The sequence below is a fragment of the Acanthopagrus latus genome, chromosome 10, assembly GCF_904848185.1.
Source record: "Acanthopagrus latus isolate v.2019 chromosome 10, fAcaLat1.1, whole genome shotgun sequence".
NCBI lineage: Eukaryota > Metazoa > Chordata > Actinopteri > Spariformes > Sparidae > Acanthopagrus > Acanthopagrus latus.
Window position 1 is genome coordinate 18,219,175 of NC_051048.1, and position 141,688 is coordinate 18,360,862.

At 43.8% G+C, this 141,688-nt stretch overlaps 8 protein-coding genes and 2 non-coding genes across 35 annotated transcripts in view; 2 read left to right on the forward strand and 8 right to left on the reverse strand.

Moving 5' to 3' along the window:
* Window positions 1-6,896: 6,896 nt before the first annotated feature.
* LOC119027335 (protein Dok-7-like) lies at window positions 6,897-40,315 on the reverse strand. 10 transcript variants are annotated; one of them, XM_037112450.1, is made up of 13 exons: window positions 39,822-40,313; window positions 39,677-39,722; window positions 38,097-38,327; window positions 34,521-34,721; window positions 29,864-29,983; window positions 24,066-24,164; window positions 23,163-23,956; window positions 21,287-21,335; window positions 20,530-21,108; window positions 19,700-19,788; window positions 17,030-17,102; window positions 10,734-10,913; window positions 6,897-8,355 (listed from the first exon to the last, which is right to left on the reverse strand). In XM_037112450.1, exons 1-13 carry the CDS (start codon window positions 39,873-39,875, stop codon window positions 8,219-8,221), a joined length of 2,652 nt encoding a protein of 883 aa, XP_036968345.1. In that variant the 5' UTR covers window positions 39,876-40,313; the 3' UTR covers window positions 6,897-8,218. The 10 variants fall into 10 exon arrangements, with proteins under 10 accessions (XP_036968345.1, XP_036968342.1, XP_036968344.1 ...); XM_037112447.1 differs by having other exon boundaries at window positions 20,530-21,132; XM_037112449.1 differs by having other exon boundaries at window positions 20,530-21,111; window positions 39,822-40,312.
* Window positions 40,316-40,723: 408 nt separating this feature from the next.
* Window positions 40,724-53,769, reverse strand: LOC119026950 (hepatocyte growth factor activator). 7 transcript variants are annotated; one of them, XM_037111649.1, is made up of 16 exons: window positions 53,537-53,769; window positions 52,085-52,272; window positions 51,919-51,982; window positions 51,582-51,675; window positions 49,198-49,271; window positions 48,965-49,111; window positions 48,284-48,415; window positions 47,012-47,122; window positions 46,472-46,646; window positions 45,547-45,644; window positions 44,600-44,641; window positions 44,201-44,462; window positions 43,371-43,510; window positions 42,879-43,019; window positions 41,847-41,989; window positions 40,724-41,041 (listed from the first exon to the last, which is right to left on the reverse strand). In XM_037111649.1, exons 2-16 carry the CDS (start codon window positions 52,124-52,126, stop codon window positions 40,847-40,849), a joined length of 1,860 nt encoding a protein of 619 aa, XP_036967544.1. In that variant the 5' UTR covers window positions 52,127-52,272; window positions 53,537-53,769; the 3' UTR covers window positions 40,724-40,846. The 7 variants fall into 7 exon arrangements, with proteins under 7 accessions (XP_036967544.1, XP_036967543.1, XP_036967545.1 ...); XM_037111648.1 differs by having other exon boundaries at window positions 53,532-53,769; XM_037111650.1 differs by having other exon boundaries at window positions 53,528-53,769.
* Window positions 53,770-54,787: 1,018 nt separating this feature from the next.
* On the reverse strand, window positions 54,788-93,876 carry rgs12a (regulator of G protein signaling 12a). 3 transcript variants are annotated; one of them, XM_037111656.1, is made up of 18 exons: window positions 93,732-93,876; window positions 90,396-92,262; window positions 88,729-88,821; window positions 72,520-72,541; window positions 70,084-70,253; window positions 69,068-69,160; window positions 67,352-67,495; window positions 66,642-66,824; window positions 66,392-66,542; window positions 65,193-65,290; window positions 64,796-64,981; window positions 64,275-64,348; window positions 64,046-64,172; window positions 63,489-63,585; window positions 63,116-63,174; window positions 62,527-62,638; window positions 61,750-62,289; window positions 54,788-55,944 (listed from the first exon to the last, which is right to left on the reverse strand). In XM_037111656.1, exons 2-18 carry the CDS (start codon window positions 92,178-92,180, stop codon window positions 55,670-55,672), a joined length of 4,209 nt encoding a protein of 1,402 aa, XP_036967551.1. In that variant the 5' UTR covers window positions 92,181-92,262; window positions 93,732-93,876; the 3' UTR covers window positions 54,788-55,669. The 3 variants fall into 3 exon arrangements, with proteins under 3 accessions (XP_036967551.1, XP_036967550.1, XP_036967552.1); XM_037111655.1 differs by lacking the exon at window positions 93,732-93,876 and adding an exon at window positions 93,191-93,401; XM_037111657.1 differs by lacking the exons at window positions 88,729-88,821; window positions 90,396-92,262; window positions 93,732-93,876 and adding an exon at window positions 84,445-84,807.
* A 316-nt stretch (window positions 93,877-94,192) lies between these two features.
* msantd1 (Myb/SANT-like DNA-binding domain containing 1) lies at window positions 94,193-99,518 on the reverse strand. Of its 2 annotated transcripts, none has more exons than XM_037111658.1 (3): window positions 97,995-99,518; window positions 97,622-97,915; window positions 94,193-96,060 (listed from the first exon to the last, which is right to left on the reverse strand). In XM_037111658.1, exons 1-3 carry the CDS (start codon window positions 98,246-98,248, stop codon window positions 95,748-95,750), a joined length of 861 nt encoding a protein of 286 aa, XP_036967553.1. In that variant the 5' UTR covers window positions 98,249-99,518; the 3' UTR covers window positions 94,193-95,747. The 2 variants fall into 2 exon arrangements, with proteins under 2 accessions (XP_036967553.1, XP_036967554.1); XM_037111659.1 differs by having other exon boundaries at window positions 95,748-96,039; window positions 97,995-98,248.
* A 1,867-nt stretch (window positions 99,519-101,385) lies between these two features.
* Window positions 101,386-115,928, reverse strand: dtx4a (deltex 4, E3 ubiquitin ligase a). Of its 2 annotated transcripts, none has more exons than XM_037113172.1 (9): window positions 115,466-115,928; window positions 114,685-114,899; window positions 111,706-112,888; window positions 104,485-104,546; window positions 104,091-104,252; window positions 103,931-103,992; window positions 103,454-103,774; window positions 103,280-103,369; window positions 101,386-103,189 (listed from the first exon to the last, which is right to left on the reverse strand). In XM_037113172.1, the coding sequence occupies exons 2-9, from the start codon at window positions 114,890-114,892 to the stop codon at window positions 102,959-102,961; spliced, it is 2,319 nt and encodes a 772-aa protein (XP_036969067.1). In that variant the 5' UTR covers window positions 114,893-114,899; window positions 115,466-115,928; the 3' UTR covers window positions 101,386-102,958. The 2 variants fall into 2 exon arrangements, with proteins under 2 accessions (XP_036969067.1, XP_036969068.1); XM_037113173.1 differs by lacking the exon at window positions 115,466-115,928 and adding an exon at window positions 115,123-115,448.
* An 85-nt stretch (window positions 115,929-116,013) lies between these two features.
* On the reverse strand, window positions 116,014-116,085 carry trnaa-cgc. Its single transcript has one exon. It is a non-coding gene; the product is annotated as a tRNA-Ala (tRNA).
* Window positions 116,086-116,682: 597 nt separating this feature from the next.
* si:ch211-119e14.1 (retrotransposon-like protein 1) lies at window positions 116,683-121,292 on the reverse strand. Its single transcript, XM_037111008.1, has 3 exons — window positions 121,156-121,292; window positions 120,150-120,302; window positions 116,683-117,914 (listed from the first exon to the last, which is right to left on the reverse strand). The coding sequence occupies exon 3, from the start codon at window positions 117,904-117,906 to the stop codon at window positions 117,313-117,315; it is 594 nt and encodes a 197-aa protein (XP_036966903.1). The 5' UTR covers window positions 117,907-117,914; window positions 120,150-120,302; window positions 121,156-121,292; the 3' UTR covers window positions 116,683-117,312.
* Window positions 121,293-123,412: 2,120 nt separating this feature from the next.
* coro1b (coronin, actin binding protein, 1B) lies at window positions 123,413-132,038 on the reverse strand. Of its 4 annotated transcripts, none has more exons than XM_037112076.1 (12): window positions 131,705-132,038; window positions 131,440-131,588; window positions 129,658-129,863; window positions 129,308-129,430; window positions 128,812-128,941; window positions 126,903-127,084; window positions 126,683-126,802; window positions 126,094-126,198; window positions 125,836-125,981; window positions 125,445-125,502; window positions 124,974-125,297; window positions 123,413-124,890 (listed from the first exon to the last, which is right to left on the reverse strand). In XM_037112076.1, the coding sequence occupies exons 3-12, from the start codon at window positions 129,859-129,861 to the stop codon at window positions 124,768-124,770; spliced, it is 1,515 nt and encodes a 504-aa protein (XP_036967971.1). In that variant the 5' UTR covers window positions 129,862-129,863; window positions 131,440-131,588; window positions 131,705-132,038; the 3' UTR covers window positions 123,413-124,767. The 4 variants fall into 4 exon arrangements, with proteins under 4 accessions (XP_036967971.1, XP_036967972.1, XP_036967970.1 ...); XM_037112077.1 differs by having other exon boundaries at window positions 131,440-131,599; XM_037112075.1 differs by having other exon boundaries at window positions 131,440-132,038.
* Window positions 132,039-133,249: 1,211 nt separating this feature from the next.
* Window positions 133,250-133,337, forward strand: trnar-ucu. The gene is given in 2 exon segments: window positions 133,250-133,286; window positions 133,302-133,337. It is a non-coding gene; the product is annotated as a tRNA-Arg (tRNA).
* Window positions 133,338-134,107: 770 nt separating this feature from the next.
* Window positions 134,108-141,688, forward strand: part of LOC119027149 (oxysterol-binding protein 1-like) — a 14,104-nt gene continuing 6,523 nt past the window's right edge. Inside the window, exons 1-10 of one of the 4 annotated variants that reach the window (XM_037112071.1) lie at window positions 134,108-134,473; window positions 135,446-135,618; window positions 135,854-136,062; window positions 136,206-136,374; window positions 136,628-136,739; window positions 136,889-137,072; window positions 137,734-137,851; window positions 138,516-138,573; window positions 138,852-139,016; window positions 140,549-140,794. In XM_037112071.1, the coding sequence (XP_036967966.1) occupies window positions 135,482-135,618; window positions 135,854-136,062; window positions 136,206-136,374; window positions 136,628-136,739; window positions 136,889-137,072; window positions 137,734-137,851; window positions 138,516-138,573; window positions 138,852-139,016; window positions 140,549-140,794 (1,398 nt within the window). In that variant the 5' untranslated portion in view covers window positions 134,108-134,473; window positions 135,446-135,481. The remainder of the gene's footprint in view (window positions 134,474-135,445; window positions 135,619-135,853; window positions 136,063-136,205; window positions 136,375-136,627; window positions 136,740-136,888; window positions 137,073-137,733; window positions 137,852-138,515; window positions 138,574-138,851; window positions 139,017-140,548; window positions 140,795-141,688) is intronic. The other 3 variants (XM_037112072.1, XM_037112069.1, XM_037112070.1) reach the window with 3 other exon arrangements.

The window sequence follows — 141,688 nt, forward strand, 5'->3', positions numbered from 1 at the left end:
GCTTTGTATTTCCACTGAAGTCATCCGAGTGTGGTATCAGTCTTCTCGTCTGACTCTTGGCAAGAAAGCAAACACTTTTATTTTCCCAGAAATGGTGGGCTATTCTTTTAAATACAGAAATCAATATTGCACGTCCTGAAGGAATACAGTAACAGGAACGTTTAAAAGGTACAGCGCTGCCCAGGTGCCAGAGACGTGGCATCAAAAGACAACCTGTGCGAATGATCCACATCTTGTCTCACCGTCTAGAGAGCAGGAGTGTAAGGATGTGAACCTGTCTCACATTTTAACAGACAATAGTGCCTAAAGAGGACACAGTTAAAGCTCCCTCCTGGATTAGTATCATCATAACACTGTCAGATTTGTACAAGAGTATGACACAGTGTCTGCACACCAGACGAGTCACAAGTGAGATAATCTCAACAGTATTCTGCTGAGCAATGGTTCGACTACACCTCTGAGACCTTGTGACTCATCTCTGCTAATATAAAGTCTGGTGTGTGTCGAGTGCCTCATCTGATTCTTAATGAGCTGATCAGAGGCCATGTTTTCTGCTGTGCACAGATGTTTTCCCCTTCAGCATACTGACAAACACGGAGGAGAGGCTGAAGCTTCAGCTGGGGCTCTGAATGTTGAGATTATATAGGGAGCATTCAGACAACCAGGCAGATAATAGTGTGTTTTCCTGAGCAGGTCACACTGGGTCGGGATGTGTTGGACATGATGCAGCACACCCCCGAGCCCTCTGCGGTGGTCCTGTTCCTCCAGGCCTCCTCATCTCGGGATGTCAGGGTCTTACTTACTATACTACAGGCCCCTTTTTACTGTGGCCCAAAATGCATTAGGCATCACTTATAATGTGATGAATGATATAGGTAGGTGGAATCCAAACATGTGGTCCCCGGTCCACAGGGGGGACCACACAGAAGGAGGGGAAAAAGTCCACAAGTGCAAAACAAAACACAAAATCTCACGAGAGCTGTGGAGTACCCTCAGGGTTGCAGGAACTACAGGAAAGGAACTTCTGTTACTGCTGGGCCCAGAACATGGTCTGATAGAATGTGATAGAAAAGGCCACTTTATCACTTCATCACATTTTGTTCTCTGCAGGAGCTCCTAGTCGGCACTTTATCCTGTTGTATCTACCACAGGGGCATTCGAGGGGGAACTCTGAGTTTTTTTCTTTAACACGGGGGGGAGCCGGGGGCGGGCGACTGCCTGTGATTTTCTTCCTGAGAGAGCTCGTCTCTGACCTTGAATTGTAGGCTGGAGGCTGCACAAACAAGAACAAATTCAGATCACTGACAGATCACGAAACCAGAGGATCAAACCTCAGCTCACTGTTCAGGTGGCGGTTTGACTGTCTCACTGGCTTGTTTCTGCATCAAAACAGCTTTGACCTATGATTATTATGACTGTTTATTCTAATGACAGGAAGCAGCTGAGATGAATCCCAAGAAAGAAACATCCCGTGAAATGCCAATCAACACGAGGAACCAGATGTTGCTCACGATAAACACTTTTCTGAGCCATGCAGCAGATCATCTGCGTCGTGCCGAGCTGAGTCTTACTGTGTGTCACAGCTCTCACTGTGTGATGAGCGCTCTGCAGCTTTTGTTTCACATTTCTGTCAGTCAAGATTAAGTTAAAGTTAAAGTTAAATGAGGGTAAATAACGATACAGGATATAAATGTCGAAAGAAATTGTTAGTTTAGAGTGAAATGCTGTGTACATCCACCGTCCTCTGCAGCAGGATCATCATCTTTAGCCATCAGTGCTTCATTGTGTCCAAACAGGGGATTAATGGAAATCAATAGATGCTACAGACGAGACAAAGGTGGTGAAAAAAACACAACAACCAACAACTAAAGACGTGCTTCAGTAGTGAGGTAATGATGTCACTAAGTGGACTGTTGTTCTCTGAGCAACTTGACACAATTTGTTGTTTTTCCCCTCCCAGTATTAGTCGGCAGATGAACGCGTCGAGCTCAAGTGTTTGTGGTCTGGGCTCCACATCTCATTGTCATCTCAGATAAAGAAGCGTCTCCGTTTGGTGCATTATGTAACTCACACCCAAACAGAATCACTACAGCAGCACAGCTCAGAGAGAGGAGAGGAGGTCAGCAGCAGTAGGGAAAATAACATTTTATTACACGTAGTAAAAGGCAGCAGCTGCTGGGCCGTTTCACCGGATCTCCTGCGTGGATATGATTTTAAAAACTTGAATGTGTTACTCGCCTGAGCTGAGACGGTCCAATCGATATTTGGCACCACGATCATCAGGCTGCAAGTGAGTGAATCAGAAGTACAGATTACGAACAGCCTGGAGCTTCTTCATAGATAATGAGAGACTGAGAGATGACGGATCCAATTTGTTGGATGGAGCGATTGCGTCCAAATGCCCTCAACGCTGTGGTTTTATCTGGGCCGAGACGGAACATTTAGCCCGCGGGACACCGTCCCCGAACACAGTTACACTCTCCTTTTTTTGACCACTTCCACTCTCTGAGAATGTTGTGATAGTTTGAAGAACTGTGGACGTGAGGAGGGATGATGTCAGACGACAGATATTGGATTTTTTGCTCTTGCATCCAGTGAAGTTTTCTAGCAGATCTGAAAAGCCTCTTTGAACACTCAGTCCTCATCAGGTGAATCAATGAACATACAGCACTAAGAGAGTTAATGCACCGTCACTGATGTTCTGTGTGAGGTGTGCATTTTCAGCTCAAGCGGGAGTTCCCGCTGAGCTCATGATGGTGTTTGTACGCTGAGCTGTCCTTAAACCACGCTGAATGCCTTGAATATTGCGAGTCTTATTAAGCCAGAATGTAATCAGCAGCTTGCAAATAGGCAGTTACCTGCGTAAACGTGCGAGTGAGAGGAAACTCAAATAAAACAGGCTGAAGAGAATGAAACAAACCAAAATCAAGGCGTTTCCCCTTTAACTGCCTCGTGGGCAACGACTGCAAGAGACCCTTTGTGTGTTTGTGCGAGACATTAAGGGCTCGTAATTGAGTTGGGCTGATCGAGGCCAATGACCAGGAACCAATGACCACAGCAAAAAAGGTCAGTGGCTGGAGTTTATTGGGTTGCCGTTCTGAAATGCTACTGAACCCTGCAGGCTTTGACCATTTGCAACAAATCACTTCCGACAGATAAACCGATCAGCTGCTATTTGTGGAAGCGTAACATTTACTTAGAAGCAGGAGAGGTTGTGGGTTCAAGCATCAGTGCGCCAGTTAACAGGAGCGTCGTCCCGACACTCAGCGAGGACGAACTCAACACTTGTGACGTAGCGTGCTCCACATCTGAAAACAACGGCTTCATAACTCCGCTCATGAGCCGGCGTGACCTCTGAACCACATGGAGCTCAACATGAACATGCTGTCACACACAGTCTGCTCTGACTCTCAGTGCCTCAAGGACATTCACCCAACTGACGACTGATTCCTGCGTCCTCTGTGCCAGACGCCACCCGAGGAACACGTGTCGCTCTAATCTAATTTATCGCCCTGCGGCCCACAGAATGAGAATTGATTGAAACAAGAGGAAATGAGTGACACGAATGACAATATCATGTAGTGAGGGAGGACAATTAGCAGATTGATAGTCACTGAGAAAATAATGTTGTTCTGCTTGTCCGAACGGTCAAATTAATGATTTTGTGATAACATGTCCGAAAAAAATTAGATTAACCTTCAGCGGCGATGTGGCGCAGCATGCAGAGGTGGACAGTTTTTAGGTAGCAGCTGGTGCTGTAATGAGCACAGAGCAGGTGGGGACGCAGGACGATTTCCAAAATAAAACATCCCGACTCAGGACAGTAAAACAAGGTTTGGGAAGAACCGGTCTAAATGCTGATGATGGTGTCATGTGACACTGTGCAATCAACATTTACTGTACCTCATAATGATACATTAAAGAGAATAAAACCTGTCAAGAGGCTGCTTTAGAGTTGTGTTTGTGTCCTTTGAGCTCTGGTTTGGTCTCCAGCTGGTCGCTCACTTTGCCTGTCAGCTGTTTTGTGCTGCCTGCTGCCGCTGGAAGCACAGCTAATGAGAGCTGCAAGACCAAAACAGTGAGCTGAAAGATGATACAGCGCTCTGTACAGGCTAGATATCACTCTCTGGCTTTCATATTTCATGATCGAATAATCCATTGTCATTATAGAAATGTTGATTTGTGCAGGCTTTGAGATCCACAGCAGAGCGCTGGACTGATTTAGAAGATCAGAGAGTCACTTTGGACTCATTCATTGTTACTGAGATCTGTGCCTGTAGACTTTCCTCATGCTACATGTGTATATTCTTGTCTGGATGTCAAGTACTGTAAATTAGAGACAGGTTACAGCAGGAGTCAATTAAAAGGTTGTTGTGGTCATTAGACATCAGAATGTGAAACAGTTATGTAATGTTTCCTTTTGGCACCTTTTGGCAAAAAGTTCCTGTCCTGCTGCCTGAAAACAATCCTTCTTCTCAGTTCCTGCATAATTAATACAATTTAGTCTTTATTCCAATAAAGTCTGGTGTGAGGAGAAGTGAGATCAGTGATGGAGCACCCAAAAAGCAAAAGGGGTGAAAAAAAATGACCCTGCATGAATAATGAAACAGATTGAGTTGTTTGAATTTGTTTTCTGACAAGTAAGTATGAGGGTGACGAAGGGAAGCAGACAGTTTGATTTGCAAATACCAATTACTTATTCAGGAGATGTAATTTTCTTGGAGGCGAGAGGGAGATTTCAGATAATTGAACCCGCACAAAGAGAAGAACCGAATGGCCCGTGGTTTCTGCACACTCGCCTGCAGCTTTTGTTCTCTGAACCCAGTGCGCACACAGATCTGAGGAGGCGGTGTGGTTTCATATGAGTATGAAGGCAGCCTGGAAACAACACTCCAAAATAAAGTGACAGGGCTGCAGAACTCAAGGAACCCTAAGCCAATGAAGGTTTCAAGTCAAGTCTCGAGGTCGAAATACAGAATCTTTGTATCGACCCTGTATTTGAGACTCAACAATCTTCTACCTTCCTCCAAAATCACCTTCCCGAACTTAAAGTCAAATCTCAAGTCACCTGAGGTCCCAAGTCCTGTCAAAGCTGGTCTCGAGTCAGGTCTTAATACTCATAATAGTCATAAGTCAAGTCTCAAGCCTAATCGTGTCTCAGGTCTCAAGTCAATCTTAATTCAAGTCAGTTTTGTCAATAAAGGTCTCAAGATTTTAAGAACTGAAAGAAAACCTTGAGTCAAGTCTCAGGACGGGCCAAAGAACTTGACTTGGTAACATGCGATTTGACTTGTCCAGGTCTTGTCACTGTCTAGGTGTAATATTTAAGGTCATGCTCGTACACAGCTGGCCTCCTGCTGCCTTTTGTTCTGCCGTCTCACCAGATCCAGACTTCTGGGACATCGAGCCTCAGGTAAGTTAAACGTTACTCAACCCTGAGAAACACGCGGTGGTCGTGAAATAGACCTGTGGTGTGTATCCACCTTCGGTGGGCACCGTGGAATCTTAACATAGATTAAAAATGACCAAGACTTGACAAAAATGCAACGTAGTTACACACAAGCTGTCTGTGGATCTGCAGTCCTGCCTGCGTCTCATTAACATTCAGAGAAGCCAAATACTTAAATTCTCTTTCTCTTCTCTCTCTCTCTCTCTCTCTCTCTCTCAGCTAAATTGAATGCGTAAATGAGTTTCCAAGAAACACTTAGCTGCCCTGTATGGTTCTGTTCCAGGTCAGTGAGGTTAATATCCACAGTGCGAGTGACTGTGGGAGAAGCCAACTGGAACCAGGACGCTCTGAAGGCTGGCAGACTGTGCGCCACCATTTGAAAATATGTGGAACATGAATATTTTTCCTATTAATAGAACCCCTGTGTGAGAGCTTTTAATGTGGACATTTAAACGGACTAATCTGTAACACACTGTGAAAATCATGTGTCCTCCGGAAGCTCTCACACAGCCCAGAACCGTTCTGGCAAGATGTTCTGGCTGCAGATACAGACGGACTCTCTGCTGACCCGCCGCTCCTCTGACAGCGTCCACAGCTGAGTCACACTTACTGGAAGCAAACGTCGATGCATAACAGAGCAATATGAGAACATTACCTGTCAGTCAATAGCTCTCTGACACCATGCCAACTGTTCTAAGCCTGACAGAGTTAATATTTGTGTTCTGTTATTACCTCAACCTCCTGTGGGCACCCGAGGAACAAGAACAAGTCCGGGTCCAGGTGACGACCGTGTCCATCCGTCAAAATGCACATTTAATTCATCCATTCATCTCCTATAGTTCTATACTCACTCCAGTGTCTCACTCCAGACACCACGGCATGTGATAAGTGCACCGCATGACACGATTAAGCAATTAATATCCAATCATGGTCTGCGACAGGTTTTGATCAATGACCAGGCCCAGCTGGTTCTGATTCTGTATAAAGATGGAGAAAAGAAAAGATGTACGTTTCTGCTTGACTGGCTCAACAACTAAAATTATACATTCAGACTGAATGTTTAAAAAAAAAAAAAAAAAAAAAAAAGGTTGGCTTTATATAGCATATAATTGTTAAATGCCCTGGTCCCTGGTCAAAGTGATCCAGTGGTTTCACACTTACACTTGTTGAAAACGCAGTCTTGAACTGTGGTCTCCTGTCAGTCCACCACAATCCCCTCCAGCCTGATATGACAATCACACTCTAGGACAGACAGTCTAGACATCACCGTCCACCACCGTCATCGTCATCATCACAGGGAATACAGTCTGGACTTCCATCCGTCCAGTGGAAATCTCGGTGTGTTGAAGCTGTTCTACCAGCATGTGGAGGCCCAACACCTCACCGAGAGACAGCCGTCTTTACACCAATCACATTAAAGTCGTACTGTTGAATAAACACAAACTCCTCAGTTGTAGGGATGCTTTATATAATATCGTACCAACTGGTTTACAACTGTACATTGGGGGGTCAGGGTTAGCTCTAAAAACAACTGAACACACACATCAAACAGTCATCAATAATTTACAAGAGAAAAACAGCGCCTCTGGAAAAAAAGGCACCGTCCACGAACTCCTTTAATAATATCTTTACTGTACATAAATTATGCCCTCACATGTATATTTAATGACAACCCACATCACCTCAATAGAAAGAAAATGTATTTACAGATATCAAAATAGAGTATGAGACAAACATTATACTGAATATTAACTAAAACAGCTCAAAGAAACGTTTATGAAATGATTTGTTTCCATTGTTGTGGTTTTTTGTCAAGTCAGTGAGCTCATACAAAAACTTGAAATACTTAATTTTGAAAAAACAAATGACTGCCACATCAACTCTGGGATACATCTGTTCCTGCTGGATGAGGAGGATAATCCAGTGATTCATGAAGACTTTTCCACAGTGCACCCTGTTGATGCACGAAAACAGCTGCAGCCATGAGATTCTGTTGCTTTTGATAAAACATCTGATTGATCATCTAAACTAAATCACGTGGAAGTATCTATCCTGTTGTTACTTAAACAAACACGAATCGTGTCTTCATTTTAAATATGCAGCATTCTGAGTAAGACTGGATGGAAAGTTTCCCCAAATGTGAATAAACCAAAAAGTGAGTTTCGTGCAGCTACGTGTGGAATTACTGATGTGGTGGTCACAGAGGAATAATTGAGTGTGAACTCCTTGTGAGACTCGACGTCTCCGCTGCCTCCGTCACCCAAACAAGGACAAAAACAGCACATTGCATGTCATCAGGGACGACCCGAGTGAGCTGTGAAATGCCTCTGCCCCCGGGGGGTTCACAGGGACCAGTGACTCAGCTCAGGACTGGCACATCTTCCTCCGCATCCGCCTTTGGCTCCGGCACTGACATAATGCCAATTAATGAGATGGCGAAGTCCACAAATGAGAGCGGGACTGAAATGCTCGTCCTGTTCCTGCGCCAAACTGTTCTGAGGAGGCTCCATCTTTAAGCTGATGTGAGATGACAGAGGTGAGTCTGAATCGGAGAGGAAATGGACACTTGGCAAAAAACCGTATGGAGCGACTTTAAAAATAATTTTAAAAATCTGTATTCAAAAGATGGAAGAGATGAGGGAAGGAATCCCACAGAAAACCTCAGAGAATCTTTTTGAAACAACCCCTCAGAGCCATCTTTGGAGCAAACTTTACAGTGTGACGACGAACGCTGGTCTTCCTGCTGAGATCAACAGTTCAGTGATGAAGTCAATGTGGCGTCCCCTTTCTTCTCAGCTCCAAAGTGTGCAGGCCCTCCTGCCGACCCAGTGCATGCTGGGTGCCCACTTTGTGAGCCGTCTCTGTGGCCGTGATGTCAATCTGGGCGTACTTAGTGGAGCTCTTTCCTGTCCAAACATAAAGACACAGCCTTTTATAACTTGAAGAAAGTTACACAAACTCATCCTTTCTATTCTGGCTTGCAGTGGCAAAACTAGCTGCTTTTGGTAGCAAGTTAGCAGCCATTTAGCTTAGCTTAGCATAAAGAAGAGAAACACAGGAAAACAGCACAAATTAACTCATGTCGTTTGTGTCATCTGCACCAAAAGTGAAAATGTAAGAAGTATTTCTTGTTGTAGTGGTTTCCCAGATTACAACTAGTCATTTACATTTGCATATTATGCTAAAATGTGTTAATTAGTGAATGTTAGCAGAACTGGTTGGCTGAAGTTGTAACCTTCAGACAGACAAAACACTGCTCATGAAAAACCCCGTCAGTAGTCCCCCCTTTAATTCTGTGACTTTGTGACATCACACTACGTCGCCACATCACACATTGACATAATTTAATCCTCGAGGCTAGCTTGGCATGCAAGCATTGATTAAGCACAGCTGCTCTGTTGCTGTTGTTAGCGGTGTTAAGGGGCGTGTGTCTGTGCTGACCAATCACAGGACACTGGGTGTCATGTGGTATAATTCTCACGAGGGAAGCGAATTAGCAAAATGCTCGAAATGTTTAACTACTGAAGAACAGTTACCTGTTTCTAGTTATTTTCTCGATAAACATTTACTGGTTCTGTCTTCTCAGATGTGAATATTTGCTGGTTTTCTATGAAAGTAAACTAAATATCTTTTGTTTGGGCCGACTGGTCGAACAAAACGAGACATCTGAAGATGACACTTTGGACTCATGGCTGTCTGACAGTGTTCCCAGAAGAAGAATAATGATTAATTGAAGCACATTAGGCACGTTTTAAGATGAAGGACTTTCTTGGTGTAGGCGACTACGCAGGCTGAATTATTTAAGATAAAAACCCTCCGAACAAACACGACTACAGAGCTCGGAGTGAGGCGGATCTCTGCCCTCGCTGCCAACGTGACGCTTAAGGTACGCGCCTGAGCAAAGAATATGCAAATTGCTCGGCTGAAGCGCTTAAAATTCCCCTCATGCACCGTCCTCCATATGCATGTCGCTAGCGTTGCCATCATATGAGCCCTTCCTTGTGTGAAAATCAAATGGGCATGAAGTCGAGATTTAATCACAGAGGCAGAATGAGCATGCAGCCCTGCCTGCTGCTGCGGTTATGTGTCTTACAGTCTCTTCAAGTCAAGGAAATCAAACCTTAACAACACATCAATAGTCCCTGGAGGAGGATCCTGTTTGAGCCCGTGAATCCACAGCTGTGATCCGAATGCCCTGTGACCCCCTTTCAGCGGTGAGATGGGACACCCTCCTCCAAGGTGACAGATTAATGAGGCTGCATGCCGGGATTTAAACTGTATTGCTGACATCAGATATTAACCCCTCTCATGTCAGAGCCAGAGCGGTCCTCGTTTCTCTGAGGGCAATGCCGCTAACAGACGACTTGTCTGTCAATTACAGCTCACTGCCGCGTCTCTGATTACAAGGACGCAGCTGTCTTTTGGTGAGATGGGAGGAAATCGTCTCAATCGCTTCGGAGCGATTCCTGTAACTCCGACAGAGTAAAATAGAATTACAGAACAATCGTGTGTGGAGGGCGACTTTTCACCCCTGCTTGGTATCGATATCCTGCTGTATTTCAAGTTCACTCTTCATGGTTGACTTTTGTACTTTACAAAACTGCATTTCCGCAGTGCTGCACCAATAAGAAGTCCTTGTACACGGTGCTGACAACGAAGTGAACATGAGGCCAGGACTGAGACGTTTCACTTTCATTGTGATCTTTCTGGACCGGCATGAAAAAAAATCTGCTCACATTTAAAGATTATCGTTAAAAGCTCCCCTCATTTTTTAAAGACTACCTAATGGAGATGTGATTGAGCGTTAAAAGGAATTCACGATCTTCTAGTTTATGATGACTGGCATTTACAGCTTGTCTAACTGTGCAGGACTCTGATACATGAGTGCACAGATTTACAGTATGATCACAATAGTGTCTGATGATAATAAAGGACTACCGTGTGTCTGGAAACCTGAGATAAAGCAGTGAAACGACCTCTTTAAAGGCTCCCTGAGGAGGTTATGACCTCTAGTCGAGCTATGAGTGAGTGCAGTACTGCTGCAATATTTCACACTATTCCACTGACCAACAGGTGGCAGCCGTGTACGGAAACATCTCCTCAGAGTTAATGGAAAGTTGAATGTTGACGCCACATGACTGACGAGCCGTCCAAACCCAGACAACGAAAATGCGTTTTTTGTCCCCTTTACAGTCGACTTTAACTTCGCTTGATATTTCCATGAAAACGCACAGAGCCACTGCCAGCGCTGTTCCCTGAAAGTTATCTGAGGACGCATCCTTACTTGGAGGTGGGAGATGTGCGACGGGCCCTCGGGTGCCAGGACCCGGCTCCTGCAGCTCCAGCTCCATGTAGTTGAGCTGCTTCTTGGATGTGGGACTAACAGGGATATTCACATACGTCACACCTTCGCCGCGAGGCCTGTCGAGAAGCGCTGCCTCTGGGGGGAAAACTAACACTGCCCCTGAAAGTGCAAGAGGAGCAGAGCGCTAATTAGTTTGAACACTTGCTTTTTTCCCAGTACAAAGCCCAGAGAGACCGAAGCCGAGGTGTTATTCATCGTTCTAACAAGACGCGTCTGCAGCCACAGCCTGTCTGTCAATGCCAAATAACTCTATTGTCACACAGAAATGACCCGTGCACCTGTGTTTCTAAGACTATTCCTTCACTACAATGAACATGGACAGTCATTTCACAGGGTTTTCTCTGACGGCGTTCCTTTAAAACAGCTCTACCAGACAACACACTGCATCAGTTCGCTGCTGGGGTTTGCTGATATCATTTAAGTGACAAAATAACACCAGTTTTACAGACACTTATTTGAAACAGGATGTATTTTTGTCATAATGACCTTAATTAAAAGATAATGATGAATGAATCCCGGATCAGGCTGGAGGTGTTCTTCATTATAACATTAATCAAACAGATTTCCCTCTCCAGGGCCGGAGTCCTTATCAACAGCACTGTGTTAATTAGACTCATTCAAATACAGACATCTGGAATAAAATCACGATCATTCCCAACAGTTGAGCACAGCAACAGATCACAGGACAAGCAGCTCCTCTGACACAGAGTGGATCCTGGTGAACTTCCCTTTCACCCCTGAAGGCTACTTATAATAATTAGCTCACAGGCCCAGAGATAAATTAGAGATACATCACAGACGTTCTGCTTTCTTTTGTTGCCCTATTTAATTCCACCATCAGAGCTCTGTAGCCAACAACCAACCAACTTCATTGAACGTGCGAAAATATCCTGCTGCGTTCACTGACCTGCTGTTTTAACAAAGATTTGATAGTTATTTTTCAAGTGGAACCCAAAGAGGAGCACAAACAAGGTGCCAGAACAGTCTCCAGCCTGATATTCACCGACTCTAACTGTGACGACCTACTTTTAAATAAAAAAAGAATAAACGCATAAGCTTTGCAATTAACACAAAAGCCAGTTTTTCCAATATTTGCAACAGCAATAGAGACACACATCCTCGCTTCATCTGTGTTCAATACTCCCTTTGGACAGCCTCCCTGCTGATGAAAATCTATCTGACGCGACTCAAAAGAGGGACAAGTCTCACTCACGTTAAGTTTAATGTTGTTCGCTGATTCCCTATCCTGGAATTATCAATGGATGACCAAATGAACCCCACGGTTACCTTGAGTCAACCTACATATCATATCTTTGAAATGACAGCTTTAAAGCATGTGCATTTGCATGACTGGTCTAAGACCAGCGTACCTAAAGAATAAGCACATATCACAGCAACCTGTCCACACTTTGACCTGCTGCTGCTCACAAGCAGTGCTTCATTCTGAACCCAGCGTCTCCAAACAGACCGCAGCTGATCAGCCAGTGCAGTCAGCAGGAGAAGGAGGTCAAGTTAAACTAACAGGAAGTGTCGCCTCAACACCTTTCAACTGAACAGCTTTTCCTGTCAAACACAAATTACAGCCACAGTGTTGCCTAAAGTGCTCTGTCTGTGTAATTTATAGCGCTTGATGAATGGTTCACCTGTCATGAACCTAAAAGCACCCTGGATAAAGAGCTGCACAGTCGAGGTCAGCGCCGACTGGATGATGCTGTTCAGCTCCACGTCTCATTGGTACAGTTTCAGAACAAAAGCAAAAGATATGTGCATATTTCAGCTCCGCGACACGAGCCGTCCCATGCTTTTATTAATGCCTGTATATACAATGTGAGCAGAGATAACTGCAACCTTCAGAAACACACTCAAGGATATCTGACACATTTGCATAAGTTGAATACTTCCTGTTCTCCCCTGTGAGCAAACGGACGATATAAGATTTGCTCCATATCTCGTGAACAGGGTTAGAAACGCCTGTTACTGATCCAAGCTGGTTTGATTCATCGGGACAGAGCTGAGCTCGTCCAGCAGTCGACAGGGATGTCCCAGAACTTCTGTCCCAGGTTTTTAAATATTCTAGTCCAATTCAAACAGGATCCACTCAGCTGGTGATTCACTTTACATCATATGTACCTGAGCCAAAGATAACCAGTTTACTACTTTACTGTATGAGACAAGCAGCAAATCCTTTTTGTCTTTTTTCATTAAATAACGGACTTAACAGATAAATCTATTATTGTAACAGCTGCAGTTTAGTTAAAAATCAATAAATCACGATTCTGTTATAAAATGACAAATTATACAACAGGAAAATGAAGAATATTGGCTGTAAAACCTTTTTCCAATTTTTTAAAATTTTTTATTTACCTTTGACTAACATTACTGACCAATACAAAGTGTTGTTATTGGTCGGGCTCTAAAGGGCAGTGTAGCCAGGCTACGCTTTATAATGACCAAGCTAATCTACAGTTAATTAAACATCAGTTAATTGTCATTCCTAACAATATGAAATTCTTTATAAACACTTATTAATCAACTGTTTATTGTAAAGATGCAGCTGAGGTTTATTATCCTTATTAAATGGTTGATAAATACAATGGAGCTCATCTGTAAAGGTTATTTCGTCTGTCATAAAGTAACAACTGATGATTATAAACCTTTAGACTTGTTTAGTAATTGGTTAATAAAGCATTAACACTCAAATAACTACAAATTTATTGTAACACTATAAATGCACCTTTTACTAATGATGACTACTATAAATTGTTACTCACCACAATACTATTTTTTGGATGCTTCAATGAAATTACCTGCCAATATTCAATGCCATAAATAGTCAGCTGACCAATACGACAAGTCACCTGAGCACTACCACTCCGGGCCAACACAAACAGTGTAACAATCTGCTGAGCTCACTTTACGTGGAGAATACTGACACCTGAGGATCAGACAGAATATCTCACAGATTGTTCAGCTTCACAAACCACGGCAGTTCATCTGAGGATCCATCCTGAAACACAAACACTCAGGAGGCTCCTGAGAGACGGTTCTTCTGCCCCTCCAGCCGTAGATATAATGAATTAATTCAGAGTCGTATCGTAAAACTATGAAATGCTGCATAAGATATTTCAATTCATACGTATCTGCTGTGCTACAGCTGTGTTGTGATGAACCCATCAGGGCTGTACATTTCCTACTGTGTGTGGGTAACACACAACGTTTGGGTGACAAAGATTTCTCCTCGATCGACTCTTCCTAAATGGCAGCAGGCAGCAGCCATTACCTGCAGCTCAGAGGCATCAGCCTCAGGGGCTCTCATACAATCAGTGAGAGGCCATCAGACTCCGGCAGAGTCTCTGTGGGTGCAGCCTTTGGCAACATCTGAGAGGCCTGATACCTAATTGATCAGACACCAAGCAGCCCCTCGCAGCGCTGTGGGGTTTTATAATGGCTGCCATTACAACGGGGGGTTTGCCCACAGCTCTACGGCTGAGGGGACGTTTCCATAAATCACTCTGTGAGGCCTCCAGGGTCCATGTTAGAGGCAATACCTGTCTGAGCCCAGTGACCTGGACTCAAAGAGTCAACTGCTCCCTGGGGGACAAACACGGGTCTGATGACAGCTGTGTCTTCAGGGTGAGAGGCCCGTTTAATGTGTCACACGTGTCCACTGGATGCTGCGGCGTAATGTCATGTCATGTGAAAGATTACCACTGAATGTTCAAACCTCCTGTCAAACAGCTCTGGGAGACTGAGATACCAACAGTTGCAGAAAGACAAAATTTAAATAATTTCAAGACTTGTGGTCTTCGCCAGTTTCACCTGCCAACAAGAACAACACAAGTATTTCCCAGATTCCCGCAGGAGTCACAGCCATGATCCCTCACCGGCTTCCCAACGAAAGACACAGATACCACTGACCCTGGGTCTGTGTGACGGTGGGTCAGCGCTCCCACAGTGCAACAACTCAGATGTTGACTTCTGATTAAAATAGATTACATAGTATGTGTTGATTGAACAACTATAAAATAGGTACAAGTGAAGGAACTACCAGTAGCTCAAACTAAAGCAGTCTAGTTTAACAGATCGTACCTTCTTACGGATTCAACCTTTAATGTTCAGATCTGACTGAGACTGTTTCACAGAGGGATGGTCCTGCTGCTGCTGAACTATCACACATTACATACAGAGATGGTGTTATTCAGCCCACCATCACCGATACAGGTAAAATCAACACCTCTCTACAACAATTTGAACTAAAACACATGATAATTTTTGTGTAAACAATCTGAAGTCCACAATTAAGAGACAGGATCCCTCAGTATGACTGATGGCCCACAGTGAGAAACCAACACCAGCAGATTCAACATCTACAGTCTGAATAACTGGCTGAGCAGGATTCTTTCCCTCTGCACACACTTCTATCATAAAATTACATAGATCAATATCTCAGAGAGACATACAGTGAACCTTTAAATTGCTGTTATTAAACAATGCATTAGAACCTTAAAGATTTCTGTCTTCGTTTCAGCGGCCGTCACACCCGCAGCCTCATGTGAACCTGAGCCTCCAGACCGGGCCGCCTCCAGAGCGTCCCCGTCCATTAACCGCCCGCTGAGGCAGGATGATGGGAAAGCTCTGTGTGTGTGTGTGTGTGTGTGTGTGTGTGTGTGTGTGGGTACATGAAACATGACTGATGGGTTCGGCTCCACACTGTGACAGCTGCTGGGACTCTCTGGATCAGGTGTGCATTAGACTGAGGGCTTGTTTCTGGGTGTGGGGTGCTCCCCTGGCAACTGTCCCCTCCCCTCACCATCAGGACAGGTAGCCTGTCCCGCATCACTGCACTCTGTGTGGTCACATATCTGTGTTCACGCCTGACACAGCTGGATCTTATGCATCTTGAGTTTAGGGCGTTACATAAAGCAGAGATGAAGAAATAAAGAGAGTCTTTTATTCTACCTTTAAATGAATGACGTGACTCACACCTGGACACTATGGAAGCATAAAAACTGCCAATCAGCAACAACAAGAATGGATCCATCCAGGAAAATAACACATCGTTTATGATTTTGGTTTGTTATTTAATGGTGATTGAAGTGTCAAGAAAATAATTCTGAAGTAAATGAGTCAAAGAATTTCCTTTCAAAGAACTGCTTGATTTAAACTCAAGCCAATTTTCCATCATTTCTTATTTATTGATGAAAACTCGACCTTAACATTTAACTGGAGGTAATTAACAAGAAGTCTCTATTTCACCTTTAATTAGCGTCTGATTTCTTAGTTCTTTCCAGGAGACAACCTGGTCAATTATGTGGCTTTTACAGACTCCAGGTGAAATAAAATAGTCATTTGGGTTTTTTATGTTCATCACTTAATTCGTCCTTCAGTGATTTTCCACTTCCTGTGTTCTTTCTGTGTACACCTGTGTTTAATTAGTTCTTCAGCCCAAGTGTGTTTAAGTCTGTTATCTTAATTCTTTGTTCAGTGTCCTCTGTGTTCCCACTTTGTTCTCTGTGGCTTCTGGTTTCTCTTTAGTTTTGTATTTCTCTTTTGTAATTTGCTCTTTGGACTTTGGATATCATCTTACCATTAAAGCTTCATGTTCCATCTTCCTGCCTGCCTCCGAGTCTGAAAGGTGGGACCTCAACATTTTGCAAACCTTGATAAAAATCCCCTCCACTCTTAATCTCTATTTCAAGTCTCTATTACTCGCAGTTGAAAGCCAAGAAGAAGCTGCCTATCTTATATTTAATGTGTCTGCACTCTCAGTAACTGTTGCTTTTCACTTACAACCAGGTTAAAGATTGTACAAAGTAATAATAAGAATAAATGAGCTTTTAACGCAGGTAGGCGGATGTCACTGGCACTGTACGGGTCACGTACAGGTAACTAGTAGCAACAGTGGCTGTTCTGCCTCATGCCCGTCTGCTATTTCAGACACTGAAGGAGCTTTACTGTGTTTATTCATTCATTTTAATTCATGCACACCAAGCAGCAGGTAAATGTGCCCGTAGCTACGCTGATTCAGGTGCATCACTATGACTCATCCATTGTGTCCAGGTTGCATTAAGACACCTGGAAATGTTCAGAACAAAAACACCCAAAATGATCCATTGAGCATAAAAACAAATATCTAAAAAAAACACAACCAGCCATCCATCTGAGCAGCTGCAGCCTGGCTGAGCTCATCTGTGCTGTTATGATGCCTCACTCACCCTCAGCCTCCTGCAGGAACCTCTGCTGACCACAGCTGCCCATCAGCTCGTACTTGCTTTTTTCTTCTCCCTGCAGGACACACAGACAGAAAGCAAGGGCGGATTTACTTTATCTCCTGACAGATTATGACTGTCACCTCAGCAGCTCCTCGGACACATCGGGACTATTTATGGAGTGATATTCAGGATTTACTGTATTACATGTGGAAAACAATGTCTGAAACGTCTTGTTTAAGGAATTGGTGGGGTAACTGTGCCTTTTAGATCGCTGCCACATAATCTGTGAGTCCAGACAGCCGCTGTGAGCACAGCCACTGTGGTGGGAAGATTGGCAGCGGAGTGCAGCCACACTGCTTTTAGACTCCCTGAGAGCCACGGTGCTCACAGAGAGGGATTCCTTGATGGGACCATCATCACGCTGAGAACGAATGAGGCGAGCACATGAAAGCGGATCCCTCTGATGGGCACCAGATGATTATACTGGTGCATCTTCCAGCAGCTGCGCTCTTCACCTGATGACTACTTGAATTGTTTCTTAATAACGGTGCTCCGTATCAGGACACACCACGGGTCAATAGTGTGCAGCCTGGATACTGAAGGGAACCAATTTCTTCACAAAGATTACATATCATGGTTGTTTATTTCTTTGACAAATGACACTTATTTACTGTCTTTCAACACGTTAGATGAGGAGGTTGATACCACTCTCATGTCTGTGCACTGAAAGTGTCATTTGTACAATATTGCCAGATTTAGAAAGTAGCTCCAAAAACACAGCATCTCACCAGAGACATGCTGCTCTTTGCTTACTATCCCTGGCTAACAGAATTTAAGCAGAATTCTGGGCTTATCTTACAAATTGCTCCTTAATGTGTTGAGTTGGATTCAGAAGTAGGTTAGCTTAGCTTAGCATACATTGCCAGAGCCCAAACTGTCATGTTTACTTTGCTATGTGTGCACGACTAACACAATGAAAACCGGCTGCATCAATAAGTTAAGTTCAGAAATGCTGAGAGAGTATTTCTGAACTTTGGAGACAGTCCGGTCACTGTTTACCCCCGCTTCCTGTCTCCATGCTAAGCTAGGCTAATTGCCCCCCGAATCAAGAGCTGCAACTAAGTTATTTTCTATGTCACTGTGAATCAATCTGTTCATTAATTCTTCTGATTAACTGATTGGGTGTTAGGTCTTTAAAATGTCAAAAACGGTGAAAAATGTTGATTCGAGTTTCCCAAAAACAAAACTTAAATCGATTGTCAAAATAGTCAGCGATTAATTTAATAGTGACCTCGAATCTACTGATCGTTGCAGCTCTAGCTGAGGTAAATATGTAAGTTAATCATCTGTACTGACATTTCTTGTAACGTTTTGGCTGATACACCCTCAGTTGCCAGTTTATTTGGTGCATCTGGACAAAACTAAACGCCACAAAGACCTTTAAGCTGAGTCAGCACCTCTACAGAACAACATTAAATGGCCGTGACAGTTTCTTCCTCACATGCAGCCCTGCAGCTCCCTGCTTCACCTCTTTGTCTTTTGTGTCTCATCACACAACAGCCTGACAGACTGCACAGACATGAAGTACAATACTGTGACGCTGTGATTTCAGACCATCACATCACACACATGGGGGCTTTATTTCATCATACACACTAATCTTAAACATTGTGTGTTTTAACGAGTTTGCCTCCAGGCGCACACACAGTGAATTACTGTAAAGGTGAATTAGGCTTTTGGGCTCTTTAGTTTGCACATGTACTTAGCTGTTATGACCTGGGGCATCTGATGTGAGTTTGCATAATTGGTCACTGGCAAAAAAATAAAGAAATAAAATACAAAAGCGTCTCTGGACACTTTAAAACTCGAGAATACAGTGTGAGTCTGCACAGTGTGACGCTGAGGCATCGCCTAGATTTCCCTCAGGACAAAGACCACAACACCGCCTGTTCCACCGAGTGCTGGCTTCGGATCTGTCTTCTACATCGCTCTGCTATAAAAAAAGAGATATGTGCGCGTTCACAATTAACCCCTGAGGCATCCATGTGTTGTCGCTATTATCTTTACCTTTCACCTTTAAGATGTGGAGACTGATACAAACACACACGTTTCTCTCAACGTCATGCTCGTGTTGTTCTGAAGCACAAAGCACAAGGAATCAAGTCGCAGCTTCAAAAATGAATTCAGTAGCCAGCCTGACTTTAAGTTCACATCTTTAACATATCTGCATTAAAATGAGTTGTGTGCTTTCATTATCCAAAGGGTTTCTACAGAGTCAGAGAAATCTGTAATTTTACCCAAAGTAATGGTTTCATTTCTTTTGTTTCGTTTTGACTGGCAGACTCAAAGCAGCAGAAATCACATACCGTGGGTTTAAAGGAGTAGTTGGTTGTTTTACAAATCTCTGCGGCGACAGTCTGACTTTCTCAGCGCCGACTAACTGGACCAGTTGAAGGAAACACTGGAAACACATTCTGTCGTGATGACGTCAGATATCGCTCCAGCCGCTGAGCAGTCACTCATTAGAATTCCCATCGTTCGGTTTTCACACTATATCGGACGTTTCGCCGCAAAAAACTGTTTCTCTGAACTCTGAGCACAATGACTTACACAGTCACAATGTGCGAGCCGTTGATAGCACAAAGCGGATTACAGAGTTCTGGATTGGCCTACCTCCGAGCTCCTCTCCGCCGTCCGACTCTCCATGATCTCATAAGCGGGATCAGCTCTGCGTCTTTCCTCTTTACTATGGAGCCTTTTGTCTGGTAGGAGAAAAAATATAGAGTGTTTTAAAAGTAGGAAGCTGAACTGCGGGAAGGGAATAATCCCACACTGTGGCTGCTTGAATCCATTTGGTGAATCAAAGCGGACGAGCTGCTGTCTGGGGATGAACACACGGTTCCCCTGCAGATCCGGTGATCATCTCGCTAGATCACAAACTATCAACTCACACAGGGGAAGAAGAGCTGCGCTGATCACAACCTGCATGCTGGTTAAAATTCTGAACATGCAGCAGACAGTTTATTCAAATTTAAGCACTGTTTTCACTGATGCCTTCAGTAACAGCCCGACTAATAGAGGATCTTTAAAGTCGATAGATATCTGAGGTTAAAAAGAGATACATAGATCTGCCAGTTTAAGGATTCCATCAATTTTGTTTTGGCTTTATTAACCATTAATAAGACCTTTTTTTTTTTTTTTTTTAAAAATGGGCCTTAAAAATCCCCAAACAGTCTCTGTTGACTTTGCAAATGCATTATGATGTTATCTCTCTCACAGTAATCCCCTCGACTCTTCCCTCAGACAGTTTAGTTGTCAAAGCAACACAAGAGAAGGAAACCTCACAGAGCTGATTAAAGAACCAGAGGCCAGGAGGGAAAGTGGGTTTTTATTGATGATGAGGAGAACCACCGAAACAGAAACAAAGAGAAGGTCCATTCCAAAGCACGGAGGAGGAAAAGGACACCGGAGGAATTGCAGCAGCTTTGCAGAGGGCCTCTTACCTTCGCCGGGCGCCGTCCGACCATTCGTCTCCTCGCGCTGACACTGGCCGTCCACACGCTGTGATCCATCACTGTGAGCTTGATGGAGCAGCTCCTCATTAGCAGCAGCTTGGTGTTCTCGGCTTCTCGCCAAGGGCGGCGCGGTTGGAAGGGTTCTTAAGGTGGAAAGGTTCCTGCTGCGGTACATTAGGGGAGGGGCGACCCGTGGCGGCGGGCGGCAGTGCTCCGCCTGACACTTGAAGCAGTTCTCATAGATGACAGCTCCTCTGTGTTGCTGTGGAGCTTGTGTCGGTGGTGCACAGGTTGGTGCAGATTGTAGCTCGCTTCCAACTCTGGGCCTCATTGACTCGTACAGGTTCAGTCTGTCAGTCTTTGCCTCCGGCTGCCTGTCTGCACTTGGAAAGCCCAGCAGCTCAGCTAACAGACCAGCCAGCTTCTCTCTTCCTTTCTTTGGCAGCGGTGAATCCTCACTCGTCCTCACACGGCCAGCGGAGGAACAGGATTTCTCCAGAATTTCCTTCACTGCAGTATAATACTCACTGGCGCTGGGTGTGCGTGGTGGTTTGTCGACACTTTGATCTGCTGGATTGAAAATGTGATGTTCTGCAGGCAGAGAAACCTTTCGGCGCTGTTCTGAAGCAGATCAGCCAGCTCCGGCTGCTCCAGCCGACACTGAAGCTTTTTATCAAAACATGCATCAGCTCCATTCATACATGCAGGTAATCAACACGTGCAGCACTTCACTGATGACACTTACCTGGTATGGCAGGTATCACTGAGCCACCTGCAGGGATGTACGGTGTCCCCTGCCAGACAAATCAGAAAGGAATGCATAAATTACATTTTTAGTGCACACTGGCTTAATTAGACGCAGTTATGTGATCTATACTGCCTGACAAACTGCAGGTATCTGAGGAATTATTGTGCTGACGTGTAATTTTCCAAAGAAAACTGAAAAACTAAGTTGTAAAATGTGAAAGCTGGAGTGACTGCACTACACCACTAACAATACCTGAAGCTAATTCACACATGTTGTTTGACCTGTTTGCTGCAATTAGAAATGCATTTTAAAGTATTTTTATGAAGGTTAAAGGCAACACGTCACCCAGTGCAGCAACATGGCTCAGTTTCAGTAGCTAGTGGACGACAACGGAGAACAGAAGACTCAGATACTGCAGGTTGAGGCGACACAGATTTGTAGAACTCTGCTTGTTTTGGTCTTCTTTTGCAGGCTATGTTGACGGTTATTCAACATGAAGTATAATATCAGCAGCCTTCTCCTGCTCAGCGCTCACCACAGTGGACTGTTTGCTTTCAGAGCTGTGAGGTGTGAAGGCTGTGAATGTCACGTCCATGGCTGTCAGATGACTTCATCCATCACACGGAGCACGCTCCACACTTTCTCTCGTAGGTTTATCAACCACACTCCCCCTCAGAACGTTTTATAATGCGATTCATTCTGATAAATGATCAGAATTCATGTATTCATTACTATATTCAAAACATGTGAGAAGACGTGTTGTGGGATTCAAGTTATGGTTTATCGTTTTCTTCTGAAGTAGCCCTTTAACTGTGAGCCGGTAAACACTACAGGGTGGATTGTGTTGCTCACGCTGAGGGTGAGAATCTCTTCCCACACTGCTCATGAGCCACCAGCTTCTGGACCGTAACTAATGTTTCACTTAGTTCTCTGAGGACGACTGAAGGCAAACAAAGAGCAACTGAAGACAATCGACGATGACGTGCATTCTTACACAACTGCACCACCAGCAGGTGGAGCTATAATAAAAGTGACCGTCACGGACAGAGAAGCTTTCTCTGAGTTTGCACCTGGATGTTCAGATGAGAAGGAAACCTACATCACAGCTCAGCCTTAAGAGTAAAGACAGAGAATAAAACTGCTGTAAGTAAAAAAAAATCTAAGGCTAAAAACTGATTTCTCAAGTCATTTTGAAACAAATCGCCACCAAATATGCTGACTCATCTTCTTCAGGGATGGACTGATGTCTGTTTAAAGGAGATACTGACAGGAGTATTTGTAATCAAGGAGACCCATAATTTACTTGGAGCCATACATTTGCTGCAAAAATTAAAATCTTAAATTTGAGTAACTTTTCCCCTTTTCACACTGGCAAAAAAAATCCACTTACACCAGCTGACATCTGGCTCTTGTGCCCAATGTGAATGTGGGTATTCAGTATTGACTGCCGGGTCAATAAACCCTGCAGAACTATAACTATAACTACTTTCAGACATTTAAGGAAGCAAACATTGAGCGAGATGGATCAATATCGAGGTCTTAATCTGTTGGATACAATGGCAGCATCCACCTCCATCGGCTGCTAAAATGCTAACTTGTTAGACAGATGGGCCATGACACTGTTTGCTGTTTTGACACTGAGCGTGGAGCGGCATCGCCGTCACCGCCTGCACGATTCCACAAAGGTCACCCTGACGGCGTGCCGCGGAGCAGATGATGGAGTGATGATGAGGCCTGTTCACACAAGCTGCTACAGTGTGGCAGGGAGTCACACAGCAGAGACGTTCAGGAGGCGACTGAACGGGAGTTGTTTCGAAGCTTATTTTTTGAAAGGCAGACAACAACTGACACCGAGAGATTTGTCTCCACTCACCTTAAATCCGCCGCACACCGAGCAGATGGTCACAATGGTTTTGGACACGGAGCTGCAGATGTGACAGGAGTCTGGGTGTTCACTAGAGGGCACCATCTTGGTCTTCTTACCGTCCTCTGAGGGGCCCTGTAGGTTCTCACCCCCTGACTGTCTGTTGGGAGTGTCTGAGTGACCCTCACAGCTCACGGTGCAGCTCTTGTCCCCCTTTGAGTCTGTAGTGAGGCCTGAAGAAGCCGGAGAGTCCTTAGTTGGGGTGGAGGGTTCATTGTCACTGGCAGCCCCACTCCCCTCCTGTAGCAGATTCCTGGGGCTGTCGTAGACGTACCTAAGTGATGTGGGTACCTGGTACTCATGTCCAGGTGCCGTGGGGCAAGTACAAGGGCTCAGGTCTTGAGCCAAGTGGGGAGGCAAGCTGAAAACAGAGCCAAAGTCCTCCCCGGGGGTGATGTCCAGGCTGCCGGTGTAGGAGGAGAAGCTTCCAGAGTAAGAGGAATGGCTGCCGGTGGCGATGCCGCTGTCAGACGAGCTCTGGCGCCCGATCTCCTGGAGCTGCCGGGGGGGCTTGGCGGCTGGTCGCGTCCCGCCTCCCTGGTTGACGGAAAGCTTCTCCATGCTCTGTAACGCCACTTTGGCGCCTGCGTGGACGATGTGTTCAGGTGGGTTGGAGGCCTGTTCGCTCCAAATGGCCAGCCGGCTGCTGATGCTGCAGTCTGACTGGCTGGTGTCGGACGTGTCGGAGGAACCAGATATGCTGCGGTCGTCTCCCCCGGCAGACGGGCAGTACGAGGAGGAGGCTGCACAGAGAGACAACATTTATGTAAACCTCATGTAAACTACAGACATAAAACAGACAACTCAGTGAGTCTAAGATGACGGAACCAGAACTCATGTTCTGCTCTCTACCTGTGCTGCTCCGGTGGGACAGCATGCTCAGTCGTTTCTCCAGCTCCTGGGCCTCGTGGTTCAGCCTCTCCTCCGAGCTCGTCTGACTGGCGCTTGGGTCTGTTGGAGAGAACACCCGTCATCGAACTGATGAGCGACGACAAGGTTAGTTTAGTGAGTCCTGCTACCGTCACTGAGACGCGGATCAGATGTGATGCAGCTGAGTGTTTTGTACCGAAGTACTTGTTTCTCTAGTTACTCCAGAGAAACAAGATGGGACACCTCAACCCACCCGAGTGTCGCTCATCTTCCTGTGTCTTCACTAAAGCTAACAAACACTTTGGCAGGAGCGTTGGGTTCTATTATTTGGGTCTTTGTGGTAACAGATGAAGGGTCACACATGGGAACACCAGCAGTATTTGAGCAACACTACAGGGTTTATTAATAGCGCTGCCATGTGGTTCTGTTGGTACGCACTCGGCTGCTGCTGGCTACAGACTGACGGTGCTGGTCGAGGACCTAATGTACCTACGACCGTCCAAGGTCAACCCCAACACTGGATCGATTCATTGTATTTATCCATCAGCGCCTGCAACATGCCATCTGGTGAAGTATCACTGACCGTGTCCTGAATTTAAAAAAAGAAAGACTGAGACAAACTCAAATAGTTTCATGTTGATTTTTTTTAATCTTGCTACCTGGAAGACAGAAAGCTGTCGGGGCTGCTGGTTTTTACCAAGACGCACATCAGTGCACCTGAACAATCCAAAGAGCTGAACTGGCTGAACTACCTCCTGCAGTCTGCAGACAAACAGAGCTGCAACAATCACTTGATTAATTAATCAGACAATTGACACATTATGTTTCAAAGTCTTTCAATTTTGGACTATTGGTTGGACAGAAGACAGAGAGAAGAGAGGAGACTGATTGATGATCCTCTGAAGACAGTGAGCTGAGACTTCAGATATTTTCACAAACATGCAACTTTTTCATTCCATTGGACATTTATGCATTCATTGTGAATTTCTTCTCCGTCCTTGAATATCTTGAACTGCAAGACAAAAAGCTCTTTGTCCAGCTGTGATGTGAAGAGGCACACATCGTACAAACATGAAGAGGTAAAGACTTCTTCCTTCCCAGACGTGCAACCAAGCAAAGAATCCAAAGAGAGTTTTCTGCCCACTGATGAGTTTAGGAGGCCCAATCACCATCAGAGCCAGAGAGAATCAATCTGAGATTTAAAATGTTTATTAAAAAAAAAATAGCAAAAATAAAATGAATGATAGATGTAACAGTTAAACAAATTTTAGTCCAGGTGTGTTCTGAATGAAAACTTAACTTGTTGTCAATATTTTTTTATTTATCATCTATTGGTATTGATTGGGTAAAAACACATATCCTTCTGTAGAAATCTTTGCCTCAAGACTATAAACAAACTCAAACAACCATTTTGAACCGGCTTCATCCAGTGCTCGGAGTTCTGTCCTCAAACTGCCAGAGAACGTGTGCATTTTTATCAGCATACTTTGTTTTAATACAACATATAACTGTGTTGATGAACGTCATCAGCTGGAGAAGTTTCATGGTGATATTCATTGGTTATAAACGTTACCCTGCTCACCTGGACTCTCCTCTGAATACTGGAACGTCCTCATTAAAATACTTGTTTCTCATCGCGACCAGATGTTTTCGTCATGATGAAAACACGTCTCCTTAATATAACAAAGATGTGATGATTTCTTCAAAAGTTTGCGAACGAGCACCATCGTGAAAACAACATGTGTCTCGTCGCGGCTGCATCCAAATGTTAAAAAGGTTTCCCAGCCTCTGCCAACAGTGAAATTAAGATGTAGCATGGCGCCTGCGCTACCTGCTGCTGTTTGATTATCAGCCGATAGAGATTCACATCATACACGCCTCCTCATGTGCCATCTGCCCCGCGCTCAGTCGCATGTGTAACAAGGCCAGCACGACCAAACGGAGCGCAGCCGAACAGATCAAAACAGGGAGCATCCTGGGTAATCTCTGCTGGACTAACAGGTGTCACAGCCAATCACACGCTGGATTCTTGTGGCTGAGCTGCACTAAACGCCTCGTCCTCCTCTCACAGTCACAGGAGACAGAGAATTTGATCAGAGGTGGCAAAGAAAAGAGTAAACAGGCTCTGAACATGTTCTCATATCTACAGTAATGAGATAAAGAATCAAACTAAATACACTTCCTTAGAAAAAACTAAAAATATTGTAACAAACATAAAAAACTTGGCAAATGGTCAAATTATAAAGGAACAGTCTGACATTTTGGATTGATTGATTGATCATTTGAAGCTACAGTCAGGAGCCATGCAACTATTAGATCAGTTTATATAAAGGTTATTAGTTTCCAACCATTGTGATAATCAATCATTTCAGTCATTTTTAAAGAAGGAATGTCAAACATTTTCTTTGTCATTTATGGTAATAATTGATGTGTCTTGGAGAAACAATTTTCGTTGCCATTGTACAAAAGGTCAAAATTTAACAATTGGCCGTGTGTTGATGTATCACTGGAGTAACTTCTCAATGGTGCTAACTGTAGCTGCCATTAGCTAGTTATCCAAGTTAGCCATGTAGCTATGATTGGGAGCTCAGTGTGGTATTACAAAGCGTAGGTTAGGGCTAGCTGGTTAGCATGCTAACCTCAGTAGATCTCTGCAACACCACTCTTACATGTCTCTGACCTGACATCAAAACTGTTTTTTCTTCACAGTTTATTGACATTTTGAATATGATTGGATATGTATTGAATGTTTCAAACAACAAATCTTACATATTGCACCTGATATATACATTTTCGAAAAATTGTTAATTACTCATTGAAATAATCGTTAGTCGCAGCCAGAACAACCAGCGGCAAGTTCGCTTGATGTAAAGACTATCTATCTATTTAACATGCAAATGTGTTATAAAGCCATAAACTAATTATTTAACTTTAATTGTATACAGTGATTCTTCATACACATATAAAGTGAGGTTCAGCTAAATGTTTTAAATGTTTTACTTTATCTTGAACCAGCCACTGAAGCCTTCATTCTCAACACACTGACAAGCCTGATCACCTGTTACATCTGCACTGTTCCTTGCTCTGGTTACATTAGTGGAGGTGTAACCTGGAGGTTAAACAGAGCGCCGTACAGTGAGTGGAAACAGTACGATGCGGCACGCAACGGCGACAAACGGATACGTGACCCCTGGTGACAAAACAGCCATTAAACCAAACGGAGGCAGAGAAATGTAGTGACAGGGACGCAGAGAAGAACTGAGAGTTGAAACACGGGCGAGCACGAGAGACACAATTAAATGCTGCAGATAGGAGTAAGAGGGGAGAGAGAGAGAGAGAGAGAGAGAGAGAGAGAGTGGGCACTGACGGGGGGAGGTGGCAGTGGAATCCTGTGGATGAGGTTACATACATGCTCCGAGTGATTAGGAGGCTTTGGCTGCTCCACTTGTGTGAACTGTGACTTTGACCCCTCGCTCTCCCTCAGACATCCTCCTGGCTATTTATTCTACTACGCACCACAATAATAGGCGTATGAGCTCAACCTGTGACTGGGCGGCAAGATGTGTGAAATCCAGAATATCCACAAGCCCCCCACAGCTGCCCACTGCACATTTCCTGTTGGGTTACATATTTGGTGAGAAGAAAATGTTCAAACTGATAGTGTGGAAACTGTAAGTGTTAACAGTGGAGAGCAGATCATGTTTCACAGCTTTAAGAGAGAATGTTTCGACTATTTCTGTTCGAAACAGGATAGTTAAAGTTAAGAGTCTTTTTTTATTAAACCTGCCATTACTGCATTTTTTGGCCACTTGGCCGATATATATACAGATGATATACTGTATATAGAGTATTGACATATTATCCTCCTATCACAAAATAAGCATTCATCTGGAGTCATGTTTGTGTTTACCTAGTGAATATAATCTTTTTGCTCTGTTTTTGGTCTCCACCAGCTTCTGAGGGGAATATCTGGCTCTTCAGCTGCTAACTGCTCGACTATGTTAACCAGCCTGTGGCTAACATTACCTTTCTGTCACTGGGAGCTGGGCAGACAGTGTATGGCTGTCTGCTGGTTCATCTGAGCTTTTACACCAGAAAAAAGAAACTGCTTAATGCAGCCCAAAAAACAAATCCCGCCAATTAAGTTGCAGACCAGAAAATCAAAATAACGAGAAGAAAGATGCTAAAACTACAGACTTGGGCTATAACTCTGTGGGATTTTCACTATGCTGTCGATTAGCTTACATAAAAGAAGTCAGCCACAGCTGGAAACCCATATCATAACTCCTCCTGCAACATTATTTTGTAGAGAAATGTCCACAAAATTCAGCTGATTGATGGCTCTGTGAATCCAGGTGCATTCTGATTGGCTGCCAGCATTTCTACTGTTCATCTAATGGCTCTGAAAGTGATCTCAGTGATATTGGTCCTCTCTGTCGTGGTCATTACAGTTGTGGTGTAGACTGCGAATTCTTGTATTTATAGTAATTGTCATAGTTATCGTTCTTGGTGTGGATGCTCCATTAGTATAAAAACCTTGATTACAGCAGCTTTAAGTTTGTGAGTTGGTTCATCGGAGAGCTGCAGGGAAACAAGCTTAGACAACTTCTATTTTTTTGTGAAATTGTGAAACATGCCAAGAAAAGTTTCCAAGAGTCAACTGACGTCTGTAAATTGCTTGTCACAGTCCAAATGCAGCTATAATAAGCTTCCTCTCACATCAGCCAAAAAGAAAACCAGCAAATATCCACAGCCGAGACGCTGGAACCAGATAAAGTTTGGCAAAATTCAAGCTCATTAATCACGACGGTTACAGTTGTGGACTCAAATTCTGCACTGAAATGACATAAACAAAACTGATATTTCACAAGCAAGTTCAGCAGTGGAAATAAACTTTTTTAGCACAGATTCTGTCAAGTTCTCACCAAGTGTGGCAGAGGAAAGGCAGAAGAGCAGAGCTGAGCTGAGGGTGGACAAGCCACAGTTCACGGCTCATTACACAACAAACCTACAGAGGACACTAATAAACCTTTACTCAACTTACTATACTTCCTTTATTAAATATCCACAGATGAAGAATATGATGTTTACCCTTCAGTCCCATCATTTATCCAGTGTGCTGCACATCTACTGAAATCATGCCAGACGTCCCTGCTGGAACAACAGCACAGATATGTAATCGCCGTTAGGATGTGCCACCCCCCCGGCTCCTCTACAGGAGCTCTTCACCCTCAGCTATTCATAGACTACAACTGAACCTGGTGCCATAATCACACTGAGTACACAAGTTATTCTCTCACCCATGTTGAGGTGACCCTAAGCTTTACATTCACCACAGTACACTTAAGTCGGGGGTTTGGACGTTTGGACTAAAATTATAAATTGCTTCACGGGATTATCCAATTATGTTTTTTTAAAAAAAACAGCTGTCAGTCACGATTAAGTCACATCAAAGCACATCCATTCACGGAGGAATCCTCTGACTCATTCAGCCAAAAATGGATGGATTCCAGGAAGACAGCACACCTCAGTGCCATGATGGATCCCCGGAGGCACAGGAGGGGAGCCACCCTGCATCTAAATGGCCACTGTTGACTCAAGTGTTTGCCCACACCCCTCGGCAACAGCACGGCTAGTAATCATCCAAACAAGCATCGCACAGAGATTAATCTGCTTTCTCTAAATTATAGTCTGTACCTCTAAACCCTCCCTCTCTTACATGTAGTCAGTTTTTCTAGTCCTCTCCAGCTCACAGCTTTAAAAACACCTCTGGCACTGACCTGGCAACACTGGCCGCAGTCCAAAAGGGCCTCTGGTGGGGGAGATGCCTCTGACGACGCAGTCGAACAGAAAGCTGATCTGCTCGCTCTCGGCAGAAGCCAGCAGAAAAACACCGGCCCCTGTAGAAACAAGACTGTGTGTTAGTGTTACGTTGCATTGAATTGTCCTTGGAAATAAACCACTTTACTCTGCAAGAAGGTAGAATTAAATCTGAAAGACTGAAGCCCGGTAACTGATTCCTCATTGAGTCTATAAATGTGTAAAGACAGTAACAAAATGACCATCAAGAGAACATCTTCGACCAGCTCGTTTTCTTGTTGTCTGATCCACAAAACTAAAAAACCAACGTTTTCAGTTTCTTATCAGAAGAATCAAAAGGAGAACATCAAATCCTCAGGACAGAGGAGCTGGAACCACTAACATTTGGGCATTTTTCTTGGGAAGCCTCAGAGACTACAGTGATAGAAGATCTGTCAGCAGATAGCAGATGAGCCGAGACGGATGGGAAGCTCATCAACTGAAATAAAAATAAATGAAGTTGTTCCAAATCATCTGGAGGGGGGCGCGAACATTTGTACGAGATTTCACGGAGATCCATCTGACAGCGGTCGTTCAAAACAGTACATGTTGACCTCGTGGTGGACACTGAGGGACAGTGCGAGGGTGAGCGATGACACCATGGATATCTGAGTAAATGTTGTGATGATCCGTCTGGTGGTCCAGGACGTTATGAACCAAGACCAACGCTAAGTTCTAACACTTGGCACTTGATTTGTCCACGTTTTGCTCCAAAAAGGAAATATAGTCTGGTCAAGGCTGCTCGTATAGATTACATATCAAGTAATCTGATGTCCTCTTTACTGCTCCCAGTTTGTCTTCCACATCGATCTAAGACGATATAATAATGTGAAGGTTACAGGTGCTGCTCCACAGACGCCCTGACCTCCCTCAGACAAGACAAATGGCTTTCCATCACACGGTGTCACTATAAAGGGTCGTAGTGTCGCCTCGTCCCTGAGACCACCCATGACAAGGAAGACCTCAATAACATTCCCAACACCTCCCCAGCTGTGATCAGGGTCAAAGGTCAGCAGTGAGGATGTATGACCTGCTTCCTGTGGTCATGATATGGATCTGATTTGGAATTATTATCTCATCTGGCACTGAAACTACTCAGGTCAGACTCTGAGGTTTGATTCCTTCAGATACTGAGGAAATACGTGTAATCGTGTTGTGCTTTAGACAGCAGAGGACTGAACATCAGGTGCACGGCCAAGAAAACACACCAAGCCAAATGAAGAACAGGTGGTGCGGCCCGTTCAGTTTACAACCCGACAAAGATTCTGTGTAGGGACAAGCTCAAGTGGCTCCTTCTGCTCTCTCCTCTAAAGAGTGATAAAACACAGCATCCACATGAAGTAACACAGCTTACCAAACCACAGTCAGAACGTGGGAAGTGTACATTAACTTGAAGTTTCTCTCAGCGCACCGACTGGACTTTTGTTCTCACGGCAGCGGTGTCATCGATCCACTAACATTTACAAGTAAAAGAAACTCAAAGATGTGTCGGCTTCCAGAGGTACAAATATTGTGTGACAGGTGTTAAAAAACCTCCTTGAAGCTACGATGAACCGCAGAGCTGAGTGATCCCCACGAAGAAGACACTTCACATCAACACACTCACGTTCCAAACCACTACTACACTCAAAGTACTCAAACTTGTCCTTTATTTTGACCTCAACGACACCAGTAAGGTTTCAGGACTCCATTTTTCTTGGTTATGATGCTATCACAACAGACGTAAACACAAAGGTTTTAATGCCACAAATCACATCAGTTCTCTCATGCGCTCCTGTCTCTTTAAGTCCCTCCCCCTCCCAGATACCTAGCCTTCTCTCATTGGTCAGCTCACACATGCCTGAGCTGGCACCGCTTACCATGTCTGCTACAAGTTAGCATCACTTCTACTGTGATTACAGGCATTAATGTCATGGTGACGTAGTGATGCAACAAGTCACAAAATTAAAGGCGGTGCTTCTGGCGAGACATTTAGGGGCAGCGTTTTCTGTGGGGGAGAGGAGCTCCCATTGGAAAACAAAATGTCTCCTTTATTTGTTAATCTACTTTTCAGTAACGGTTCATTTGAGCTGATTCTGTTTGTGATGTCTGTGTGACCTGACTGCTGTAACACTGTGATTTCCCACCAGGATAAATAAAGCACTGATTCACCTGGTTTGTGACACACAGTGGCTACACGGACTAACCCACAAACCTCGAGGATAAACGATTAAGCAGGATATGAAACAAAAGGTCGGACGAATGTAGCTGACAGTTCTTCAGCTGCTCCAACCAGGAGTGCGAGGACCAACACCGTCACACCACGTCTCCCTGTGCCGTGGATAAACTGTGCCGAGAGATTACATGTCACAGGAATGCTCGCCCTTCAACACACAAACAAACACTCCTTCTTCGCCTCACACCCTTCCATTTCCTCACTCTTTTATTTGTGCACTGACATGCAGCTCGCGTCTGACTGCGAGATTTCCACTGCTGAAGATTTAATGGAGTTAAATAAATCACCCATCACATTCGCAGGTGTCGCATTTCCAGCGAGGTCGTCGTGTGTCCACGGCGCTCTCGTGTCTCCGTCTCCTCCAGGTGTCAACACGCGCTGTAATGGTCTCATGCCTATGTGAAGACATTGACTGTGGTTTGGATTATCAAAGGGACACACACAGCTGAGGACTGAGAGGACGGAGCTCTGGGAGAACAACTTGTCTGCAGTGATGCATTAAGTTGAGTTTTAGGCCCAGCAGGGGGGATCCCGCACACATGAAATAATCTCCCTCCAGCACGGTTTCTGTTGTTATGAAGCAGCTGTTTTTTGTTGTTTCTCTTTTGAGAACAAGAAACAAAAACAGTTTGCAGCCATTAACATCATACGCTCACCATTACTCATCTGGATGAATCAAAATTACCAAACAACAGCCAGCCATTTGAGCTGTGTTACTAATATTTGGATTTGATTGCACCCAGACGCATTGCACATAACCACTGCACCCACGTGTGACTGTTAAACGTCCGACTCCAACACTTCAGAAAAGCAGGGATTTGCTCCCACTCAGCCACGAGCGTCGGCGTGGTCGAACGCTCGCTGTTGGGCAACAAGGCTCCGCCCATTTGGTGGTGGATGGGTTCCTGACACCAAACTCTGCAGCCAAACGTCTTTAAGGACCAGGTGTGTGCGCAGTGTTACTGTCATGATGATACACACATTTATATTAAAATACCGGTAGATACTTTACTCTTTTGCAAAATACATTTCCTGGTAACCCGGCCCACTTTAACCAACCTGAGTACTCCTAAAGAGGCGGTCCTGTCTGATCGGCGAACGAACAGAACGGGATTCTCATTTACCGGCAAAAGTGGGACATTGAAAACTATCAAGTCCAGTGTTATCGGTGACGGTTTATTACACGAAACACACCAAGGCATTAATTAGTTGTGCAAGTGCGGTGTTGAGAGAGGAGGTCTGCAAAACAGACAGGGAGTTTGATGAGACAATGCTTGAAGCAGCTTTCAGCACCTAAATTAATTGTTACAGCTTACCAGTCAAAGAAAAAGACCAGAAAGATACACACATGAAAGGGTCTATGTAAACCCAAACCATGTTTTTATCAACCCAAATATCTACATTCCCTAAACCTACTCAAGTACTTCCACAGAAATGGAAAAGAATGAGTTCAACTTAGTGTAAAAGCAAATGTACAGTAAATCGTGAGTTCTGAACACAACCATTGATTATGATTATGATGATCAACACCCACCCTGCAATATCAGACACATCACGTGGACACACTGTCTGATCTGCAGAAGTAATTTAAGAGAGAAGGCCAACAGAGGATCACAAACTGGTAGAACTTTAAGTAGTTTTCACTGAGCAGGATCCCTGTTGACCTGCTGCACCTTCAAACCAGGTGCTGGGATCAGAAATGAAATCTAGTTAACTCCAGCATCTCTCGGACTTGTATGACAAGCTCCAGAACCGCAAGTATGACACCCAACTGCAGGCTGCAGCATTAAGACGTCGGAGCTCTTTGGAAGCAGCCCCGGATGAAAACAGCACAAAGAGAAGCAGGAAGCGGCTGTGAGCGCTTCACATAATGTCACTGTGCTGGGTCAGAGCCGCTCTGTTACAGGCTCCGTTAAACTGAGGCCACAAATGAATCATGTTGAGTCACAGCCGGTGATTATATGGTCTGTTTGAGGGAGACATAAGGAAAACATGGCTCAGATAGTGATTTAATGAGCTATTAGCCTCTAATGATGCACCCCAATTTTACACAGGAGTCATTATTGTCACGAGATGGTGAGTATAGTGTTTAATGTCCTCACTGAGTCTTTTCTCAAAACTCTTTCAGTATTTTCTCAGCTACTCACTGATATTTGTAGCATTATCTCCAAACGACATTATCAAGATGTACAACACTCAGTTCCTAAAAACAAGCATCTTCTTCAAGCCTCCCACCAGATTATCTTCATGCCTTGAGCAAACATCTGCCAACAGAACATTAGTTCGAAGAGCCACATAACAGCAAAAATGGACAATTCGTCTAAAAATGCATCCAAATGTAGGGTAAAAAACATCAAACTTACAGTAACCACATCTTGTTCCTCCCTCGAACACAAACCCGTGGGGCACAGGTCCATATCTGCGCAGGTCCGGAAGGTTCCAGTGGCCGATGATAACTGGAGGGACGTCCCGGGCCAGAGCCAGCAAGCTGTTGCACAAGTGAAGAGTTGCAGGTCCGCTCTCTAACTTGGTCCCCGGTAAGACTCCGACACTGAATCTGTGAACTGAGCAAACAGACGGAGACTTCAAACTTCAAGCGTAATCCAACAAGGCTCGGACACAGAGGGCGTCGTTCTGGATGTGGTTCTCCTACACCGTCCTACTGGGCCATTACAAGCCTGAGCAGCACAACAAAATGATCAATAAGCCTTTAGGGCTGCAGGGGCAGACGGGCCGGACTGTTCAGTGGACATCTTCCAGTTACATTTTTTAGAAACACATGCATTTGCTTTCTTGCTGAGCCTGGCATAAATAACACTCTCATGTCAGTAAGAAATTAAAGTGAGCACCTGGTTAGCCAGCTTAGCATCAGGACTAGAAACAGCTTGTCTTGTTCACCTCAAAGTGTTTTCACAGTGAAGATCAGACACTGTGTCGGGCCAAGAAACAGTCCAACATACACCAGGCAGAACATCACCAGTCGTTTTTACTCTGTACGGAATAAACAAATTCTATAAAAACTTTCATTAGTGAACTGAAGAGGTGCTGTGAGTTGGATTTTTTATTACGTTTACTACAGAGCCAGGCTAGCTGTTTGCCTTTGTTTCCTGTCTTTATGCTAAGCTAGGCTAACTGACTGCTTGTGGTAGCTTTGTACAGCACAGGGATGACTGCAGACTAGAGTGAGCGTCGTTATGTAACAAAGGACTGTTTCAGAGGAGGAATGCACCACCCCGCATGCTTCACAATCAAGATTCAGGCGGCTCGTCGGTAAACAAGCTGTCTAGACTTCATCATGAAGCAGCAGAGAGTCCTGGGTAGAGCAGCATCAGTTGGGCTTCACTGGGGGACGGAACACACGGTGTCCTCACACAATGATTACTTCAGAGAGGATTTGATTTCATTCAGCAGTGAGAGGAGAAACAGCTGCACACAGAATGAAGTCAGCAGGCTGAGCTCTGAATGGGCTCAGATCCGAGGCCCAGTGCAATCAGTCAAAGCCTGTCACAAAACATCTGTGGAATTGAGTCCGTGCGCTGCCGCTAATAAGAAACTGAGAGGGAAACTGGCTGTGTGAGCAGTCGATGTGCGTCTCGAGCGGCGAGCTCCCCAGCAAACTTCTCCAGGTGAGAGAAGTAAGGCCTCACGCACAATAACAACAGCTCCGGCCAGAGTGGCCCTCAGCCTCAGCCCTCAGCCTCAGCCTCAGCCCTCAGCCTCAGCCTCAGCCCTCAGCCTCAGCCCTCAGCCTCAGCCCTCTGCCCTCAGCCCTCAGCCTCAGCCCTCAGCCTCAGCCTCAGCCCTCAGCCTCAGCCCTCTGCCCTCAGCCCTCAGCCTCAGCCCTCAGCCTCAGCCCTCTGCCCTCAGCCTCAGCCTCAGCCCTCAGCCTCAGCCCTCTGCCCTCAGCCCTCAGCCTCAGCCCTCAGCCTCAGCCCTCAGCCTCAGCCCTCTGCCCTCAGCCTCAGCCCTCAGCCCTCAGCCTCAGCCCTCAGCCCTCAGCCTCAGCCCTCAGCCCTCAGCCTCAGCCTCAGCCCTCTGCCCTCTGCCCTCTGCCCTCTGCCCTCAGCCTCAGCCTCAGCCCTCTGCCTCAGCCCTCAGCCCTCAGCCCTCAGCCCTCAGCCTCAGCCTCAGCCTCAGCCCTCAGCCCTCAGCCCTCAGCCCAGCAGGTGACATTCTGCGGGCTTGGACACACACACAGAACACAACACACACTTTTATTTAGCTCTCTTAAAAGCCATCAACCTAATGTACACGAGCGAGCACACATGTAAATGTTCCAGATTGGAGGGAGCAACTGATGTCATGCGTCTGCAGCAGCACGTCCTCTTCCACGCGATAATGAGAGTGTCATTACTGACCCGAGGCCCCGCTGCTATTAATAGCTCCTCTTTGTTTATCACTTACATAACTTATATAACAGATCCACACAGCACGCTGTATACATGTCAGACGAGTGTCGACACTGGGCTATAAATTAACATCTAATCCTGTGGCGCTAGAGATTTACAGGGCATGGAAACATGAGCAAAAATGAACATTGCCACAATAATTCTCATCGTGACAAACTGAGGGAAAGTTTTAAAATGATCTGCGACAATCAAAAAAAGTTTGCACGATGTGATCTGGCAAAAGATCCACACCAGCGCTTCACCTGTGTGTGAACTCACTGCTCCAGCACGCCCGATTTCAAATGAATGGATCGACGACGAGCAAAGTGATCTGTTGTAAACAGAAGGTGAAGCCGAGGCACAAGAAAGAGTCACGTCAGTCCGTTCAGTGCATCCATGGTGTCAGTTTGTCAAATATCAACCCAACATAAGTAGGAAAATGTTGAAAACTCCACATGTTGATGAAGCACATCTTCTCTGCGCTATCATTAAAACTGTTTTCATCCCTTGTAATAAAGCTTTTGATGTTTTAAATATGGACCAAAGAGATTTTTTTTTTTTACACATCATATTTTAATTAGCGAAGCCTAAAAGAAGAGAAACAGCATTTTAGAAAATCCCCCATGACCTCAATAAAAACAACCGAGTGCATCTTTCTGATGATTAATCAAGAAAGTGACTTTTGATCAGTCTGTGAATCTTTAACAACACGTCAGGCTGCTCAGTCTTTTTAATCTGGCTGCAGGAGCTCAACATTTTTAATTTAAAGGTGCACTTTGGAGTTTATGAACAGAAGTGCGAATAATGCAAACTCAGAAATGTTTATTTGATGTACATATTTCCATCATAAAGAGGAACGTGTGGGCGACACAGATTTGAATCAGACCTGCTGAATATCAGACGCAGTCTGCAGCCCTCGGTCGCAGTCTTGTTTTTCCTCCATCTCTTAAATATTTCTTGGTGGCGCTCTCGTCGCCCTCGTCCTGATTCAGAGGTGAATTATTTATGTCTTTGTTTTTTTAATCACAGCTGGACGTCTGGACCGTGCGCTTCACTTTACCGGGAGCTACAAGAAGCTGCTGTGGCTTTTATACATTGCTTTTTTATCCACTTCGATCTTTGGCTCTCATCACTGCGGGTGAAACGGAGGAACTGAACTCCAGATTATGCCGATCACATGTAAGACTCTCGCACATCAAGCCTCGTTCTCTCCTCACTGACTATGAAACATTTAACATAAGGCCAGCAGCTTCTCCATAATGGTGCAAGGTGAATGTGTGTTGAAGGCCGTCTGATTGTCTTACTGTCTTGCTTCGCTTTCCTCGAGGAATTTGGAGCTCTTGCTTGTTTTCTCATAAGTTTGGCAAATTGCATGGTACTTATTTTTGACAGCGGTGTATTTTGAAACCCTCCAGCGTGATGGATGAACTAATCTGCTGAGAATTGATTTAACTACAGCGGAGGGAGGTCAAATGTGGCATCATTCTGGAAGATTTATAGCGTTTCCACATTTCGGGAAAAGTTCTGGGCAGAGAGTTCGGAACTCCTCACCTTCTCCAAGGCTGTACCGCAGGCGGGCGTCCCACGCCTGCAGGGTGTCCTTGCTGTCGAAGCCCAGGAGGGCGGCCTGGTTCAGGCAGAGGATGGCCAGAGTGAACGCCACGCCTTCATACCACTGTCCTACCTCCAGACCACAGATCTCCTCCAAGGTGACACTGGCCCTCTCCTTGCCGCCCTGAGCTTTGTCTGACTTGTCTTTGAAAACCAGCAGCACCAGGCAGTCTGAAGGAACCAAACAGTCGGGATGAGATACAACAAGAGGATTTAAAAACATTCTGTTTCATATAAAGATCAACATTTAATTACACTGTCAAACGCTAATCAGATGAATTCTGACATACAGTAGCTGTTGTGATGTCCTCTAGTCTCTGGCACCTTCAAACAATCAGTGTCAACTGACAAAACAAGAGCATGTGAGTGTGTGTGTGTGTGTGTGTGTGTGTGAGAGAGTGTGTGTGTCTCCTTCACACACACCTCTTAACCCACATAACTGAGGCATGAGCACAGACAGCTGTGATAACACTGACACTGAAGATCTGAGGAGGAGCAGCACTCAGCCCCGGTCCAACCTGTGGAGCATGTTAAGCCGTCCAGCACCAGATGTCCAAAAGAAAATGTTTCTGTGTAACGCAATACAGTCACTTCATCGCCCTGAATCCCACTATCTTATTTATAAAATACAGAGAATGCCAGAGGTAATTGATGAATCTGAGAGTTTAGACAACCTCATGCTGCTCCTCGATAAATGTGGCCGAACAGCACGCAGAGCACAGTCATCTAAAAATACAGCCGGGCTCAGACTGTCAGTCTTCAGCACATTCACCCGGAGGATGGCTACAAAGAAGGCTCAAAAAGGTTCTGAGCTGGTGAAATCCTGCTCTGAAACACTCTCACACCCTGTGCTTGGAGCACCTGAGGAAACACTGGAGAGTTTCAAAACAAAATCTGTGCGACCTGTCACCAGAGTGCAGACAACAGTCACATGTATGAACTTTACCTTCGACTTTTGCAGCCAAATTAAGGGCAAACATTTGCACTTCACATGGGCTTTTTAAAAAATTAACTTGCACTTTTTGTTTTGAGTCTGTAGACAATCTACACAGAAATGTTAATATTTTCGCAGAGGCTTTGTGTAACGTAGCTGTTTTGTCCAAATTAATCTTTCAAACATTCAAACATTTGTCTTGTTCCTACAGATCCATAGAGTACTTATATCTCACACCAACGGGTTGTTACAGGGTCAACTATAACCACAGGCTCCAAAACTCAAGTCTTTGTGACCCTTACACGAGGCCCATGTCCTGAATAAATACCTCTCTCTATATATTTATATTAAAAAACAACTCTGTTTCAAACCCAGAAGGTCGGAGCAGGTTGAAAACACGGCTGATATCACCTGCCGTGTTCCTCTGCCTCCACTGTGGCGCAGCGAATATGCGCATTCATGGATTATTAGTGTTTTTTACGCGCTGCGCAAAAGTTCCACATGTTAGTCGAGACGAACCAGCACTGTGTGACGTAAGTGAACCCGACCAGAACCAGTCCGGGTGTGTGTGTGTGTGTGTGTTTACCTGCTACTGGGGACGGCTTGCGGAGGACGAGCCACCTAGTTTTCCACTGTGGAGGAAAACAGAAGTAGAGAGACAGTTGTTTTTTTTAAGCAGCTGAGCTTCATGAAGCCATATCCGTCACCAAATGTAGTCAAAAGCTAAACACCTTTTTTCCATCTCGGAGTCTGGCATATCCCTCCACGACAACAGAATCCGTCATCTTCAGTCATGGTTCCTGACAGCTGCACGGTCGCTGCCTGAATGAGGGTCACTTTCAAAATAGCTGCTCTGAGCTGCTGCTGCTGCTGCTGCCGGGGAGCAAACTCCCCCCAGCAAGGCACATGGGACAGGACATGACCACTGTCTGTCTGTTTTTCTGCCTGTCTGTCTGTCTGTCTGTCTGTGTCTCTGTCTGTCTGTGCACCGCCATGCTGCTGCCGCCACCTGGACTTGTTTACACCACCTGCTGCTGCTGCGGGCCGAACCACTGTCAGAACTCCCTCCGCATGACTCTCATGCCACAAATACCACATTTCATTTGTGGGCCTGAAGATTAAAGGTGCAATGTGTAAGAACTGGCCACCTTACAAATTCCCATTATGCCACCAAAATAACCACTAGCTGCTGCCAACTGTAGCTGCCATTAGCGCAGTTAGCCGTGTAGCTAAGGAGGAGAGGTGTTTACACTGCTAGCACAGGACATGCTAACTTATATCAGTGTATTTCACTGAAATTTGTTTATTATCGTCAGAAAACACAAATTATGTCGTAAAATACGTAATGCTAGAGCAGTGGACTGCTGTTCAAAACCCGGTGACTACATCACCCATAATGCAACATAACCACTGAGACATTACTGGAGATAATTGATGATATGCAGATTCCTCTGGGGGCACAAATGGCTTTACCTTAAAAACACCTTGGATGAAACTCTAACTACTGAGCTCACATGAGCAGATCCGTCACCACGACAACTGACCAAACTCCATACAGGTGAAAGCTTTGCAAAAAGGTAAGCGTGGACCTCAACAGTCCAAAACACAGCTGGTTCACTGAAGACGCCTGGAGCTTTATCAAGTCTCTAAAGGTTTATTCAGTCACAAAATGTTTCACAGTTAAAAAATATAACTTCCACAAGCAGTACAAATAAAAACAGAATACAATATAGTACAATCTCTCATATGTTCAAGCTCATGTCCAGGTCATGTCCATTCGTGAAGCCTTGGGTTTGCGTTTAATTACTGAATTGATCCAGTCGATGTAGTTCACTACTTTGGTGTAAACTCCAGGTTTTCCAGAGCGCCCGCAGCCTTCACCCCAGCTGATGATCCCATACAGGAAGCTGACGTCACTCCTCGCACAGGCCAGAGGGCCTCCGGAGTCGCCCTGAGGAAACACACCAGCAGATACAGTTATAAACACACACGCGCTGATCAAAGTGAAGCCACACAAACAGCTGACTCACACACTTGAAACCTAATATATGAGCTAAATAAATAACTGTGACATTTCATTTAAGAGGAAGGAGCTTAAATATTTTACACGGCAGGTTTGAGTGGGTCGTCTGGCGCTACAGACATCTGCAGTTTTCAGACCCTCGCTAACTTCTCCCGGCACTTCACTCAGGGGAATCCCTGCTGCCATCTTAAGTGCCACTCCATTACTCTGATACCTCGAGTCAACTTTCTGGTATCGACCCTTCTGGAGCCGAGGGAGGAGGTTAACAACTTTCTGGGCTCCAGGAGTCTATTCTGCCCTTGTCTACTTTATAATCAGTCATAATCTCGAGTACTCAGGAGCAATAAGATTAAGAAGGTATGAGAAACATCATTTGTTCTACATATTTGCATCTATTGACTGACAGATAATGTTTGCTCGCTCATATTTAACACACTGTAAGAGAAAAGTATAACAGTAATTGGGTTCTGGTCGACACACTTGACCTCCCTATCAAATCAAATTGCTGTTAAATAAAATGCTATTTTAAAATTACGCACAGTTTACCTTAGAATATAAAAGGTGCCAACGATGTCACACCTGCTAACAATGCTCAGAAAACAGATAAAGCTAGTGCAACACAACACTACACGCTGTACATTTCTCTACATACTCTCTAAATGTGTTCCTAAAATCTAATCAGTATGCTGATGAAGAACTTTAGCAGCACTGGATTTAATGATCACTGTCCCACCTGGCAGGCGTCGACACAACCGTTGAGCCCAGCACAGAGCATGTCAGAAGTGACGTGGTTTCCATAAACTTCTGGCTTCCTGCAGGTGTTGTGAGGAATCAGCCTCACGCCTCCCTCCTGCAGACTCGAGTAACGTTCTGCCTCTGACAAATGAAACGCAGAAAAGTCATTATATCAAAAGGCTGAGACAGTCAAAATGTTGACTACTATTTGGAAATTTTGACAGTTAGTCATTCAGTTATGTTGTGTATGAGTTATATTTGAGGGCCCACCTACACAGGTGAACTGACTCAGTCCCCTTGTTAGCCTGGTTTTCATCCGTCAGACAGTTTACAGTCAACACTGTTACTAATGTTTTGTCACTACACATTATTTACAGCCACACCTAATTCAGAGAGATTAAGTTTCACTAAATATTTCCACCTAGTTGCCGATTATTGTGAAGCTAACCGAACTAGCTTTACAGATAAAGCTAACATTTGCTTGTTAATACACATCCTGTTTAGACCAATGAGCTAATTAGTGACCGTGGAATATAAGTGACGTGTCTGAGGTGACACCGAATCAATAATGTTGTAAAATGTATATTTTAAATGACATTTTACAAAATAATGATGCATACCTCAAAATACAAACTGTTATGAATCAATGTCAGCCTGAATAGCTTCAGTTCTGTAAGCATAATCATTCTAAACTGTATACCAATAACTTTAAAACACACATTTCTCCATGTATGCTTCTACAGATAAAACTAAATAATAGCCTGAGTATATTTGCAAAAGATTAGCAGTTGTGTTTAATCATTAACACTGTAGCTAGTGGTGCTATTTCAGTCATGATTTCATAGATTTTACTGGTTCAATCCTTTAACTAAACTAACAGTTTGTAACAAGCTGGTGGTTTCCAAGAACTTGAAGCTAGCATGCCAACCAGACTTGCTCCAGTAGCTCTGTTGCAATGCATGACTGCGGAAGGCTGTTATCACGATGACACTGAAATTAAACAGCACTTCATGACTTCCTCATCACTCACTCTCATGCATGTGTCCCCAGCCGCTAATAGTACAGCAGTAGTCATCGGGGAACGTCATGCTTTTGTCTGGGAGACAGATGGGTCTGATGAACGGGGTTCTCCTCACACAGCGCCCGTCCTCCTTCTTCAGTTTGACCAGAACTGGCAAACAGAAACACAACAAAGAACGAGAGGTGAAGTTAAACTGACGAAACAAGTTGCAGACGTGGAGACTCCCTCTTCTAATGAAAACTCCCACACCCAACAGTGAGTGTGTGTGTGTGTGTGTGTGTGTGTGTGTGTGTGTGTGTGTGTGTGTGTGTTGCACTCATGCGGGGGAGCACAGGGACACAGCTGCTCCGTGACGCACAGCTGTGCACGCAGACTTCTGGGGCCTGCAGTGAGTTTGTGAGGTTCTGAATGGGGACAGGAGGTGTTCTGGTTTATGTGAATCACTGCTCCCTCTGTGTGTGTGTGTGTGTGTCTGTATGTGTGTGTTTGTGTCATGATTACCGATATCATGTAGAGTAGGATTAAACACAGAGAACTCTTTTGGAAAGATGTACTCCTCCACTCCGAACGTCCTGGTGTTGGGCCCGGTGACGTTGAAGTTCTGCTGGCCCAGCACCACGCGGAGCTGAGACTTCAGGGGGCTAAAGGGAGGACATACCTTCATCACTACATGCACTTATAATAACATTTAGTCTGGAGCCAGGTTACCTCTAGTACATTTCTAGGATCATACCTGATAATATTAACTAATAACTGCATGATGTTCCCTGAGGACCCATATTAACCCTTTCAGCCCCACTGATTATAAGACTCTGATCATGGAGATATCTCCAGTATGTTCTTCATTATGTTCATAGCTGTCTTGCTGCAGGCTGTGATGAACATCGTGAATTCTGGCACTGCTGTAATTAGTTTAATTGAGTCCCAGCTTTTCGTAGAAACTCGAGCAGTTTGAAGGAAAGAAAATCTTCAATGATATCTGACAATGGCAACAGATGCCTGCTTGTTGATGTTAAAGGGGAACCGGCATCTGTGCACGAGACGTTTTTAGGTTTTCCTCGAACTGCATGCTTGTCTAAATATAGTGTGTTGGTAAAGCTGTGATGCAGAGGTGTCAAAGTCTTTAAATCACGCGCCGTTTGAGTTTTGACCCCCTGTTCAACTGCAGTGGTCACAAAACAGTGAGGAGGAAACACAGCTCTGGAATGAAGGATGGTGTTCTTGTACTTTACCTGTCATGGACACGCTGAACAAACTCTCAAACAGTTTTCCACATTATTATACCACATGTTTACTCAGAGAGGCTACAGAGCTTCACCTCCCTGACTTACTTGCGGAAGAAGCAGTGGGCTGCAGACACGATCCAGCAGGAGGAGATCAGGGTGCCGGCGCAGAAGTCCTGCTGCCCGATGTAAATGGCCGCCATCCAGGGGTGAGTGCCTGGCAGAGCGGTGTTTCCACCCATTATGCGCCCCCTGGCGACCCACAACCTCTTCTTGTGCTTTTTCCCACACACTGGCTTCTTGGACGGCTTGCTGGGTCTGGGCTTTTTAATGCCGGGCAGGACGTTAATCTGGATCCTTCTTGAAGATGCTGAATGTGGAAACAAGTTAAGAGTAAATGATTATCTCAAACAAAGTGGCATGATTACCTATTTAAGTTAGATGAACTAAAACCACTACAGATCTGTCTACCAGCTACAGTATTTTGCTAACACGCTGCCTGTATACCTCTTCTGAATATTTTGGATTTTGCCGCTGGCTGATTCTCCCCTGCAGGAACACAAAAGAGACGTTCTACAGGATGATATAACATCAAGGTGACACAGTATGGAGACACAGGAGTGCCACCAAAAACACATTCCCTTTATTTCTACTCACAGAGCGCCGTCATGTTAAACATGTGCTGAAGAAGCCGCAGCAGAGGGGGGAGCTTGAGGATTCTGTACGTTCTCCTGGCGTCGTGACAGGCGGCGCAATGCATCAAACCCCCACTGAGCACGTAAACACGAGGCTCCACCTGACATGACTTGTTGATTCATGATGAGTCATGCTTTTATTTCCTCCTTATCTCATTAAGCCCACGTTTTAAAACAAGCTCTTCCACTGAACCAGTCGACCTAGATGAATTCAGTGGCACTAAGCAGAGAGCAGCTGCGTTCTCTGGACTTCTTTTAAAATCACAAACACTGGATTTCAAATTCAAAGTAGAGGCATTTAATGAGGTCTGGAGAGGACGATGACAAATGTCGCTGACTGTGTCATTTAATCAAAGCCAACAGAATGAAGACATCGAGGCGGCCTTGATGAATAGTCTCAACTCTTCATCAGTTCACACAGAGCTCTATAATCAGGACGGCTAGATGAATCTGAGATTTTTGGAGGGTTTATGAGGCCGAGGCCAATGACTAATGACTTAAAGAAGAAACAGCGATGCAGAGGTGGAAAGGATTCATAAACACATGATGAAAGAAAAATGAAGCAAATTAAAAAAAAACACGCCTGCCAAGCTAACAGATAAATCACGCCTCAGCCGCGTGGCAGAGCATCAAAGTACCTCAGCGAGTGATGAAACGAGCTGCGTTACACATGAATTACAGATGTAAATAGACTCTGTGATTCCAACCTAGCTTGACAGCAAATGTTAGCCCAGAATTCAACAACACAACTCTACTCACACACGGGCAGCACACAGGACGGGACGTCACAGTACTCCCAGGAGATGGCGCTGTCCTGTAGCGTGTAGCACCACGGCATCTTGTCCCCGTCCGGGTTCCTGTGCACACAGAACCACAGCGGACAGAGTGTGTGGACACCGTCCATTACTCGGGAGAACACTGGCTTACTCGTGTTCTAATTCCATCGTCAGAATAATGTATTTCAGTGACGCTGATGCTGCAGTATACAACTTTTCTGGGACCTGAGCCTTCAGACGGTCTGAGCTGGTGTGTTTGTGTGCTTGTAATGGGCTTTTCTTTGATATTTGGGACATTTTGCAGCACATGTCCTGTGCTGGGCTGTAGGGATGCCACATGGCTGCTGGGTAATCACAGCGACGACAACAACGACTGAGGGAGGCAGTGAAAGGTGGAGGAGTGTGGAGGAGATAACAGGCTGGATTCTCCATGTGCTTCTTTAGTGCTCGCGGTGGATGAATGGTGGCTCGCTGCCTCTGAGCAGGCGTTGTATATAAAGGGCTCGTCCACCTGAATGACACGTGGTGGCGCATGTACTTGACAGATATGGTGTGGGACGAGCAGAAGGCTCTGCTAGCTCGTGGAGAGAAGTTGGATATTGCAGCTTTAAAGGAGCATTATGTAGTTTTGGGCAGGAAATCTTCATCAGAAGAGAAATATCTTTCATGCCTTAAAAAACTAAATATAACATAATCATGACTGAATAAACAAACCAACCTTAAAGGACAACACAATTAATACTGCTTTACTTTGTTTATATGCGGCGGACCCTGCCACCTTTCTAGCTATAAACAGTCGGTACTACAGCAACCACACTATTAGATCAGTAATAAATGTACCCATGTCTGTCACACCCTTCATCGTTCATGATAAAACATCAGCAGAATGAATCCGCCCACACACACACCTGCAGAAGGCGTGCTCCCCGAGGCCTCTGCGGGAGGAAGCGACCACCGTGCCCACGTGGAGCTCGTCATACAGCAGATCGGAGTCCCAGCGCAGACAGCGGGCACCAGACAGCGTGGTGCCCACCACCCCTCTGTACCCTGTGCCCCGGTTGTTATAGCACTCCGTCTCCGGCTCTGCACACACATGCATACAGAACACACATACACACCTCTGAGCCGTGCCTCCACTCCGCAGCATAACTCCGGTATGTAAACAGTGCAAATGCAATCAGACAATTTCAGGATGCAGATGAGAATCTGGTGCGATGACAGATCTCCTTCGTTCACACTGGATCAGTCAGAACAAGCCCGCTCTGTGTGCATTAACAGCAACAGTAGCGACAACTGAGTACCAGTTCAGCAGCTCGCTCATGTCTTCACCTGCCGCCAATCATCAAACCATTATCACACGTACACATGCATGAACACGCACACACACACAAGCACACAGCGGGGCAGAGAACATCACTACCTGCAGCTACAGTCCTGCTTCTACTCACCCAAGCTGCAGTGCGGTCCGCTGAAGCCATGTCTGCAGTTACACACCTCCCTGCCGGTGGCCACGATCAGTCGACACGCTCCGTCGTTCTGACAGGGGTTTGACCGGCACGCTGGACACATGAAGGCAAACCGGGTCATGCCTTAACACCGCACATACTGAACTCCACAACCTCCACCATAATTCTACTTTGTCCAAAGGTGCAACATGTTGATGTAGAAAACACAGTAACCACTAACTGCAGCTAGCATGGAACCTACAGAACATTGTGACTCTCTGCACTTTCCCTTGTCCCGTCGATCACTTCAGTGTCTTTCAGCTCCTTGTTTTGGTTCTATGGCCCGGAGCATCAATGTTCTGGTTCCCTCTCATCAGTGCTATTTTCAGCTGTAGCAGCCAGCTGTTTGGCTCTAACAGACCGAGTGAACACTACCTGACCGGCACCAGACACCTGACAGATGGTGGCATCGAGCTGGTAAACATGCTGGAAGTTCTGGTGGCTAAGAAGCAAGAGATTTCCCTCTGGAGTCTCCTGGTCGAGTCAATAAGCCACTGTCTGCCAAATACCTCCAAAATACCAACTATTCAAGATCATAAAACTCATATTAAGTAAAGGCTCCAGGTGTTTTCTTCAGATCTACAGAACCATCTGTGAAATGTGCCAGAGAACACTGAAGTCACAGCTGCATTCAAATGAAGATAACGAAAGATAATGTTTCATCTAAAACTCGAAACTTATTGAGGTGCAAAGTTTTTTTATTTTTTTTCCCGTGCCTGCTGTAAGATGAGCCGCTACCATCGTGACAAAAAGTGTTTCGGTCCAGAGAGCATGAAACCACTTCACTGCCTCGCTCTGCTTTGTGCCAAGGAGTCTGTTAAATGCCCCTGAACACCCCCCGCCCCCCTGAGATGAAAGCACCTTACGGACCCGTGGGGTGTGTCCTGAAACTCTGGGCCTGAGTCACAGTGAGTCATATAATCTGTCTTTTCATCCATGGAGAGGTTACTCTTGTAACTATGGAGCTGTGATCAAAGAATAAAAGCATTTCTGGGGGCTGGGAGGAGACTTGATATGTGTGTTTATGTAGCCTGATGTATGAGAACAAGCTTTTGGAACATAAAGACGCCCGTCCTGAGAGAGCACAGAGGAGGCGCACCGTCAGGTTTCTGGGGAAAGGTCATCGACTTAACTACCAATCAATACATCCCCTGACTGGGTTTTCACTCTCGTCACCTGACAAAAGACACAGTATCATCCGACAGCGCGTCTCACCTGTGTATCGGACCCTCTCACACTTGATTTCTCCTGCCACACACGTGCACTGTTCCACATTACGGAGGTGGATCCGTCCCCAAGACTCTCCGGTGTCATAATAGCGGAGGTGTTCGGTTTCATAGCACCTTCCTGAAAAAAAAAAAAAAGCAGACGCGACACATGAAAGGCAACAGGTTGAAATGTGAGAGGAGTGAGGACTGAGATGCTCGATGGAGCGTGAAGAGGCTGACGGAGGTGCAGAGGCTGATGGAGGTGCAGGATGCATCAAAGTGGAGACATTTTCGTGTCTGTTTTGTTTGACTAATTTCGATGGAACAATTTAAACGACTCTGCAAATGACACAGAACATTTTTTGTCCATTACCATTAGACCAAATGTGTTCAAAGGAAGTGCGAGAGGGAAGAAGTAGAGCGTGAAAAAGGAAAAACATGACATATGAAATTACATTTTTATACATATCACACCTCCATGAGCATTTTTCATTATTCATAATAGTCAAACTGTTCTGTTTAAAGATGCAGTATGTAGGAATTTTCACAAATAAAGGCAGTGAGTCACAACTAATGAATGAACACTGCTACGTGTATTCTGTTTATACACCCACAGCCGGTTAGCATGCAAACTCAAGAGATCTTGTAGATATCTCTGCAACACAGAACACACAGAGCGTCTACCTACTCTGCTCACACAGTCGGCCGGTGAAGCTCTCCGGACAGGAGCACTCAAACGATGTGGGTCCAGGCGGGTTCAGCGTGCAGACGCCTCCGTTCTGACAGGGGTTCACCTGACACGGACCTGTGAGTCTGCGTGACGTGTGGACAACAACTGAAACAACAAGGGAACACTTATAAAATACAACGTTTGTGATGAATATCTGATCAAATTAACTTGTGTGTGTTTGGTAAACGAACCATCTGACTGAGTTTTCTCTGGGATGCAGAAGCTGTACTGCCAGTCCCGATCAAAGTTGTGTGTGAGGGAGCACCTGTGACGGGAGAGGCAGGTAGGTGATACAGTCAACAGGTAGTCACCTGGATTACACATGAAGGACACATCAGGGCGGAGCGAAGGACTGGATCAATGTATCACCTGTCAGAGGCTGCTGTCATGCTGTCAGCAGTGGTTCCTCTTCCTCTATTGTTCTGAGTCCAGCCACCTTTTGGTAATATTGGATTTTTAGCCATATCAGCTAAATGTTGTTAGAAATGTCAACGTTGGTTGCTCATTTCAACACTTTGGTCCAAAAGCTCTCGGGCTGATGTTCATGGAATCTTATTAATACAGAGTTTATGCAGATTTAAACAAGTCAAATTTAAGAATTTTTAAGACCTTTTTGAACCAAATTTAAGACCAACACGAAGTACGATAAAGTAAAAGTAAAAAACAGTCCCAGAATTACTTTAAGAAATAACCAAATGTATCGCCAGTCACAGAGCAACTCAAACAATGAAGAGTGGTGTGAGTAAGTGTGTGTCGGAGGCATTACAGTTTTTACATTTTCATTAGTTTATATTTTAATTTAGTTTTTCAGTTTGTCTTTTTTTCAGTTTAGTTTAACAAGTGATGCAGTAGTTTTGGTTGAGTGTTTATCTAGGAATTAATCACACACATTAATGTGTGTGTGTTCATTGCTTTTGTACGACCGATGTTTAGCGACGGTGATAAAAATCCAAAGCACCTCTGCTTTCAACGTCAGAGTAGAGCTGAAGAAGGTTTGAATGTCGCTTGACTGCGAGACGGCAGAGATGGTGCAGAGTTCAGGTCGAGCTGAACAGAACTGGATGAACTTGGACCAGGAACTGGTGACGAAGGCGTACAGAAGTGTGAGATAGCGTGATTTCACTGGAGACTTTTAAAAGCTAACTGGTGTTTTTTTGTGTTGTGAATGGCTTTTAACCAACTGAATCCTGGTTGTTCAAGCCAACACTTGTCTATAGTTGTAGCAGATTCCGCAGTCGAAGTCTTTCTGGAACTGGCGAGGTGTACAGCAATAAATTCCGACCGTGCTGTTGGCAAAATGCCACTTAGGTTCCTGGATACTTGGAAATGTATTTAAGACTTTTTAAGACCCCGCGGAAACCTGAAATAGTCATTCATGGCTTTGGTCGTATCCCAGACTCTTCTTCAGGCACCGGCAGCAGGTGGACATTTGTACTTCTAAGTGAAAAGTCTCTGCAGGTACTGCAGAAACTCATGTGTACTACAACAGAGGACAAAAGTTATGCTGCCATCTGACAACAGATACATAAGCATCTGCTGCTGTAGCACCAGACTACAGAGCAGCTTCATCCCTCAGGCTGTGAGCCTCCTCAACTCTCCTCTGTCTCAGACGAACACAGCAGATGTCTCAATCGTTCCTTTGATTTTTAAACTTCCGTTTATAATAAGATGAGTGAAAGCAGCTGAATGTCTACAAGTCTCTATGCAGGGAGTGTAAGAAGCCCTCAAAGAGAATATCAAACCTCTCTGAAGCATGACTTTCCTCACTAACTCTGTCAATCATCCACCGCTCTGCAGGACATAATGACCAACAAGTCTCCACATCGCAACAACACGCAGGCTCACATCACAGAACCGTGACGTCTAGTCGGACCACAGGTGTTGGGTCATATATGATTGCGCTTGTGTCGCTCCAGCTCGCTGGCAGCCGCCCTTCCTCCCTGTCTCAGTTCCTGAGAACCATGAGCGAAAAGCCCTTCAGCAAGTCTGCTGTTGCTCTTCAGCTCTATCTAATAAAAGAAGATCGTGTTGCTGTGTCTCAATCTGGAGCCATAAAACTCCAGCGTGATGGTTTGATGGTGACAGCTGTTTATTCACCGGCAAAGACTAACTGCACGGAGAACAAACTGTCTTACAGATCGCAGAGCGGATCCAGTTTAACATTCTTCATCTTTCTTTGTGTTTATGTTCTTTTCTTTTGTTTCTCACCAGCTCATTAAAAAACTTCATTATGTGTCCTGATGACACGCTGAATAAAGCCCTCATCTCTGCCAGCTGTAATTAAATGTGGCAACACAACCTGACCGCGCACTGTAACACCCCTGCTGTTACCACACTGCGGGTTTGGAAAATACCATAACCACACACACACACACACACACACACACACCTGTGACGACACACCTTGCGTGGATCTGTGGTTTGTGTCTGGACAGAACTGTGACGAGGCGGCACTTCTACCTGTCAGGGAGTTGAGTCAGGCAGGTGTGTGTGTGTGTGTGTGTGTGTGCGCGCGCTACCTTGCACACATCACCAAGTGTTTGTGATGGTGATGATGATGATGATGAGGACTCACCACGGTGTCGAGGAGAGGAAGGTGATGCAGTCGTGATGAATCCTTCCACCCTGACGGAACGGGAACTTGCACTCCTTCCCCGATGTGGTCAGAACTGGACCCAGACAGAGACAACACACAGTTACTGCTGCTCTACTGGACACAGGTGGACAGAACACAAAGACACCAGACCACAAACACAACAAACAGTCCTCCGAGTCTGTCCTCAGCTCTGATCAGGGGTCAGTAGGTCCATGATCCTCTGCTGCTGCCACAGGCTCCGACAACATGGTTTACACTGATCCTGTCTCTGATCCTGAACATTTATCACTCTCACCAGCTCTGAGGCAGGACTCACCTCTCCTGGTCTCCCTCCGTGGCTCTGTGGACGCGTCTGTGTCAGACCCAGGGACTAAAACGCTCTGGAACCAGAGAAGAGGAAAAGTTAGCCAACTTTTTTTCCCCCCTCTCCTTTTACGCACGCAAAGACGCAGAAGAAGTGAAGACGGGTGGTTCAGACTTACACTGAAAACACATGGCAGGAGCAGAAGCATAACGAGAGCCATCCTGAAGTTTGTGCTGGTCCCGGAGGCGCCTCTGATCCTCGGATCTGAACAGGGTCCGCGGAGCCCGTCACGTTATATCTGTCAGCTCCCGACTCCTCGCTCCGCGTTTGGTCATAGGAGACGTGGGAAACCCTGCATGTATTATCCTGTCCCGCACAAATTCAGCTTGTATTGAGTAAACCGGTTGCGTCATTAGGCTGGTCTATCCGTGAGGCATCCTATATCCTGCTGCAGTCCCCGTGCACCTCTGCTGCCGCCGCCCACGGTTTATCAGTCAACTTATCTGAGGAGCGACACCGAAACTTTCCAGAGGAGGCGGACGGGAGCGGGACACGGTGCAGCCGGCTGCTGTGTAACGTGGACGCGTTAACTTGCCCGGGGTGCATAATGTCACACTTCATATGTGTGTACAATGTCCTGTCTGCTCGCTGCTTTTGTTAATAAACACGTTTTAAAAGCCGAAATGACGAATACTTTCCTCAGTTTGCACTAGTGGGTTGATGTTCGGTTTGGCTAGCCGACAGGGCTAGCTCGGACTGAGCTCAAACTAGCATATCAAGCTAGGAGTGAGAAATAAATAACTCTGTTCTAAGTTATAGGGCCTGGATGACAAACAGTTGACGATATTAAAAGTTTAATTAGCCTAAATGGTTCCTATTTTCCTAAGGTCTTGACAGTTAGCATCAGCAGTAATTTGGTGGTTTAAAGTTCAGTTAGCTAGCTCATGGGGCTAACTTAAATTTAGCCACGCTTTAGCAGATTACGCTAGGTATAAGAAGTTTTAAATGCTATTTGGTGTTTAAATTACCTAAATAGTACATACCTTTCTCAGGACTGGACAGTTATTATTAGAAGTATGCTGCAGGTTAATATTCAGTTAGCTAATGGAGCTGAAGTAGCATTACAGCTTATGTGTGAGAAATTGTTTTCTGTATCTGCAGTTTATATAGCCTGAATATGAAGATCTGTGAGGGGGGGAACTATTCAGTTTAAAAAGCCTTAATGATACCTACCTTCCCAAACACTGACAGTAATTATTGGTAGTACATTGCAGGTTAAAGTTCTGTTAGCTAATGGGGCTCATTGAGTTGAGCTAATGCCAGGGCTTGGCATAATTCAGCTTGGTATGAGTAATAGTTTATTTTAATCGAAGTTTAAATAGCTGTAAATATAAATATGAGAAACAGTTGTCTATAAATGGCACTAAGTAATTCATATGTTCCACAGGTCTTGACAGCTATTATCAGCAGTTTATTACAGGTTAAAGTTCATTGAGCTAATGGTGCTCATTCAAAGTGAGCCATGGTTTAGCATGTTAAGCTAGGAGTGAGCTATAGTTAACTCTATTCAGAGTTTGAATAACTTATGAAAAATAATTAATACAATTTGAAGTTTAAATACCTACTTTACCTCTGGACAGCCATCATCAGTAACATGGTGCAGGTTTATGTTCCAGTAATTCACATTGAGCTGTGGATTAGCATATTAAGCTAGGTGAGCTCTCTCTTCTGTCTTGGCAGGGAAGTTGTATAAATCTAGTGACTAATTCTAACAAATGTTTGTGTGAGGATTGAGCTCATAGGAAAACAACTTTAACTGTGAAATAAACCTCATTAGTCTCTTGAGCATAACACTAAATGAAGCAAGCTAATGCTAAGATAGCTGCAGACTTTGAATTGTCCCTCAACATAATATGTTTTTGTTTTTTTATTATAAATCTCTCCTCACGCTATGAAAGTTATCGCGTAGCACTCCGACACCTGGAACAAGCTCATACATGTCACACAGTCTTAGCGGACAGGTGAAAGGAGGAGTGCTAGTAAATGTGGAACAGCGTCCGTCACTTTGTACTCGCTTTATTTCTAACTTTCAGCTTCTCACACCTTCAGTGGGCTTTGTAACATTTGACCTCACGGAGGATGACAATTAAACACGAGCACAGGTGAGGAGGAAAGGTGTTGAAGTGGCTGCTATGGGAACAGGCGGAGGAGCCGTTCCGGAGGTGGGTGTCTGAGTTGCGTCTCGCGTATTTAGGATAAGAGGAAGTCCAGTTTGAGGGTGTATCAAAGATCTGGGGGGTGTGGGGGACTTGACTGTTGTGCAAAGAATGCAGTAATGAAGGCACCTTGGAACGAAGCATGAAAGTGAAGCCAACCGACCATTTATAGGCCTGGTGTGCTGTCAGCATTCCAGCAGTGACATGCTCCGTCACGACCGCCTTCTGCAGCCCCGTAATCTAACCTCTAATTTACACCAGCTGGAATAATCTCCCTCCAGATGCTGAGCTGAGAATACAGAGATGGAGGCTGGACGACTGAACAGCACTTCTTCATCAGTGTCGCGGCCCCCAGGTAAAGGTGCGCTGCTTCTACAGAAGACACTGTTCCAACCAGCACACAGTTAATTATTGACGATTCTCACTAACTCAGCAAACACATTTCGCTTTTAAGCCAAATATGTCAAGCAGGAGAATCCAGAGAGTGTTTGACCAAGACTGCAGGTCATGAACTGAACACAGGAGCCTTTGTGACTCTGTGGAGGAATCGACCTGCCGTCTGAAACACAAGAATCAATCACACGCACACACACACACACACACACACACACACACACACACACACACACACACACACACACACACAAGACAATAGGAGAGCGTCATCTGTGTTGGATTCAAAGCCATTAAAGCTTTTTTGTTTTTAATCAGTCAACGTGTGGACAACCTCAACACCACAGAAGCAGGGAGTACAGGCAATAAAGGTACCGTCATGTTTCATCTGTCAAACACAGGAAGAAGATGTAAACAGGAAATACTTAAATACACAACAGTAGAGTCATGAGTCCTGCCCCGCAGACGCTCCGACACTCGCGGGAACCGCTTCGGACAGCTTCCAACTCAAGGGTCGCTTACTGGTTTTCTTCTTCTTTCTTCTCCTTTCAGCTGCATCTCACAGCCTCCCTGTCAACCAAGTCTTAATCGCTGGCTATGAATTCAAATGTAAGATCAGAGCTTTCAACTGCGTCTCACGGTCCTCCTCAGTGGGAAAAAGCTGGTTAGAGAATGTTTTTTTGTCAGATTTCATGAAGCATGTACACATTTCAATATCATCAATATGATATTAACAGCTTAATTAATGGTTAATCCCTTTCAGTAATGTTGCATACCGTCCAGTCAGCTCTTTGATTCATCAAGTAAGGACTCATGATATACCATTGATTAGAAGCTGGTACCCATCAGTGAGTCTCAGGCTTCGTCCCGGTTGTCCTCAGTCTAAACACGGCTCATTAAAAGAATAGCTTTGCACGTCATTATTAAACTATACCAGAACACAAACATAACCACTGTCCCAAAGTTACAACCAGTACTAAAGATCAACGGGCGGACAACAGGGTTCAGAACAAATATACAATATCTATCAGCATCATATTGATTGTTTGGGAGTGTAGGTCGACAGCTGTGTGCATGCAGCCCATCACATGACTCGTTCCCTTCTCAAAGACGGTGCCTCTGGATTTAAAAGTGCAGCAGTGAGGGGGTTCCCTTCAGACCACGGTGGCCTTGTAGAGGTCCGTGGTGCAGTCCTTGCCCTCTGGCGGGTTGCGCCCGCTGTGGGGTGCCTGGGCGCTCTTCATCTTGCTCTGGCACTGCCGCAGCTCTGCGACGTAGCCCTGGAAGCTGAGGCTGAGCTCAGAGTCCTCTCCCGGGGGTGCTTCCAGTGTCCCCTCCTCTAAATGTACGCCCTCCACGTCCATCACCTCCTGAACCGCTGGTGCAGCGTCGGATCTGCCGGCGCTGGAGCTCGTGTCCGTGCTCGCTTCTGCGTAGGACAGAACAGAACAGACGTGGAAGAAGTTAATGGTTATGGGGTGGTCAAGATGTCTGTTTGAATATTTAAGAGGACGGATGTGAAAAATGTCAGAGGCAAATAATTAAAGCTGCAGTCATTGATTCTTTGTCCACTAGGGGACAGCAGAGACAGAACAATATAACAACATTGATATATCATCATCTTACGAGCTTGAGTTGAATCCAGAAATGTTTCGTGTTCACGAAACTTAAGCTGCGCTTCCATCTGCAAGATGCTACCTGATGACTGCATTTTCATTTTTTGGGGGGTGAACTTATCCTTTAAATAAGATAATAACAACAGACAAACAGTCTCCATTTACAGAAGGTTGTTAAAAATGTATGTCAGCATTTGCATAAAATCCCCCGATCACACTGAGCTCCAGCTTCATCCTGGACCCACGAGCGAGCGAGCGCTGGCTTCGCACTGAGCTGCAGGAGTCCAGATGTTGACAGATGTGAACACGACTCAGACGATGTAAGAACTAGAATCTTTGTCGCTCATCTCGTGGCTGCACATGCGTTTAATTCTGCATCGCTCAGATGATCATCAGCCTAATGTGTTTGTATAATGGACCATTGTATAGTTGTGTAATCGGGACAGCTGTTGTCAAGACACAATAGTGACATAACTCAAACTTGCTTGAGTCTTTTGCCAGAACTTGGAGAAAGAACTGAATGAAACCGGGCCAGGATGCAAAATATGAATTCATTTCCTTGATGTCACATGTTGTATTTCAACACGATCTCTTGTTCTTCGTGACGAATGACTCAGAGCTCTGCTGGCTCGTCACAAAGCCCAGAGCACAAGTCAATACATAACAGTTAAAGTGTACTGTTTGAAACTGATGTTTCCGGGCTGCCGGTTACAGTTCTGATGGCCTCGTAAACTCCCCACTTCTCCCGTGAACCCGGTGGCCCCACGGACTTTAAACACAGAGACTGGAGTGACTCAAACACGGCACTTCAACACGCAGAGCCTCCTCGCTCTCTGATCCACAGCTGTTCACTGCACATGTAAACAGCCTGTGAGCTCCAGCAGCTGACCAGACACGGAGCAACAGCGGCACGACCACGGCACCACCAGAACCACCAGAACCACCGAGGTGAACGAAGACAACTCCAGGGACCGTTCAGCGACTGTCAGGATCAAGGGCGTGATGCCGACTTGGCGATTAAGACATTTTGTGATTAAAAGCACAAATCTGATGGCAGGGTGCGATGCGGTGAAGCTGGACTACAGAGCTGCTGGATGGCAATTGTACATGTTTTCATCCATCAGTCCTCCACCTCCCTCTCTACACTTCAGGTCACAACACAGATCAGAACTTATGTTAGAGGTAGTTTATCATTTCTTCTATTTTACTATGATGTGATAGATATTTTCACCTCTTTAGATCACTCTTCTCTCGCTGCTCATAGCTTTTCACAAGCTGTCTCACGAGTGGTTTATCCTGCCTGTAACGTCCTCCACTGATCACAGATCATACAACTAGAAGGCCCCAGAACCTGAAAGGCAGCAGGTCTCGTCCTGCTTGCAGAATAACATGATCAGTTTTCAAAAGACGAGCCAAAGAGGTTGTGAAACGGCTCTTTACTCACTCGTCACTGTCAGGAGTCAGACTGGCAGCTTATACAGGCATGCAGGGGGAAAACCAGGGGACAGTCCTGATGTGGCCCGGTGTCAGAGGTTATTATATAACAATGTGAAGATTTACAATAAATGGCTGTGTTGACACAGTTCACATGTAGATAGAACAAAGCATTGAGAGCTTCACAGTCTGCAGGTCTTGCCTCTTCAGCGGCTCGTCTTTCTCTCACATGTTTTCAATGTTCCTGTTGCTGACTCGGCTGTGACACGTGAGGACGATGTCTGAACACAGAGGTTCACTGTGGCTGTGACTCCTGCTGCCTCACAGCCGTGTCAGCAGCCAGGAGCTGGGACGGTCCAGCCAGACTGGAACAGACCCAGCTACAGTCCTTACAGAGGCCCAATGCCAAAGATCTGTGTCCAGTCCTCCTCTGGACACCAGATGGAGGATGGTAAGGCTGACCTGGGGTCAGCGGCTGCCAGCCTTGAGAGCTGACACAGAACCAGGAGGAGGAAGAAAGTGTGGCTGGCCCGAAGGCAAACTGAGCCATACGTTCCCTCAGGTGAACTGCTGAGTCATTACAGACGGGTTTGGGGTTTATTTACTTTAATCTTCTTCATATGGGCCAGAACTGTCCTCTGAGCAGCTGACGTCTGACCCGAACTGCAGAGAGGACACGGAACCACAATCTGAACCTCACACAGTCTGTTAATTGATGCTACAGTTATTTTGTGAGACAGGCTGTATTTTGGACTGAACTTCAAGCACCAAGCACTGAGTTCTAGTCATTCACATTAGTGGACTTGTACTGTGTGATGTCGCCCTCTAGTGGACATCCTAATCCCTGCTGGCTCAGCCTGGCAGACCCAGGGAGGTGATTACAGCCACAATTTAAAAAAAAAAAAAATAGACAAAGAGACAAAGCAGCAGTTCTCAGTTCTGGTCCTGTGGATACAAACCAGGACCCCTGTGGTTGTGATTTTAACAGCCTAATCAGGGGCTTATTTACACCTGATAGGCCCAGTCAACACTAGAAACCACCTGCAGGTCCAGAAATACTCCTGGTTCTGACTGTAGAGCTCTTTCTGACACATGATCCTGCTTCACCCATCTCAGACCAGGTGCTTTTACCTCAGCAGCTACGATGAAGATTCCCTCCTGATCACACATTTAAAGTAACTCCACATCTCCGTCAGGCGTTTAGGAGAATACACTATTTTGCTGTGAAGCTCAAGAAATGTTTTGAGGACTACAAAACTCCACCTGACCCACCGTCAGCACTGGGACGAGAAGATAATGACTGAATTGTTTCTGTTGTTTTGTCCTTATCCTTTAAATGCACGTTAACACGTGTGGCCTGGTGATGTGGAATAATTTAGCCCCAGATGTTATTTTATCTGCACAACCTGATGTGAAGAAGAGTAAGCGGCTGGACTTCATGCTCACCTTTTAATATATTTTATAACTTATGGCATTAAAGGTGCATGATGTAGTTTTTATTGAGAATTTGAATCAGAATTCAGTGACTGATTTTAAACCAACAAAATAAACAAACTCTCTCTGTTTTCATGACTGAATAAACAACACACAACTTAAAAAGGATTTCTTATTGTTTTACTTTATATGTGGCGGACCCTGCCACCTGTCTAGCTTCATAGTGTTCTGGGACGTTATTCTCCTTTGAGAACAGCTTGTTTATTCAGTTATGGTGAAAATTAATAAGTCTGAGTTTGTATTATGACCTTTCCAAGTTTCTGAATTTCTTTTCCAAAACTACTTAGTGCCGCTTTAATGATGTGCATTCACAATTCAGCTGAAAGGCGGAGTGCGTTGATCCACCTCAGAGCCATTATGTGTATCCCTCTGGAGCAGCAGGGGGCATCAGTTTAAAAGTAATACAAAAACTGTAGGGGGACGTCTGTAAAGACCGAAATCAAGCACACTGACGAGCTGAATGAGCATAATTAGCACTAAACCACCGCTAACTTGTCTGGACTGATGACTTATTCAGAGGGTGTTTGTCTCTAAAACACATCATTAAGCCTGCAAGTTTGTGAGCGACTTTCCGCCCAAACTCCAAAGTAACAACTTCGTTAAGTCTCTAAAAAAAGTTGTTAAGTCGCGTAGGCGTGTTAAAACTCGATGCACCTCCATGTTCGCAGATCCCCTCGCAGCTCCAGCCGGCTATATCGAATCACAGCTACGTTTCTATTTTGGCTGGTGGGAGAAAGAGAGAGGCAGCGAGGGATGGATGCAAACCAGTAGTGACAGTTTCTATCTGTAGCTCAGTCAACTCGTGGATAAGGTTACCATGGCGCCCGGTGGTGGGAATAAAAATCAGGCTGATGCACTTAGCAACCAGAAAAAGAGGAGCGAGGCTGCGGAGGAGCTGAAAGGCTTCGATTCCTCCTGGTAATCTTGTGTACATATCACCTTACATTAAAGCTGTTAGCGCAGGGCAGTGATGGTCAGAGCGAGGCTTCATAAAGTGCCTTGAAGTGCAACATCAGCTCTGTTGTTGGAAAGTACGCCGAACACTATAATCTTCTGTTTCTGCAGAGTTCAGGGAGGCTCACAGAAGGTTTCCTGGGATTCTCTTTGAAGTGTGTTGTCTCTAATTGGATTTCTGAACATGGAGAGTTTTAGCCTCATTTAGTTTATACATTTTCTGGGGACTGAGAGCATCGAATCAGCTGCAGAAAACACCATCACCATTATAAATCAATTCCCCACTCGATTGTTTGGCTTCCAATTTCAGGCGTAGTGGTGAAGCGGGAGCAATGTCAAGAAAGGACAGGAAAGAGAAAATGGAATCCACCTGCAGGAGGTGATAATGATGTTGAACCCCACTCATAATGAGCCACAAGCTTTGAAAGTTAAACAGCGGGAAGACTCAAAAGAGCCACAATGCCACAAAACAGAGCTGCGACCCCCATCACGAAACACCACGGCAAGCAGGTGGACCAAGCAACGTTCAACAGGGCCGCACAAACACAACGCACCATCGGAAAACACACAGCCAGCAGCTACACCCTGACAACGAGCGCACACAGAAAAGTACACAAAGGAGTGGGAGCTGATGAGAGGAGGAAGCCACAAGACAAAATGAAACAGAGTCCAGGGAGGACGGGAGAAGGCATGCGGAGGTGGAGGAGGAGGAGAGGTGATGATGGTGGTGCTGGTGGAGGAGGAGGAGTAGGAGGAGGAGGGGAGAGAAAACTGAGCTCACAAAACGTGTAAAAAGACAGACGAGAGTAATTTCAGATTCTAACATTTATTAGATCTACTCAATCACAGGTACAGAGTTTATTGGCAGTGATTATCTACAACAGGCATCTGGAGAGGGAGTGAATGACCCAGATAAAGAATGACGGGCAATTCAACAATGTCACCAACGCTAAGGAGCACTTGTCCGCCGGATGACTAATTATTTTCACTGTCACTCAAATGGCTACAGCCGGAGCTGACACCTTTTAATGACTCACCGGATTGTTGGAGTTGCATAAGAAAAAAAAAAGCTTTTTGACATTGACATTGTTGAATTGCTCTCGAGTAAAGGTGGTGGGATGAAGAGGAACACAGCATTTGTTTTGTAATGACTGTTAAGCATTCGCAGATCTGACACTGTAAAACAATTCCACGGGTCTGGTCTGCTGCCATGTTTTTCTAACAGCACACAATGAAGCCTTAATGCCAGGAAACAGCTGCTGATCGCATCACGCTCAATTGTTCAGTTGTTCTGAATCATCTTCAGTACAACATTTGCTGACCAAAGTCAAATATTTATCATGAATCTGTATGCATTATGCACATATTAATATTCATAGGCTCTGCAATCAGTTACATCAGCATTCATGCACCCAGAGCTACAGAACAAACTGGAATAGATGAGTCGCAGTCATGACCCAACAATCCGTGGCGTGGGAGGTGACATCAAAGTAAACGTTACGCACTGAACAAGATATACACATCAATATTTACATGTACATGCTTTGCTAAGTTCAATAAAACAGTTTAAATGATTGGCAAACTGAGGAAGAGTCTAGATCAATTTGTCATTAAAGTGCATCAGAGTCAGTGTAGAGGTGTTCTATCATTAGACCACTGGGGAAAGAGAGCGCACACATGCACATACGACACACGCAAACACACCGAGCCACTGGTTTGTTACACTGTAGAAATACCTGAGCTGGACTTTCCCTCTCCACCTGCGTCTTGAGACTTGGAGCAGGGCGGTGGTGGGGTGAAGTTGGCTTCAGGCAGGCTGTCCTCGAAGGATGGCATGGAGGTTGGCGCTGGGGGCAGCAGGGTGCTGTTGGGACTGCTGATGTCGCCCTCCCCCACAAGGGTCAGGTCGGCGTGGGCGTCCTCCTCCACCGTGCGGAGGATTAGTCGGCCATCTAACGGCCGGGAGATAGGGGACAGGTGGGTGCCAAAAGTTGGGTGGCGAGGAGGGGGTAACAGGCACCGCCTGGTCCCGGAGTGTCCGTTGGCGCTGGAGCTGAGGGAGGAGTCCAGGCTCTCCGAGCGAAGGCTGGAGGTGAGAGCCCCCCGGGGGGAGAGGCCGTTCTCCCGGGTGTGTTTCAGGGAGTCGGGGGTGGAGCAGGGATGGTCGGGTGGAGTTATGCGCAGGAAGTCGGGAAGCACCAGGTCTTCTTTGCTCAGGAGTCCGCGCTGGTCGTTGGCTCGGGTGCTTTGAGCCCGGCTCAGCAGCTCAAAGAATTCTGCAAAAACAGATCAAACAAGTTATCTGACTTTGACTTCCAAACAGGCGAGCACCTGGAAGAAGAGGATTAGTGGGGTTTAACATGCAGCACAGCGGTCTCACACCTGACGGAGAAAATAACCCTCCAGAGCTGCCAGAGATAGCAGTAAGTCTCAAGGCGAAGCAAAGCTCAGAAACCCACCAACAAGTCAAACAGAGAGAGAGACCGAGAAAAAAGGAAAAAAGGGCGATTTACCTTCAGCTTCATCTATATTAATCTTTTTCTGTTTTCTCTTTTCCCCTGGGAGTGCTGAGTCTGGTCCACTTGCTCTCACAGAAAAGTCCTTTGGTGTCGACCTCTCATCTCCCTGCAGATGCAACAATAACAATGCACTCTGTTAGGAGATGGAGGGATGGGGGAGGAGGGGAGGGGGTGGGTTGTATGGGGGGGAGGCCAAGCAGGAGCTGCCAAGCACCCTAATGAGCCAAGTGTCCAGATTATACTCAGGACCTGCATGTGAAGATGAGCCTCCTCCATCTGTTGGCTCTGTGTCTTTACTGACCTTGCTAGCATCAAGACTGAGTACTATCTGCCTACATACGGGGCAACAACTCAAGCATGGAAGAATATAAGCAAGTGCGTCAGCAACAGGCAGTGTTAGGGCAGAGAATACCAAACAAATTAGGAAATACACACCGAATTAAAGCTTGTCAAAGCTCCTAAATGTTAATATTTGATTATACCGAATGTTGCAGAAGCAGCACAGCAGTAGAAAAGGAAAACACACCGCATGTGGGCTTTTAGGCAACACATTGTGTGATAGAAGATGTTGTACTGTACTTACAGTAGCAGAAAAACTCCTGGTGGGAGGGTGGCCTTTGAGAGAGGAAGACTTGGTCTTGTCTGGAAGAGGGACAGAGACAGAAACAGAGACGGGGGTGAGGACACTATAGACAGAAGACTCCAGCTTCTTGTATGTAAATTTTGGCTTGTTATATTTTCTTTATTTATCTATGACAGTAAACTCATCCAAGCTGAGCGAATATTGAGTTGTTTTAACTTTGTATAGCTTTGTTTCATCCTTGTGTCACTTTGTTTTGGCTTTGTAAAGAAATGGCTACTTTTGTATTTGAAGTTATTGTTTTTATAGCTGCCACGTCTCAGTCAACAGATGCAGCCCCAGTGTATATTGTATATTGTGTTACAGGTGGTGTTACCTTTGCCTGAAGCTGGGTCTGCTCGCTCCAACACCACCCGCAGGCCATCCAAACTCGATATGGGTGCACCCAGGTCCAAAGGCTCGCTTTCTCCACTCTAAAAATAAACACATTGTCATGTTGAGCATGTTAGCATCCTCACCTGTTGCATAGAAGTCCACATTACAACTCCTCCTCACTGATATTTGTGTTCACAGGCCTTTGCTTATTTCATAAACCATCTTTCAGCTCTGGTCTAACTGTATAATACAGTTTTAATGCCTGGAAACCCACAGGACTAAAATAAATCATCTGGCAGGGGTTGAGGGGAGGAGTAAAGAGTCGGCATGTTTGAGGAGTGTCGTCATTCTTAATTATAGCCCTGGTGCTCCATCTTCGGAGGCTGGGCTGAGTCAGAGCGCTAACCACCGTGTAGAGATGGAAAAGGATGCGGTTGCTTCCCACCCCTAACCATGACACTCCACCCTGTGGCACTGTCACACACTGCACAGGCTGCTCTGGGGACACACAGGAGCTTTGAAAAGATTATGGCATTGTAACCACCGAGGACGACTTACTATTTTGGCCACAAGATCACCGAGGTGGAGGCCGTATTTGGCCACCACGGGTCGCAGGACCTCAGTGACGGGTTTGGTAGGCTTGGCTTTCAACCCCACGGAGCGGTTAATGGGTACCAGGTCCAATCTAGGATAAAGAGCACCAGTGAATGCCAGCATTGACATGAAATCTTAGTGAAATTCAGAAGAAATTCACAGGCAAACGTATTATTCAACTGATTATTTGCACCTAAACAAGGTCCTCTTCTCCAGCCTCAAGTCTCGTGAGCTGAGGGTCATGCAGTCTTGGTCCAACACCAGAGGCTACAAGGAAAAAAAAGCATCAAATCACACATTAGTATCACAAAACAAACAAAAACACTAGACACTGTAGCATCGTTATACAGGCAGACTCTCACTGTAATCCTCAGTTACTGCTTCACTCTGGTTAAACTCTTTTTTTTAAATAAAAGAAGCACTACGAGTTTGAATTATTACCTCATTAATACTGTCAATAAAAAATTCTGATTTTTAATATTTAATCCACAACTACTTAGTGATCCTTTAAGTTCAAACATCGACTCCTTCCAAAATCAAACCTGTTTAAATGATGTGCAGTCATGCTGCATTTACCAAGGTATGATTTGTAATAAACAGAAGCTTGAGTCAGTTAATTGAAGAGGGGATTGCAGCGTTTTTTTCTGCTTCCTCTTGTATTAGCCACAGTTCTCAGTGTCTCACTAATTTGTCGGCAGCATCTGCCTCCCTCACCTTCTCTCCTCCCACCAGGAATAGGTCGACAGCAGCGATGTTGATGCTGATGCTCTGACAGAGATCTTGGAGGACCTCCCTTATGGAGGCACCGGGACGGAGGGTGATGGAGGAGCAGGAGCCGTCTGGGAGCATCACGCTGCAGTTTTTGGGTGAGCGATCCCACACTGAGTGGCGGTTATCAGACTATGGGGGTGAAGAAAAAGTTACGACTCAATTTAATAGGATCGTGTGTGTTCAGTGTACATAGATTCAGCTGTATCGTGGCTACATTTGCCACCCATAAACAAAAAATGAGTGGGCTGACAAGTAAAATAAACAAGTCGAGCCTATTATGATAGCTTCACCAGACACTGGGCTCTGTGTTGCCATGGTGATATGTCCAGAGGAATCTTACCTCAATCTTGCCAGCAGAAACGGAAGTGGCCATCTCCAGACTTGTACCGGACGACAAGGAGCCCTGGGACTCCCTCCGCCCATTACTGCCCCAGTAGTCTGCAGAGAAAACAGCACAGAGGATGATGAATTCAGGCAGATAAGAGACATCTGAGCGCTACTTTCATTCAAAGACACACACAATATGCATCACCAAGACACTGTCGAACTATAATGTGACTAATAACAAGGTTCTTATCTTGGCAGGCGGAAAGGTGTGTCCTCGAACAAGATGTTTGTGAATAAACAGAAGGTGTTTTGTTACATTTAAGTTCAGCTGCATTTACAACTTAGACGACAACAACACTGAATATTTCTGTGGTTTTGGAAAAAGTGTGATATCTACAATATCTGTACACCTACGTGATTACTTGTGCTCTCAGAGGACATCTACAAACAAAGACATGTAGTATAGTGTCAATTCTAATGTATTTAACTGAGCTGAAACAGGGTTCAGACAACTACTTAAGTGCACTTTAAGGTCTTTTAGATTCCCCAACCCAAAAGTTTCAGACAATTGTGTCTGCTTATTTTACCTTCTATTTGTTTTAAGTATGAATTCAACAGGAAACCAATTCTCACATATTGCACCTTTTGTGAAAACTTTTGTTTTACATGACTAATGTAGATATTCATACCTGTTAAATCTAGTTCATATTAAATGCAATTTAACATTTCTTTTCAGCAATTTACACATACATTTATTATTATACGTTATTATACCAACGCTGTTCGAAGTCTTAAACAAAAGATTTGAAAATCACACTATGGTCAACTGCAGCATTTCATATAATGATATCATAACAATCAAAATGCCAATGTTCACATCACCTTATCTACATTATGCTTTCTGTCATCTATAAAGACACTGTGTCTTTGTGGGTAATACTTCCCTCAGTTTGTCAGAATGCTAGAGTTGCAACAAGTATGTATGCCAATGTACCAGCACTGAGTGTGTGTAATACTTTGATCACTGCAGGGCAGCTGTGTTTCTACATGCCTCCCCCGCATGTAGCTCATGGCAACTCTGGAGCTGGCAGCGGTTTTAGTATCTTTGTTCATGGACACATCAGCACTTTGGAAGTTTGTGTGTTGCAAAAGCTTTGAACAGTTCTTGATTTCATTACCAGAAGGCGACAGGCTTGTTAATTAATTTCTCACCAAGGTTAATGTCTCCAATTTCCTTCTTCTTCGGGCCCTTCCCGAAGCTCCTGTTGCGGGACCACGAGAAGAAGATGCCACGCTTCTTGTCCGCGCTCTCATCTCGGCTGTCTTCGTTTAGCGACCTCCCTGACCTCTGCTTTCTGATTTCCTGTTGGTTGAAAAATGAAAACAAAGATTTAGCCTGCAATGGCAAACTAATGAGAAATGTCAGCAACCCATTGTTACGGTCAAAAAGCAACAGCGGCACCTTTTTCGGAGTAGAAAGTGTAGAGCGGTCAGAGCTGGCACTGTGTTTTGAGGGTGCTGGACTGCAGGGGATCTGGTAGGGGTCCGGCAAGGGTCGGCCGTCCACCTCAGCACGCATGCACTCTTGGTAAAGGGAGGACTTGAGGAAGCGTGAATAACTGTCGAACTTCATCAGGTTGAAGATCTGCGGACGTGGAGGAAGAAGAGTGGCATTTGTGAGTCAACAAATAGCAAAAGATGGAGAAGAGGGGGGTTAGTGAAAGTGATGGACGCGTAAACGTCAAGGTTAAAGATGGTGAGAATGACTAAATGATACAGCTGGACACAAGGGAGAAGAAACTACTAGTGCTGACATATGGTTACAGCTTATGTTATGACAGGTGTCTTAACAGTTGACAATGTATCATGCGCCGGCTGAAAATATACACATCTCTGACTACAAGTCCATGTGTCTGTGTGTACAGTATGTGCTAGATCCTCTGTGGGTGTATGCCAGTTTGTGTTTATGTCTCTGGTGAAGGCTCAGGGCCCTTTTGTAAACAAACCCAGATGGCCACTAAAAGAACCCAATATGCTGTGCAAAGTGACTAAAGGCTAAATGAGATCCAGCCCCCATTCTGCATACAGTATCCTTCCGGTCATAATAGAAAGCGTCTTGATCTTGGGTGTTCAGATGAGACGAGGTCACTGCTGCTGCAGTGTTTCTGGTACCTGTAGCTGCTGCGTCTTGAACATGTCAGGCTGTGGGGAGGTGAGGACATCGTCAGCCAGCTGGGCCTGGCTGTCGATGTTGACCGGCATGGTGGCCTTGCTGGACAGGAAGCTGTTGTAGATTTCTCCAGCTCTCTGGGACAGCTGTAGGTAGAGGTTTGATAATGCACAATATCAAGAACAACTGTGGGAAATGGGGTTGCTATGTGTTTTCTTGTCAAATCCTTTTACTGAAAACATAGTCATTAACTGATGTAAGTGAAGAGAACATTCAGAAGGTTCAAAAAAGATTTCTTTGTTCTTATGGTATATAATAGTGGTTGGTTTCACTTCAAATCTCCACAAGGATTCTAATTACACAACTTGAGAGAAGGCTCATCTTAAAACTGATAGAGGTCAGACATAGACTTTATCTTATCTCACTTTATCAAGTGGATATAAACCATTATGTTTGGGAATCACTGCTGCAGAGACAAAGTATGAATGTTGCATCTTTTCCACCTCAGAGACTTTCCCCCATGGAACTAGAAGCCCTTTTAAGAACTATAATCAAGGTTTACACTTTACATAACTTCACTGAAGATTTGCAAAAATGACGCATAAAAAGAGCTTTTACTGAAATCACCACACAACTTTGTCTAATCCAGTGTGGTGAAAATGCAGACAACAGCAGGATAAAGGAAGCTTTAAGTTCCCCCGTGACGGCTATGCTGTGCATGTTGCTGACACATGATGCCTGTGTTCTCTTCAGTGTATAACTGGTCTGGTTTCGTTTAGAGGGCCAGAAACCTTTTCTCTCTCTTTTTCCACCATACAGCTTGAAGCAGCAGTTAGTCTGGAGACTAACAGTTGCGTTTTTTTCTTTCTTTTATTTCTAATGATACCTGTAGCAGTGGTTATATTTCACAACTGTTTGGTACAGCTTTTTAAATGTACTGCTAGGACATAGGGTTGGTGCCAAGCTCCAACAAGCCTTTGTTGTCTGGTCTGTGTAGCTTCCGTTCCTCTGTTCATTTTTGCTGTCCGATCAGTCTTTTGTTTTGACGTTGAGTTGGTTGACTTGTAGTCATTCAGTATTTGCTTTATTAATGTCATGTTTCTTTTTGCTGCAACTCTCTGACTCCAGTGTTTATGTTTGACCTTTGTAAAAGTCATTCTGGGGGTCGCAGCACTGGGACTAAAATTTCCAGGTACTTTGGGTGGAAATGCACATTTTTCGATGGTGACTACATGCTGATTCTCTAGTCTTTGACAATCAGAAGGAAGCATAAACCTTACAACTGATTAAACACAGAGGCAATACAATGAACAACTGGAGTGCTGACAACAGACAGCCATATAAATCCTGTTATATGGAGTACAATTTGCATTTAAAAGGCAAAAAATGGGAAAAAAAGCTAAGTTTAGTCAAGATCCTGGGTGGAAGAGAAGTAAGGGACTGTATAACCGAAAGAGGAAATTGGGAGTGAGTGAACTTGGTAAACAGGAAGCCAACTTCAGGTAAATATGTTTATTTACAGGTAAGTCTCCCTCAGGGGACACACAGATGATGTCATAGGTTGCCCGTTTCAGTCAAAACCATCTATCATGTTTGGAAAAGTCTGTATGAATAGTACTAGCAGGAACTGAAGCCGTAAGGTTAGACAATCACTATATGAATTTAAAGCACCAAACAAAAGCTCTGACTTAATTTGTAGCTTCACACTGTGGACTTACCTGCTTTTTATCAGTTGCAGGGACATGACTGAAGTATTCACAGGCCTGCCAGAACAAGATATTCTCCTCACTGAATTCTTTCTTCAGAAACTCCTGTGAAGACACACAGCACCAGAGTTTTTCTGTTGGAATACAACTGGTGACTTTTTCCGTTTTGTTTCAGGTGTTGTTGTTGCTGAGAGCCGGAGCGAGGAATAAGAAATGATTGGGCGTAATGTTGTGAAATAAGACTGGTGTAAGTGTAGGCACAGGATAGTGTGGGCGAGTGCTGCTCTGATCAGTGCTGAGGGAAGGTGAGGAGCGAGGTGGATCTGGGACGGCAGAACTTAATGTTACAGTCTTCTGAAGGTGTTGTGGGCTAAATTCAAAGACACATCTTTTATGTGGGAGGTATGGTGACATAAATGAGATGCCTGTACTCACTACGGTTGGACAGTGAGAACTGATTCTGAACTTGAAACTATCCCAGATCTATATTAAACAGGGACTTGTGAAGAAACGTGCTTACAAAGAAGTGATACAGCGAAATGTTATGATAGAAACTAATGTAATGCAAGAAGGAAAATTGGCAAACACTGACTGGAGCATTGTATCAGACTGAAACACTTTAGATGCCCTTGATTGCAGCCAATCATCAGCAAATGGAGGAACGAAAAAATATATGATTTAAAAAGGTTTTCTTCGCATTAATGTTGGTTTCCTCTCATATGTGAATCAAAACAAGAGTTCAAAAAGAGGATAGAAACATTCACAAATCTCAGAGACACTTTTTTGCAGTCCACAGAACACTTCTGGAGCTTAACAGCAGAACAGTTTTGCAGCATTCTCCTAAGAACTAAATTAGATGGAGACCTTTAAAGTTCTAAAAAGAAATATATAAAAGGGCTCCACAGAACTCGTCCAACATAATCCAAGTCTCCAGAAGCACTTATTATGTACATGTTTCTTTTTTGGGTTGTTTATTCCATTTTAACAAACAATTTTATCAAACTGACAAACTTTTACTCCTCTCTTACCGAGAAGTAGCGCACACCCACTGGATCCTGGAGGAGACGCTCGAAGCAGCCGGCCCAACTGGCCACACGCTGCTCCGGGAACCCTCTGTGGCTGCCTGCTCCTGGAAGACTGCCATTACTGTTCAGGCTGCTCTGGCTGCAGCATCCCTGCAACTGGACTCCGCTGTAGTCTGCAGGACAGAAGAGCGAAATACAAAGGTTAGAGGACTCTAATGTCATTGAAGGGTAATTCCTGCCAGAGGGAATGTTGAAGCCACTCTTCTTTTTTAAGCATTTTGTGTTTACAACCTTTTGACATTTTTGAGACCCATGAAGGAGAACAGATCTTACAAGAAACCGTTTCCTTGACCGTCCTCTAAACAAACACAAGTATGGATCAATATTGGATTTGGGTTCTAGTGCTAATTTAGCTAAATGTCAACTAGTACACCTAACACCGTCACTGAAAGCTCCTTAAGAATACAATTTGGCTAAAGGAGATCGCAGGAAAAGAGAGACACAAATAATGTGCCTGCAGTTTAATAAAAGTCTTGATCCAGTTGGAATTAAAAGAGGGAAGAACTTGTCATTTACACACAGCGGGGAGCCAAAAGGTGCCTTACAACAGCACCAAACATAATTACAAAAGAAAATAGATTAGACTACAAGCTAAATGTCAGGGGATTGGGGAAAGATACACCTCTCACCAGCGAATGCTACACAATAAGTGAATGTCAAAGTTCAGAAAAATGTTATGAGGGAAGTGTGAGTGCCGAGCTAACAGGTCTGATTGAAACAGCAGATGTCACTCGGAGGGAGGGAGGAGTAAAGAGGGGGTGGCAAGAAAAGGGGGCAGAATAAAAGGAGAAAGAAAAGGAGGAGACATGGCTGATTAAAGGGACACAAAGAGGTAGCAGGGAGAGTGTGGGTGAGGAGCCAGGGACTAAAGTTGGGGGCTGCAGCCTGCATGGTACCTGCTATCATGGCGGCAGATGGCCACTTTAGAGCTGGAGCAGCACACACAGTGAAAAAACAACATAAAACAAAAGGGGTCAAAGTGGGGATTTGTCATGCATACTGTATATAGTGTAAAGTCAACTAGTTGGCATGGGCAACTTCTATTAAAGGAACAGCTCACCCAAAAATGAAAAGTTAGTCATTATCTACTCCACCCAAACACATGGAAAGTCAAATGGAGTGTTGTGGACAACGAAAAAACATTTTCCTTTTCCATTACCTTGCACTACATGCGCTTGAAGGAGCCAATTTTATTTCTATTTTTAATTTTAAAACGAGTCCTCATCCACTTCGGTTATTTGGGAGAATGCAGCAATGCTGCTTTGCAGTGAAGTTCCAGAAATGTTCTGAGGACTACGAAACTTCACCTGACTTTCCATCTGCATGAGGATGAGGAGAACATTTTGAATTTTGGGTGAGCTTTTCCTTTAAAAGAGAGCCTCTCTGCTGTCAAGAAAAGAAATGTTTGCTGGATCAAGTGTAGTATGTTTTCATCTTGCCTAAACACCTGCACAAGAAGTATGGTGAATCTGAAAATACATGTAGTTTGACTGTGGCATTGTGAAACAGAAGTACTGTAAACAGCTGTATAGTTAGGTCAGATAACAACTAAGCTGGCCTTTATATGACCTTTTAAATTCAACAATATGTCCTGTTTTCTTAGCAATTACTGCTACTGAATCATTAAAACTGTACAGACTTCATGTTGAGGATGACATTCTGAGAGTGTGTCTTCTTCACAATCAAAACAAGTGACCAGTCTGCCCTGTGTCATTGGAAGTCGCTGTCTAAACTTCACTGACAAGCCACTTGTTTGGACTTGGTTTAATGTATTAGGGCTGAGGCTTTGGGATCTGTGTTTACCACATTGTGAGCCGCTCGGTTAATGAGATGGCTTTAGAAAGCAAACAGTCGAGCATGTCTGATCCACATCCACTGTAAAAAGGAGCGGAGCTGCACTCCCCTGCTGCAGCCTCGGTCAGCCTGTTAGCAAATGTTATTAAAACTGCTATGAAAGGGGAGACCAGACAGCACGCTAGCCCCAACCGTAACCCAAAACACGCTCGACAAACATCCTTTGTTAATGAGGCATGCTGCCTACAGTGAATACATCATCCTCGCTAAGTCTTTTTATTAGAGCGTTTTATTAGGCAGCTACAAAGCTCTGTATTGAGTGTGGAGTAGAAAATGAGGAATAAAATTTGCAGATGGTGAAAAAGCTGGACAGAGCACTGCGAGCTGGACAACATCAAAACGTTTCACTGTGTTAGTAAAAAGGGATCATTAAGACAAAGCTGTGAAAGGTTGTGATTTAATTCAGTTTTAAACCTCACACAGCTGGTGTTCTTTTATACATCTTTTATCAGAAGTTCAGGCTCAGACTTTCAGAGAATTAGTTGAGTGTAGTTTCAGTATAAATACTTGTACAATTGTACTCACCACCATCTGAAGAAGCAGCAGACTGAAAGAGAACAAAGAGAGACATGAGTGAGAGGCTGCCCTCATGACCTCCTGTGTTGAAACAAGAGACTGAAGACGGCCCTGATAGCAGTGTCTCTTCAGGCATCCCACTGGTCGCTCTGAGGTGTGTGTGTCTTTGTGTGTGAGTGTGTGCTACTGGGAAAGGGTTGGATCTTGAGTCCTCACACAGGACCATTAATTTGTAAGTGGGTGGACCCCTGGCCTCTACCACACACAGCTGTTCACACCTCCACAGCAGGACCCACCCCTCATTTTATATGACCCTGGCAGGCCTGAATGTGTGCATTCCTGCTAACTGCAGTCACAAAGATCAGAGCTCATCCTGGTGGAGGCCATCACGGGCTGTAATGGTCCTCTTTTCTCTTGTTAATTCAGGTAAAGTGGTTTATGCGTGTGCTGATGACCCTGGATAAAAAGGCAAACAGCACAAACACCCCCAGTGAGAATGGACATTTAATGTGCCCACTATCCATGATTGGGTTTAAAGGTGCACTATGTAGTTTTGGAGAGGTCATTTTAATCAGAAGAAAAAGATCTTCACAGACTGAATAAATAACATGACCTTGAACACAATTTCCTTCTGTTTGTTTGTATGTGGCAGACCCTGCCACCTTTCTAGCTTCCAAGAGTGTGCTGGGCTTGTTTATTCACTGATAGAAATAATAAATCTCTGAGTTTGTATTATTACCTTGTTAATTTTGTAAATATCAAAATTCAGAGTTTGAATTTCGTGTCCAAAACAACCAAGTGCCCCTTCAATTATAACCATGAGATAATGCTAATCAAACACCACATGTGACGGATCAACAAATATTTGCCTGCCAAAACTTTCATTTGGAATGCCCGTCTCAGCACTGGGCTCCTACAAAATCCATCGGCGTAATTTTGGAGAGGCTAATGAAGAGAGATTTAGCCCAAACTGTATCGTAAAATTATATTTAAATGCAGGGGAGGATATGAGAGGCACATCTTCGGGCTTGGTCCAAGAACACTTGAAAAATCGGTGCGTTGGAGGATTCATCTGAAAAGGGGAGACTATTTCCAGAAGAGTGTTTTCTGAGCTGCCACTTCAAAGTGTGAACATTCAAGGCTGATAATACGACGACATGAGGCTCTTATTGCCTGGCTGGTGTCTCGGTGTGAGCAGTACACAGTTTGTGCTTCAGTGGAATTGCATAACAGTAGACAATATTATACAGAGATTTATAAAAACTGAATGCGGATGTGGTTTCACTTCCTGTCTCATTTCTAATGAACAGTTTCCAACCTCCAATCAGTCATAGAACAAGCCCAGACATGTTGTGGATCTGCCCATTCTTTGTAGGTTCTGTTGATACTATTGGTCATCCAAAGGCAGGGGATGTAACCGCGGTCATGTGCGCTGACGTGACGCTTCGTTCCATTTCGGGAGTGACCACATGTAAAAGCTCAATCAGACACAGACCGCGAAACCCACTAATTGTCTGTCACAGCCTCTTTACAACTATGCTCCTGCTGCTGAGTCCAGCTCCACATAGTCAACACCCAGAAGCCAGCCCCTCTGTGGTGGTTAGCATGTGTACAGTAATCATGGGTGGGTCAGAGCGAGGAGGACCAACATGAAGTCGAAACAGAGGAGTGAGAAAAGAGAGAACACCCACTCCATCTGTCTGTCCTTTTGGGTCTAAAAGCGGCAAAGCCTCAAACCTTAAATATATGCACTGTTGTGACTGTGGTTCACTTTAAGGCAAGTCAGACATCACATAATGTGACGTCAGTTTGGGTTCTGGACAAACAAAAGGTGCCCAGGCTCAAACTTTGGAGTGTTGTACAATCCCCACTTTTTAAAGGGCACTTTAAAATGTAAGAAATTACTATGTAATAAATTCAAATTATAATATTTACAATATTAATGAGCTCCAAAATATTTGTTTTACATAACTGAATAAACCAGCTGTTCTCAGAGGAAAATAAGGTCCCGAGAACACTGTTTGAAGCTAAAAAGGTGGCAGGGTCAGCCACATATGAACAAAGTAAAACAGTATGGAATTCTGTTGATCTTTAAATAAAAAAAAACATTGTTTTTTCTTGTGACTGAATAAACAAAATGAAATTAGTTTGTCTTGGAATAAAAAAATCAGTTAAAGATCAGTCTTAGTGCACCTTTAAACCTTTGCGTGGAGCTTTTACTTCTGAAGTGACACATATGATAGACATCCACTTCCTCTGAGAGTGAAACCTATTCACAGACATGTGATAAGAGTGGGAGTATTCCAATAGATAATAATGACTGCTGTCTCGACACACAGCAGATGTAAGATCTTGTAAACCTTGCATGTGTTAGCGGGGAATTAGGCTGATGACAAATACTTAATCAGTTTCAAAAGAAGTGCCTCAATGTATGGGAATGTTGCAGAATTCCTGAAACACTAGCTGTGACACAATTTAGCAAATGTTACTCAATGAAATATTATTTTTTTGCTGCTGGTTGATTTGGTTGGTTGGTTAAAAAAAAGAAATGAATCGGTTTTAGTGATTTATTCTTTTTGTTGTGGCATTGACTGACTATTTATAGCACGACAAACTAAAAAGATAAAAAATACAGTTGAAGGATGTTTTACTTTAATTATATGTGTTGGACCCTGCCACCTCTCTAGCTTCAAACAGTATTCTGGGGCCCTCATTTTCCTCTGAGAACAGCTTGTTTACCAGCTATGGAAAAAATAAATATTGGTATTATAGTTTGTATTATAATATCCTTTATACTGGAAATATAAAAATTTGGAGATTGAGCTTCTTCTTTAAAACTACATGGTGTAAGGTCAATTACATTCATCAGTTATCCCTTCAGCACACTTGTCACACTTACAAAAGTAGACCAGGTAGAGCTGAAGAGGCCAGTGTGTGTATATTTGGAATGAAGCTGCAGGGGTTAGACCACACACACCACCGAGTCTTTCTCACTATTGCTTCCTCGCCCTCAACTCCACTACAATAAGGCCAAAGTGATGACCCAGGCATACCGTCACCTCTTGTCCACACACTCCCTTCCTCTGTTGACACCTCTGGTGACGAGCCAGTACACCGTGGGTGGCTCTGCAGCGTTACAGGCCGTCTTTGATCCTTTTCATACAAGGCTGACTTGCAGAGATCCCACTTCCCAGCTGGAATCCCTCTGAAAGCCATGTCCACGTCGAGGTTGTTATCAACCAAATGGACAAAATCACAATTCAAGTCACATCAAGTACCCTGGCTCCAGACGTGGAGCAGGATTTGGCTCTCTGGTTGGAAAACGTTCCTCTAGCTTTACTGTGGTACAGCCCCCACGCCATACAGTCTGGCATCCCGAGACACCACATGCTGGAGGAACGTAGTTGAGCACACCAAGACAGATTTATGCGTATGATCTGAAGTGAGCCACCACGACAGAAAAACACTTTTATCGGTGTCAAATCAGTTAAAGGATAAACAGCAATCATACATTAACACCTCTCACTGAGTGTATTTCACATCTTCTAAAAAGTGATTTCTTTTATCTTTTAGGCTTGTTTAGGCATGTCACTTCCTTCAAAATCTGTGCTGAGACATTCACTTTACCACAGTCAGATAAAAAAGCCTCTTCTAAACTTTTACACAAGTCAAGGCTGATTCTAGGACCCCGCAAACAAACAACCACGAGTCCCTGCCGCTTCAAACAGCTGTTCTGAATGGGAGCGCGTCAAAGAGTGAGATTAATGAGAAAAACAGCTGACTGAACAAAAGGAGTCTCCCGGCTTCATGCAGCAGAGGAAGAGGAGACTTGCTCGGCAAACCACAGTTTACTTACAGTGTTGAAGTTCCAGGTCCGCTTGAAGGAAAGTCTCTTTTTGAGACTCATTGTTCCCTAGTCTGCTCCACCAGCAGCACACAGACAGATTATGTGTATGTGTGTGTATGTGTGTGTGTGTGTGTGTGTGTGTGTGTGTGTGTGTGTGAGAACGCATACCTGAACATTCCCCACCCAAAACTCTGCAAACCATGTCTGTACAAGTCGGAGAGCGAGGGAGAGAAAGGGAGGGAGAGAGAGGAAGAAATCTGACAAGGTACTGGACAGAGAGAGAGAAGAGGAGGAGGAGGAGGAGGGTGAAGCGCAGGAAAGCAAGACTTCCTTACTCTGCAGCTGTTGCTATGGCAACCCACCCGACAATACATACAGCCTCTGCCACAGTGGCATGAAGGAATCAGATGATTTAACCCCCCTTTATTCCCCTCACAAAAACATACTTGCCATGTCAAAACCACATTGGCCTTTCCCTCTGGTTTTGTTTCCAGTCGGGGCACTCTCTCTTTACTTTACAGAGCAAAGAAATACTCAGTCAGTTTAAATTGAAGCCAGATGAATTTTGCTTAATCAAAATAAAAGTTTGGTAGCCCACGAGTTGAACTCCGAGCCTCATTCTCTGCTGTCACAGCATGCCATTCTTACGCCCCCAAACGGTAATAATTCTATCAAGTGGTGTTTTCTGCTAGCAATTTAGCTCATGTACCAGAAAAAGAAAATTGTTTTTTGTTCTGGCATCGCTCCTTTGTCTCCACCGCAGCACAGTGCCTCCACATCTCTGGCAGATCTCTACAATCAGCGACTGTTTCTGGACCAGCTATTATTCTTAAAGCATGGGTGGCTCTTTCTGAGGTTTTCCCGTACGATTCTTTGGACTTAATTTTGCCGTAAATAATCGATGAGACGCAGTGATTTTTAACAGCCTGGTTTTCATGGTAGATCTCCCGCGTTTAATTAGATTTCTACACGGTCTATCACTTTGGAAATTGGATGTCTGTCATATGTTGCACGGCTGTTTTGATGGTGCGATCACAGATGACATCTCAACCCCGTCAGGAAGGCTGTGTGTTCATGGACAAGGCCACCATATGCTTCAGACACACTAGGTTGTACACACTGACTGAGAGTACTTAATTGTACAAAACCAAATATATGATAAAGAAATAAATTGTTAAAGTTTTATTTACATCATGTTTTCATGTTTTTACTGACTTCCTTCTTCATTCTGACGAATCAAACCCATTCTGCTGGGCCTCAAGCTAAATGCTTGTGGCCAGTCAAAATATTATCGACCAATCAGCATGCTTTGAGGAGGTTTAGATGTGATGACAGTGAGAAGCGACTGCTAGCTTGTGGACAATGGCTGCCTCCGAAGAGGTTAGCACGGATGCTGCCATAGCAGCAGTTGTATCAGAACTGGACAAAATTTCTTCATTAAAAGTAGAGCAAAGAACCGCACTGAAGGCTATCCTTCTTCTCCTGACCGGCTTCAGTAAGAGTTTCATTTAGCAATTGGCACAAAATGTATCATGGAAACCTCTGCTCGTTTTTAAAAACACATTATATCTTGAAAAAAAAAGGGTCCAGTGAGAAGTACAAGTTTTGAATACTTTCCTACACACACGTTGCACACGCACGGAAGTTACTTAGAGTGTGGGACACACATTTCCCAAATCTGACACCAGAAAAGGGGTTTCAAGTTTCGAGTCAGTGTTAGAAATACAACCCAGAAAGTCTAGCTTAAGTAACAAGTCCATTAGATTGAACATTTAACAGACACTAAAACATCCTGTAATACTTACACCTCTGTCTTTTTCTTTTAAGTTGTGATGATGTATTTGGTGATTGTGTCACAAAGTAATCAATCAGGAATCTGTGCTGATGAACCTACACAGTATCATCTAATGTCACAGCCTGACGTCTGTCCGAGCACATGTTGCAGTGTCCCTTCTATGGCACATTTAACAAAATCGTGCAATGAAGATAATAACATGCTTCATGCTATAATGACTGCTAAACAGAAAGACAGAATGTTCATATGGTTTATGTGCAGATATAGTCAGCCATGCAGTAATTAGAAGCTATTCATGGTGCTAAGCTGAGTCAACCATAACTGTGGTCCTAGAACACAGTGAACAAACAGTCTAGTTCTGCCCTTCAGGTCTAATGTTGCCCTTTGACCTCCCTGAGGCGGAGTGCTCACTACAGCCAGGTGGGCACATCTATATGCACATAACAAGAGCAAAAGCATGTTAGAACTTCTCAAAGCAAAATGCCTTGAGGAGAAGCATTTTTCTATCTCGTGTTTTAAAGCTAACTGAAGAAACAGCTGCCACAAAGTGAATAGTTTTCACATTAGCTCTAAGCAGCCGGTTTAATCAATTTGTGAAACATTTCTAGACATGCTTCAGAGCGACAATGATCGCTGGTTGTCACAAGACCTCGCTAATTGCATTTCAAGTTCACCACCAGGCAATCTTGACGGAGGACAGAAAATAATCTTGGTCTTCTATCTGCCGCAGATGACAAACCATTCCCTGAAAATAACATCAAGAGAGAGCTTCACAAGGAGGCAACTTCCTTTTGAGGGAGAAAGGGCGAGGGTGTGGTGGCTGATAAGATGGAAGAGGCATTTCTTTACTAACAAAGCAAGGAGAGTAGAGGAGAGACAAGGAGAAACATTGATTTAGGCAAGTATGAATCTTCGCTGACAATATCTAAATAAAGATATTGTAGACAGACATGCATGAATTTGACTTTAGGAGGATAAGCAGCAGAATCTAGTGTTTTTACGATGGGAAATCTTGTTTGTCACCGCAAATCTGCCAGACAGTCTATCACATTTGCAGAGATCTGATGAGGTCAGCATGCTTATGTGATGCTAGGCGGGCAGGAATGGTAAACAACATGAACACAATTAGTGTCCCTTTAGATTTCCTATCTGTATTGTGTCTATAGATCAAAGGCTGTGAAACTGTGAAATAAATATAGCACATTATTATACATGACTCAAGGTCAAGCTCTGTTGAGAAATCCTATTTTTATCAAGGGTGCCTCAGGAATGATGCCAGTGGTGTGATTCTACTTCTCAAGTGATCTCAATGAGTTTCACATGCTCTTGATCTGCAAAAAACTTGACATTTTATTTTGTACTGGAAAATGGTGAAAGCAGAAGGCATGTGATTTGGGCAACAATCCTAATCAATACAATATCCAGGTCTTTCTGGGTTTTACTTTTAGACAAAAAATAATGGCACTTGCAGCTAATTTGGCAGTTCAAGGTGTCAGCAGTCACTGGATCAAAATGGTCTATCTGATATCAGGTACTGGTATTGTTCCTAGAACATCATAATTAACGTTGATCCAGGACCATCACTTAAATAACCCAGTAATTTTCACGTACAATCACGCTGTTGTGATTTCATAGCTTTGAGACTCATGTTGCTGGAACATCAAAGAAATCTTGTTCCAGAACCATCATTGTTACCTTACAGTTTTCTGTCACTGTTTGGTTCAGTTAGGGAACTAGAATACTTGGTTAGGTTTAGGAAAATATTGCTTGGGTTAAAACAGACCTTTTTCACAGCATTAAGCTTGTGTTTGAAACGATAACTTCTACCATGTATGTATATTTCCACCCTTTCTACCAACACCAGCATGCTGATCAGATTGTGTGTATCAAAATAGTTCTTGTTCAGAACCTACATTTCACCAAACAACACTTCAGCTAAGTTAGTTATTGCCATAGACTCATTATCTTGCACAACTAGCACAGGTATTCAGTAATTTACAAGAAAAGCTCATATTTAGTGTTTAATTCAACAACAGTTAAAGATCTTCAATGCCAGGGAACTCAGTGTCTGGCCCTTAGACCTGAGCCATGAGTTCAGATTTGTGCTAAGGTGTCTTTTAGGTGTAATCCCCTCAACTAACAAATGGGCTGCTCTCAATGTCCTTATGGATACAAGTAATTTGTATGCAAACTCAGGCCATCGTCACAATGCGTTTCATCTCTTAATCCTCCTGATCACCAGTAATCTACTGCCTGTTCTCTAACTCCAGCCGGTTAGCTACAGCAGATGGGTAAGGCTCTGCTACGTTCTGGATTACAGGAGCAGTACAATGATTTGTTGAGTGCTGCCGGTGTGTGTGTGTGTGTGTGTGTGTGTGTGTGTGTGTGTGTGTCAACCACTTGTTGCTGATAAAAAAAGCTGACAGGGAGTACCAGCATTCCTCTGACTAGAGATGTTTACCTTTTTCCCTTTGCTGCCCTACTTCTTGCTGGGTAAGGAACTTGTCACCTTACCCAATATCAGTTTTTCTTTCCCCACCTAAAACAACGCTGTCAATTCTGATCATGATGTTAACTCTGCCTGAACCTGTACACATATGCAATCAGATAGCCTGACAAAATTGCCTGAAATCACTTTGTTTTGTCGGAGCAATAAAGGAGCCTAAGGAATCGTGGTATGTCACAAGTGGGCAGGTTGGATACAAAACATCCAACAAATTAAACACATTGGATTTACAAAGCACAGCTGGACTCTGCAAAAATAGAATAACTTCAGGGAGGGAAACTAGTCCTAGTGACCACGACCCCTCCCATCTCCATTTATTATCATAGAGAAAGGGCTGCGCTCACATGAGCCCGGAGGGCTTGAGGTGGGTAAAACCACATAAGATGCCACCACACCCTGTTGCTGCTCTCTTTCTCTTCCATAAAAAACACCAGAATTGGACTTTCCAACCTGAAACCCGACACCTATAATTAGCCCATTGAGTCCCCCCCCCCCCGGTTTTCCACCAAAACTGTTGCACGAAAGCTTAGTGTACAGTGTTTTGAAAAGTCTGTGCACTTGGGTACATTTGTTGTGTGATGATAATGCCATGCATGATATGAATAAATATCTGCATCCAGGAAATAGTAAGGGCTGTATGTAGACAATGACAAGGATTTGAAAATTGGTTTACTTCCTGTGTAAGTCCTACAGACCTTACACCCTACTGTCTAATCCTTTTGGTCACGCTTGGAACCTGAGCTGGCTGACTGAAACTGGGAAAGGAGGGAAGTTTGGCTTAACGTTATCCCTCCAGGGTAGGTGCGATAGGATGGCATTTTGTCTTTATAGGTGTTTTGCAGGGCGACTAGTTCATGACAATGCCCACAGTGGCAAAAAATGCAGAAATACATATATTTGACTAGTGTGTTACCCTTTGTCCACACGCAACATAAATCTGCTTCCTCTCATAGAGCCACTTATTTGTTTGTCACTTAATACAATGATTAGTCGATAAATCCATCTAACGGAAATTGAAACTCAAACCAATTATTTCAGTAATTTTCAAGCAAAAAGGTCAAACATTTGCTGGTCTCAGCTTCCTAAATTTGAGAATATGAAATTTTCTTTGTCATTTATAATAGTTAATGAAGCATCTTCAGGTTTTTTGACCATTGGTTAGACAAAAGAAGCAATATGAAGACTTCAGTTTGGGCTCTGGAAAATTATGATGAGTAATTTTTTTTGGCATTAATTGTAAAATAATTGGCAGATTAATCAAAGATGTAAATAATAATCAAAGCCCTGCTGTCCTGGTAAACTTTTGGTTTAAGGTCCAGTGTGGAATCTAGCGGTGTGATTGCAGTATGCGACCAACTGAATACCCCTCATCTCATCCCTCCCTACAGTGGCCCGCTAAAAACACGAAAGGCCCTCTCTAGAGCAAGTGGTGGGTTTGTCCATTCTAGGCTACTGTAGAAACATGGCAGTGCGACAGAGTGGTGAGGACCTGCTCCTTCTGCAGTGAAGAAGTCATTCTGAGGTCAGGAAAACACAACAATCCTTAGTTCCAGGTGATCAGACACTACTGAAAACATAAATCAAGAATATTTTATTCAATGTCTGCCCATAAATCCTACACATTGGACCTGGATATTTCATAACATAATCTTCTTGCACTACTTAATTTGCGTTTCAAAGCAACCTCTTTTTCTGCTGCCTTAAGAAATAACATGACACAAGCTTAAGGTCAAAACATCAGCAATATGAAGCACTTCCCTCAATTTAAAGAAACAAGGCTATGTAATAACTAGGCTATAAAAACACACATTCTTTTCTATTTCCTTATGATGACCACAGGATGAAGATGTTATAGAAAGTCAGTGTATAAACTGCTGAGCAGCGGACCAAGCCAATATCGCAGGGAGAGTAACTTGGCTGCCCCAAAAATCCATGTTTATGACTTCAACAGTGAGAAGTAGACAAGACCTTGGCCTGGTTCTGCAGCGTCTTGCACCAACACAAGGTCAAAAAGATACCAACTACATTCACTTTACAAACCTCCCTGCAACCCCTCTCCAGCTCAAACAAGACAAGCTTGTCTTGCTCAATGCCTCAAAGCGGTGAGGCAAATGCTCCCTGGCGTCGTCTGAGCTACAGGTGTGAGGTAAAGAGTTGAACACGACGAGCAGCCCACTATATCCCAGACATGTCTTAACTGTTACCAGGAAGGTGATAAAAGACTCTGGCTGTTCTTACACGGTTCAGTGTTGAGTAACCTCCACACCCTTGTCAGTAGATTCCCTTCCAGTGAAGCAGAGATATTTAATAATAGTATGATGAGGAAGGTAAACAGTGTGTGGGGAATGAATCACATCCACAGACGTCTTGGTTCAGAGCAAGTCTTCGTATAGTGAATCATAAGGGGACGATGAGGAGCTCTGTGTGGTTAACTCAAAAAGTATATCATAATCCTGAATGTCGATAGATGATGTCATTGCGTTGGTGTAACTGCAGCCAAGAGTGCATCTCCATCCAACGGGTATTTTCCGTGGTTACAGTTTGGTCAAACAGCAAACTCAGCAACCACAGCCACATCTGGTCATTTGGATATTGGCTGTTGCATATTCATCCTCCAAGCAGCTGGACAGTTAAATAACTTCTACTCAAGTTTTGTTGTGTTAATGTGCTGTTTTTCCAGTCGGTGGGTTTGGAGAGAGCAGTCTATGTAATTGCATTGAAACCTCTTGTGGGAGAAGCAAGCAAGAAGGGGAATCATAGTGGAGACATTTAGAAAATGTCAGGCTGTTTAGTCTTTTGCATCCTGTAATGCTAGCCTAAGGACACATTTCGTGAGCGCAACTGTCCACCCACACTCCAGAAAGCTGGCCATGTGATGTCAGCGAGATAAAAGTGCTTCGTGTTCTCCTCCCTCTGCTGCTAATCCCCAGGAACACACCATTCCTGCTCATCTTCTCAAGTCATAATACCCTAATTTAATCTAATTTTAGCCGCTATTATTAATAATAACCAGAACTCAATTTGGCAGTGCATACAGGCTATAGACTATGTCCCACAGTATGCTGGATGAGCCACAAAGATTACACTGTAGTCATGCGGCACCAAAAGAAAAATGTATTTTGGTGAATCAGAGCGGGGACATGCCTGCACAAAGCCAAAAGAGGCAAGGCAAAACCACAGGCAACCATTTCAAGTTCAAACTTAACTGCGGCTATTGTACACACACACACACACACACACACACACACACACACACACACCTAAAACATACAAACCCACTGAGCATTCAATTCTATCTGACAATGAAAACCTCTGATCTCACCTACCTCACGCCAAATCCAACTTCTCCGAGTGCCACCAATTGATTCCAAAAAGGGTCACTTCTCAGGGCGAGCGCAGTGCAACAGAGCACACTTCATTCAAAGGCCAAAAGCGACCCTTGATGTGCAATTCACAAGAATAATCTTCACAAAACCCTTTCAGTGGCACGTCTAATTTAAAGTCAGCGTGCATCCTGATATAGATACTGGACCACATTTTGCTCTATATAGCGGCTCAGTGTGTGTCATACAGCACATGAGAGTTCAGCTGGCACTGGTCAAAACATTCCTCTGACAGACCGCACAAGCTAACCACTGTAAGGCTACAACAGGAGCCACAAAGAGCCCAAAGAAGGAAAAGTAACGGTGTCAGGGAAGACAGAGTGAGAGATGAGGATGGCATCACCAAACAGCAGAGAAGTGCGGGCAGACAAAATAATGAAGACTCCAGAATGTCATGACTTACAGAGTTGAGGGTTAAAGTTTGCTCCATGTATGGCCGTGTGTTTTGGCTCGTCTTCAGCGCTGCTCCACACGCCTGGTGTGCGTAAGCGAGTCCATCCGCTGGAGCTCCGCGGTGCCTGTGCGAGTCGGTGTTTGCAGTGTGGGGAGACGTGGGCTCAACAGGAGGAGAGCGTGCAGGAGAGCCGAAAATCCTGACAGCTACTGGGAGTTCAAAAGCTCCCTCTCTCTTCCTCTGCTGCCGGTTCCTCTCTCTCCCTCCCTCTCCCCCTCGCTCTGTCGCTCTCTCTCCCTTTGCTGTAAATTCCTCCTCTTTCCCTCTCTGTTCACCTCCCTCCCTGTGTCTCTTCATGCCTTCTCTTGGCTTCTACTACGCCCACAGGATAGATCTATTACCCGCAGGCGTGCAAACAAGAGCTACTAAATGTCTCCACACCTAACAGGAGAAGAGAAACTTTACACTCATGGAGGAAAAAAGGTGCCCTGAATTGCCCAGCAGGCACCTGTGGAGTACGTTTAAATAAAACAATGTGCATTATTAATGGACAGCTCAAATTGGCAGATATTTTCACATGCAACAACACCTCAGAAGACAGATTCAGTGAGAACATCAGGGTAGCAGCCTGCTAATGGTGTCACCACCATTGCAAAGTTGAACACACTGTCATCTGGAGAGCAAAGCAGCTGCTATGAGGTAGTAAGGAGGAGTGTGTGACGAGCCAGAGATCATAGTGGTGGAGCAGTGTGTTGGGATTGTGGGGGCATTTGCAGCAGGGCTCTGACGAGCTCTTTATGGAAATAAGACAAGGAGATACAAAGCAGCACAATCTTTGACATGCCCAAACATAAGGGGATCCGACAACAAAAGCACAGCATGCATCAAAACACTCTTCTTTACAAGATGTAGGGGGAAAATGAATCAGTGCAAATACAAGCACGGAATTATACAGCAGTTTCTCCCTCACATAGGAACGCATCAAAAAGCAAAATATTATATTTATGCTGTTCCGACGCTGGTGCGTGGGCTGCGAAAGCTAGGTGTCAGAGCCTTTTGTAATGTGAAGAAAAATAACAAGCATTCGCTCATTCCTGTACTGGCCACTGTGACGCACACTGCTGGCCATGGAAAGAGCAACATGGCCACACATGTCCTAAGGGTTCTGCGCTCATCCACAACATGCAGCGAGGCCACAAACAGGGGCTATCCGCAGGGGTCTGACGATGGTGAACTCCAAAATAGTCTCATGGTGTCCTTGTGAGTCCAGATGCATGCGCTGACTGAGAGCTTATCACGTATTTCTGCAGAACTTGCCATGAGAACGGTACCTCAGAACATCCTTCACAACAATATACAAGCGAGAAATCAAATACTTCAACCCCTTGAGCTAATGTCTGCAAGACTTGAATAGCAGGGAGTCATTTAAGGTCAACAGTTAAGTGTTGTTCATAGGTATTACAGGATGACCACTATTGTTGATTATCTCTGAGAACAGCATTCAGAAGAGAAAAGACATTTTCAAGCTTCACTCAGTAGTCCATCTCTCCTGACAGACAAAGGTAAAGCTTTCCAAATTTTCCATATGTGTAAGCCTTTATAAGGACATAACTGGCAATTCAATTGAACAGGCTTTGTTTGCTGTGGCAAGGGCTGGGTTCATGGTCATCTGATCTCTGACCATGAACCCAGGGTGAAGCTCAGCCCTTGATACAAAAGCCCAGAAGCAAGTGCTAGGTGAGGATCTAATTGCCTTTAACAACCATAAAATGTCCCCTGTGGTGTTATTACCTGAAATGGATAGGGCATCCATGACTTAAACCTGCATGGGGTAAATGACTGTTTTTTTGATTAGATGCAGTCTGAATGCCTGTAAGTCGGATGCATAGTAAGAACTGATCAGACAAAGTAGAGCCTTATCAAAGGCATTTCAGTATGAGATTGCTGATGCAGCGTAACAGAAAACTGAGAAACAGTAGTTTAGGTAGGCAGGTAATACATTTTCATCCAAATGTAGTTGACTTTTTATTTTTTAAAGCAACGCAAGAGTTCATTTTTGAGTCGCATTCCAAAATCGCCATATACAAATGCTTTGGTTCATGGTTTGGGATGGTCTTGATTGGGGTTTGATGATCTGAAAACATTCATATATATGATGATATATAAAACATGATATATAAACTTGCATAGTTTTAGTACAGAGGGAAATTGAACATCTATCTTCAACAACAACTGTAGTTAATATGGCTCTGTTCTAAACTGTTTGCACAGCAGTGAATAGGCTCATCTGTTTCAATGGAAATGGATCCCCACTAGTGTTTTGATTAAAAAAAACTCTTTTCCTTTCAGCAGACAATAAAATGTTCTACTGTTTGTCTTATGTAACCAGAAAACTTGGTGATACCACTGCACCAAGAATTCATGCAGACTGCTAAATACAGATTTGCATGACCAGTTTGAGATAATGACAAGTTTAACAGTGAAAAATTCAAGACTCATAATTCCAGCATCACAATCCATGTGTCCAATCCATACTAACACATAAATGTCAGACCAACTTTGAGCTGGTTAAGGTCCATTTTTCAACACTGAACATGTCAGAGCTTGAAGATGTAGACCAATCATATTACCAATGATGCTCACAGCCGAGGTGTTTTCTTACACTTTCAAAATATTAGATATGCCTGAGCCCGTCTTTCCCTGTCTCCTCACAGAGCAGAGGCCTGAAGTCCATGTATAACAGGTGCAAAAACCATTGTGTAACAAGACAAACTGGAGGTGTAAAAAAGAGGCCTCAGTACAGTACTACACGTGTGAAAGCATCCAGCTTTCTCTCCAGCTAATGTGTTAACTTGTTTAGTGAAAGTGTAAAACAGAAAACTGACTACAGCGGCCTCAAGCTTCTCATTTCTCAGCATTTTAAGCGGTAAACAGCCGCATCCGTTGTAACGGATGATGATGATGAACTAGATGATAAAAAATGTACTTTTACACTTGATAAATGCAACCCAATTACCAAGTGCCGGGAAGCCATAACCATAGAAACTAAAAATAATGAAACACATCGTCAAACTGACAAAAAAACAAAAGACAAAGAGGGATCTCTGCACAGAGGGTGGGAAATTAGGACAAGCCACAGACCAAATGCTAGTCTGGTAGATTTCAGACAGAAAATAATGATTTACTATTTTGAGATGCTGGTGAACGTGAAGATTTATCATCAGCAGCTGATGAATGCTCGCATTTTAAAATGTTAAAATCCTACCCTGTCTGCACATAAGCTGACTTGGAGCTCAGAAATGAAACAAAAATAGACGATTTACAACTTGTTTCAAAGTTTGTAAGGAGAGGAGGAGGGGAGGGAGGAGAACCATTAAAGTGTGGAGTGGTGCTGTGACCTAGTGATTCAAGTGAATCAACAATGAAAGAAGCCATAAAAGTTGTGCACTGCAAGCAGAAACTGCAATTTTTGTAACTTTTTAAACCCATCTTTTTATCTTGTGGCAGACCTGCTCAGAACAAGCAGCGCTTCAACAACAGCACTGTTTAATGTGTGTCGGGACAAACCTGAGGAGATGTGTGGTGTGCTTCATTGACTAAAATGTGTGGTCTGTGGGTGTGTCTGTGTGTGACTGTGACTAATGCATAGACATACAATACAGTATGCCACATTCTGGTTTGTTTTTGTGTCTGTTTTGTGTGCTTTCAGAGCAATTACGAGCTGTTGGAACAGTGTGCGTGTGTTTTTCGTGAAGATGAATCAGCGTGCATGAGTAATGCACGCATGCAGAGACCACAGGAGAAAAAGGGAGTTCCTCAGCAGCATTAATATGAGCAAAATGTGAGCGCGATATTCAGTCGTTCGTGCAGCAGTGCTCATTAGCAAGGCCAAACAAACAGGACCGTGGCTCTGGCCCGCACAAAGACCACTTTGTGAGCCCCCTCGTGCCACAAGTGCAGCAGCAAACGCAGAGTTCAAGGCAGCGGAAATGAAAGGTTAAAAAAGAGCTGAGAGTGGAGCAGAATGAGAAAGGGGGATGGTTCCACCGAACATCCACATTAGAGAAGCATGTTCAGTACACAGGCCCATCAAGACGACACATACAAAACACTGTCTGACTCAATGAGTATCATAATTCCCATCAACATGAGGAAAAAAACACAGAAAACCACTATTACTATAATTATTATTATAAGAACTTTTGTAAAAGAGAAGCACAGTAAAATGACTCCAACATAACTTAACCTCAGAGGAAAAGGTGAAAACAAACAAAAACAGAACTTGGTGTCTACCTCAAGGTCATCCAGTGATCGTGCCAGGCTGAGACGTTTAGAGGAGCGGCGTTTAGAGGCACGAACAGCACCCTTACCCCAAAACCTGGTGCCCTGTCAGAATAAAGGAGAGACAGATGAGCAAAGACACAAAGACCACAGCAACTGACAGCACAATTAATACATTATTGGTCTTACAACTCACACAAAATGCCTCTTACTAAAAAGGTGGAGTCAAGCTGTCAAGAGGATTAAGGTCTGCACACACATTTCTTCACTAGTATATTCACTCACATGCTTTCATCTCCTTCGAGTTAAAAAAACAACAACATGTGTTATGATTCAGAGTTATTAAAACTATATTGTAAGAAGTATTATTAAGTTTGTCTGGTGGAGTTTGGAGATGATAGATTTTCTACTAATTTGACAGATTTCTCTGTTTTTCTTTGTTCTCTGCTTCTGCATTTACATAAACTGGCAGCCATGACACACAACCCTCTCTGACAACATCCACACTGGTCATAAAGTTAACCTTAACTTTGACAACAACAGTTTCTACAGCACAGAAACAGAAGCTTTCTGCCTTTTACTTCAGAAAAGAGTTCTCAGTTTAACCATCCACCCCTATTCTTATGATTGGAGAGGCCGTCCAATGTCTGAACGAGAGTTCAAGAATTGCAGATAATTAGTGCTGCATGGCATGGGCTCTACCCTGTAATTTGGCTGGCTTCCTGTGCAAGATTGTCGTCTTTCTGATCCATTGCAAGCCGGGGGACAAAAACACTTCTGATTTATATAAACACAGCAAAATATTTGCTTGAATACTGTAAATGGAAGTTAATACTGTAAATAATATGAAGGGAAATTTAAAAACTACACACTTTGTTGCTGAATCATTTCCAATAGACATGTACATACCCTGAAATGCCAAGAATTTAGTTTCATAGCATTAATAAAAATTAAAAAAAAAAAAAACATGTCCGCATCCATGCTGAGTAAGTGCTGAACCAAAGAGAAACCAAGATACTGCAAACATGTTCATGCAGGATGCTTGTTTCTGGGACTACATGGATAAACAGAGCCATCTTGTGGGCAAAGAGAACAATAGCTTAAAACAGTCAGTTTCCTTCTCTCCACACATTAATGACAATGACATCATTGACTCACAACAGGTGCTTTCTGAGTTCAGTTCACACTCAGCACCAAGTGACCGTTGAAATAATGGTTTTGTATTTCATCTGAGGTGCCACCAGAAACAGGCTCGCTAACACCCCCTCAGTGTCTGGAAACTCAACTCCGTGTGACCATTTAATACTTCCTGTGTCGCCCTGTTAACATGAATGAAGTACAGAAACAGATGCTCTCATCTACAATGGAACTATTTAACTGTGTGTAAGGATTTATCATTAACACATAGCCACGAAAATTGCAAGGATGCAGCATACATATAAAATTACACACAAATCAGGTTTTAAAAGGTAAAAAAACTAGGGGTAAAATATTTTCTATTATAATCCAAAAATTAAAGGGGCAATCTTAGATTTTTTCTCCAGATATGACAACAACAACAACAATGACAGAGCTTCTACTTTTGTATTTTTTTAGGCTGGGATCGAGATTAAAAAAAAACTTTCTTTTTCCACAGTCGCTTTATGCATGATTAAAAAGTAAACACTAGAAACACTTACATTCTTGGTGCTACCGTCTTTCCGCTGTTTCTCTCTCTGTTCAAGAAACCTTTTGGTCCATTCCTCTCGAGGAGGGAGCATCATGACCTCTGCAGACTGGTACCTGTCTGAGGGGATCTGGCTCATCGGGGGAGGCAGGTTGCTAAGGCTAACACTGGAGGGCCAGTTGATGTTTGATATCACCGGAGGCTCAGGATCATTACTTTGGGCTTTTGGCCACTTTGGCTTTGAGAACCACCTTTGGCTAGCTCTGAGAGGATCTCCGAAGAAGTTTGGCTTTTTATCCAGAGGCAGAGGAGGGGGTGGGGGCTTGAACTGGAACTCTAGTCTGGGTGGGGGACCTCCATAAAAGCCAGTGAGACAGTCAGGCCCAGGTAGTGACTCTGAAAGCGAATGTATGCTGGCACTGTTCTCTGCGTTAAGTGTTTGGCCGTTCTTGGACAGGTTTATTGGGGTGAGGTCTTCAGCCGGAAGATAATCCCATGGACAGCTGGGGAGGTGGGCCCCAGGGTGGTTTCGGATTGCGGAGGGGAAATCCCTGTCCGCTCTCTCCTCAGGGGGGGATGCATTTCCAATTCCACTGTCCCCATTGCTGCTGGCGCTGCCTTGTTTGCCAGTGCTGCCATTCTCCTTGGCTTGCTGCTGAGCCTCAATGTCCAGTTTGGCTCGAAGCCTCTCCACAGCCTCCCCCATGTCAGTGTACAGGACTGTGACAAAGTGAAGAACATCTGGGGGAGTCTGAGGGAATTCCAGACAGCCCAAAGCGTCTGGATCTGGAGTGCAGTCAAAGCCAAAGCGTCCTGCAATGCCTATGTGGTCTTCATGATTTCCCAACTCTGGGTCGATGAAGAAAACGTGGCAAGAGGCACGCAAAGGACCATCATCAGGTACACGGCCATTGATTATATGTGCTGTAGTGACCAGGCAAAAAAAACGTGGGTCTTCAGCACACACAGCCCCTAAAACCAGGTTCTCAGTGGGAAAGGCTGCCAAAACAGCTCCTGTGTCGTCACAAAGTCGGACACAGTCAAACATGATCTTCATCATCACCAGTGTATGGGTACTCTGCTCTGTTCCCAACTGTCGTATTCGCTCCCGAATGGCTCTTAAACAGTCCTCCTCCAATCCTGTAGTGTTTAAAATCAGCTCTGTGGAGCTCAGGTATCCCACCACCAAGGTCATATTTAAAACACTCCAGTCTGGATTAGCTTCTTCCGTGTCAGTAAATACCGAGTCTGTGTCCCCAACTCTAGAGGTTTCCTCCCTACGCTGCTCAGCTAAAGAGTTCCAGTGTTGGGACCAGTGCGACATGTCCGGCTCTGACACAGGCCTCTGTCTGGCAGCAATAACACGGCCTGAGTTAAAGGAGGAATTGCTTGAATCATCCGAGATAGTGCGAAGAACACCCACCTTTTGGAAGACACCAGTTTTCTGGCCAATCCCAAATTTTGCATCATTTAGGATGGGGTTCCCCATGATTCGGCCTTCAGTGTGCACCACCATCCGCAAGGGTCCTTTGCAGGTGCCGATCAACTGCACCACAGTCTCATGCAAAGCAGTGGACACGTCAGTTCCATCGATGGCCATGATATGATCCCCCTGTTTGAGTCCCACAAGGTCAGCAGGGCTTCCCTGCATGATGCCACTCAACAGACAGGGCCTTTGTCCCGTGATAGTGAAGCCATATCCTGCCCGGCCACGGATGACCTCCACGCCCCTGAGCTCACCGACTGCATTTAAATCCAGGCGCCTCCTCACGCCCTCAGGCTGTCCCTGTATCCTCATCTTTGTTGTGGGTTGCTGTGATATCAAGTGTGCGGGAACCGGAACACTTGCAGGTTGCCAACACTATTGTGTTGTTGTCATCCTGCAGTTACACAAAGGGGGATTAAAATGTGAAAAAGCAGTTTGTTTGTATTATATCAAATTAAACCAAACATGAAGAAGAGGTTAAGACACAGGATTGTGCAATAAGTCACCTTTAAACATGTTGGGCATGTTGTGGTAAAATAACATTATATTTAGGCTGCAACTAATAGTTCTTATCATTATCAATTAATCTGCCAAACTCCTTGTAAATTAATGACTGATCGGTCTTGTGAAAGTTAGTGAAAACACTCCTCAGTTTTACAGAGTTCAACATGATTTAAAAACAGATAAGAAGTTTAATTTAAAGCCATTTGGAACAAAATAAAGCTTAAATCAGCAATTATTAAGGACATTTTACTCTAAAACTGAGTTTTTGTTAATTGATACATCATCTAAATTGATTGTTTATTTTTTCTTACATCACACAGTAATTTAATCATACTAAGCTGTTTTCTCACACTGTGACCATTTTTAAAATCAGCATGTCATAGTAAGAGTCTGGCTGTTTCTCTTTATCTCACTCAAACAATCTGTGAACCAAGTAAAACGCTGCTATCCATCTTATTTTAGCAATTATCTGTCGGAGATAAGACACACACAGCTTTTATGTCCAAACACAGCTTGCAAATTACTCACATCCACCCTCCTCCACCCTTCACTCCCCCAAAACACAGTGCCAGCTGGCTCCCTGCTCACCAACACTTCTCATCCAGACGCTTTGGTTTTTGTGAACTACCTCTTTTAAATGTTCCGATACTCTTCTCATCATCAAGATGAACGTTTTCCAACAAAGTTTACAATTGAAGAAATCTAGTTAGAAGTTCCGTATTTTTAAAATCAGTTATTAAGAAGTTAATTCGATGTTAGCATGTCCGAAACTCTACAACGAGGCTATTTAACGACTGACACTAACTTGTAAACAGTACCTTTCTCTCCGGGGCGAAAAGTTCCTCAGAAAGCTCCCATGTTGTCTCCACGGTAGCCCAAACGTTCACATGTCCTCACATTACACGTCCATGTTGTTTTTAAATGAACGAACACATGAATATTTCCCCGCAGTGATTCATAGAGCGCCGCTTTCCATTCAACCCGCCGCGGCGGATCACAAAGCGTCTTTCAGTGTAACCATGACAGCGTAACGTCTCTGGAGCACGTGACGTCCCGCTCCGGCCAATCAGCGCGCCTGTCACGTTCAATATTCAAACGAGCGAAGTGACGCTATTGGCTGATACTGATATTGACAGTTGACACTCTTTACTTGTCCGCTGAAGCAAAGCGAGTTTAAAAGAGTCGCGTTTTTAAATAAGTAACAACACTTAAAATAGAGAAAGTGTTGAGGAAAGAAAGTGTTAACTCTGTAGGAAGTTGTGACGGAGGAGCAGGTTACACTTCAACACACACATCAACACATTGAATTCAGATTAGTTCTCAGTATGACTAAAACGTATATGGGCATATTCTTCTTACCTCGTATGAATGAGCTCTCTGTGCAGTTGTTGTCCTCAGACACGTCCCTGTGAGGCTCCTCCACTCTGGACTCTCTGCACATGGTCTGTCAACAACACCTCTGGTCAAAGGGCTGCAACGGTCTGACACATGACGTCACCACACACGTGCAGCCCACACCTGGGTTGAAGACCTGGATTATTAATGTACCAGTGATACAGTTAACAGTCCACTGCTCATTTGTTGGTTTATTGATGTATCAGATGATAGATGGCAGACATCTCGTGCAACCTGCACTGTATTTTCATGAAGAGGTGACTTCCATGGAGTTGGTGTACAGTGTGGTGGAACTAACTTAATCCCCAGTTTCTCCAAATCCTCTTAAAATAGGCTGAAAGGCAAAGACCTTAAGATTTGGGCCATACCTTCTGTGTAATGTGCATTTCAATAATTACCCCGCAGTGGCAATGAACAACCAGGCATGAGTGTAGACTGTGTTGTTTTATTGAGCAGAAAAATGCAAATAAGAATGGAACACCTTTACATATTAACGTATTGAACACTCAGGGGAAAAAACAATCTGTTTTATGGCGTGAAAGGTTTTCATTCAGTCTTTATCAGATCCTAAAAGCGCAACGTTACACAGGATTAAAGGTGCACTGTGTAGTTTTAGGGAAGAAATAAACACGCTGTCTTTGTTTCTGCATGAACTAAATACACAAACGGACCTTAAAGGAAAACACAAGTCCATTTAGTTAGATGGATTTGGCGGACCCCGCCACCTTTCTAGCTTCAAACAGTGTTGGCACATTATTTTCCTCTGAAAACAGACTGGTTTCTTTAAGCTTAATATTGCTGAGTTTGTATAATTACATCATTATTATAATTCTGAGTTTGTCTTTCTTCTCCAAAACTACATAGTGGCCCTTCTAACACTGTGTATGTTGTATGTACTCAGTCCAGTTCGTGTGCAGGCAGTTTGCCCATCTGTGTCGTCACAGTGATGCACAATCCGGAGTTCCTGCACATGAATGGAATCTAAGTTAATCTAGGTTAATGGACACACTGGACTTTTATCTAATGCACTGAAATGAGTTTCACCTTGAACAGTTATGTCAGATGGAAGCAGTAAAGTGTACCTTGATGTGAACTTTCTATTGAGCACAACAAAGACATGTCTGAGGTCTGACAGCTCCTCTCCTGTCACTTCAGTAACAACAGGGAGTATTGCCTCAACTCCTGCTTTATAATGCTACAAATTGCCCTGTTGTGGCATCAAAACTTCCCAACTTGTAACTATCTTGGCACATAGAGAGGGTGGGGTGAAAAGTTATATCTGTTTTTGCAAGGTTGTAGTTTCCACTGGGGTCTGAATGGGTGACGAAGATACAACACAATTATCCTCAAAACGCAAACTCTGAAAAAATTGTAGCCTGATTTATGGTAGATGCTTTAGTGACACTGTCATCATGGTTATTAACATCTTCATCTTCCAGGAACCATTTTCAGGCTATTGACGCCTTCAGAAGTCGTAACAGTGTATTTCTTTAACTCCCTGTACCAGTGAAAAGAGCTATACGGTACTTTGACATATGCAACATGGTAAACCTTAAAGGTGCAATATGTAAGATTTGGCCAACTGTCTAAATCATATTCAAGAGCAAAAGGCGGTTTTTACCAGAGTAAATGCTAACTGCTGCTGACTGTCACTGCCGTTAGCTAGTTAGCTCGGTAAGCCTTGCATCTAGCACTGGAACCGAGAGCACTAGTGTAGTGCTGGTGTGCACAGGAGCTGCAGCTAGTTTGTTAGCATGCTAACCTTAATAGACATCCCTGCAACACAATACACAGATGTCACGTCAAAAATGCTAATTTTAGTTAATTTTCAAATGTTTTCAACTAACAATCTTACATATTGCACCTTTAACATTGTTCAATGTTAAACTGAAAGCCATTATAAATATACTTTTGTATTTTGGCTTCAATGAGGCTATAGGTGAGGCAAGAACATGATTGTCTCCAGACAACTCTCACACTTCATGGCTTCCCTGGATCTTTGACCCCACCCTGACCCCATGATGCTGATGTGGCAGTGGGAGGCTGGATCATCTTCTCCAGAAGATTCATCATACGCTCCTGCAGCTGCAGACACTGGACTTGGAGGAGGTTCTGTTGGTGCATGGCTCGACGGACCTCCCTGCACGTCTCCTCTATGGCGCGACTCGACCTCTTCTGTTGCTGCAACATGGCCTGCATCACCCGCAGTTTCTTTCTCTTTATGGACAGGTGCTTGTTGGAACGCCTTTTCCTGGCTGATGTCGGGTGTGAGCTGGGCGAACAGAGAATGGACCTGTTAGAGCAGGCAGCGTATTGTAATAAAAGATCACCTCTGGGTTCAAGAGGTTATAATAGGTCCTACAATTTAAACATCAAACTAAAGTACCAGAAGCATTTTAAAATAAATGGGAGACTAAATAAACAAATTGAAAAGAGTGCCGTGAGGATGAGTCTTAAAACCTGGAAATGCGTTAGCATTTTTGCACATCAGGTCTCCTTGTCTCACATTCAGTGTAGTTTTTGAGTAGATTTTTGGTAAACATCCTGCAACAAGGTCTGTGTTTGCTTAACTTAAAATATTTTCACATTCATATTTTCTTATTTGTTCTACAATATAATACATGTTAGCAGCTGCCTCATCCGACACAAGTGCTTTTTAATTCAGTCATGGGGTATGTATGGACAAGAGGCTGAATGAGATTACAGAGGTTGCTGGGCACACTAAGCATTGGAGACTCATCTACTCAATGGTCCATCTTTGAAGGAGGACTTCTGTTGCAAGCTATTATAATTACAAATTCACAACTCGTAGATTTATGATTTTATAACATGTCATAGTGTAAGTGGTGGTGGTTCAGTCGCTGAAGTCGACTGCGATGTGGGTGTTTGTTTGTAGAATAACTTTAGCTTTTTACTTCTAGCAGTTTAATTCATGCTCCAAAAATCATAAAAGTGTGGCGTTCATCTGTGAACATGTTGCTGAACAAACCATGTAAGGATCATTAACTTGAGTTGGCAACAGAGCTTATTTTCTGCAGCAAACGGTCAGCTACACAGCTAAAACAAAAGAAAAAGCCAAAGCTGGCTAAAGAACAACATGGCAAAGTTAGCCATGGCTGAAGCTAGCATTCTTTGTCTCATAATGTATAATTTCAATGAAAACAGAGTGTAAAAACACGGATTAACACCAAACCAAACACTAAACTTCCAGCCTCCCTTGTGCTAAAGCTAAATTTAGACTGCTTCATTTGTTCCGTTAGCTGTTTTCTTTCATTGAAATATATCAGTTTTTCATAAACTAACATCTAAATCTAACTAAACATCATGGCGATAAAGTTTGTTATCCCACACAAAGAAGGCAGCAGCTAAAAGTGTTTTACACTCAGTCAAGGAGAATAAAAACAGCTGACCTAGGCCTGTCAATGAGGTACTAGCCTAGCCTAGCTGAGTAGCAGTAGCAGTTACTGCTATCTAGTTAAGCTGGGGTGGGATTTCATGATTCGGTTTGGTTTAACTACTTTTAAATCATGTTAATGAAATTATAAATCATGATAGTCAATTCAAGGTCATTATTAACAGATGACAGATGGAGAAGAACATGTAAATCTTGTGTTTCCATTAATGTTCCCTGATGTAAAATACATAAAGTGACACATGCACCAGAAACACTACAGAGTAAAGCCTTGCAAGGCCAGTGTGTCAGCTGAGTTGAGGGGGAACTACTTTGGTGGATCCCTTCCATCAAACACTAGAATACAAAGGTCAGTGTGTCAGCCCGTCAGCCCCGTCATCAGCGACACACACATACATAGCTACACACCCTCACCACATGTGTGTTGTGTGTTTCCTGTTACCTGGAGCCTTGTGTGTGCTCACTGTCAGAGCTTAAAGAGTCCAGCTCTTGTTTTATCTCCATCTCATCTGAGGAGCCTGTGTACTCTGGCAGGAATCCCATCATCCCCTCCTCTGAGAGGGGCACCAGGTTGTCTGTGGACTGGGAGGAGGTGGAGGGACCTGCAGCCGAGGCCTGGAACTCCAGCGAGTTCAGACGCCCGTTCTCCAGCGGCTTGGAGAGGATCTTCTCGATGGGTTTATAATACGGCCAATCCGGCGTCTCTCCACTTTCTCCGACAGTGGTTTTCAAACGCCTGTCGGATCAGAAATAAATGTTTTAAGTCATGCAACAGCTGGAGATTGAGGTCATTACTTCGGATTCGGTGCACTTGCCTGTACTGGAAAGACATGTTGGTGATTTTCATCTTGATCTCCTCTTTGAAGCGCTGCTCTCCCGTCAGCTGGAAGAACCTCTGGGACATCTTCTCGTAAACCTTGGCGTTCCTCTTGCTCATTTTCAGTTCGTTGTGGTGTTCCTCCCACACGTACAGGAGGGCTTTCATTTCACCGTCGGTCCAGTTCGGGGCCCGTCTGTGCTTCTCACTGTGGCCTGGCATTAGGTAGCTGAAACCGTCCTCTGATGCCATGTTTGAAACAGTTGTCTTGACTGTGGTTGCAGAGGTAAGATCTTTAGAGGTTGAATTTGAAAGTCTTTTACAGTACTACGAGCTGTGAGCTGAATCTGCTGCAAGGGGAGTGATATATGCAAGAAGGCACACACGCCGTCCTGCCTGTGCCCTTCCCCCCTAGCCTAGCTGAAAGAGGACTCAAAATGGGGCCTAAGGCAGGAGAGGAATCCGGTTAAAAGCTTTTAGTGGCATGTGATGTCACCGTGACATCAAGTTGCCTTGGCAACAGTGAGGGAGGCCCTTCATTTTCCCTCCCTCTCCTCTTAACCACTCCCATCCGCTCTCCTTTCCCCTCCATGCTGCTCCTCCACTGGCAGCACAAAAAGCTTTTAGCTGAAAGGCGGCAGTGTGAGCGCATGAGGCTGCTGACAGTTTTGAAATATGAGCCTCTGGGGAGGAGGGAGGAAAAGAAAAAAAGGAGAGCTGAGACCACGGGTATGTGTTTCCCTGGCAACAAGGCAATGGATTTGGTAGTCAGCCAACACAGTGCTTCGTTTAAAAGCTTTTAATAATAGACAAGTCATTTTGAGACGGGGGAGAGGGAGGATTTGCTTTATCTGGCATGATGTGAAGGAGAGGAAAACACTTCCAGCCTGCAGTTCAGAGCTAAAAGGCAAGCGAAAGCCTTTCACTGGAGAACTGTGTTTAGGATGAAATAACAGGGGGAGAGACATCAGACAAAATGGCAACATGTGGTGATCAACCACAGGCACCCCTGCGATGGAGTACAAACTGCTGACTGCTGTAATCAGCTTTCTATTCATAGCTGTGGGTTGTAGACAATGGACCCCTGCAGGAAGGATTTCTCTGACCAGGCGGAGACCCCTCCCCCCTCCAGGTCTCAGCACGGGGCGGATCTCCTTGCACCCCCATCTGCAGCATCCTAATCTGCCATGTTACGGGCATTTTTTTCCCATTGTCTCCTGCTCCCTTTCTCTCCACGACCTTTCTTTCCTGGATATTCTGGATATCAGATGCCCTGATTCCTCTTTCTCTCCTCTTCTTCTCTCCATGTTTATTTAGGAAAAAGCACAGAAATGGTCAGCACCACTGCACATCGTCCGACCTCATTTCATCTTCATTAGTGCCACTAGTTGCTGTCAGTCCGGCTTAACTCAGTTCTGGCCCGATTAGATCCCCAAACCCATCTGCTCCTCAGTAACCTGACAGGCGGCCGGTGCATTTACATGCCGCAAATTGGCAGCTTTTCTCCAATCCATCACATCTGTCACTGAGGACACATGAAGCTCAATTGCTGCAAAAAATGTACGAGCAAATGAAAGTTTCAATTTGAAAGGTCTTTTTTGGTGTGTTTGTTTCCTGCGGGGTGCAGTTTGAAAGCCCTCTCAGAACGTGAAGAAATAAGATGGTTTTATGGGGTTTATATTTATTTCTTTACCATCTCCTTGAAGAAAACGCATTATATTTGCAGGATTGAGAAAGTTCTGTCTGTGGACTGGGAGGAGGTGGAGGGACCTGCAGCCAAGTAAGTCACAAAGTAAGTCTTAAATGTGCGTTTTAAATCAATACTACCCACTATCCCTTGTCTGTTTCAGTATTGTCACTGGATCCTCTTGTTGGGGTCCACTATAATTGTGTTTAATTATCTCAGTACATGTTTTCTTTCTTTTTTTTTTTCATTCATTAAAGTAGAAGTAATCCAGACTTGTAATCCAGGAGCCAGACTAATCTACAGATAAACTGATCGTGGGGCACTTGTGTCTAGAAGTACAGGTCAATAATGTGGGTTTCTATTAAAATGTAACTATATTACAAGATCAGCCGGGAACCTCCTATAGATTTCTGATTTCATCTGGCTCATAACAGAAGGAAATGTCAAAATTCTCTTCGCACAATAGATTTCTAAATATCTAGCCACTACACACAGGATCAAGATGTATTAACAGCTTACTCGGAAAGAGTAGACTAAACCATTTAAAATGCCAGTAGTTCCTTCACATGTATAGTCAGTTAAAAGTGAATCTGCACTCTCTAAAAGATTACAATATCGAACAATATTTAGTATTGATGCATGGCTCAGCACGTGAGTTGCATTTTGCTAGAACGTGACTTTTATCCTTCTGTCAGTAAACCTGCAGGATATCTTGATCCACTGCATTTTGTAAGAATGTGTTTGTGCTTCATACATACTGAACTAACTACGTAACTAAAGTATGTCCTTCGGTCGCTCTCGTCAATTTATTTAATCTTGTCCATGAATTTGTGTAAAGGCTCAAATCTAATGATAAAGTTGGGCTCGCTGCAAAGTCAGCAGCTGGACAGATATGGATTTAACAAAGCTGTAAAAACCCTGAGAGATGATGATGACGATGTGTATTTGTGGGCTGCAAACATTTACGGGGTTGTGTCGTGGTCCTTGTAAAAGTCAGTTAAAGATGAAGGAGATCGTCACAAACAGACTCATAATGTAAGCAGAACAGTAGAGGATGAATGTGATGTGAGTCAGACAGACTCTGTAAACTGCAGTTACATGTTTCGTTGTATGTTGATATGGAGTCATTCCTATATTCCCTGGTTCCTATGGTCCCGGGCCCCCACTTTTCTGGATTTATACGAGATATATGAAAACAAAAAAAACGATTTAGTCTGTTCGCTTCATAGATTTACAATCAAACTTGATGCCACTGAAAGCATGGTGCGTGTTCAGTCCAGTGACAGCTGCTCACCTGGTGTGTTCGCCAACTCCCATCTTTACACTGTGATGATATCACAGTAATTTAAACTGCCATCCACAGCTTTAGGAACGTTTTACCATTATAAAACCTCCATGCTTAAAAAAGTCATAGTGAGAGAGCCATTAGTAATGTTGGTGTCGACAGTTTTACAGGCATCTATTTTATAATGGCTGCGGGGTAAATGATGAAATCTATCCGGATAATCAGTCATGGTTCACTTCTCTTTTCTTGGTGTTACACGGTGTTTTAGCCCTTGCCATCGTTTCATATTTGTTATTTGTGTCCACGCTGTAAAAAGTTACACAGTCTCATTTAACTGTGAAAAAAGTGTTCACATTTATGGATTTGAATAAACATTACATGATCAACCAAACACAGAATGAAGAGTGAACCTCGGTTTTCTCTTTGAACCTTAGAAAAACATTTAATGCAAATTTGTGCACATAAAACACATACATACAGTACAGTGCATACATAAAGTATCATAAAGTATAAATGCTTTTAATGTTGGCCTACATTAGTATGTCAGCACACACTGTTGTGAATCTCATCTAACGTACCTCATAATAAACCAGTCCACAACTGGACCCAATGCAAACTAACTGGACCACTTTGGCCAAAGCTGGATCCACAACGCAAGATAGTCTTCTGCACCTGCTCATGAAAACATGACGAAAAACAACTGATGACCACATTTTGTAGTGTGATTAGAGCATTTGAGGCTGGTGTATGTGTGTGTGTGTGTGTGTGTGTGTGTGTGTGTGTGTGTGTGTGTGTGTGTGTGTGTCTGTGTCTGTGTCCTACACAAAAGTACAGTAGATACAAGCTGTCCGGATCATTTTGATAGTAAGTAGAAAGCTCTGTGCAAATCTGAGCTCAGGCAGGAGGTCCAATCCTGGCTTTGTGAGGAGTTTACTCCTCGTGGGGGGAGATCGTGTAATCCAGAGTATCTTTCCCTCCATCAGTCCTTAACATTAACGCAGATACAAGAACACATAGAAAGCTATCATTAAATGCACCCATGCTCTGAGGGCAGAACAATTAAGGAATGTCAGTTTGTGAAACTATCAAATACAAATTACTGAAAATGACTATAATTATCTTTTTTTAAAGAAATGGGGCTGGTAGATGACATGTATAAAATGTCAGGCAAACTCCGGTACACCAGCAGCTTATCGTCACTTCAGCCCAACATCCCAGTCCGTCACGCCACATCCGAAAAAACAACGCAAAGAAACACAGCATATAAAACAAAATGTAAAATTAAAATATAAAAACATGGTAGAATGGAAACAATATTGTATAATATATCAAGTATTCATAATATACAACAATACAATTTAATCATAAAAATCAAACCTAAAAAGGAATGTAGTTCTGGAAAAGTACCACTAGAGGTCAGCAAATATTCATGCTCAGATATCCAGTTATACACTTGAAATATTTATCTGCAGTGAAAAGTTTCTTCTGCTTGTGGACTAAACCTCAACAACGCAGTGACCTCACTTCCTGTCTTCAGTCTGACCTCTCAGCTCCACACCGCAGCAGCAGTAGTTGTGGTAAACACTTTATCAATTCAGCAAAATTCACTTAGTTACATTCTTGATATGAAGTCTCACAGTATAAACTTTTTTTTTGTTTTGTTTTTAATCTAACACTGACTTGTATGTGCACAGTGGTCTCAAATGTCTCGCTGAGTAACATCTGCGATCGTGACACCGTGACTGCCTCAGGAGGATAAAACCACCCCCCCCTCGGATCAGAACCGACTCATGCAGTCAGACAGGACATTTTATTCTGCCGTAACACTTTCTGTAACATTCCTGTAAAGAGTTTTGTTTTGAGAAGTTTGTTCCATCTCTGGTGGGAAATGTCCTTTCTGCTCTTTTGATCAGATTGTGAAAATAATGTGTCTGAATCCTCCGCTGGGATTGTGTGTTTACAGACTCCACCGGTTCTTGAGTGTCTTTGCTCAGTCTCTGGGTAGACACTCCTCCTCGGTGATGCCCTGAGCTTTCAGCTCCTCAAGGACGTTGTCCAAATGGCCGGGGTCTGGGTAGCCATGGCCTGTCAGGTTGGAGCCGAACTCTGTCTTGTGGTGCACCTCGTTCCAGATGACCGTATCTGACTCACCAGTGGTGCTGGATGTACCCACGGAGAAAATGAGTCGGCGGTCCCACGCTACCAGGAGAAGCCTCAGAACCTGGACGAAGAGATGAAGAGAGGAAAACCTGGTTAGGAAAGCTTGAAGCCACAGGTGATGTTCGACATGAAGAGAGGAACTGTCGTTTACCTTGCGTCCCTTCTCGCTGTCAGGGAGGTAGCAGTGTCTGGGGAACCCGCGGGCAGTGAAGGGTTTGCCTGGATTTGGGTGCTCTGGGCCCTGAAGAGCAAGTGCAAAGTTTATAACGTCATCAGTAAACATTTCCTGTGTCCATATTTAAAAGCAACATGGGTCAGACTCTACCTGGATGCCAGGAGGGATGTTATAAATGATGCGGATGGTTTTGCAGTCAGGGTGGCCGGGTAGAGAGTGGGGGATGACATGGTACTCCATCTTGCCCGGGGGCTGGTTGCCAGTCTTGACTCCGTAGATGGTCTTGCAGGTGGGACACTGCAGGCTGCCATCCTTGTTGCCATTGTTGTACATGGCAACGAGGCACTGGAGGTGGTACTGGTGACCACACTGTGCCAGGCGGCCCACCGACTCGGCCCGGGATATGCCACCTACACCGGGGCCTTTGTAGCCCGATGGTCCAGCGAGGGCCTCCATGCAGATGGTGCAGTCCTGAGACGGGAGAGTGATTTATGAATTATGCATTCTGATACAGACCATTCTGAGCATTTCGTTTTTTCATGTTTGCTTATAATGTCTTCCTGTGTATTGCAGTCCCAGGGTCAGGATCAGGATTACGATCAGGATTAAAAACTAAGGACAACTCACCTCCTCTGGGGGATTGCGGACCTTCTGAAGGTACCTCTTCACCACCTCCTCAGGGGTTTTGCCTACAAAACGGAAACACAAAGTATGATTATCTGTTTATGACCAAAATACACGTGATGGATATTATACATCTGTCCTTCGTTATCATCATCAAACCTACCTTTACGAGCCTGCTTCTTTGTGGTCTTGCGACAGCAGTGGCCCAGGCCCGGCACAGGTTTGATGTCACTCTTGCTGACAGGTGGGGGGTGAAGCACCAGCTTGGGAGGGCGGGTGAGGCAGACAGGAAGGCCTGCTGCGCTCATCAGGATGCCTGTGATGCCTGGAAACAGCCAGCAGAGGGGGGATGTGAGACAACGTGTTTGAGGTTTAGTCATTACCTGATGAGCTTCTTTATCCAGGGAATTATCTACTAACCATACCTGTAAATCACTGACAGGTAAGTTTATTTAAAGAGCTGTAAGGTTCAACTAGCTTTAACAGGTAGGAAGCCTCTTCGAAGCTGAATCTTATTAATCGGAGACAGAAAGTTCTGGATGTGTCCATATATTTACCTGCCAGTGCAGGGTGCACAGGGCTCGATCCATTCAGGTTCTTCACTGGAACTGTTGGCACTCTGAAACACACAGCAAACAACACAAACATTAATCTGCAGGTCACCTCGGTCCTAATCTGATGAGTCACCTGTACACGTCACACACAGCCGGCTGCAGCAGATGCTCGTGTCTGTTTCGCAGTGTGTTAGCAGGTTAAGGAGCTTTTGTCGAGTCATGAGGAGAAACAACAACAGACGTCGCTTGTCACGACTTGACATCAGGTCCTGTAATTGCCAGGTAAGACTTCCTGCTATGTAAGGCTTAAGATTAGGGTGCATATGGCAGCAGTAAGCACTTGACACCAATGAAATAAGTTATTTAGTACAGTATATAAAAAACAAGATAAGAAAGAGTTGCACCCACTCTTTTTAAAGACATGTTAAGATACTTGGTCTTAAAAGTTCTGGAGAAAGATCTTCATCGACTGAGTATAGTTCAACAAATTAAAAAAACAAACGTTCGTTATCATGACTGAATAAACATACTGTCCTTAAAGGACAACAGAACTTCATCCTGTTTTACTTAGTTTACATGTGGCGGACCCTGCCACCTTTCTAGCTTCAGACAGTATTCTGGGACCTTAGTTTCCTCTCAGAACAGCTTGTTATGGAAAATATAAATATTTAATATGAGTTTGACCTCATTAATATTCTGAATACAAAAATTTTGAAACTACATAGTGTCCCTTTAAAATATGGAGGTCAAACTAAGTATATGGATTGTGGACATTTAGAGGAACCTTTTGTTTTATTTTTAATTCTAAAGTCCATCATTATGCCGAAGGAGCCCAAAGTATTTCTAACATGACACCAATACACTGTCAAACTATCCTTCTACTTGCTATACTTCTACTTCTTAACATGTGTATAAAGCACATGATAAAAGCCTGCCACTGTAGCAGCCCAGTCACAGGTGTGTACTTACGGTCTGCCAGTTTTAATAATCGTCATTTTTCCTGCTTGAAAGCACTGGAGACCAGAGACAACTCGAGATATTCCAGCAGTAGCTCCCACTTGTAGCTCTGTACAGTAGAACGTCAGTGTCTCCCTCTTCGTCTATTTACATGCAGGTGTCACGTCTCAGCTCCTCTTTTATAGAGCTAATCCACCTGCTCCCATCTGTTGACTCAACTCTGGTTGTAGGCCAGGGATTCGTCACAGGAGGGATTACCTGTCAGCAACCATGTCACGCTGCCAGGCTGCCAGAAGGCTGACAGAACGGGGCACACATGACTATATCCTAAAATAAAGATTATAATCCCAAAACTCAGGTTTGGATGGGACGATTTAAACACTTTAAAACAGCGATCAAAGCTATCCATTCATTTTATCCTCTGAACTCCTATGATGATCACTTTGACTGCAGATGTCACCTGTGCACCTGCAGTCCCATCAGATTTAAGGAAGTGCACCTGTGTACCTATGTTTAGATGCCAACACACACTAATGAAGGCATGCCACTGACATAGAAATCACACTTCTTCGACTGGAATTGTTACGATCCTCTACATGTTCAAACAAATAGTTAGAAGAATGATTCTGGAACAGCCATCAGGTTGAGGTATTTGAGTGACACTTTATAATAAGCTTCATTAATTAAAAAGGTACATTTACAGCTTTTAACACTGTAGTTAACATATATTTCACTGTAACAAACAATGCAGTTGTAGTGGTTTATAATGTTTACAGATGAACTAACAGTATTCATCAAACATTTATGAAGCATTAAAAAGCTGCAACTTTACAATACACACTTTTCTGATAAACGGTTTATAAAGCATCTCACTGTTTGTAAGCAGTGAATCAGCTATTGGCTAAAGTTTAATTATACAAGCATCATTAAGAATATTTCGCTAAGGTGTTTTCATTCTTTGTGTCTTATTGTTGCCTTTCACATCGCGTCTCCTGACTTGTAAGATGCAAAAATTATCGTCTTTCTCCATCCGCAGCGTTTGCTCTTATTTAATCACTGTTCACTTCGTTTTCATTATGCATTTTATTTATCTATCTTTTACACTCTGTTTGATGTATTTCTGCTTCAGACATCCTCTCTTTGTCCGAGCATTTTTCATGTATTCTTGGAGCACAAACTGCTTTTATATACAGTGAATATTCATACGTGTCACTATACGTTGTGGTGAACAACAGGGCGCTCTTTATGACTTGTGTTTATCCAGGTACAGTGTGAAAGCACTGCGTGGGTGATGTCAGGTGTTGGTCTTCGGCTCGTGCCTGTGAGTCGTGAATCAAATATAACAAATAACAAATTAAATATCTAAAAATATCTCTAAGAGTATGGCTTCTGTTTTTTTTTTTAATTGTCTCAAAATTAGTGAAACTGATTCAGATGTTCACGCATTGTTTGACAGTAATCATAAACAGAATCTGATCTGTTTCCTGGATTAATCTCTGTCCTGTGTTTTCACTAGCAGGGATTCTAACAATGGCACAGTTGCCACATATAGACTTACAGTCAGCCAACAAGCTGCCGTGTGACCTTCCCGCGTACACGCCTTACGTGATGCGAAGAGTCACAGCACGTGTCAACTGACTGGATCTGACCTGCGTCAAACTGGACCATGCAAGCAAGACGATGAATGAGATTAAAGAGATGGAGGTAGGAGACGGGAGAGAAAGGGTGGGAAAAAAACAGCTTGTCACGTTTTCTTTGATCCCGGCTAATCTAAGTGGCTTTGGAGCAGATTCCATCTGGACCTCTGGATGATGGAGGAGACCAAGCTGCAGCATATGGCAGCACACACGCATTGATGCGCACTAAGCAGGTACAAGCTCATACCTGAGACCATGTCTGATAGAAAGATAAACTCTCGAAGCAGGAGAAAAAAAAAGTCTGATCAGCAAAAACGGCACAGCAGGTTTTGGTCTTGGTGACACACTTGTAGGAATCAGAGCGGCTGCTGCGGAGAGAGGAGAAAGCACGGCGACAGGTGTGTGGACCGACTCTCGTCACCGCGTTAATCTGTGACACCTCTTCTGGAAACCATCTGCTCCATTTCGCTGCTGGCGAACTCTCCCAGCAAAGTGTAGAAGAAGAATAAGAAGAAGAAGAATGATATTTGTGTAATTCTGATGATTGTCTTTTCAGAATGCTAATATTAATTTGTCTCATTGTCAATAAGAATTAGAGAGTTAAAAGGTCATCGCTCTTAGAAAAGGCTGTACTTGCATTGTTGTGCCATTACTTTACTGTTATATCTTCATCGGCATAAAATGGCCTTAAAATAACAGTTTCATCAGTTATCACAATTATTCCTGGGACAACATGTCGTCCCAAAAGCGTTGTTAAAACTGTCAGTCAGCAATTAGCTGGTAAACGAAGCAGAGCGTGTAGGTGGAGCCGAGCGGTGGTTGAATTTTTGGTTGTTTTTGTGCTGATTTTGAGCTTTTGAGCTTTTGACTAAATATAAATGAAATCTCAGTCACTCAAAGGGAGCAGCGGGCGGTGCAGGGTTGTATTGTGGGAAGCAAAATGGGCTTGTTGATTTCTCTGGATTTTAAATACATTACTGTGTGTGCTCTAGCGTACCTGTTAGCACTGCTGTTGTCCGTTGCTTTTGTTTATTATTAATAACATCTTGGCTTTTTAATTTTTTTTTTTTTTATCTGGGCATATTTTGTACAATTATTTGGCTGGAAACCATAAAAAAACAATCTGACCGCAGCAGAATTAACAGACCACTTAGAACATCATGACAGCTGATGAAGGCAATCTTTCAAAAAGTCAATCGTCCACCTTTTCCTGATTATTCTTTCTTTGAATTATTAACTATAACAATGATGGGTGTATCATACACAAGTACTTGTAGGGATTCAAATGATAAAATATAGAGTAGAGCTGTTTCCCCTCGGTCCTCTTGTGGTGCCAGTTATGAATTGAAGGATTAAGCAGTAAGATGATGACAGCAGGAGCATTAAGAGGAGACAGTAGAAGGAGAAAAGAAGGGCGAGCAGCAGAGGGAATCCCACTCTGGCGGGATCAGAGAGGCTCTTGTCAGCCTGTGACGCTGGTGGTTTTACTGCAGCAGCAGGTGCTCTCACCTGATATGTTGAATGAATGGGTCAGCCACACAGCTCACCTGACACAAAACACCGAGATTACAGACGCAGGAATATTAAGCCGCTGGTATTTGGTATAAATCTGAGGCTTAGCTGGATTGCTTAATGCGAGGATTCAGGAAGCCGGGGTGCTCTGTTGGGGCAATGTTGGGTTGGCAAATTATCCTCAACATGTGGCGGTTTAATCACAGTACAAGCAGCCAAGTACACAGAGGCCGGCAATCAAAACACAAAGCCACTGCCTGCATCTGAATAATGCAGGATGCACATGAACTGCAGAATCTCTCGCATTGCTATAATAACAAATGCATAACAAAAGGAATCTAGAGCACCCCGGCAAGATCTCTTTCAGGGAGATGAGACGACTGTGTTATAAAAAGAGCGGCTATAATTGGAACATGATGACATCTAGACGCCCCGCTCACAACAATGTCACAAACACACTCAGCTGCAGAACAGAGAGTATGAGAGCTTCTCTGAAGCGTCAGTGAGCCCGAACACACACATCCTGCCCACCAGCGCCCTCTGGCTACGACACCCGGCTGCTGCGACTTCCTTCTCTTATTAACGTTCACAAATGCTGACACCAAAAGCCAAGGGTCACACTTTGAGTCTTTGGGTGTTGATTGACTCACACACATTTACCTTAACTTCTTCCGTTTTTTTTAAAGTTTACTCTGGTAAGTCCCATCAGTGAGAGGCTGTCGAATACTCCCTTCACACGTGGCTGAGGACATTTTGAAAATACTCTGATGTCTGATATGGTTTGTCAACAAAAAAGGTCTTAAACATATTATAATAATTACATCTATTATTATATAAAATTATGTACAGATTGTCTTTTTTTTTTTGAAAGATGACTGCACTGGCAAAATCCCCCCCCCAAAAAATGAAAACCGTATTCTACAGTGGTATTCTGGACATACATCATTCTGCACAGTGAAGTTAAAACAGTGGTAAACAAAACACAGTTTTGAGTGCAGAGCGGCTTTAAAAAAGGAGCTATATGCAGGAGTTCTGATTGAAAAAAATTAAAACAATGAAAAGGCCATCATGTTAACATTGGCCATCTGTTGAGTTCATGCTCAAAGCAAATGGGGGGCAGCATCACCAGACTAACCGCTAACTGCTATCGACTGCGGTAGCTAGCTGCCTTTAGCTAGTTGGCTCAGTTAGCCCTGCAACTAGCAGTGTGGACTGGGAGCTCTGAGCACTGGGAGGCTGCTGTTGTTTACGACACTAGCCCAGAGGCTTTGGATCAGGAAGCAACTGTGGCTAGCTGGTTAGCGTGATCTGTGCAACACAATAAAGACACATCATAACGGCAACACTGTTATTAGTTTACATACTGCTGATCACTTTTTCAACTAAAAGTCTTACATATTGCAACTTGAACTAAAAATAACCAACATAATGTCAACAAAGAACAGTTTTGACATCATGATGTTTGAGTATTGACATATATAAAGCTCAAATAGCTACTGAAGTTATCCAGTATCCAAGTTAGCCAGGTGCAAACACTAGCCCTCCCCTAGCATCAGAGCTCCTAGTCTGAACTACTAGCTGCACGGCAAACTGGTAACTGACAACTGGTGACAGCAACTATCTGCACCATTAGCACTGCTATTAGCACCATGTGCAGAATGCAGATGCACCTCTCTACATACTGAGGCTAAAAGCCCACAAGACTCTTGCTCTTCGTCTGTTTTAATGTTGAGATTGTGCACAAACTAAAAGAGAACTCTCCATTATGCAGACGAGTTACGAGAATATCAAGCTTTCCATAACAATGGAGACATCCCAGATGTTATAGGCACATTCCAGATGGAGTCTGCTGAGTACAACCTGTGGGTGCGCCTTGTCTTTGTTAACAGCCCATGTATCAGATGTGATGCTGCTTGAGGTTTTAATCAGCAGAGCTTCCCTGTGCTCACACACACACAAAGTACGGTATTTCCAGGCTTTTCTGATTTGTTAATGCCTCAAGCTCCCAATGAGTTTGCATGAAAACCATAAACAAACTATGTGCAGGAGTGTGTGTATGTGAAGCAAATTCATCATTAAGTGGTCACACGACGAATGTCTGGAATGTGAAACACTTGTGAGGGCTCGGCTCGCTCGGTGTGAATGCTCTTCATTGTGTTTCTGTGGAAATGAATGAGCCTGATGGACTTTGTCTCAAAGATTAAAGGCTTGTGAATGCTAATGAGCGCTCATGTTAGACACTGTGTAATGAGGGCTTCAAACAAATGAGGAATTCCTGTCTAAATCGATTTCCTTGCATATCCTGTTTAGTTGGTCTCCTTTTGTTTCATAGGCAGGGTATTGACCAGGCAGGTAGTCTGTGGAGATCCTGAATCAGCTGGCATTCAGACTCGATTATTATATGCACACCATACCCATTATAGTTAGCAGACTGTGGCCTAACTCCTGAGAAAAATATTTTCAAGTTAAAAAGTTACAATACGTACAATTTTTAGTTGAAAACATTCAAAATGTAACAAAAAATATCAACAGAATGTGAAGAAATAACAGTTTTGATATTGTGATTTCTATCTAAACGCTAAGCAGCTAGCCCCTGTCTGGCCTCCTGTGATAGCTAAACTTCAACTCTTGCCCCCCAGTGCTCCAAACTCAGTCATAACAGCAACTGCATGGCTAAAGAAGCTAACAAGCTAAAAGAAGCTGCAGGTAACAGTTGCTCTGGTGATATGCTGCACACTATTTGTTTTTATATCATATCATGGCCTCCATCAAAACATTTAAGCCACCTTTTCACTAGAATTCAATGGATATTAAGAAGCACTTGCTCTGAAAACTGCTGCGTGCTGTGGTTGGAAATTCAATTGTGTAGTTAGACGGAACAAAAGCAGTAAAGTTGTGGGTCGGAAAAACCAAAACAATGAGCTGAAAGTCACTAAAGCGGTCTTTTGAGAGCTGTGATAAACTGAGCTGAATATATTGATTATTGCAGCTTTAAGCTTAACAGACAACAAGTGAATGTTGTTTAAATATGCTCTATTGAAAATACACTTTAAAAGTTTTTTTGTTTTTTTTTTATATTCGAGTGAACTACACCCTCCTACTGTGGTTGTCTACTCACCCAGAGGCGATAAGGGCACGTGACTGAGCCATGGCGATTCGCTGCAGTGCAGGTCGGCTCAGCCCTGCGAGGCTGGACCGGGGCGGCAGAGGGGCTGCACAGGCAGCAGCACCAGATGAAGACACTGGGCCCAGGACACGGGCAGAAGGCGAGGGCGTGCAGGTCGAGGCAGCCGTGGAGATGAGAGGAGGGCCTGGAGCGGGCACTGAAGGGGCGGAACAGGAAGCAGACATGGAGGACGAAGTGGAAGGTTGAGGTGGGGAGACGGCGGGTGGTGAGAGTGTGGTGGATGGTGGAGGAGGAGGCGGTGGAGGAGGGGGGAGAGGTGGCGGAGGGGGGCGGGTGGAGGAGATGGAGAGGGCGGCGGTAGCTGAGCCAAGGAGGGAAAGAGAGTGGGGATAACCTCCTCCGAATCCGAGGCTGGAACTGCCAACGCTGCTACCACCAATGATACCAAAACCTCCAGGACCACCCATACCGCCCACACTGAAGCCACCCGTCGCCCCAACTATGGACGTCCTGTGAGGGGAGTATGAGCGGGACAGGGAGGGAGGCCGAGGGAGGGTTAGTGAGTACGACCCTCCTGGGATAGGGTGACTGCTGATTTTGGGGCTAGGTGGCTTGGTCTGTGGCGGCCTCCGACCCAGAGTGTGAGCAGTCGACATGGCGCCTGCTTTGACGCTAAGCACCAACATACACTGCTGACAGGCGCAGGGCTGTCCCAGGGACGTGATGGCCGAGGCAGGGAGCGCCCCACTGGGGTACGCACTCCCGTTTCCAGTCCCGCTGCTGCTCATCCTGATCCCCATGCCCACTCCTGAAACATCCACACCGAGCAGTCCTCCATGGCTAGGCATGGACATGGGCCCCCAGGCATGGTGGGATTTGGGCAGGGGCCCTGACACCAGCGGGTAAGCCAGGTCGGAGCGGCGCTGGATGCGTCGGCAGCGCTGCGTCTGTCCATTGATTTGGGTCATGCTTTCGAAGTCAATGAGGTAGCAGAAACCCAGCGGCGCCAGGTCCAGCCAGGGCTGCTGCCGATCGCGTGCCGCCTGGATGGCGATGCCCACCTCCGTGTCGTATGCCGTCCAACTTCCAGCGTCGTTCTCCCACTCCCACAACCAGCCCTGGCCTGGCGCTGAGGTGGGGTCGTAGAAGCTACGTCGTACCGGTCGAAGGGTACCTGAGGCAGGGATTAAGAATCAGAGCAATGCTAAAGATGCATGCACATCATTAGACTTTGAGAGGAGAGAGATTTTGAGTTTGGGCTTCTTCCATGTCAGAAGACTTCTAAACATCTGGCAGATTTCTACAGTAACAATAAAGTTTGAGCATCTTCGTTTCTGGACTGCAGCCGTGATCATGCTGCTGGGTGATGGGAGGTGGATGCAGTAGGAGGTCTGAGACTGACTGTGGCACTATTTGCTGTAGACGAGTAGATTGCAACCCTAACAAATTCAACATGTCTGTGTTTGCTTGCTAAGAATTTGGGCAAACAGGTTTCCCCTGGTAACAGCACATAGTGTGCTGAATTCTGATTGGCTGGCAGCCTTGATCCGACCCAAAGCTGGCTGTGTTTGCTTTCCCAGGGTGCCCAGAGAAACTCTACAGAGTCTTCGTACTGTAAAGCCCTCACATATCTAATCCTGAAACACGCAGCGACTCTACCAAGTAAAAAAATCACATCTCATGTACACTGAACAGTTTAGGCTTCAGTTAAATGTGCAAATGAAAAGTGCAGTGAAGCTTTTGAAGCACAAGTCATCTGAGAAACAAACCATACAGTATATGTGTGACACCGACATGTAACAAGACAACAGAGGAGTTCATTCATGAAATCTGCTCCCATCGACCCCATTTTATCAATGACCTCAGACTCCTGAAATTCCTCCCCACCCTTCTCCACCCTCCTCCCTTTCTCCTATTTAGACTGGGGTACCCTGCTTCGCCTCTCTCACCAATTCAGCTTCTGCCGGGATTGGAAAAACAAACTGCACAAAGGCTTTTGTCAGCCAATGTTGAGAGAAAGAAGGGAAATGTTGGGGTCTCTGCCAGAGTTGGACGACTGACAGTTCCCTGCTTTGTCTGGCACTTCTCTACTGCCTGCCTCGCTTTTACAGAGCTCTGACTCCTGAAAGATGACTTCTTGTGTCCTTATTCTGCCATTAAGGCCAGCAGTACTGAAGCTGAGGGTTGCAGATGATTTCTGTGTGTGGATTCTTTAGCTGCTACGATACAAACACACAGGTCCAAGACTTGTTTTACCACAGACCTTATAGACCTCACCTTATAAAATCACAGACGCACAAAATCTGTCCTTTAAAAATTAGGTACTAATGCAAGGGGGAGATGTATTGCTACCATGTTAAATTTACTTTGGGCTTATTCAGCATATGTGAAAATTAAAATTAAAACTGAAGGATCCTCTAAATGTCTCTATGCACTCCATGTATTGGTTTGACATCCCCATTTTAAAACGGGCACTGTGTGGTTTTGGAGGAAGGAAGGTTTAAAGAGGAAAATAAGGTCGAACACTGTCTGATGCTGGAAAGGTGGCAGGGTCCGCCACATATAAACAAAGTATAGACAGCAAGAGATTGTGTCCTTGTTGTTTGAGGTCAGTTTGTTCATTCGGTCAAGACAACAAGGAGTTTGTTTAGACATTAACATCTGATTGAGATTCCCTCCTTTTAACAGTACACACACACACACACACACACACACACACACACACACACACACACACACACACTTGTAATCAGACAGGTGTACTGTCACCTAATGGGAGACTAGATTTGAAGATGTAAAATAAAAAACACACATGATAAAGGTGGTCTCTGGTGGAGCTGGACGATGCGCGACGCTCAGATAGATAAAGCGGACACACAGGAGCAGTGAGGAGGCCTCCACCTCGGGCCCGGCTACACCGCTACACCCCTCCGCCCTGTGTCTCCCCCTCTCCCCCCCTTTGCTCCTCACCTGTGTCCTGTCGGAACTGGTGCATGGAATGCAAATCGATGATGTAGGGCGAGAGGCGAGAGTCCACCTGGCCGAGGACAACACTACCACACCGCGGGTCGCTCCGGATGACTGCCTCGATGTGATGACAGACAGCCGGGCTGTAGGGCCGCCAGCGTCCGTGCTCGTTCAGCCATTCCCATACCACCACGGCGGATGCTAGTAACATCCTCCTCCTGCGAAGGCGAAAAGATAACAGTGACAACACGGTGGCACATATGATGCGACGAGGCGACGGGCATTTAAAGATCCCCTGCCGCCGCTCCGCCGTGCATCCCTGCGCACAGCGGCGCTGCATCCATCTTGGACAGTTTGCAACCCAGATGTGTCTCCTATCTGTGGATATAAATATATATATATATATATATATATGGGGATGACACTACATCCAAAGCGTACCTTCCATGTTTGTAGTTTCGGTTACGCAGCAATTAGTAGGTCCGTTTATCGCGCGGAGAGGACACGGAGCGGTTCGGGGCGCAAAGCCTCGCAGGATGGTTGCATTTTACTCCCTATGCAGATGAGTGACGTCTACTGAAATCATTTCTCCGGCACAATCAAGTTAGGGTGAGAGGAGGAAATGCAACTTGGATGGTGGCGGTGGTGCGGCACTGGTGAAGTAGGTTACTGTGACAGGATGCTTCGATCGTTTGCGTCTGATAAATTTGAGCCGCGAGGAGGAGGAGGAGGAGGAAGAGGAGGAAGCTGAGGCAGGCACAAAGAAGATGAGATTAATATTTACCAGATCGATCGGCTCCAGTGTCTCCAGTCAAATCACTGCTCTGTAGAACAGTTCGCGTGCTTTGGATCCATCTGTCACGGAGAGAATGTCTTGTCTTCAGGTAGAATCCCGGAGTTGTTCTTACATAATTGATTAATCGCGTGGCTCCACAGCGCTGATTGATCCACTTTGACTCGAGCTCATCAGAGTATCTGCTCGTCCACACTGTCTCGATCGAGAGCCACACTCAGGCACACTCACACACACAAACAAACACACACAAACACACACACACAACACTCAAAATTATTTGGCCGGCGAAAAATAAATGTTTGACACTCGCGTGCGTGAACACTCCCACGCCTAGAAGGCCTCTAACATCCAATCAGATTTGAGCAAGTGCTCCGTGTGGCCAATGATGAACGTCTCTTATCTGGAGCTGTAGTCGATCACTTAATTACGTGTATAAACTGCGTGTTTGTTTTCGTAGGGGTTTCATGTTAACCGAAAATATTCATAGATCCTCTTTTTTAACGTCGCGATTTGTTACGACAGGATACAAAAACCTGTGGAGATGCCGGGGATTGAACCCGGGACCTCATACATGCGAAGCATGCGCTCTACCACTGAGCTACATCCCCATTGGCTAGGAGGCGAAAAAAATAGTATTTGTATGCACTAGTGCTGTGTCGCTATAGTCGTTGTTGCACGATTTGAGTAACCTTCTATTTATTTAACTACAGTGTACCACACCTCCACCTTTTAATGAACCGTCCTTTGATAAATTCAGAAGACACCTGAGACAAATATTCACAAGTATGTCAAAGGTAATGGCCCTGCTGTAGTTCATGGCATCATTACATGCTTAAACAGTGAAGATACACCGAGCTTAATAAAATATTCACTTCATCACACCAAGTCATCTCCCATCTGAGAGGCTGGGACTTTTACAGGGGCACTGTGGACCTTTGTGCTGGGAGCCGGCCCTTTGTTTCTGTTGGTGGACCTCATGTCTGAGCTAACATTAGCTGCTGCTGGTGCTCCGTTAGCAGAGCTGAAACAAATCAAATCATAAACTGTTAAGCTGCTGCGGTATTTCAGGTTTAATTCACTCGTATTTAATCAGATTACCAAGAAATGATTAATGATAACTCTGCATTAAGACAAGTTCGAAAGTTAGAAAAGTGGCAGGGTCCGCCACTTACAAACAAAGTAGAACAGTATGAATTGTGTCGTCCTTTACGGTAAACTTGTTTATTCACTCATGAACACAAACTCTTCTGATTATAATTTCTTCACCAAAACTACAAAGTGCACCTGTACAATTGACTTACATTGATTGCTTAATCGTTGAATATGTAATAAAGAATGATACAAACAGTCATATCTGTTTTATAATTTCCATGTGAATTAGAACAAGACATTTCAAACATTTCAAAAATGATATGCCACAGTCCACCATGCACAGCACGCATACAGGCTGACGCACTACCACAAAGTTTGTTTCTTCACTGGCTGACCCAGTTTTATATTAGAAGAGGTACATTCTCATACAAACATTTAAAACCTCTGTAACAAACATTCAAAATGTAATTCAGTATGAAATTGATAACAGCTTTATTGATCAAACGAGTCTTCTATCCTGAGGCCTCAACAGGAAGAGGAGTGACAGGAGCCCTGCAGGACACCAGGGTCACGTCTGAAGGTTACATTCTGCGGTTAAAGAGCTGGGAAATGTTTCATAGGCTGTTACCAGGATTTTCAGACTACTATGGAAAAGCATTTACACTTTCGTATTGGGACATACAGTTTATGGAAAAGACACTTCACAACTAATCTGTGTAACTACTTTTTCTTTCACTCTGCTCTCACAGTGCAGTCACATCACTCTCCTTGCTGACACATCCCCCTTCCTCAGACCAGATCGCACTGCCAGAGAACTGATGTAGATCTATCAACAGTCCAGGTCCACCACTTGCTTCGCCTTTGCCATCCCCATCTTTCTCCTCCTTTTCCTCCCCTTTCTCTGGCTCGTCTGTTAACCTGGTCTGTTCCTCCGCTTCCGCACCCTCCAAACTGGACTTATCATCTGACGTGTCCCCTCCTTCTCCCTGCTCCTGATTACCCTCCTCGCTGTCTTCCTGGTCACCTCCCTCGCTGTCACAGCCCTGGCTATCACCCTCCTCCACCTTTCCCTCCTCATCTTCCATGTCCTGCATTTCCTCTCCGTCCTCATCAGACTCACTGCGAGGCCACAGCTGGACTCCGAGACGTGTCTCCAGAGCTAATGCTGCTCCTCTCACTCGGTCCCTGACCCCTCCTTCCTTATACACTATACGCCGGATGGTGTACTCTCCCTCGGCCTCCTTGTTCAACTTCTTGTAAAAGAAGATGAGCAGTAGGACTAAAAATAGTAGGAAGAAGAAAAGGAACGGCACAGTCCAGCTGGATGATGAGCTCATGGTTATGTCTGAGGGGAAGAGAGATAAGAGTTGAGTTAGCTGAGTTAGCATGGTCACACACTGATATTTATTCATTTCATTTAAAGCTTTTTTGTATTGACTGTTTCTTAAATAAACAGTTTAACATTTTGAGAAATGCTCCAGTTAATTTTCTTGCCACTTATGGTATGCCTGTTTGTACAATAAATATGTGGCTGATGTTGCCTGTTAGCTTAGCTTAACAAACACACAATGGAATCAGGCCACAGATCTAGACATGTTCCTGCACATATACCTTGAAAAACCTCAAATTATCAGCTTTGCACTTCAATTTTTGTATAAATCAAAAGAGCAGAACATTAATGGTGGTTCGCCAATACTCCACCGATGGTGATTCACACAGAGCGAAGCATCGCCGCCTCAGAGACGAACCACCGTGTAATTTACACAGAAAGCCGGAGCTGCGGTTCCTAAAGATGTGTGATGGTACACTTCATGATGGTGACATCTGTGTGATTTCAAGGTGTTTCCCTGGTGTCCTCTTGACAATCTAAACCCGCGACAGTTTATAATCATATTGATGCTGTTATATTGTGCTGTGATTGAGATCCCGACCCACCAAACATCCTTGAAAGTGACAAAGTTCCATTTTTCGTGCTAAATTATATAATTACATAATCGCCATCAGTAAACTGGAAGCTGTCTGACTCACTGGCGGGACAGGGGCTGTTTTGTGGGAGAAAGTTCACTGAAGTCTCGGTCAGGACTGAATGTCACGAAGATTTATTTTAATCACAAACACCTGGTGAGGAAAAGTTTTTTGCTGGTGACAGAAGCTATTTTTCAGGCAGAAATATGACAAAGAGTTATATTTTTATCATATTTTTTTCCTCATCCAAGTAGTCAAAGGGAGTTACAGTCACTACGTTACTGTTGTTTGGTCCTGTAATGTTGCTTTGTGTGATGTTTCTCTTTATTAAGTTGAGTGAAGGACCTGTGCAGTTATCTGACTGACACGCCCTTGATATGCGCAGCCGGCTTATCTGTTCACACTAGTTCGGTTCGCCAATAACGCGGCCCTGATACTAACCCCAGAGGCGTATCAGCGGCAGGAGCGAATTTTCACCCCTTGCCTCCGAGAGATTCACACGGAGATGGAGGCAGGGAATTGGAATAGGATCTCCGCACCCAAACAGCAGTGTGAATGGCGCTACTGAGCTTTTGGGACACAGACACACTAAACCTACATCAAAGAACAAGCGACAACGAAGGCTGAATGCTGCGTCTCGCCCAAATAGCTGCACTTGAACACAGAACAAAGACTACAGCTGTCAGCCAACCAAGTGGCAGGAGAGTCTGAAAGCGTCATTTTCACACCACTCTCTCAAACACAGCCATATGTCTCTTAAAAAAGTGATGTAAAATAAGTGGAAATCACACTAGATCTGTGAAATGAATGGATATCACAGTAAACAGCTCAAGAGGCTTTCCTTTTTTCAGTAATCTTGTGCACTGGTTTGCTGAAATGAACAGCCAGTCAGAGTTATTTATATTACTGGCAGACTCAGATGCTCAGTCAGGGCCCTGACAGGTGCTGGTAGGTGGTCTTAGTTACCTTTGGACAGAGACACACAAGCTTTTTCCCCCTTGTGCCATCTTTGCGCCACACTGAGATAAACTAAGCTAAATTTTAGATTTACCATACACACACACACTCATCTAACTCATAGCATAAAGTGAATAAGTGTGTTGTTCAAAAGAGTAGTCTGGTGGCTGTGGCTCAGGGGTAGAGTCGGTGTCTCATTATCCAAAGTTCGCTGGTCGAAGTGTCCTTGGGCAAGATACTGAACCCCAAACTGCTCCTGATGTGCTGGTCGGCACCTTGCATGGCAGCCACCGCCATCAGTGTATGAATATATGAATAACCGTGAACCGCTTTGGACAAAAGTGTCTGCTAAATGTAAAATGTAGTCATTGGGAATGTTTCTTTTTCTTATTTGTTTTGGTCCATATATGAGTATGGTCTGTAATGTCAGAGAATGCCTTGTGCATGGAGCCTTAAATGATGCAAACGTTAACTTCACATAATTTTTCTACAGTTTGCATGTTTTCCATCATGTACAGATACTTGCTGTATATAGGCTGTTCGAACCAGGTCTCAGTCCAATACTGTTCATCTCCAAGAACACCAACAATCCCCTCAGTGTTATCAAACTGTAAATCCCACGACACTGCGACAGGTAAGATTTAGAAATGTACTTTACCTCCTTAGAAAATCTCCCTGTTGAGTGTGAAAATCCCACTGGCTTGAAGTCGAAGTTACAGGCAGATCTTTGCAGCCAAACTCTTTTGTACTTTTAAAAGAGCTGTGAAGTTTGCACCAGAAGAGGATCCATTGGAGAATTTATTTTCAAGACCTAGAAAAATACAAAATAAGAAAACTAAATGACAGAACATCATGCCAGTCCACTCCAGTGTACCACTTTCTTTCCTGGACAGGTATCCAATCATGACACAGTTCTAATAAGAAAATTACCATCCACACTGCCTGAAATGTCACCACAGGCTCATATATATATATATATATATATATATATATATATATATATATATATATATATATATATATATATATATATATATATATATATATATATATATATATGTATGTATGTATATGCACTGGAGACATAACAGGAAGTCTGTATTGCCTTTATCATGCTTGACTGTAAAATGTCTGCAGTGGAGTGACAGGAAGCCAGAAGACCGCTCGCAGTGGTGCTGGTTTCCTGTTCAAATGATAATCGAGCAGCGTCAATCAGCCAGCCGAGGGAGGGAAGGAAACTTTTGTTTAAGTCATGTTGAATAAGACTAATAAGATCTGACATTAAGAACATGATGTGTAATAAAAAATATAATAAAATGACTTAAGTATGTGCCCTTAAATGTTCTATTTGAAAAAAGAAAAAAAAGAAAAAGTCTCACTCCTAATTCGTCAGAAACTGTAGCTTTGACATGGCTCTCATCATAGTGGCCTCGGTGGTGAATTTGTGGCCGCAATTCTGTAATTGTTCGACTATTTTGCATAAAAGATTCAAATATCTGCACTAACTACTTGTAAACACCATGGAGCTGCAATTAAATACTCAGTGCTAAATCTGAAATATGATGACAAAGTGAGAAATGATAGAAATGTCTGAAGCAAAATCAAGTTAAGAGGATGTATAAATGATGAAAAAGAGTAAGGAAATAAAATGTAAAGTCACTTACTTAAGTTTTGAGCTGAACATTAATCAGGAGTTAAAAGTTTTGGTTCCAGGCGGTGCCACAATGCAAACTGCGGTGTGAAGACGAGGCGTGTGACATTGAGGGTACGTCTGAGAAGTGTGACAGCATGTCAAAATGAGAGAGGGGTTGATGCATGAAGTGTGGTGAAGAAGGCTGAGGTAGGTGGAGGCTGAAGGCGGGGGGTGTGTGAGAACACAGATTCAAGACAACATCAAGCAGGGTGTGGTTTAAAGCAAAGATAAACAAGTGCAATGTATTTATGGAAAGAGGAAGACAAATGTATTTGAATTTTTTTCCCCTCAACTTGTATCACTCTGGGTTTGCAGCACAGGTGCAGTTCAGTGTATCTGTATATCTGGAGAACACAGAACCCTTGGCTGACTAGAACTCTCTACGTTGTGAGAGCACCCATATTTCCTGTGTGACATTTCGACCTTGTGCAGTCATATTCATCAGCAGATCGTCGGTGGCTTCACAAAGGGCAGCCGAGGTGAACATGGTGCCTGAGTTAGTAAAAAGACATACCATCAAAATTTTACTTACAGCGGAAAAGCTTAAAGGCGTCTAAAATTGTTACACCCTCCCCAGGACCAAGAATAAAATCACAACTCGGATTACTCTCACCAAGGCTAAACAATAATACTGTTATTATCGTACACTTCAGTCGAGAGAGGTAAACCAATGAAAAGTCAAAAAATGTCAGGTTCAAAAGACGCAGCCTGCTTCTGGGCCACATCCTGTTCTCACTCTGCTGGCCAGGCAGCCACAACACCCTCCCCCTTCAGACAGCTGTACAAAATCTGTACAGTAAGTTTGCACTGTATAAAGAGGACATGAATTTGACTCACTGCTGTGCAATCACTGAGTGTTTTAATGTGTGGATGGAGTTTGCATGTCATTTCAAATTAAGATACCAGAAATCACTTTCTTTGCTCTTTACATTTCAGTGCTACTGCAAAAAACAAAACAAAAAACCCCTCTGATTCCAATTCATAGGTTTATAAAATGCTTAGCAATGTTTATACAGTAATTAGGCTACTCACAAATATATATATATATATATATATATATATATATATATATATATATATATATATATATATATATATATATATATATATATATATATATATATATATATGTATGTATGTATAAAACATTTTAGAACTCAGAACCCAGAGAGACAGCTGGCCTACACACAACAGTCAGGCTATGGCTTCTACTTGGGTATGGCATCACCATGTGGTCAAACCACATGCAGAACCTCAGAACACAATAATGTGTTAATTAGTAATGTGATGTATTGTTAATGCCAGACAAGCTGTATGGAGCCATTTAAGGTTCGTTAAGTCCCCATCTACTTCAGCTATTTAGGAAAACACTGCAATGAAACTTTTTCCTGTGACTTTAACACTTGACCTGACTTCACACCAGCATGGGCGTGGGTAGATAATGCCTGAGCATGACTTCTTGTTTTTGGGTGAACTTGTACTTTAAGTTGATTTCAGTGCTGATTCTCCTGATGCATTTATACCCTCAGCTGGGCTCCTGCTGCTTGAGGACGCAACTACAGGCTCACAGGACTACCACCAGGCGTAACTACAGCACCACTCTGCACCATCAGACCACAGATTGTTCTGTGTCATGCTGTTCATTTGCTGCAGCCTTTTTGCAAACTCCCAAAGGCTGCTATGGCTTTTTTTTCTCATTTTAAGTGAAGCCCTGCTGCCAGTCATTGACACCGAGCCAGAGTTGGCTCTGCTGGTAGCTTGGTTTGTTTAGAAGATCTACTGAGAATGAGAGTACTCAAGACATTCAAATTAATAATGGAACTAACTTTAGAAGTTGTTTTGCATCATTCTACCCACTCTGATGTCTACAGACAGCTACGTTGTGGTTTCCCATGTGGCGTCATTGACTGGTCATGCTAATTGGCTACTTGTGGATACTGATTACATTTAAAAATACATCTTAATAAAGCATTAAGTGTAATACATTCAGAAACAAATGCCTACATAAGCCAATATACTGTGAGAAAATCCTCAGGGCCCTGCATCCTTTTATGTGTTATATGTGTTATGTGTTTTGTGTGTGCATATGTCTACTCACATTGTGTAGGCAGCAGTCGCTTAGCACACCTAACACACTCAAATCATTTATATTATTCGACACAGAAATAACCACATGTAGCACAATCACAGTATCTCGGAGTAAAAAAACCAAAACAGAAAAAGGCAAGTCCATTAATACAAAGGAGGAATGAATGTTTATTGGGATTTCACAATGTAGTCTCATTTCACCTGCTACTGGATTTAAAGTTAGTGTTAAGAGGTAAGTATATAAAGAAAGAATGATGTAAGTTATAAGTAAGGATAAGCTTGATGTGGAATGTACCATTGCTACACAAGGTTAACAGAAATGCTTCTAAATGTAACAGCAAAGAAACCCCCCCCCCCCAAAAAACCCTTAGAATAATAAAAAAAAATAAATTGAAATAATCTTTTCATCATCAATACAAATTCAACTGCAAACAGCAGAAAATCCTTAACATTTCATCTTAACTTAATTTTTACTAACTTGCCAATCTGTGTTTTAATGACACTGCATTTAGGGAACAATAGTTTGTACTGTATAAAGCACAAGTCAAAAGCAGAAGTGATGACTAACATTTGTCTTCTGCAGAGATTATGACTCTTTAGAGGGCACCAGCATTTCCACACGTCAGAAGAATGAAAAAGGAAAGTGTTTTCCGTATTATTTTTTTTTTTTCCAAATATCTTGCCTCATGATGTTACAGAAAACTTCAAAGCAACTATCCTCTTCTGAAAACATGAGGTAAAAAAATCACCAAGCGCTACCTTTCCATTGACTTCAATGACTACACAGAATTACGATACACATAAATATTCAACTACACTCTCATCAACTATTATTCACATAATTCTCCCTGTTGAGGTCATGATGTCTGTGAACCTTACACGCGGCGTCAAGATGAAGTAGTAAAACAAAGTACAAGTCACATGATAAGTTAACAACTGGGGGCCTGGTACGACATCACAGTTTTAGCAGCTTTACCTACCTGATTAAATAGCCCTAATGGTTACATTTGTGAGTGCCTCATAGAAAAAAATGATATTGGAGGTGCTTAATCACTTTGCTATAGTACGTCGACCTTCATTAGTGTTTATATAACGCTTTTTTCCCCCGCTACTTTATTCATTAATTTGAGGCAATGGTGCCACTAGAAGTCCTTCAAAATGACCGGAGGATTTTGTAAAGCTCAAAGCTGCACTCTATGCATCACGAAATAGCTGCTACGATAGTCCAACTTATGAAAAACAACACTCACGGTCAGGTGTCACTCTACGCAGATGACACCTCGTTCTCAGCCACAGTCTGGAAAACAATCACAGAAACAAACTGCGGTCTCGTTTCCAACAGAGTAGTCGGTTGTAAGCCACTGTGATTCAAAGTTCATCGCTACCCCTCACTACATTCCCACTCACACAGCTTAAGGTACTGTTGATTCTAGTAAGGCTATGGTCTATGAATTTAGTAAGAATGCCCTCTGAATGTAGTGGTTCTCTGTGGCGCTCATACATCCCCATCCTCAATCCGAGCCAGCTGCCTCTCCAGCAACTCGATCCTCTGGCTTTGAGCGAGGACGACAGCACGCAAGGCCTTCATTTCAGCTAACAACTCGTTCAGAAGATCCTCCTGGAAGAAGAAGAAAAGAGTCAGAAAATGACCTCAAGCATGAAAAATGTGAGGTAAGCAAGGTCATCATCGTGTGTGCTCACCTCTCTCTTTGGCCTCTCAGAATTTCCATCCGTGTCCTTTGTGGCTACTCGTGGCGGTGGCACCTCCTCATCCGTCTCTTTGGCGACAGAGGTAGTTGTGGATGCAGGAGCTGAAGTTGGGGCGGCCCCGGCCCCAGAATCCTGTGAGACGAGCTGGGGTTTGCTTCTGATGGTGTCTCTGTGCTTGGAAGGAGGAGCACTGTACCCACCGCTCAGAGAGACTAACAGGGGCGGTGCATCCTGCCCAGCAATCCACTCGTCAGCCAGGAGAGCCGGCTCCAAGCCAGCAGTGTCTGGGTAAAGGTCTCCTTGAAACAGGTCTGACTGGGGAGGCGAGATGGAGACATTTTATTACAGAGATCTGGACAGACTTTCTGTATACACAGAAGGTTTCCATTTTGAAATTAAAGGTAATGTAAATTGGTTGTTTTTAAAATGACTTTCTCTTTTTAAAGGCTTTGTATGTCTTACCTTTCGTGGTACAGTCATAGAAATGGGTTCCACTTTCCTCTCATGGAGTTTGTAGAATCTACAGAAGACCACCAAATTAGTAATTTCCTGAAAGATGGTGCAACAATCTACATTTCTCTTTACATAGAAAATTAAAAATCACCAAAATACTAAAAGATTTTAGATTGATGCTAACTGTGGCTATCTGTCAGCCCCCAAGCCCAATGAATTCTCTAGAGAGTATGAAATCAAATATATACATTTATTTTCAGTAACTTCCTTTAATAGGTGACCATTTTAGTTTTTATCTTAAGTTACTTAAACAGGAGTACATAATCCATTTGTTTGGGTTGGCTCCAGAGAATGTAATCTCTTATGACATTTTAAAGACTATTAAGTCAAGCACATTTACCTGGCAATTTCACACTTGTTGACATCCACACCTCTTTTACTAAGAAAGCCCGCCCCCCTCTGAGGCTCCTTGCTGCTGTATAAGCTGAGGAAGTGGACATATGGCGACTCGTCTGTCACTTCAAAATACCGGATGGTGCAGTCCCCCTGGAAGCCAGAGGAAAATTTCATTGAGACGACTAAAATAAATGAATGGGAAATCACCCTCATGTTACCAGGCGGGTAAATCTGTGTTTTTTATACAATTCTGAGGTCGAACCTTTCCACACAGGTAGACCATGTTTGTGTCTGGGTCGTAAAAGGGTAGAAGAACCCCGTTACTGGTATCCATCTCCTGTACTGCCATAGGTTCAGAGAGATCTTTCTGTAAAAAAAAAAAAGAGAACAAAAAATATTGTACATAGAAAAATTGCAAGAAAACTCCAAGGCACTAACTATTAAAATCCCTCCTTGGTTGCAGCATGGTCAGTGCACTTACGGAACTAAATGTATAGACCTTGTCGTGAAAAAATGTCTTTGTGTTACTGTTCCTGCACTTCAGCTCAACATAGAAATGCTGTCCGGGGAAACACAATGAGAGTCTTTGTACTAAAGAGACTGTAACTTTGGAAAATGTCCACTTGATATGACTAACTCAGACTGCTGAAGCCTCATGTGAACTTGGATAAGCTAGAAATAAACTCGTATCATTAACCTTATTTGTATGTGTTCTTCTTAACGTTGGTGAAAATACAATAAGAAGAGATCTTTTCGATGGTCTCTGCTATTCACTACATTGACAGTGAGCATGAATTTGTGCAGTGCAGAATCGTTGAGTATGAAAAGAATTCGTAGCGACAATATATTACCGTATCCCACAATGCAAGCTGTCTCTCACTCATACGGCTGAAGCCTGTGGTCAGGATCTTCCCATCTGAGAGGAACACAGCTCTCATGGGCCTGGTGCCATCATGGACCTTCTCTTTGACCTAAGAAAACAATTACAGACTGAGGATCATCTATGTGGAAGCTACATAAAGTGCTGCAAAACCTCTTCTGTGTGTGTGTATATAATTGTAGAGAGATTACCTTGAGGACAGTACCCCGCCGTGGGTCGATGACACGCAGAGCCTTGTCCTTGCAGACTGTACAGATAGCGCTGCCATCTTTGTTCCAGCTGACACTGTAGATAAGGTCTGGGTGGGCATCAGCCAGCTGGTACACCAGCTCCCCTGTGCCCAGGTTCCACACACAAATCACATTATCACAGCCTAGAGAGGAAGACACAACATCCAGTTCAATTCAATTAAAATCCCTCTCAGCTCAGGACACAGGTGATTCAATTCTTCAAGGGCATAAATGCTAAATGTTCTTTTGAGTATATACACTGAGAGCAGTCCGACGAGTACAGTGGAGGGAGGCCATTAAGCACTTTGTATACCAAGAGGAGGTCATTCAGCTGCGATACAAGACATACATTAGCACAGTTCAGAAAACAACAGGAAGCCAGAAGAGGTTTCTGAGGAGCGTAGGTGAGTGACTTATGAGTCTGCAACTTGACTTGAAAGAAGAAATCTTTTCTCAGATCTGCTGAACAAAGACAGCCTGATGTTTGACAGGTGTGTGCTTGTGTGCAAATACAGTTTTACTGGCTGACAGCATCTGCAGGGGATTGACTAGAGCGATGCCGTCCTAAATATAATCTGCCAAGGTGCGAACCATTTGGGTTGTTTCACCTGAGGAGTTTCTGCACTTTATGTCACTGCTGTAAAAGGGGCAGAGCTTATTTAGAAGAAAAAAAAGTGATGTCATGTAGTTCACAATTAAGCGGCATTTCAATTTAACTTTGACACTTGGCTTATTTGAAAATGTTGCTGGCACCGTCAATCAAATCTGACCACAACACACAAACCCATTTTTCCATCTAATTAGCTCTGGTTCTGGGGCAGGTCCAACTGGTTTCCGCTGATGAGACTGAAATTATACTGCGAACAGGAGCCGCTCCCAAATGCAATCGAGGGAAGAATAACATGCCAATGGTTGACCTACTCTAGTTTGTTCTGTGATTGTCTGGAGGCATTTATTCATCAAGTCACATAACATAGACAGGTTTCTCCATGCATTTCCATAGACTTCAATACAACTGTCATCAAAGTAAGATTCTGTGACTTCTTTTTTACATCCCTTGTTGTAATCAATGATGCTTCATCAAAATGCACAGCGACTTATAGAATATGATGGGCTTGCTTCTGTTCCAAGTTCAGGCCCAGAAAACCTTCCACTTTTTGTTTCCAGCTGAGACCAATTTTTAGGAAATTGCAGCTTGGCTCCTGATAGATTAGATGGGCTTTAACGTGGTTTTCTCCTGTACATTATAATAGAAGAATAAAGGATAGTGTTATTCTCTTTATTGTTTAACTCTTGCCTGTGTTTGGGACACGCGTGCCAACATAAGTGTAATTATGTCTCATGTTAATCACGTCCTCCCTTAAACTGGCATTGCATTGTATGAACTGCTGAGGGAGGAAATCCAATTCCTTGCGTGTATAATGCAGTAGTATTTGAACTGGCTGTCACTGAACACCATCACAGTAAGATAAGAGCTGCTCTTCAACTCTCACCATTTACAAACGGATGGGTACCTGTCACTTTTCGCTGGATGATATGGACAGTGCCAAGTCGTGTTGGCAGCCATGTTTGCCGTAGTTACTGACCGCATTTGTTAAGAAAGGGAACATGGGTACAGAAAACTCATTTATCATGGTCTGCCAGCACACGCCCTTCTGTTTGTCTTTATGTAAATGCATGTAAAACAGCACTTGAGCCACGTTTGCCTTGTTGAAAGCTGGTACAGTTTAATTCCTAGAGGATGTTCTCCACAGTTCACATATAAAAGAGAAGTCTAATCAAGTGATCTTTCAGATCTGAAAGGGTTCAACTGTTCAGTTTATATCATTATATCATCATATCATTGGGCAGCAGTGATAAATGACGTCACCTGCAGTCAGGAGGATGTTCAAGGCACTTGGGTGCCAAGCCAGGATTCCCACTCTTTTACTGTGTCCCTCCAGGGTCACAATGGCGTCAGTCATTGGACTCGTCAGGCCCCCGTCTGGGATCTGCCACACCTTCAATCAACAAGACACAACAGCACATTAATTTTTAAATGCCATTATAGTAGTGTATGTTGGATCCATTCAGCTGCATTAGCGCCACTTTATCTTTATCTATCTGGTGCACTTTAATGCCTAGAGAGTGTATCTTCCCAGAAAACACCCCTCAGGAAGAGTAAGTGTTGAAAACATTGAGTCCTAAAAGCATTTCAGTTCAATTTTAGTAATACACCACATTTACATTAGCGGACACTACTTGAACCAAAGACAAAAGATGTGTTAAGGACCTAGTTTTCACAGCTGTGGTCAGGATGACCTGCATATATGAAGCTACAAACCACCAGCACACATGCTTGACAAGCCTCGAAAGTGTTCCTCTACCTTCACTGTACAGTCCTCTGAGGCACTTGCAATCACGTTGTCGTCATGAGGAGACCACTGGATGTCCAGCACCGGCGCTGCATGGCCACACACCGTGGGACAGGACTGATCGATCCTGCCACTCTGTGAGAGGAGAGTACAAATCATGACCCTGTGACGGAGAAACTTTAACACAACTTTAACACATTACAGGAGCGTAACCTTTGTCCACTAGCTGGTAAAGTGCTGCATATGCATTAGCCAGACATGCAGCGATGCATCAAAACGCTGCTGACATATCGCTTTTAGTAGCAGAGAGGAAGGCTTTTAAACACATTGATCTACTGTATGTGATGTAGAAGGGGTTGAACCTTGCCAATCGGAACGACGAGGAAAGCTCCTCCCCCACCGGCCTCGATGATGACGGCGATGAATTTGGGGTTGACCGCACAGAGGGAAGTGTCCCACGTCACGCGGGACACTCTGACATCGTCGATGCAGTGCTCGGTTTTCCACGCCTGGGCGAAGACGTGGCGGAACTTGCTCTGCCTGACCACTCCTCGCCGGAAAGACATGTCTGTGGAGGAAAAACAAAAACCAGGTCACGTTAATCATACAGCGAGTTTAGCTGAAAAAAAGAGGAAGCAAAACAGGGTGTAGTTTTAGATTCTATTTAGATCAACAGATAATTAAATAGCAACAACTTTGATACTTATTGCCGAAGTCAGCTCCTCAAAGTATATTGTTGATACATTTTGATTTTCTCAGTTTGAAATTATCATAAATTAAATATTTTGGCGAATATTCCCTTTAAAAATGCAATTATATGAAATCACCTCGATCTCTTGCAAGTTCTGACATTTCTGGGGAATGAATTCAATCTCTACTTGCAGTTACTTAAAGTAACTGATAACTATGCTTGCTACCTGCCATTGGTTAGTTAGCTCAGTTAGCCCTGCAGCGAGCAGTCTGGACTGGGAGCTTGGAGGGCTGGGGAACTGTTGGTGTTTACAATGCTAGCCCAGAAGCTTTGGACAGGGACGGGCTGTGGCTCGCTGGTTACCATGCCAACACGATACACAGACAACAATATGTCAAAACTGCTATTTTTTTTTATAGCTGTTGTTTTCTTATGATTACAACTACAACTCATATTGCATATTGCATATTGCCACCTTAAAAAGGAATAGTTTGAGAGGAACTAATTCTCAGAAATATGACACTACAGCTATGAGACTGTTAGCTTACACTGTGAGCAGGGGTATTGAGGGGATGTTTCAAGGGGAACCATGAATTAATTAAACATTAAGCATTTCCTGCTCTTCATATTACACATATATGTTTAAAAACATAAGGTATGATTTAAAATGCTGTTTTTCTTTTTTCTTTAGCAATTTCCATTCCTAACCAACTGAACTAATGGACTCTGTGGTCTGGTCCAGCTCATTAACATTGCAAATTCAATTATTTTACAGCCTATTAAGGGGATCCCCCAACATGTTTAGGCTGTCAGCCTGAGAGAAAAGGTTCTGTCAGAACAGCAGGCAAATTCCTTCCTAGTGGGAGCCTGTCCTGAAAAGTACAGTCAGGCTTCAGTGGACAAAAGGGCATGATCCGCCTGGAACCACAACACGCTGTGGGTGTGAGGGGAAGGGGGTTGGGCAGCCAGAGCTGCTGAGGCAGGAGAGCCAGTAACTCTATACACCCTCTACCTAATGCTGCACACTTGTCAAAGCACAGTGCATTCTTCCAGGTCTGCAGCCTGAAGTCTGCACTGTGTTCCTTCTTCCTCCAGGAGCTTGTGAGGCTCAAGCAGCTCCACATCGACCCTCAGCCACCAGCACAACACCACAACACCTCCATCGGCATTTATATATGTGTCACTACACAGCGGCCGCCCATTGTGTGGTGGTGCGTTTAATGACCATAAATACTGCTACAAAATGTCCACACTGGATTATTTGGAAAAAAAGATTTAAATAAATAAATAAATACAATAAAAAAAAATTAAGGGCTCTATTGTTGTCTGCACCCAATACTAGGCTGACTACAGGCATGAGCAACAAAGGACATGTATGACTGCGTAGCTCGTCTCACAATCAGACAGCTCGGAGAAAAAGACAAGGTTATTAGGTTCGAGTCCAGCAGCGTACCTGACTTCTGAGGGACGTCTCCTAATTGGAAACGGGATCACCAAAGACTCGGGCGTGACAGGAGGAGGCCAATAAAATAATCCGCCTCCGGCACAAGTAACTTAATCCTCTCCTGTGTCCAGGCAGCCGCTTGCGTCGATTGCGCAGACCTATAACAAAACTACGTCCATTAGAAATAAAACCCGTATTATAAGCAGATCGCCCGCAGATCTCGTGATGGATCCTCAGGAATAATCACGCATGTCTGGTGTAGTAAAAGCCTGACCCGACGGAGCACGCGACGTGCTGGTGTAGTGCTACGTAGAACGACGCTGAGTGGAGCCCGGCTGATGGTGGTGATGGTGTGGGAAGAGATGCAGATGGTCTTCGCCCCGTCTCCGTCACAAACGAACCATTTGGAGCGATGGATTGAGCCGAATCCCAGACACTTCCGCTGATGGCAGGATGTATCAAAGACACGCGCGGGAGTCAAGAGGGTAATCATCCGCCACACCGGATGTGCGCGCGCCGGCCGAAAACTGCCCTTAAATCGGTGTCGGCTGGTTTAATAAACGAACCAGTTATTAATTTACCCGTCATGTATGTGTCGCTGTGTGTAGTCAGCACGCTTGCGCATGCGTGGAGCTGAGGCACGCGTTTCAGTTCGTACACAGGCTCGTGACAAGAGAAGAAAAACAGGATCGACTCGCGCTTCAACATTTCTTCATATACAACATACTTCACATACAACATACTTCACATACAACATTCTTCATATACAACATACAACATACTTCACATACAACATTCTTCATATACAACATACTTCACATACAACATTCTTCATATACAACATACAACATACTTCATATACAACATACAACATACTTCACATACAACATTCTTCATATACAACATACAACATACTTCACATGCCAAATACAACATACTTCACATACAAAATACAACATACTTAACATACAAAATACAACATACTTCACATACAACATTCTTCATATACAACATACAACATACTTCACATACAACATGCAGACCTGTTCAGTAAAAACCTCATTCCGGCCCTCCTGTCGCTTAAATGGCGTTCCGATGAGCCCATTCACTTGTTATCGCTGTTTCCAGCACAATGATACATTATTTCATCAATAAAAGTAAATTAATAAAAAGTTTACACTGACACTGTTCAAGTAAAGAGGATCAAACTAACAACCGGAGATTAAAACAGTGCGTTGGTTTCTTTCTCCCCCCTGTACTTTTGTGAATGTCATGTTTATTTTTGTGAAAAAGTAATAACCAAATGAATAAAATTGTTTTTACACATTTACAATTCAAGATTTACAGGTTAGAGATATGGATCACAAAAGTCCTAATCATAATGTAGTTGATAGGCCTGCTTTAGAGGACAGATGATGGTGTAAGAATAAGAAAAATACATTCGTTGAAAGACGGAAGTTGCAATAATAAACATACAGCATAAAAATAGACTTGAGTCTGGCAGTCAAGTGTCTGACAGATTGTTAGCTCTAATGTACACTCTATCTTTGAAAGCCTACAGTTGTTTCGAGAACAAAGGTAAACTGTCCTAGGGTTTTATTTGGTGGACTATTAATTGTCGCTGCTGAGATAAACGTGTTCTGTGTGGGCCTTCAGCGCCACCCAGTGTTTGATTTGGACCAGGAGTAGTTTATTGTTTGTTCTCATTAAAGTTGCATTGTGAGTTTCGCGACTTGTGGACGAATAGCAGCATAGCATCGGTGCTAACAGGACGGAGTACAGCGTATAATTAGCCTGATGCGCAACGTATGCAACAGGTGGCTCCGTGGCGCAATGGATAGCGCATTGGACTTCTAGGCAAAGGCGAAGTGATTCAAAGGTTGTGGGTTCGAGTCCCACCGGAGTCGCATTTTTGCCAGCATGCAAAGCTACCGCATCAATTGTTTACCATTAAGTAGTGTCAGCTGACACGGGTTCATTGTTAGTAGAGATGCGCCCGATTGGAAAAAAAAGTAATGCACACTAATAAATAATTACAAATTCGACATTACTGTCTGTAATGGTTGGTTAAATAAAGCCATCTGCAAACCACGACAACATTACAGCGTGCTAACAACAACGGTAAATGTTATCTGCAGTGAACTAAAGTTGCATTTACAAAAGCGTGTCTTAGTAAAGGGTCGCTAGTTTGTGTTAAAGAATACAGGGGACGTGTTAAGATAGTTCAATTGTAGTGATTCAATCAACTGGGTTTCCGGTTTAATCCTTCAAATTAAAACGTATATACGCTAGATAACAAAAATACTTAAGTGTACTGAAGCAACGGTAATGATCCAGTAATTTACTGTTAATCTATTAACAGCATGTAAACGGGCCTGTCTGTTCGTGGGTATACTGTGTCTGTGTGTGTACTTGAATTTAGTGAAGATATCCATAAAGTCTTCCTGTTTCCATCAGCTTAATGTTGGCAGGTATGGTGTGGTGATCTGTTAAAGGGTTAGCAACATATAGCATAGAATATATATATGTGAATGTCAGTCTTTGACTGAGCTGAACAATGTGACTATAAAAAGTAAATAGTGCCACAATCTACCATTACTATGAAGAAAAAAACCCAGCTGGTTTCGTCTACGTTGGTTGACTTGACACGGTGAACGGGGAAAACAACTTGGCTGGCAATTTGTTTCTAGACGAGACGAAATAGCGCCGCACCGGGTGTAACCACCGAGCTAACGTTAGGCTAGTTAGATGTAGCTAGCTAGCTGTAGATTCTTGTCGGCGTACGCAGCTGTAGAATGAACATTATACACACGATTACTGAGGGATACTAATGAAACTCGCTGGTGTCGCGTTATTATACAGTCACAATACTGCTGTTGTCGACGTCGTCGCTTTAGTGGTTTTCACCATTAGCTCTCCCGTGTTGGTCAGTTAGCTAGTTAGCCTATTCAGCTAGCTAGGTACAGTAGCGTATGGGTGTCAAAGTTAGCCGTGACTTCACCGGGTATCTGGTTGCCTGAGCTCACATTTCGGACACGTCAAGGTAAACATTTAGCTCTCGGCCAGTTTGAAAGCTAGCTAGCAGGCTAACGATTGTTCAGCGGCGGGTCTCGCTTGCACCGTTTTGTAAATGTGGACATGTCAGTTGGCAAACTTCGAGCAAACATGATGACAATTTGTGTTTCTATACTTTAGCTCCTGTTCTATCAACGAGCAGTTATTTCAGCGACTCCCTTTAGCTTCACTGGAGCTAGCATTGGCTAGTGTCAAGCTCGTCATTATAATCAGTTAGTTGTTAGTTTTGTGTTGTTGTCATCTTGTCTCTTTGTGCCAATTATTGTGCAAATGTCACATTTCCATGAAAATAATCGATTGAATCACACATTTCAAAATCTTGTCGTTTGTGTCCATTGACAATATGTTGTATGTTGGTGCTTAATAAAACTAAGCATCAGAGTAACGTGTTTTAGAATTAACTTCCTTCTTTATGTACATGTAACTTCGGCTTCAACACTGATTGTTGGTCAAATGTGCCACATTGACTGTATTGATTCTTAAGTTAACCTTTGAACTGTAACACCACACTGAAAGATCAATATCAACCACCAGTAACATATTACTGTTTTAACGATGAGCAGTATCTAGGTAGGGCTTTGACTACCAAATATTTTCATCATCTGCTGAATTTGATCTTTTCTCTATTAACTGTTGGGCCATAAAATGTCAGAAATAGGGAACCGTGGCTGTTGCAATTTCACAGTTCCTGAGTTGACATGTCTGACCTTCTGTGAAAACAGTCTAAAGTGCAAATACATTCAGTTTGATATCACAGTAGACTAAGAAAAACAGCAAATATGCAAAATTTGTGGAGCTCGAAACAAAGCATCAATTTTCAGTTTAATGGCTGGATAATTTTGGGCCAGTCTACTAACTGACTAATATTTTTGGCCCTCCATGATCAAACAAGTCTTGTCATGCAAATCCTAAGTTTTCCAACTTTGATTATCCCTTCAAGGTTCCTCAAATCTGTTACTTGATTTTGGGGACGGTGATGTCGGAGCCCAAGACCCCCACTCCCGTCCCTGCTGGAGACACATACAAAGGATGGGTGTTCAAGTGGACAAATTACATCAAGGGTTATCAGCGGAGGTGGTTTGTCCTGAGCAACGGGCTGTTGTCATATTACAGGTAAAGGTTCCTGGAAAATTTAGGAATGATTCAGTCACCTTGATCATGTCACCAGAGATGCATTGATCTTCTTTAACTACTGCTTTATCACACCAAACTAGCTGCAAATTAAGCAGGAGACAGTTTGCCTCACCTAATCAATACATCTTTCCGACTTTAGGAGAGATTCCATTCCTGATTGAAGCCTAGTTGTGATTTTGTGTCAAATCCAACGCCTTTGATTATATTATAATAGGACCCAGGCAGAGATGGGCCACACGTGTCGAGGCACAATCAACTTGGCCACAGCCACCATCACTGTGGACGATGCGTGCAACTTTGTCATCTCCAATGGCGGTGCTCAGACGTACCACCTGAAGGCCAGCTGTGAGGTGGAACGCCAGCGCTGGATCACTGCCCTGGAACTGGCCAAAGCCAAGGCAGCCCGCATGCAGGCTGAGTCAGGTAAAACAAACAAGACAAGGCAAAGGAGGAAAATGTTGAGCGTTTGTGCTCTGTGAACACAAAGCTTTTCTTAAATCTTTGGAATCATAGAGTGTCTCTGTGAAACTCTATTTACGTGTTTCTGTTGCTGTGATCATTGACAGATGACTCGGGGGATGACTTCTCTCCATCATCCCCGCCGCAGGCACCTGGACAAGGTGGCGGGTCACAGAACACCGAAGTCCAGTCTGCTCTCAGAACACTAGGCAGCAAAGTGGAGGATCTCAGCACATGTAACGACCTGATCTCAAAGCACGGCTCTGCCCTCCAGAGGTCAGGCTTTACCTGTCTTAAGCTCTCCTGTTGCTTCACTCTTTAGTCTCTTCAGGCCCGAGTTGAGTTTCTCATGTGTCTTCTATCTTAACTTGGAACAAGCCGGCATAAACATATTAACATTTGAGAAAAGAAACACATGATTATCAATTTTTCTGAGAAAATCATGTGAAGACACTTTTGGTGTGACAGGAAATTGATGATATACAGTCCCAACTATTTAACCTTATTGAATGTTTTGATATTATTTCAGATCTTTATCAGAACTGGACAGTTTGCGTCTGACTGGAGAGGCCGGGGACAAGATTCGGCAGGTGACAGAGAGAGCCACACTGTTCCGCATCACCTCTAATGCCATGATTAACGTAAGTTTCCCTAAATATATCTTCTTCTGCCGTCTTGTTCATGTATAATTTACCAGTGAAAGTGAGCCTTGACAATCCACACTCCAGGCAATTTTCTCTCTTGGGTTTCAATGCTTCTAGTTGACCATGTTTGCTGTTTCGCCCCTCAGGCGTGCCGAGACTTCCTAGCACTGGCTCAGGCTCACAGCAAGCGGTGGCAGAAGGCCCTTCAAGCAGAACGGGACCAGCGGGTGAGGCTGGAGGAGACTTTAGAGCAACTTGCCAAGCAGCACAACCACCTCGAGCGAGCGTTCAGAGGGGCGGCACAAGCTAATGCTACTGCAGACAATAAAAGTAAGACGGCCGGAAATGATCACTCATTCCTCTTTCCACTTCCCTGTTCTGTTCTTCATTTGCGCTATGCGAAATCTGCTCTGCATTGAGTTTATGATCCATTAACACCTCCATTACAGCATTCTGTTATTTAATGGTTGTTGATCTTGAACATAAGCCAAACAATTCAGGTCAATAGAATATAGAGCTAGATAGTGAGTCTTGAGCAGCAGTAGGTGTCATAGTTTGAAAAACACCCAGAGAGGAAACAGTTCATTGTGCACAAAATCTGACAATAACACACCAGTTTTAAAAAAGGAATCACTAGTGCTCAAGATTTGAAGTTGATTGCATAGTCAAGTGCTTCCCAACCATTTTAGGCATATAACCTCTTAAATTAAAGCGCTGTCTACTGTCGACGTCAGGTAGTCATGCAGAAGCCATCTTATAGTTCTCAAGATAAAACGTCTGTAAACCAACGTGACTTCATGCTGTAGAAATATGATCATTTTCTCAGTTTCTTTCCTGTTAATTGATCGTAAATGTAGTAATTTTTTCAAGCAAACATACCAAAGTTGACCTAGATCTATCTCATCACATGTTTGAATTTGGTGCTGATAACTGATAACATCACTTCAGGCCTAAGAAGTCTTCCCCTTTAGAAACTCTGAACTTTGTTTAGGTTCTGCTGGGCCGGGAAAAGGCGAGGCCAGTGATGAGGATGACGACAACGAGTTCTTTGATGCCATGGAAGAGGCTCCTGAGTTTATCACTGTACCGGCAGATCCACAGTTCCACAAGTCAGTGCACTCCCCCCCCCAAAACCACAAGAGCAAACAAACACACACACATTTTTGTATTGCGTGAGAGCTCCAATACAATGTACGAATTGTCCCGTGTTCAAAGTTTATTTATTTAACCACTCCCTTATGCTGGAGATGCCGGTAAAATATGTCTAAGTCATGCAGGCCGAAATCTCAGGTTTCACTTACTTGTGCAATCACTGGTTAACTGATTGTAGAGATCCTCTGCCTGACCCGGCCCGCGGGGTCGATATTTCCCGCCACTATCCTCGGGCCAGGCCCTTGATCAAGCATTTGTGTGTTTTTAAATTTTTTTTTTTTTTTTTAAATAACTCAAAATAATGACTATATTTACAGCTAGAAAATACGCAGCTCTCTTCTCCCTCCATTGTTGTTTTCTTTTGTGTTGCTGCGCAGTCTTACCCGTGACTTGTCCTCATGATGAAAATGTGACTTGTTGCATACGTGACATGACTCCCCGAGACGCAAGAAGAAAGCAAAAATATCGTCAGTTATAACAGCCCACGTAGGAAAAAAATGTTGGGTTTAAATCGGGCTCAGGCTCGTAATTACAGTTAATGTGTCGGGGTCTGATTCTAGGTCTAATCAACCAGAGCTCCATTGTATGTGTGTAATCTCTTTGTGTTTCAACCTCTTACAGAAGGTCGAGCAGTAATGTCAGCGGTTTCAACAGTGAGATGTGTCCTGATGATCAATCGGTAGGTCTCATTCTGTCCCCTGGGATGTGGGTAAAAGGACTGGTTCACCGTTTGTCCAGCAAAAATCATTAAAACATTGTTAAACATTAGTCATTGTGATTTAATTTAATACATATATAATAGCTGTACTGTAAATCTGCATCAGGCTGGTAGATATCTTAATACTAAAGGTGTGATTGAGCTGTAGTTCAGATCAGACACATTTCAACAATGACTCTGTGAAGCTGATTTCCAGAGGCTTTCATGCTGCTTATTGACAGTATTTCCTGCCTTTTTAGCTTAACGAGGAGCCTCTAGCGATGAACCAGGAATCCCCCTCTCAGGAGTTAGTGCCCTTAAAGAAGAGGCGGACACGCATTGCGGACAAACCTAACTACTCTCTCAACCTGTGGAGCATCATGAAGAACTGCATTGGGAAAGAGCTGTCCAAGATCCCGATGCCTGTGAGTATTTGTTGCAGGGGTGAACGTAACCCAATGTGACTTAAGCCCTATTTCCACTAAAGTACTATAGGTATAGTTCCCATTATACCTCCCTTGTTTTGCGTTCTACAGTGTACTTTTAAACGTATATACAGGGTTGTCACCACCTAGGCTTTTGAAGGCCCCTGTTCACTTTTCCAGCAGTTGGGAGACTGGTGTTGAAGCTGCTGCATTTTTAAGTGACATGCTGTGACCTCTCCCTTTTATCCCCTGATATCGCCTGATTGACAACACTGGCCCTGTGCTCCCTCTGTTCGCTTTCTCATTTCTGCCATTCAAAGGATCAAAAGAAAAGACATAAAAACAGGGGAAATCTGTCCTTCTGCTTGATTAATCAGTGATCTGCAGTGTTTAAGTCCACTTTTAGTATGGGAACAGTGTGTTCAGTGCCTCAACAGAAGGGTAATGGAAAAAACAGTATGGTAGCGAGTGTTTTTTTTTGGTAACTTTTGATAATGGAAATGCAAAAATAACAGCTCTAATGTGTAACACACTAAACTGGACTGCTTAATGGTGTTGAGGCTTTAGAGGATTTTATTTTAGCAGGCCTGACCAGTAAAAGCCTCATAGTGTCTTCATTTCCTGCTCTACAAGTTGCTCTAAGTGTTTTCAAAACAAAAGTGTATTCACTGTAAAGGTCATGCTGTGTCATGGCACTGTTCAGAGATCAGAGTGCTTCACCCCAAAATACTCTTTGTTTTGTCAAATGCACTGAGACATGCGTACCTATTTCCTATAACTATGAATACCACTGTGCTGGGTGGAGTCGATTGCAACAATGATACCTTCATAAATCTCGACACCAAGTGACATCTGTCACAGACTTCTGTCGCCAGTGCTGAGAGTTCAGTCAAAACACAGATCCATCCTCATTGTCTCCTCAATACTTGTGCAACAACATTCTGTCAGAGCCATGAGAGACTAAAATAGCTCTATTTACATAAGAGTGTAGAGATATCAGTTGTTCCGTGGGAAAAAGACAGAAGCAATAAACAAAAAAACTAGAGATGGCACACAGTGCAGACAAATTATGATCCATACAACTGAAGCGTGATGCTGACAAAAAAACGCCATAACTTGCTGTGCTCAGCTCCATTAGAAAGGATGATTATGACATAACATCTCATTTCACACTGATGCATTGTGCTCTTTACATAAGTAACATATAATTGTGTCTTTAATAAATATCTGTATATGCCTTAAAAATCCCACTTCGGTCATAAGTACATTCACCCTCCTTTATTTGAGTTTGTCATTTCATCCAGTAAGCTGTTTAAGTTTTGCCACCAAAATGCTATAAAAACCCATATTTGTAAGGAATACACAATATAGCTGTAAAATTTAATGTAATAAAATGTTTCATTTCAGCCAACATTTTTAGTTATTGATAAGTTATAATATTTCTAGCTGTTTTTACTAAAGATCAGGAGAATAATCATTGAATTCAACCATCTAACTAACTAACGAGTGAATTCATGAAATGTTCTCTGCAGGTGAACTTCAACGAGCCCATTTCCATGCTGCAGCGGCTGTCGGAAGACCTAGAGTACCACGAGCTGCTGGACAAAGCTTCCAAATGCCAGAGCTCGCTGGAGCAAATGTGCTACGTGGCTGCCTTCTCTGTATCATCATACTCCACCACTGTCCACCGCACAGGCAAGCCCTTCAACCCTCTGCTAGGAGAGACGTACGAGCTGGACCGCCGGAGAGAGAGCGGCTACCGCTCCCTCTGTGAGCAGGTGAGAAGGAAAATTGGTCTCTGAAAGAGTGGTGTCGTAAATGGAAGTGAAACTGAACAAAGAGTGACTGTCAGGAAGGATGACTTGAAAAATTCTGTTGGCTCAGCACTGAAAGAGCATTTGACTTCCCTTTTTATATGTATTTGGTGAAAAACATGTCAGCAGGGGCTGGCATTAATGAGTGTAATCTATCAAAAAAAGGAAAACAGCCCTTCAGTGTGTATTCTAGCAATTTCCACAATTACTACACACAGGTGAGGACAACTGCCAGCACAGCAGGTACATACCAACAGAGGGAGCCACATCCTTATAAAAATTAAGATCACAGATCAGCATTCATATTCACATCAGAGGAAACAAGCAAATTCGGTCTTAATACAAATTACTTAACGCTAGAGAACAGTGTGTGTTTCGCTGATCTCTGTACAGGGTGCAGGGTTGTAACAGTCATTACCTTTGATCCATTTCTCAAACTGCGCCATGTTGGGTCTTTGTTTATGAAGGAATTGGGCACTGGAAGTCCTTGAAAAGTCATTGGTGTGAGGAAACCTCAAGGATTATAGGGTCAGAGGAGTAGTCACAGGGAAACATGCATGTTTATATATCATTGTTTGCATGGGGAAACTCTGTAATGAGATGTTATTAGAAGTAATGTGACATTTGGATACATTTGGAATTTCTTAAAATTGGTGTATAGTCTGGCATTGAAGATAACATCTTCTGTGTTCTCCTTTATTGGGCTCTGAAGCAGATTGACATATTGCGGACAGAAAAGGGTTTGTAGAAGTAGAGTGGAAGCTTAATGCTGGAAAATAAGAGTGACTGGTCTTTATTCTGGAAGAACAAGAAAATATATCCAGTCCAGTAAATAATCCAATAAATTGTGCTTTCAGA

Bases quoted from the DNA above. Each gene is read 5' to 3' on its own strand.
- LOC119027335 (XM_037112447.1), bottom strand. From the start codon at position 39,875: ATGACGGATTCTGTTGTCGTGGAGGGATATGCCAGACTCCGAGATGGA. The intron at 38,328-39,676 runs GTAAACACACAC...TGGTTCCTTCAG, and splicing joins CAAGCCGTCCCCAGTAGCAG to ACTGCCTGGTGCTGCTGGTT. The intron at 8,356-10,733 runs GTAAGGATGCGT...ATGTTTGGACAG, and splicing joins CGCACATCTCCCACCTCCAA to GAAAGAGCTCCACTAAGTAC.
- LOC119026950 (XM_037111649.1), bottom strand. From the start codon at position 52,126: ATGGCTCTCGTTATGCTTCTGCTCCTGCCATGTGTTTTCAGT. The intron at 44,463-44,599 runs GTATACAGGCAG...TTCCACATTCAG, and splicing joins ATCCAAAATATTCAGAAGAG to CATCTTCAAGAAGGATCCAG. The intron at 43,020-43,370 runs GTAATCATGACA...TCTGTTTGCCAG, and splicing joins TCCTACTCTACATGATATCG to TTCTGGTCAAACTGAAGAAG.
- rgs12a (XM_037111656.1), bottom strand. From the start codon at position 92,180: ATGAGGATACAGGGACAGCCTGAGGGCGTGAGGAGGCGCCTGGATTTA. The intron at 67,496-69,067 runs GTAAGTCCACAG...CTCTACCTACAG, and splicing joins CTGCAACTGATAAAAAGCAG to CTGTCCCAGAGAGCTGGAGA. The intron at 66,825-67,351 runs GTACCAGAAACA...CCACGTCCGCAG, and splicing joins TCAAGACGCAGCAGCTACAG to ATCTTCAACCTGATGAAGTT.
- msantd1 (XM_037111658.1), bottom strand. From the start codon at position 98,248: ATGGCATCAGAGGACGGTTTCAGCTACCTAATGCCAGGCCACAGTGAG. The intron at 97,916-97,994 runs GCAAGTGCACCG...CTGATCCGACAG, and splicing joins AACATGTCTTTCCAGTACAG to GCGTTTGAAAACCACTGTCG. The intron at 96,061-97,621 runs GTAACAGGAAAC...CTGCTCTAACAG, and splicing joins GAGCACACACAAGGCTCCAG to GTCCATTCTCTGTTCGCCCA.
- dtx4a (XM_037113172.1), bottom strand. From the start codon at position 114,892: ATGTTACTAGCATCCGCCGTGGTGGTATGGGAATGGCTGAACGAGCAC. The intron at 112,889-114,684 runs GTGAGGAGCAAA...TCCCTGCCTCAG, and splicing joins CCAGTTCCGACAGGACACAG to GTACCCTTCGACCGGTACGA. The intron at 103,370-103,453 runs GTAGAGTCTGAC...CTTGCTCTTCAG, and splicing joins ACATCCCTCCTGGCATCCAG to GGCCCAGAGCACCCAAATCC.
- si:ch211-119e14.1 (XM_037111008.1), bottom strand. From the start codon at position 117,906: ATGAGCTCATCATCCAGCTGGACTGTGCCGTTCCTTTTCTTCTTCCTA.
- coro1b (XM_037112074.1), bottom strand. From the start codon at position 130,147: ATGTCAGAACTTGCAAGAGATCGAG. The intron at 125,982-126,093 runs GTTCGACCTCAG...TCTGGCTTCCAG, and splicing joins TGGTCTACCTGTGTGGAAAG to GGGGACTGCACCATCCGGTA. The intron at 125,503-125,835 runs GTAAATGTGCTT...GGTCTTCTGTAG, and splicing joins AACAAGTGTGAAATTGCCAG to ATTCTACAAACTCCATGAGA.